General features: G+C 47.3%; 2 protein-coding genes and 1 long non-coding RNA gene across 13 annotated transcripts; 1 reads left to right on the top strand and 2 right to left on the bottom strand.

Moving 5' to 3' along the window:
• Window positions 1-56178: 56178 nt before the first annotated feature.
• LOC107509037 (protein transport protein Sec16B) lies at window positions 56179-105598 on the bottom strand. Of its 11 annotated transcripts, XM_036234580.1 has the most exons (27): window positions 97948-105598; window positions 92358-92456; window positions 84706-85056; window positions 84316-84428; window positions 83366-83486; window positions 82777-82885; window positions 81470-81614; window positions 80682-80833; window positions 80278-80339; window positions 78769-78904; window positions 78114-78344; window positions 75823-75920; window positions 73960-74041; window positions 72242-72359; window positions 70968-71079; window positions 69347-69452; window positions 67578-67718; window positions 66297-66419; window positions 65402-65474; window positions 63851-64150; window positions 62924-62991; window positions 60146-60271; window positions 59839-59937; window positions 59405-59447; window positions 59197-59276; window positions 58126-58224; window positions 56181-57497 (listed from the first exon to the last, which is right to left on the bottom strand). In XM_036234580.1, exons 3-27 carry the CDS (start codon window positions 84996-84998, stop codon window positions 57429-57431), a joined length of 3099 nt encoding a protein of 1032 aa, XP_036090473.1. In that variant the 5' UTR covers window positions 84999-85056; window positions 92358-92456; window positions 97948-105598; the 3' UTR covers window positions 56181-57428. The 11 variants fall into 11 exon arrangements, with proteins under 11 accessions (XP_015996723.2, XP_036090477.1, XP_036090478.1 ...); XM_036234582.1 differs by lacking the exon at window positions 92358-92456 and having other exon boundaries at window positions 59411-59447; XM_036234581.1 differs by lacking the exon at window positions 97948-105598 and having other exon boundaries at window positions 92358-93223.
• A 1025-nt stretch (window positions 105599-106623) lies between these two features.
• On the bottom strand, window positions 106624-126188 carry LOC107509038 (quinone oxidoreductase-like protein 2). Its single transcript, XM_016141239.2, has 10 exons — window positions 126077-126188; window positions 125885-125993; window positions 123813-123909; window positions 122444-122502; window positions 121871-121936; window positions 120976-121085; window positions 120029-120110; window positions 116240-116421; window positions 113607-113835; window positions 106624-108404 (listed from the first exon to the last, which is right to left on the bottom strand). The coding sequence occupies exons 1-10, from the start codon at window positions 126124-126126 to the stop codon at window positions 108336-108338; spliced, it is 1053 nt and encodes a 350-aa protein (XP_015996725.2). The 5' UTR covers window positions 126127-126188; the 3' UTR covers window positions 106624-108335.
• Window positions 126189-139157: 12969 nt separating this feature from the next.
• Window positions 139158-142088, top strand: LOC107509002. Its single transcript, XR_001596424.2, has 3 exons — window positions 139158-139455; window positions 139777-139867; window positions 141340-142088. It is a non-coding gene; the product is annotated as an uncharacterized LOC107509002 (long non-coding RNA).
• The last annotated feature ends 1743 nt before the right edge of the window (window positions 142089-143831 follow it).

Below are 143831 nucleotides of genomic sequence, written 5' to 3'. Positions count from 1 at the left end.
AGGTCCTCACTGCTATGCAGATCGATGCACATACTCGCATTCTGAAGTACACAAAGCATCTGCCTTGAGCTAGTGGCCCAAGTCAACGTCCCTTTTTGCAACCCATCCTATAAAACCTTACCCACGACAAAGACTAATTTCACATCAATGAAAGCCACGCAGTAAAGGCCAACTAAATGCTCTCCAGTCCCCTTTTCTCATCATGGGAATACAAGAAGCCTATCTTTCCTAGCTTCCCCTGCAGTTAGGTTGGGGCCAGGTGACCAGCTTTGGCCAGGTGGCCAAAAGAATATGGTAATAAATGATGACTGCCACTTCCAAAGTGAACATAAAACATCCCACGCAATCACTCTAATTCAATCACTCCTATTCTATATTTTTGCTCATCATCTGGGAAAAGCTGAAGACCCAATGGAGAATACCAAAAAGACTGTAGGAAACCAAGGAGCCACAGGATAAGATGGGTCTGGGTGCCCGTATCCACAGTGGAGGACAGCTCTTCCAGAGAGAAGCCCGATCTACAGCCAAGGCACGAGTGACAGGCAAACCTCTGTTAACATAACCCCGTGAGACTTGAGGTTGTTAGTTACAGCACACAGTTCTAACTGATACAGGTCACTTCTTCAAGACTAAAGAACTGAGTCTCTAATAGGCATATCTATAAACCAATGGAAAACAATATAATCAGAAGGTGGAACAACTTTTTTGAACTTTTTTTCTCTTTTGGAGAAAAAAAGACTTAGTAAACTAAATGCTAAAAAAAGGAACAAACTGAAAGTCACTCGCTTGATATAGAATTAAATGCTTTTGGGGGGGCATACTCTGGTCTCTTTTATATTTGATACCGAGTCCATTTATTTTTGCGACTACATGATCAGATCCAATCAACATAAAATCTGACCTACTCTCTTTCTGTTGATAGATTGGATCCACTGCTTTTGTCTTACGGCCTCTATGAAAAACGTTCATCTTAATATCAGACTCTTGGTGCTTTGCAGAGAAAAAAAAAAATCCAGATATAATAATAATATATTTATTAGCACGTACTATGTACCAAGGTTACTGCTAGCATTCTCACAACTACCCTAGGACATAAGCAGCAATTCACAGGTGAGAAAATGAAGGCGGAGAAAAGTTCTGCGCCTATCAGCTTACTTTCTTCATCAACGCAGTTTTGTGTGCTCATTGCCTCTGAGTTAGTTGTCTGTGGATATCTCATAGTAACGATTTTCCCAGAGACGTAATTCTAAATTGGCCATGAGATCACTTACTTCAATTATGCCCTCTCGGGTCACCTTCCTAAATGGACTTCCAAATTGGACCCTCATTGTATTACCCTAAGCTCTATACATATTTATGAATGTAACCCAGGTTCTTTTGAGTTATGAATTCTTCGAACTTCTCCAACTATTTCCAACTATTTTCCTAAGGCTTAGGAAAGGGATATTTTTTTTTTCCGTTATAAATTTCACGCCTGCTTACCTTTGAGATAGTCAGTTTTTAAGTATTATAAGAGCAATAAGATTATTTGGTGCCCTAATTACCTTGGGCGTGTGTGTGTGTGTGTGTGTGCGCGCACGTGTATGTATATGTGGGTTTATCTACATATCGCCGACTGGTTCTATTTCTCTAGAGAAACCTGATACAAAATGAAACGGTTCATACATTAACATCTGGGCACAGGTAACAAGCAGCGGAACCAGCTTGAGGAAACCAGGAAGTCAGAACTCAAGAGTCAGAGAAAGGAGGAAGGAGGGTGAGGAGAGGGGAGAGTCCGCAGACGCTCCCTTTGCCTGGCCAAAGACTCCTGCCTGGAAGAAGCCCGAACTGGGAGAAAGGGAACATTTTTTATTGTAAAACGAACTCAAAGTTTTAACTCTAACGTGGGACCAGGTGTATTAATTACCGGGCTAAAGTAACATCCCAGGACTTGAAGTGGTGGAAGACCTATTTGTGTTATTCTGGCCTGGACAGAAAAGTCATAGGGCGAGTCTGTATTTCGCGGAGGAAAACCTGGTCCCTCAGCGTGGACTCAGAAGGGCAGTGGGAGACGAGCAGGTGTGACTACCCGACCTCCCTCCATGGCTACCGTGTGTGTACCTCCTTTGCCTTGACCGGAGGCCTGTCTGAATTGCACCCAGCTACCCTGCAGCAGCACCTGGGGCAGTGCGTCTGCTCCTCCTACCGCAGCGGCAGCTCAGATGGGCTCTGTGAGCTGCGATGAGCTCGGTCACAGCTCAGCATTCCGGCACACTGCATTTCTCTCCACTTCTGCTCACATCTCTGATAACGCGACTAGCCCCCCGAAGCATGTATTAACTGTGAAAGCTGCGTAAACTTCCAGTAAATACTTCTCACATGCAGTACCTAGTTATTGAGCATCTACCCTGGGCCTAGTATTGTGGGATGGAAGTACAAGTATAGAGCCTCTGGCTTCAGGACGCTTACAGTCACATGTAAAATTTGGTATATGTGGTATATATACAGATATATAAATGTATATCTTCTTATATTCACTTTTAATCCTCTTGTGTATCTGTTCTTAGTCAATATATTTTAAATTCTGAGAGCTCTGAATTTGATCTACTTTCTTTTCTAAACTTATCCCTGTTCATTTTGGTAATGGCTTTAAAATTCAGAGCTAAGATGAGTTTTGTGGTTTGAATGAGAGGCTTGACATAATAGACCACAAACTTTAGATTGGGAAGAGTTTTCTTTTACTGGAGACTCAAAAATCCGTGTGCAAAACCCTTTTATTGTATATAGTCACACACACACACACACACACACACACACACACACACAAATGTTGTTTTTAGACTTTTCAGGTTCCATTTATGTGATCTACTATTTTTTAATTTTTCTAATGCTGAAAGAGAGCCTAAGAACTAAAATAAATTGCTCTTCCTAAGAAATGAGAGTAGCATTGAAATTATCCTTTTCAAAAGCAGAGGGCCAGATGTCCAATTTATACGATTCTTTGAAAACACCTAATTCCAAGGAGATAGCTCATTAAATGGTTTCAGATTTTCTTTCAGGAAGCAAGTAAGATGTAAGATGAAATTAAGCGGTTAACATTCTTAAGCACAAGGTCCACCTGCCACGGAGGAAAATGGAGCAGGAGCCACAGCTTCATTCTGAGGTATAAAGTTCAGATGCTGGTCAATAACCAAAGGACCAGACGCAGACAAGCAGGTCCCCAGGGATGGATAAAAGATCCGAATGAGACCCTGCGTGGCTCAGCTGGGCAGAAGGACCATTGTCACAAGGGCGGCAAAGGCTCTTAGCACTTATTGACTTATTTCATGAAACAATGAAGTAAGCTACCGATAACTCTCAGCTCCCATGTCACCTGCCCCTGGCCACTTTCATTAAGCTGCACTTCAGTTCTCATTTTGGCCAAAGCCAGCTTCATTGTCACCAAGCCTGACTCTGCACCAGAGAGCATCCAGAGAGACCTATTTCATAAAATAAATGTAAGTGGGAGTGCTATTGTTTTATCTAAAACCAAAGGCATTTCTTTGCTCCTGTCTGGCAGTAGGTTATTGTCTATAAGAACAAACAAATTTCCCTGAGCGAATCTTTGCTTGTCCCCTGAGAACGTCCACTACACCTGCCCCAAATAAACCAAATTACCGTTAACCAGCTCGATGCTGCTAGCGGCCTCCCTCCCTGCCTTGTCTCCTTCACCGTATCTCGTGAGAGTTCCCCAGCATTGTTAAGCCCACTTCCCTTGGAATTCAGTTAATTCACCTTTTCCCCTCAAGGATGCACATGGTTTCTGCTTCACAGAGTATATTTGGCTCATCACTGGCTCATGCCTGTTTTGCACCACCAGAATCTCCTGAACTTTATCAGAGATGATACAGATGTAATTAAACCTGAATTCTGGTCTCTCCTTGTGACAACTCAGCGGACAATTAATGATGATAAAAGAGCCTGCCAGCTGCTGCCTGACATACCAATGTGAGCTTCCAACTCCAATGAAGATGGAAGGTGAAGGGCAGGTCCCTCTGGCTCCATTTCAATCTGTCTTTTATCTCACTCTGGCTAAAAAGTAACACTCACTTTGGGGAAATTTAGATTCTTTCTTCTCCCTTCTTAAAAGCACCAAATAGACAATCGGGGGCAATGCAATGTCTATGAAATAAATAAAAACGCTTCCGGGAAGCATAATTTACTCTTTATCACCAACTACAGAAGATTTAAGCCTAAAGCCAGAGAAGCAGGCTGTGCCCTGAATCCCCGACCCTCCCGGAGAAGATATTCCCACTGCCTCTTCCTCATGGAACATATGAGTGAGTACAGAAGGACCTTCGTAACACTTAATGGATCTCTCTACAAATAATGCCGTTCCACTCAAAACCGACTTTGATCACGTTCATCCCTTTCTCTACACAATATCAGGTTCAGCCATGATTTCAGGCGGGTGCAGTAAAATGCCTAGGGGGAGACCAAAGCTCGAGGGAGACACGGATGTAGAGGGAGACGACTGGAGAGCACACAATCGAAACAAGGAAGATGAGAGGGAATAAGAGACACTCCGACTTCAAAAACCATGCTGAGGCTCTGTGGCGATGGAACCCCGCTGCTGGCTTCCTGTTTAACAGTTTGGTGTTTGGGAGGCTTCAGAAGCCATTCAGATGATTCCCAGAAGGAAAAAAAAAAATGCAAATGGTTCTTGCGAAATAAATGTTCTACATCACTTGTAATCAAAGGAACGCAAGTATAAAACAATAAGATAACATTTTCACCTATCAATTAGCAGATTAAAAAGAATTCTCATACTCGGCAGGGTTGGTGAGATGGCTCATCTCTCACACTGCTGGAGTGTTAATTGGTACAACCTTTCTCCTGGGCAATTTTGCAATATATTGCAAAAGTCTGAAAAATATGCATACTCATTGGTCCTGTAATTCCACCTCTAGGACCTACCTAGGGACATAGGTACAAATGTTTCACTAGGAGTTATTTACAATGAGACATAGTACAAAAATAAAGTATTGTTATAAACTATATAATGGAAATGGAAAACATATAAATATAAAAATAGATGACATTCCTTTACTAATATTATGTAGCAACTTTATATATTTTAAAGACTATAGATATACTATGAAGCAAAAGGAGCTATATATAATGTGATCCCTATTTTTAAAATTTAATATATGTGAGAGAAAGAAAGAAAATGCAGTTGATCCTTGAACAACATGGGGGTTTGAGGCACTGACCCGCCCCCCCCCCCCCACACACACACACGCACAGTTGAAAGTCTGCATATAACTTTTAACTTCCCCAAAACTGAAAGAATAATAATCTACTGTTGCTCGGAAGCCTTACCAATAACATAAACAGCTGGTTACACCTGTTTTTCATGTTTACGTATTATACACTATATTCTCACAACGAAGTAAAATAGAGAATAGAAAATGTTATTTAAAAAATCATAAGGAAGAGAACATACATTTATAGCATTTATCTGCTTATAAGTGGGCCCACACAGTTCAAACCCATGTTATTCAATGATTAACTGTGCATCAAAATATCAACAGAAATTATTTTTATGTAGGTGATTTCAACTGTTGTTTCTTTCTTTTTCATACTTTTCTGTATTTTCAAAATTCTCCACAATGAACATATGGTAATCAGAAAATATAAGCAGTATTTTATAATGTGTATATAAAGGATTAATAGTGTATTAGTCAGGATGGGCTTTATAACAAACAAACCCCAAATCTCAGTTGCTTAAAAATATTAAAGGTGGCCAGTCTGCTAGGGACTCATCCCCACGTTACCTCATCTGGAGCATGACTGGTCACCATGACCAAGAAAAGGCAATGTAGCAAATTATATACTGGCTCTTAGTGACTTTCTCTCAGAGATGATGCACATCGTTTCCACTTACGTTTTATTGGCCAAAGTCAACCATATGACCCATCTTTTCCGCCACAGATCAGGAAGTTTAATCCTACAATGTGCCTAGTGGGATGAAAACCAGACATATTGGTGAACAGGACCAGAAGTCACCACAAAAAAGAATATGTTCATTTTTTTCCTTAAGAATTCAATGTTGAACTGAAGGATTTTCCTCTGTGCTTGACGCGTCATTCACGCAACCCCAAAGTATTTGATTCTGTTTCTCCATTCAGTGTTTGGGACATAAGCTACTCGGGAGATGCCACTGTTGCAGACCAGAGACTATTTAAGCAACTAAAATGTTGCAAACATACCAGAGCTACACTACAGAAACCCTTTCCAGGCCAATGGAGTCTCAAGAGGAACACCAGCATCTTGAACATAGAAAAATTCAAAACAAGCAACATTGGCCATGAGTCCCACCTTTTCTCAGTGGTCAAAAACAGCACCCTAGCATATATCCAAGGTCCTGAACCCAATCACAGGGAACATTTTTCTAGTCACTGTAATCTGTCTTCTTGTAAAATCTGTATTCTGCATATAAAAGATTAAAACACACCAATGCCCAAATGTAACTATTAATATTAAAGAAAATACCATCAAAATCCCCTGCACATTCGAACAGTTCATCGCACTCTATTAAGTTCCATTTTTAATTGTTTTTGTGTTTAAAAAAAAAACTAATATGACTTTATGAATAACAAAAATGGAAGGTAACATTGCCTAGACATTAAATCAATTCATGTTTTTCTTTGTTAAAGTACAACTTGAACCATGTTAAAAATAAAAGTTAATTACATGGAATGTTGGTCTGTAGCCTGCATTGATAGACCTCTCTAAGGAATACAGGTAATTATAGAAAATCCTATCCAAGCCAGCACAGAATCTTTTTCTGTTGTCATAGAATCTTTTTCATCGCCCACTATACCTAATTGGTCATCCAAACTTCTTAAATCCCCTTTGTAACTGATTCTTTCTCTGCATTCCCAATTGCGACATTCAAGGCATCATCATCTTTCACCTGGGCGACTGCAGTCACCTACTTACCTATCTTCTTCCTTTGGTCTTCCGTCTCCAAACCACCTCCCGCACTGTCTGTGAGGATCATTCTAAGCAGAGGGAAAGGCAGTCAAAGGCATGGAGGTATGGAAGAAACTAACAGCAGCGTGGACCAGTCAGAGGAAGGTGGGGATTCCTGGAATCAGAGATAGAAATGGCAGCCCGTGCCCAGGTCAGGGAAGTCTCACAGGCCTTGCCACAGGGCTTGCCTCGACGCAGCTAAAACTCCTCTCTGTTCAGAGACTCCATGGAGGAGTGAATTTCTAGAGGGGTCACACTGAATCTAGAACTCTAGGATAGGCGAGGGAGTGAGGTGGCTGGTGCGGGTGGGTCCCTCGGCCCCTTACAGTCAGCAAGCTGGGCCACCACATACACATGTGTGGGAGGCACATCAGTCTGCCGTGTCTGTTAGTGGGCGAGATCTTGCTGCAATCCCTGCCAGTGTGTCGCTCTGACCATGCTGCCGCCCTACTGTGCTGCTGCCGAACTCGCCCACCGTGGTTCTGATACGGCTTAGGGTGTGAGCAGGACAACCGGATGCCGGTGAGGTTCCAGCTGCATCCCTTCCTGCGTAGCCCGTCCTGATGGCCATGTTCTAATTAAATCACCTGCCCAAAGTCAGGCCTATCACACATGAGAAAGGCCCACTCACCGTATGTCAGCCTCGAGTTGATGACTGCTCCAGTACAAAACCCTAAGCCTGCTTGGCCACCTCTGCCCACAGAGCACTTAAGTTCCTTAGAGCTGTAGAACTTTATGGAGTCAGCTTTTCATCCTCTTTATGTGTGTATGTCTCCTCTGCCAAGTCCTAAGCTTCTTAAAATCAAGGACCATGTCTTAGGCATCTGTGCGTCTATCAGGTCTGGCACACAGTGGGTATTTAAAAAATATTTAGTATAAATATTTGGTGTATTGAAAGTAATTATGCAAGGGAGGTCAGTCAGAGGTGGCCATTGAGGACTGGCTTTATTAAAACCACTCACTGGCCCATGAGCCTCACACAGGAGCTGGATTCTGATTCCAAAACACAGGGATGAATCCAAAAGGAATTAGGATTCCCAGACTTCCAATAGAGGGCAGCACATTTACAACCTCAAGACATAATCTGATGCCTAATCACCGAGCTGTGATGGTAAAAAAAATGTTCCCCAGCCCCATAGACAGAAGGAAAACTGCGAAGAAAGCACTTATGGCTATAAACAATTTTTCTTTATTCCTCATCTGGGTCCTGAGGCCTGTGATTTGGCTCCAATTTTTCATTTGCGGTTGCTTGTTTCAGATAATAAAACTGTTCCTTTAAAATAATGGAGACTATATTGAACCTAAGAATAAACATCAAAAGACCCAAGTCCCCGAGTGGGAGCAATTATTGCAAAAGGACTAGCCAAGTTCAAAACAGCTGTGATGAGATCTCAGGCAAGAGGAGCCAGCCTCCCGGCCGATCTGGAGTCAGTGTGGGCAGGTTGACAAACCAAATCAGACAAAATTTAAAAACACGAAAGAAAAACGCACCAATAGGAATGGTCATACACTATGAACACGGCTCTTATTTGATGATTATTGGCCAGTAATGATCAAATCTTTGCAATATCATTAGGACTCTTCACAGAAGGGATGGAAAATGAGCATTTGGCACGTGAGGAGGGTAAGGGGAAGCAGAAGGAAAGTCTCTTTGTGAATTTCCAAGAGAAATGACACTAAGGTCTAATTTTGCTCTGAGATATAATAAGTCCCAGTAAGTAAGTAAATGAGAAGGAAGCCAAGCTGATGTGGCTTTATTTCAGTATGGTGTGTGTTTGTTCCTTGATGCATTCAGAGGGAAAAGAGTGACAAAATCATTCAGTAAACCCCAAGTGCAATAGTTACCAGGAGTCCACAGCAATTCCGGAACTGCCTTCCTCCATGAGATTTGAGCCTAGACAGTTCTCAATCTATATTTATTTCTCAAGAACCTCCCTGTAAGGACAATTCTCTTAGAAAACACAGCATCCATGTGCATACATTTTGCCCTTCTCAAATGGATGTTTCAATAGTTATGTTGTTTAAGGGATGCATTCCAACCAGTAATTATTCGAGCAATTATTTTTAAGTGCGCAATAGATTTTCTCATCATTCGTTTATTCGATAAACATTTATTGAGCATCTATTATGTAGGAGACACTCTACTAAATGATACTAGAAAAAAACTATTAATGTCTGTCCTTAAAAAGCTCAGAGTCTGGTGGAAGGGATGTAAGGAGGGAGACGTGGATAATCGAACAAGGTAAGTACACCTCTGTTCAGTAATACAGAAGGTCAACATGAACCCAGCCTGGCGGGCAAGACCCGGGTCGGAAAGGCTCGCTGGTATTAAAGGAGGTGTTTTTCAGCCAGGTAGACTTGTGGATGTAACGAGAGACTTATTCTCTTCTGCTTATCAATACCCAAAATGGAAATCAATATTGGTTAAGAGCTAACTCAATGTCAGGCATTGAGCTAAGTACTTTGAATATTAGATCTTGTTAAAGAGGCATCGTTAATACATAGGATGTCAACAGAGGGCCGTGGTAGGAAGAAGTGCCCCCAAAGATGGCCACACTCACACTCCTGGAACTTCGGAGTGTGTTACATTGACCCAAAGTGGTTACGTAGCAAAAGGGGCCTGGCAGGTAAAATTAAGGTTCCTGTCCTTAAAACAGGGCTGTGGATGATCCTGGATTATCCAGGTAGGCCTGACATATAATTGCACAGGTCCTTGGAAGAGGAAGAGAGAGGCAGACAAGGTGTTCGGAGTGTAACGTGAGAAGGACTTCAGCGGCCGTGTGTGGCTTTGAAGATGGAGGGAGGGGGCCGCCAGGCAAAGGACCGTGCACGGCCTCCAGAAGCTGAGAACAACCCCAACCCCCCACCCCGTCCCCCAGCCAGCAAGGAAACGGGGACCTCAGTCCTACCACCCCACGCAGTTCAGTTCTGCCGACAACCTGACTGACGGAGAAGCAGCTTCCCCCTGCCCACGTGCCTTGATTTTAGCCTCGGGAAACAGGGAGAGAAACAGCCCAGCCCACTGGACTTCTGACCTGCGGATCTGCGAGACAACAAACCTGTCCTGTCTCAGCCACTACGTTTGTGGAATTTGTCATGACAGCAACAGAAAACAGATACGATGGCATATACGATGAAATGATAAAGTAAAATGAACAGAGAAAATATTCCTACTGCTCCTACTAGGCGCCAAGAGCTTCTCGGGTTACATTCCCTTTAACCCACATCAGCCTGCCGGGTTGATATTATTCTCCCCATTTCACCGATGACAAAATTGAAGCTCAGAGATTTTTAAATAACGAGTCTCAGGTAGTATGCTAGAGCTGGGGTCTGAGCCCAGGTCTGTCAGACACCCCTACTCCCGTGCTCCCCCCCCCCCGCCCACCACGCGGCGCCTGGGGGACTCTGCTCCCCATGGACGTACGCAGGGCTTGAAGCGTTTCTCTGTGCATCATCTTAATTGAACCCGGCAATGGCCTGTGACGCGGGCGGGCACGAATCATTTACCCCGTTCTCCAAATGAGGACATCCAATCTTGACACAAACTGTGAGTCGCCTGTGGCCCGGGGTAGGAACACAGGCCTTCCAACTGCCGGTCCCATTCTCTCTACTCTACCACATCAGGGGTGCAGAGAGCACCCGTAAATCACCCCCCTCCCCACACCCCACTTTCCCCCACCCCGCCCCGCACCTGCTCCATCCAGTAAAATTTGCCTCGAGTGCGCGGGCTGTTCTCACAAAGTGGTGGGAGCAGATGCTGTTAGGAGAGAAAATGTTGAGGGGCCCTGGGCAAGAAATCAATACTTGGGGTGAAACTGATCAAACCTGTGTCTACACAGCTGCAGCGACGCTTCGGACGCTAATTATCACTAACCGCCATAATGAGACTTTGGTGCAGACAGCCACGTCTTCAGGGTCCCCAGAGGCTTTGCTGGGGACCGGCAAAGACCTTCTAAACATTTCATTTTCCCTCAGTTATGTAATACAGGAGTTCCTAGAGACATTTTGTGTCCTGTGCTTTAAAAAATAATAATAATAATTTTTTTTAAAAATCTCATTTTGAGAAAGTCCCGAAGACCTATGCTTTATCTGTAGCAGACTCCATTTACCCAAAGGTCTTTCTGGAATGCCTCTGTGAGCCAGGTAGGGCATGAGACATTGGTGACACTGGTCCCCATTGGTGACAAGGAGCGAACGAGGGGTGCAAAGAGAATCTCAGTGTCAGGGAAGTTCTTCTAGAAGCCTAGCCCCAAATCTGAGAGGTCAAGGAGTGTGCGCCCCTACCTGGGAGACGACGTGAGGGTACAGGGGTCAGCCTGACCCACGGGGCGCTCCATTCTGAGCCCGCTCAGTTGGGGGAGGACGCATGGGAGGCCTCTAGACCAAGAGGGTCGGCGGCGAGGGCCAGCAGAGGAGCCAAGGTCATCTGGCAGAGAGGGCTCTGGCGTCAGCAGGGACGGGAGGACGAGTCGGGGCTGTGATACAGGGTGGATGGAGGAGCAAGAGTTAAGGTGATGATTTCATAGAGCAAAAGAAGAGAGGAGAAAAAAGGATTTTCGTAATTAAACTATTCTAATTGACTGCTGACTCTACACTGTTCGGATTCACCAGGTAATTGCTCAATTCTCCGTTTCATTTCATCTGTAGCTATAGCTATATAGTGAGTTGGAGGGGGGAGGGGGGCTTGAGAACTGATTAGGGAAAATCTCTCCTTACAGGCCTTAGGTTATTCTTGTTAAAAATGATGCCAGGAAAATCATAATTAAATTGGGGACATGGCGAATAACAAGCACCCCTTTCCTTGAATGTGAAATAAATTTTAACAGCTACCTTAGCTAAGGAGCCCAACACATTCGACCTTCCAATAAGGGTAAGCAGAGTTTTCTATCAGAGTGAAATAGAAACTATAAATCAAATGCTTCATATCTAAAGTCCAAGCCAGCTCCTGTGAGTAAAATTCCACTCTCCAACAGTCTTATGGTTCTTTTTTTTTTTTTTTTTTTTACTGGCTGGCTATCAGACTTTCTTGACTCTGCAACTCTATGGATACTGTTTCTTCATCTTAAATCTGTGAAACTCCTTCAAGAGCTATAGTCTTGACTACTTGTGACATACTATCCAAGATAAAAAAAAAAAAAAAAAATAGCTGGTCAGTAATAAATGTGCCTGTGTGTGAGATCCCATCAAGTGCACAGGCTGAGATGGAATCGTCGGCAGGGAAGCGAGAGAATGGGTGGGGCCGGTGACGTTGACAGAAAGATTCTGGAGAAGGAGGCGGAAAGCACAGTGTTCACTCGGACGTCTTTTATGCTGATAGCTAATTCTCCTGATTCGAGTACAATGAAACCGTTCCTTCCCTGAGCCTACATTTTCCCTGTTCTCCCCAGACTCAGCAACATCCTTGGCTGAGGGGGAGTTTAGGTCTCAAAGGACACGGGCTGCCTGTAGCAAATTCCAGTATCTTTTCTGGGATGCTGCTTACTGACCAGAACGGTGCTCAGAGCTATGTGGCTGACTGATACCCTCATCCTGCTGAAAATACAAATGAATCGTCCCTCAGCAGTTTGGTTCAGGGCAAGATGAAATAGGCTCCCGTGGTCACAGTCATACTCCGCAGACTCTCCAGAGACTCTCATGACTCTCCAGTGACTCTTTGATCATCTTAATGGGCTTACTGCAGAGTGACAGTGAGTCCCAGGGTGCCGCACAGCCAGTGCTGCTGGGGGAGCCAGCTCTCAGGGGACACCGAAGCCTTCACAACAGGCAATTGAGCCTTGTGCTAACCAGCTCCGCACCTACAATGAGACAAGGTCTGTGGTTCCAGGATTCCTCAGTGCCCTTCCCCCCATCCTGCCCCCTTCCCCTCCATACTTAATCTGAGGCTGTGAATAACCTCAAAATTATAACAATGAAGTAGTTGAAGGATCAGATGCCTCTTCCAGTTTCTAAAGTGTTCCTTCCTTCCCCTGAAGCCGTTCCTTCAGCACCCGCCCTGCCCCCCAGCGCTGGGATAGCTTCAGTCCAAGCTCAGAGAGGCCTCTTAGAAAATGGCCCTGGAAACCTGAAAGGTGGCTGATACACCGCCACACAGATTCGGGCCAGACCCGAGGCTCACCTCGAGCTAACTACACACCAAGGTTTCTGGCAGATGCCACCAGCCTTCCCATCTACAGATGCCTTAGTCCAAGGCTTCTCGTCCCAGATCCCATGAGCATCACCTGGTGAATATCTAAAAAGAAAAATGCCAACACCCAGACCCCCTCCCCAGGCAGTCTGATTTGATTGGTCTGTGGGGACGTCCATCCCAGCAGCTGAGAGTTTCGTGTTTCGTAAGCTCCCCGGGTGAGGCCGAGGTGCAGCCAGGGGGAGCTATCAGATCCTCCTCCAAGCCCTCCGGGCCATTCTTTGCAAGGACAGATGATTGTTCCATGGGACTCCCAGAGGAAGGAAGTCTCACTTATCATTCGTTTCCCTGAACAAATTCTCAGAGAGTAAACTTAAATCCAGAATCTGAAGGTTATAGAGGTTTGAAGTATGAATTAGAATATAAACCATCTGCTTATTCGGATTGAACGAATATTGGTTAAATGCCTACTATGCGCCAGATGAACGCACTGCCAGGAACTAAGACATGCGCTACATATTATCTGTCTCAACTTTTACACAGAACACGTATAAAAAGACGCAATCACTCATGTCATATGGTTCACACTCATCAGTAAATAGCTAATTTCCAACATATTCCTAAGGGCCAGCGCACTTGGAGGACGAGCAAACACCTTCATCAGACGTGAACACACCTCACGCACTGTCCTTTCGTGACTTTTCATCTCCTTATCAACTGCCTGTCGCATTAGCCTATGGATCTAATTAAGGTTAAATATTCAAGAAGCCCAAATAAAAGACCTTTGCTACTCTCTCTGCTCTGCCCTTTCAGGTGTCAAATTTCCACCAAGCTGTCCAGAAAAACACAATCATGCAACTTCCCGACCAGATTTCATAACCCTTGTGTGTGCTTGAAACCTCGAGGAAAGGGAAAGCAAATCCTGCCGCCGTAAACACTCTCGCACCAGAGCCTGAGAGACCAGAGCTCTAGGTCCACGGGAGCAAGTGTCCTCGTCCATTGCCGGTCACGCAGCCTCTGAGCTCCCGCTCGGCCTCCTGCCTGCTGTCGCCATTGTCCTCTATTCCGATTACGTCCACGTCTGCCGTCCCCCACCAGACAGAAGCTACGTCCGTGGCTTATCCATCCCTGCGCTCCCAGCCCCCAGCAGACGGTATGTGACAACGGTTTCCGTGCCTTGAGCATTTCCTATGTCCCCGGCACTGTCCTACATGCCTTTCGCACATTATCTTGCTTAATCTTCACGTCTATAAATTTAATACTTTTATTATCCCATCATACAGGTGAGAAGATCAGAGTGCAGAGTTTAAGCGACTTGTTCACTTTTACACAGGATCCAGGAGGCAGAATTCTGGTTCCAATTCAAGCCATCTAGCTGCAGAGTCTACTCTCTTAGCCAACAGTATACAATGCTGGGACTTAGAGAAATAAATATTTCCAGGGAAACAGCTGTAGTACTTACTACATACATGACCTTGAGAAAATTACGAAGCCTGTCCAAGCCTCGGTTTCCTCTTCTAAGATATTATGAGTAACACTGAGCTCACGGTGTGTTAATTTAATTAAACCATGTGAGTAAGGTGCTTAGCACAGTGCTAGGCATTTAGAAAGTATATTAAAAGCTAGATGCTGCTGCTGCTATATGGTCCCTTGTTTTCCCTCACGAGGAGCAGCTCAGGTCACTCCCCGACCTGAGCTGCACTGCCTCCCTGTACGAGAGCAGTGGACAGTAGCCACTCATTTTTTTTTTATAACTTTATTTAGATATAATTCACATACCGTACCATTTGCACATTTAAAGTGCACGATTCAATGGTTTTTAGTCTATTCATAAAGCTATACAACCATTATCACAGTCAATTTAAAAACCAATTAATTTTAAAACCAATTTAGAATCAAACATTATCAATTCTGGGGTATTTTTCATCACTCAACAATGATATTCTGTAACCATTAGCAGCCACTCTCCAGTCCCCCTGAGCTCTACACGCCGCCCCCCATCCCACCCCCTGTCAACCACAAATCTATTTTCTCTATACTCCGGACACTTCATGTAAGTGTGATCTTGCAGTATGTGGTCCTTGGTGGCTGACTGCTCTTACTTAGCACAGTGTTTTCAAGGTTCACCCAAGCTTTGCGTGCTTTCTTTCTCTTTACTGCAAATACTATTCTATTGTATGGAGAGGCCCGTTTTATTTGCCGATTCATTCATTGATGGGTATTTGGGTTATTCCTACTTTTTGGCTGTTATGACTAAATGCACTATGAACATCGGTGTACAGGTTTTTGTATGGACGTACGTTTTCCTTTCTCCTGTGTATATACCTAGGAGTCAGGTTGCTGAGTCATGTGGTAACTCTGTGATTCACCTTTTGAGGAACTGCCAGACTGTTTTCCAAAGTGAACAGTGCAACTAATCTTGAACTTGCTTCCTGATGACCTGGAACAAGTCACTTAACCTCACTAAGCCTCAATTTCATCATCTGCAAAAGGAGAATATTATCTACTGGAGGGCAAATTGTAAGCACAGTGCCATCCACTACCTGATGTCCAGCAAGTACTTAACACTGGGCAGGTACGGTCATCTCTGGAAAACAGTCCCCTGCCTCTTCCTCCCTCTCTAGTTCAGATGGAAAACGGAAGTCTGGTATCATGGAAGGCTTGCGTTCAGCCTAAAGAAGGTATTGGGTGGAGAAAATCGGAGTACAAAGTCACATTACCCTTCTGGACCACGTTAGCTGTCTCTAAAACAAAGAAAAATAAATAAGTGACTCTTAACTCAAGTGTATATATGTTCTCTTTGCTTCTATAAACTGGACTTTTGCCCAGAAACCACAAGTCAAGAAGAAATCAATAATTCAAGTTTTATATGCTAATGTAATTTGGTGAAAAATGTACGGTCCTGCATCACTTAACAACTGGTATACATTCTGAGAAATGCATTGTTAGGTGATTTTGTCCTTGTGCAAACATCACAGAGTACACTTGCCCGAACCTAGAAAGTACAGCCTGCTACAGACCGGGCTACACAGTGTAGCCTCGTGTTCCCCAGCTACAACCCGCACAGCATGTTACTGTACTGAATATTGTAAGGAACTGTAACACAATGGTAAGTATATCGGTAAAAATACAATATAAAACAGCAGTCCCCAATCTTTTCGGCACCAAAGACTCCTACGAGAATCTAATGCCTGACGACCTGAGGCGGAGCTGAGGCGGCGATGCTGGCGCTGGGGAGCGGCCGCAGATACGGAGGAAGCTTCGCTGGCCACTCGCCTCCTACCGTGCGGCCCGGTTCCTAACAGGCCATGGACTGGTACCAGTCTGCAGCCCCGGATTGGGGACCCCCGATATAAAAGATTTAAAAAAATAGCACACCTATATGGGGTACTCACCATGAATGGAGCTTACGGAGCTCACAGGACTGGAAGTTGCTCCGGGCGAGCCCGCGAGTGAGCGCTGAGCCGGCGTGAAGGCCGAGGACGCGCTCGTCCACCTCCGCGGACTCTGTCAATGCCGTACCCTTACCACGCTAAGTCCATAAAGACATTTTTTTCTTTAATAATAAATTAACCTTAGCTTACTGTAACTTTTTTACTTAGTAAACTTTACTTTTTAAAAAAAACTTTGGAACTCTTTTGTAATAACACTCAACTTAAAACATAAACATATCGCACAGCTACACGGAAATATTTCTTCCCGTCCGCCTTCTGCGGCGACAGCTGGGAGCAACGCGGCACGCCAGCACCTCGCGGCAGCTACGGCATTACGACGGCCGCAGCCCGACCATGGTTACGACGACGTGACCGCGGCTGTGATATCACCACAGCTACAACTCTACGATGGCGCCAACCTTACGGGTGGCCACGTGCTGACGGCTACGACGTCAGGACGTCATGACGGCTACCGCTTTACGACAGCCGTGACCTTAGGTTGGCTACGTCATTACGACAGCTACAATGTCACTAAGGGATCAGAGTCTCTTGGCTCTGTTATAATCATATGGGTCGACTGCGGACTATGGGGCCCGTCAGTGACCGAAACATCCATCTACGTCGCGTGACTGTACTGCAGTAAGCTCAGTTAGAACAACATTCTCTTGACTGCCAGTTTCTTAGCTCTAGAAAGACCTACGAAAACAAGATTAGCAAAACCCTTGTCTATGTGGGTTTAAGGAAAGTATAGCAATGGAGGCCCCTGTCCCATTATGATAAAAGCCCTCATGAAAATTTCTATTTCTGAAAGAAAAGACCAACTGTTCATCAGTCCCAAATAACTATACCATCTCCAGCAAAAAAGAAACTTTGGTTCTTAGAGGAGTTTTTGTTATTCAGGGTAAAAAACATCCCTTGGGCAGACTCCTTTCACTGGTGATTCCGGATTTACTGTGCAACACCGGGGAAAAGAAAAAAGAAAGAAAAAAATGGAAAAGATTGAGCATGCAATATTTCACATTGTGAGAAATAGTTTTGCTCCGGGGATAATAAGCAGGATGTTTGGAGAGGCCACTCATACATAGTATGTAGGACAAGAGCAGGAGTTCTGTCTTTAGCTGCCAGGTGGTAATAGGACAGTCGGGGACGCAACACAATGGAGACCATGCCACACAGGTGTGGGGGTCCCATGCCCGGCGAAGCTGTCGTCCCACGTTTCCTTCTGGGGCTCCAGCTTCTGCCTCCTGCAGAAATGCTAATTATGGGGTAAGAAAACTAATCTTTTTTTTTTTTTTTTAAGACATTAATCAAACCTATAAAAAAAAAAAGTACGAGAGAGAGAGGGAAAGAAACACTTTCAAATGGGATTTTAATGAGTTAAGAAAAAAAATAGATATTTGCTGACAAACAGCCATGGGTAGGTTAAGAGGAATCATGATAATTAAGTGCATAAAGGCCATTTGGGGTGTTCTCTGTGTGTTTTATACATGCACCAAAAAAAAAAAAAAAACCATGTAAACTGAGTTTCACAGCCTACTTCAAAGTACCCAGTTGCCACTGAGTAAAAATATACCAGATAAATGCGGATGTACTATTACTTGGTTCGAGGCTTATTGCTATATGAAGCAGGTGTGGCACTGACCCCTTCAGTTATTAAAAAGTATTGAAATGACCTCTTCATAGGCGTTGACGCCTACGAGGCCTGGACCCCAACAACCACCACCAAACAGAGCAAGTGAAGGAGATGAAGTGTCTGACTGCAGAGCCAGAGAACAAGTACCGTGGCCTCAGTGGATAAAAACAGGATGTGACCGTGGGAGATTTTTTTTTTTTTTTCCTGGAATATGGCAGCTCTAGAGCCAAAGAAAATGACGAAAATTCGGTCTGGAAACCTGAAACACTCTCTGTAGCTTCCAGTGCTGCATTTGGGCTGTTCTCTCTGCCCTACCCCAGGCTGACCTTCCCTCCTGTGGTATCACACAAAGGCCACTTCAGTAGCCTGCATTCTCCAGTTCCCGAGGCTATTGTGTGACCTCACGTGCTTACGCAGATATGGGACAACATGCAGGCCTTTCCAGTTGCTCACATTTTATGAGAAGAGGAAAGGGCATCTGTTTAGCTTCTGTACCCGCTCTCTGGGAGGTAAGTAAAAGGAAAAATACTACAGTCATCAGATGGTGTCTGAGTCTATCTGTGCTGCAATAACAAAACACCTTAGACTGAGTATCTTATAAACAACAGAAATTTCTTTCTCACAGTTCTAGAGGCTGAAAGTCTAAGATCCAGGCACCAGCAGATCCAGTGCCTAATGAAAGCTGACTCCCTGGTTCACAGATGGCCATCTTTTCCCTGCGTCCTCACATGACCAAAGGGATGAAGGATCTCTCTGGGGTCTCTTTAGAAAGGCACCAGCCTCGTTCACGACGACTCCACCTTCATGACCTAATCACCTCCCAAAGGCCCTGCCTCCTAACACCATCACCCAGGGGGTTAAGATTACAACATAGGATTATTGGGAGGACACAAATATTCAATCCACAGCAGATAGCTTCCTAGAAAGATGCATAGAAGGTTTTTTCTAAAAAGCAACAAATAAGTTCAAGACTCCCTTTTAACAGTGGTGCCTCATGGGTCACTCAGAGCAGAAAATCTGGACTGGTGAAGACCAAGGATCTGTTTTTCCACTTTTTGTCCCTATATCTCAATGACTACCCTTTTAAAACAACAACAACAACAACAACAACAACAACAACAACAACAACAAGCTGCTTGTTGCAAAAACTCTTCCACACTCAAACAGGAAAAAATTGTATGGAAAAAAAACCCAATCATTTATTAACACTCCACTTCCCACTTCAACCTGCCATCCACCCAAAAGACTAGATCCTAAAACCCAATAACCTCTGCCGAGTGGGTAGAATATGGGTTTGGGACAATAAATTACTCTGAATAAGAAAGGAAGAACTATAGAAAGCTGTGTTGAGGGCAATCTCCAGCCTAAAATCCTCTTAATAAATACTTATTGAGCATCTACTTTGTATAAGGCATTGACTGGATCCTTCACTATAGGTGACCATAAACTATACTTAACAAACTAGGCATCGCTGCTGTTTTTGTTTGTTTGTTTTTGGTTTTGGTTTTTGGTTTTTAATAAGGAAGAAGGCTTGGGAACTGAGATAATTTCTTGAAGGGGAAACTATCGCCTATGAAGGCAGTGGTGAAAATGAGTTTTCATGAAGTTTATGCTTTTCGGGGTGACAAAAGGCTGAGTACAGAGCTTCGCAGAAATGGGAAAGGAGACTGTGAAGATCTGATGAAGGATGGGGTGGGGGTGGGGGTGCGGCCTTGGAGGATTCCTGAGATGGCAGAGCTGTGAAGTGAGCAATGCAGGGCACCCAGGGGACTGTATGAGGCAGGGACACCGGTCAGAGAAGAGCCCAGCAGAAGAGCGGAGCCTTCCGGGAGCGGGGTAGCAGGGCAGGAGGGCAGTTGGGACCGCCATAAGAATGCCACCAAGGCCAGATGTGGGTGAGTCTGGCTGGCATCTGAGGACACATTCTCTCCTACTTCCTGGACCGTATACTCACTGTTTCACCTTAGTTGGACAAGTCGCCGGCTCTCCCTGAGTTTTATCATTTTCTCACCTGCAAAATGGGCCGTATTTGCTTCACGGCAGTGGTGAATTAATGTCATTGAAAGTGCCTTGAAAACTGCAGGAGGCCCCGGGAGCATGACCCCTCGGGAGGCTTCGCCATTGCTGCTCCCCGCCCTCCTTACGGGTGCGACTTGCACCTCGGGCGTTGTCTGCTCAGGGTCCAAGTCCTTCATCTCTGTATTTAGAATCCTTTCAGAATCATCTCTGACCACATTTACTTCCTTTCCTAGATAAGAGAGATGCTAGGGGGAGAGGGGACCTCACACTCACACAGCAGAACTAATTGTCAACTAACCTTGTTCCAGCCCTGGTGTGTGAAGTTGATGTCTCCTTTTGATTGAGTTTCCTTATCCTTAAATAGGAGGGTTGGAACTGATCATCTCTAAGGTCCCTTCAGGCTCCAAAGCTCTATGGTCCCTTGGAAGACCCCTCCTGAGGCTGTCCTGCCAGCCCAGTGTTCCAGAATTTTCTATTGCCCAATTAGCCTCACTTAGCCAACTTTTTTTTTTTTTTTTGTCAGGTATGTGCTTCTGTTCCAGGCATTCTGAGCCAATTCTGCAAATCAGACTTCTTGAAAGACTCAAATGTTTAACAATCTTCAAATATATGACATCAAAGGTTCCATTTTCCCTTTATCCACCAACTTTGTACTTTTATGAAAAAAAAAGAAAGAAAGAAAGAAAAAAGAGGTACTGAGTCCATCTGGCATGATTTTCTTTGAATAAAAGCCCATCTGCGATGATTTCTAACTTCATTGTCTTCTAGAATGTTTACAGAAGCTTGTTTCAATATTTATTGCACTGTGTTTCTAATTACTGCTCGGGACCATCCACGCAGACTTGGTGGGCTCCCGTGCTAGGATGTAGGTGTCTTTCTCTCTTTCATCTCCACAATCCTTTACTCTGGAGGCACGATGTGGCCCTCGGCCGTCATTACAGAGCCCTGGTATGGAGCGGCAGAGGCGGATTCTGACAATCGGCTCCTTTATCGCGAGTCTCCCTGGGGACTTGTGAAGCGGCCTCTGATGAATTTTTTCCTGCCTCAACACCATTATTATCATAGGAAGGATGGAGATAATTACCTGGTTTATCATCCTGATGCGGGCTTCATCTGGGGCCCGTGATCACTGGAAACAGAAGGCTCATCTCTGTCGTCAGGAGTCCTGGATAGATAGGTAAAAAGGCACATTTCCAAAATTATAGCATCTCTGAAAAGCAAAAGGAGGTGGCCTCTGCAATTGAAACATTTCCAACTGGATCCTTTTCAATATACCCCACAAAAATCCAAAATGGTAAAACCATGTAAAATTAAGCTCTTTTTCTCCCTAAATGAATTCAATTCCCGTTTCTGAATCCCCCCAGTTCTGGTAGGATGCTTTACTTTTCTCATCTCTGTCACTCCCCACAATCAAGCGAGTACTGTTACTCCTTCTTCCTGGCATCTCGATGCTCTTCCCATCTGTCCCTGGCTTCCCATCTGCGCTCCATTGCCTAATTCCAGCCTCGTGCCTCCATTCCCGCAGCACCTCCCATCTCTCAATGCCTCCCGCACCCTGCCCACCACGCACGTGCCGCCTCCAGAATAACCCACGCGGAAGACGCGTTGATTCCGTCACTCCCCGAGTCGACGGTGCTTTCCGAGTGCCCTTTGCTGTCAAGGTTAAGTCTTTGCACCCTCGCTGACTTGCAGGGTCAGCCCGCCAGGCAGCTGCGCGCATCCCTCTGCTGCCCCGTGAACCCTCCCTCCAGCCACACAGAGTCCTCCGGGCTCTGCTCCCCCAGCTTTAGCTCATATACTGACTTCCCGAGCATGCAAAAGAGTTTTAAAAAGGAAAAAGACCGGATTCCAGGTAAATTCTTACTGTAAACACCTAAGTGTTAAAATGTTAAGTTTACACTCTTTTTATTTTTATTTATTTTTATTTTTTTTTTAACTGAGAATGGCCGATACTCCCCCAGATCCTGGGGAAATTCTCCCACTGTGTAGTCTACTAGGCAAGCCACAGCTTTTCATCAATAATTGAGAATGAAGATCTATAATTTTTAAAAAGGTGAGTGGGGAAGAGAAACAGGCACTGCATAGGAAAAGCAGGGAGTATGGGTTAAAAAGATGAGCTTTCGAATCGAGTAGGACCAGATTCAAATCCCAGCTCAGAGACTTACTAATGTTGTAACTTAGGCATGGGACCTAACCTTCCTGAGACTGTTTCTTATGAGTAAACAGGGCCAATAGCCACCTTGCAGAGTTGGTGTGAGAATTAAAGTCAGCATATGCAGAGTCTCAGCGCACACCTTGGCACTTAGCCTCTCCATCACGGCTGTACTATTCCTCTACCACCTGCAGCCCCCGCAGCTTGTACTCCAAGGCTTCTCTACCAGCCTCCCGTGGTCCTGTCCAACTTCTAATCAGGACCAGAGGGTGCAGTGGGAGCCTACTGCCTTGCCAGCAATGCCAGCTCTTCCTCCACAGATAACAGCCTTGCATATGGTCTCACCGAGACCTCCCCTCTGGCTGCAGCTCAGCTGCCCTGGGAGCTGGAGGCCTACCAGGTGAGGGTTCCCACATCTCCTCAAACAGCAACACTCCTTTGTCATTCCTAGTGACCGGCTACAGACCTGGGCTCCCAGAGAGTGAGCAGCATGGACTCGGGACCATGACAGCTCGTGACAGGCGGGACAGAATGGTGATTGAGGCAGTTTAGCCTGAACCGAGGCTCCCAAATCAGACCGTCTGGGATTGACCTCACCTTTGATATTTATTAGATGGGTCATCTTTACCACGCTGCTTCCATTCTGTATGCCTTAGTTTCCTCATCTGTAAAAAGAAGACAAAAATAGTACCTGCACTGTGGGGTTGTTGCGAAGATTACATGAGTTAATGCACACAAAGCACTTAGAATATTGCCTGGCATATAGCAGGTGCTCAATAAAAGTTAGCTGACAGAATTAATGAATAAAGTCTTCTACTACGGAGGTCTCAGGCACCTGACAATCTGACTGATTGAGATGGCTTCCTGTTTGCCCAGGGGTGGCTTCTTCAAATCATCTGCTTGTCATAACCACCACATGTACGTGTGTGATACAGTCAGCCACACACACACACACACACACACACACACACAAATACACACACTGCTACTGCAACAGTCCCCCAAAACGAGAGAAGACTAAGTCCCTGGAACCTTCAATAATAAGCGCCACTTGCCACCCTCTCCTGAGGCAGCTGAGTCAGTCACCGGCAATGTCCTAGACCTGCTTCACTCAGGGGCCTGCCTTCCATTTTCCCAATTTAGCCGAGGTGAGATCAGACGTCAGATGAAAATTTCTGGTCTAAACCTTTGCTGAGAGACCATAAAAACTGCCTGGTATCTTTTGGCCTGAAATGTCCAAATCATCAGCATCACGTTAGATTACCAGATACATCTCCACTTCACACTTTTCTCTGGCCTCTCTCACCCATAAAGTCTATAAATTGGAATTCAGCCTTTTGGGAAACATTTATTGAGCATCAGCATTCCGCTAGGCACAGAGCTGGGGGCCGCAGATGTAAGGATGAATCGGAGACAGACGTGAGTTTCCAGGTTGCAAGCAGCTGGGAACATTCCTTCAGTTCAGTGTGGTTAGTGCCTAGTCAGAGAAACACATAGGGAGCTAGAGAACAGAGGAGAGTCACTCGACCCAGACAGGTGGACTGGGGAAGCCTGCCAGGAGGAGATGGGCCCAGGGATGGGTCCTGGAGGATGAGTAGTCATTGCTAATAGAAGAGCATTTTTAAAAAACATAATATGGCATAAAAAATATAATGCAGTCTTGTAAGTATGGTCATTTGGCATCTCTAGGGCACAGGACAGAAAGAAGGACAGGAAATGAGACCAGAAAGATGCGCAGGCGTCAGATCGTGAGAGGACTAACGTCTTTCAAGATCACCTTGGGGCAAACGAGGAAACAGCAAAGGGTCCTCACAGGGCAGTAACATGATAGAAATTGGATTTGAAGTGGGAGGATTTTCTGGAATGGCAGGACGTCTAGAATTAGAGACCGTTTTGTGGTTATTTGTAATAATCCAAGTAAGAAATGGTAAGAATCTGAACTAAGAACCCTGCAGTAAGACTCAAGGGGTGAAGACGTTTCAGAACTATTTCATGTAGGAGGTTAGATCACCAGGATGTGGTACCAGTTAGACAGAGAAGAGAGCAGAGTCAGAGATGAATGAGTCTCAGATGTCTGTCAGGAATGAAAAGCCACGCTCCTATTTATAAGTCAGAAGTCCTAAGAGTATTTGGATTCATGTGACACTTTTTTCTGGGCGACATTACAGATATTCTTAATTTTAAGACAATGTCAAAAAGAGGTTGAATCACACCAACTGGACAACCAAGAAAATGCTTCATTTTGAGACCCTGAGGCTTCAAATGACCAAGTTTTTCAGGTACAATAGGTCTCGTATTCGACTGAAGCATCTAGCGCTGAAGTTCAGTCCCCTGGAAGTGACAACCCATACAAAGAAGATCAGGTGGAAGGTGTGGGGGAAACATATGGAAACGAAGACGCTTAGATGCAGGACGAATGTCTGTGGTCCAGACGGGAGGCCTGTAACCAGAACAACACCGGGGAGGTGCTTTTAAATGAAGCAACTGCAAAGGAAAATAAACTACTGCAGTTTGGGGTCCCGCTGCTAACGAGTGCCAATAACGAAGCAACAAAGGACTCGCCTGGTGTTGACCCTGTGTGAAACTCTTCATTAAAATTTCAATCACAAAATAGTTCAGCATTAATTCATTCCTCACCTTGCTTCTTCTGGATCACTCAAGGTTCTTTTGAGAGGCTCTGTTAACTGGAACCAGAAAAGTCCACATAAGAAACTGGAAGGTGAGGGGTCGGAAATGAGTTTTGGAGGGAAGGCAAATGTCAGGCTTAAAAACGGGGTCCGTATTTGTAAGCCATGGGGAGTCACTGAAGGCCACACAGCAGAGCCATGCTGAGAGGAAAACAAATTTTTAAGAGTAGGCTGGCGTCCGTGCAAAAACAGATTAACTTGATACAAAATCCACTCAAATACTGAAGTATTGCTGTCATTCTAGACCTTTCACTTTTCCCAGTAATGGTGCTTTCAAACTCTGCTCCCTCTAAACCCCCTGGTAACATTGTTTTCCTCTCTGGGTCCCTGGTTTTCAACCAGAGGAAAGGCCCAGGATTTGAAACATAGTTGGCATTTCTTATTGAGGTTGTTGCTATGTTCGTTGACACGTTGGAGGAGAGGGTAGCTAAATGTATTTAGTTCCACAAGGGTCGATGATGCAAATTCTTCCGTACACTGGGAAGTCCTGTTCCATAAAGACTCATCCTGTCCCCAAAGCCTGTGGCACCCTGGTCGAGAAACAGGATATCTGACCTCTTTTGCTGCCCCTGTCTTAGTTTTCTATAAATTTTCTTCCACTGGTCGCCAGGCATCCAGCCAGCCACCTGATTAGTAGGTTAAATGGTCACTCGACTGTCATCAAACTCCTTCTCCTTTTCAGGAGCAACTGGAGGAAATCCAACGTCCATTATTGACCTAGTTCCACAGCACTTAAGATTTCCACAGTTTTTTGCAATGGTTTCTATTAGCTAATTCTCATGTCAACACATGCATTGAATTAGTCGTGCTATTAGTGGTTTGCAAACGGCGAGGGGTCTTGCAAATCTATTCACTCCGTAACTTCATAGTCAGATTATGTGGGAAGCTATTTTCAAAGTCACGGTAATTCTTTCAACCCTCTGAAAATTCACTGAGTAGGGTGCCATTTGTGACAAAATTTTAATAGGAACATCCTTTGCTTTTTGGAATTTAAATACTTTGGTGGCCTAGTTATGAAAAGTGAATCTGTGTCTTCGCTGGTTTTCATTATAGTACTGAAGATATATTCATGTTTTTTTTTAAATCTCTTTAAAGAGCTGAATGCTTTATTGCCATCTCTGTGGAACTCTCTTTTGATGCCTGTTCTTATTTGCCTTGTATTATTGTCCCTCTTTGGGGGACTGTTTTATCTTCCTAATGGAAGAAAAGTGTCTTGAAGACAAACTGTCTTATTCTTTGTATTCCTCCAGGCGCTATGACAGTGCTTGGCCTGTGGTATTGACTTACTAAATATTTGCTAATGGATTGGTGCTCAAGTTGATGATCAATTCCACAGTATACAAGGTTTTACTGACTGGGAATTTACTCTTTGTGAAAATATCTTCACAAAACATTACCATATTTTGCAGTATTCTGCCCCTATGATGTTCCCGTTGCAATGAGCTTCCTTTCATCAACACCCATCTCTAAGCCATGACATTTCTCTCATGACTAAGGAACCCCTGACTCCACATCTGCCAATCCCTTCATCTTGTTTTCCATCCAGAAAGTTACTACACCAAATACAGCTGGTAACTTACCCTGTGGAGGCGAGAAGGATGGTCACAGTCGTCACAATGAGCAAAACTGACCACACTATCCCACTTGTCAGTATGTCCTTGACCTTTGCCGTGTAGCTTTGCATCTACTCCTACCAAAATGTGGAGTCGATTTTTCCATCTCTTTCAATCAGGAACAAAAAGGAAATTCCTCAACTGGGTAAAGGAAAGAGGAGACCTGCCGAAAGACCCACAGGAAAACTCATACATCATCAGTGCATTTTAAATACATCCCCTTTAAGTCCAGAATAAGACAAAGATGCTCACTATTACTGCAACTGCCTTACACAGTTCTCAATGTTTTGGCCAATGCAATGAGACATGAAGATTGCAAGGAAAGAGAAAAACTGTCATTGTCTGCAAACAGCAAAGAATACACAAGGATTTTACAGAGAAAAAATTTTAAACCCCTTAAATCGTATGTTTTAATTAATAGAGAAAAACTCAATGCTCATGGATGAGATTATTTAACGCTGTGAAGATACAAATCCTTTCCCCAGATTAACTTACAAATTCAAAGGAATTACAAACAAAACTTCAGTAGAATTTTTTAGGCATCTCATCAAGCCAATTCTAAAATGAGTATAAAGGATAAATATCCATAAATAATAAAGACAACTGTGGAAAAACAAGGGTCAGAAGCAGTCGGTTATGTACAAGTTTCCTGGAGCTACTTGTAACAAATTACCATAAACTGGTAAAGCTTAAAACTACAGAAATGTATTCTCTCACAATTATGAAGGCTAGAAGCTCAAAATCGTGGTGTTGGCAGAGCCCCATTCCCCCTGGAAATTTTAGGGAAGAATCAATTCCTGGCTTCTTCCAACTTCTGCTAATGCTAGCAATTCCTTGGCTTTCCTTGGCTTGTGGCTATATCGCTCTAATCTCTGCCTCTGTCTTCACATCATCTTTTTATATGTCTACGTCTTCCCCTCTTCCATCTCTTATAAGGACACTTGTCATTAGATTTAGGATCCATCCCCATAATCCAGGCTGTTCTCATCTCAAGGTCCTTAATTTAATTATATCTGCAAAGACACTTTTTCCAAATAAAATAACATTCACAGGTCCTAGGGGTTTGGATCTGGACATCATTTAACCCACAACACTTAGCCTACTAGATATGAAGACTTTATATAAAGCCATAGTATAACTCTATTATATATTGATACAATAACAGACTAATAAACCAATTGAACAAAACAGAGCCCAGAATGTATTCCAAGTTGGAAACTGGATAAATGAAACAGGCGATATAATATATCAGCAAAAGAAGATCAGTTCACTAAAGGAGTTTTAAAAAACTATATGGAGATCATTTTAATTAAAATCTAGATGGATTACAAGCCTAAAGATTAAAAATAAATAGGGTGCTGGTGTGTGTGTGTGTGTGTGTGTGCACGCGCATGCATGCAAACACATCTGTGTGTGTAAAGAAAATATAAGAGACTATCTGTGACCTTTGGGATGGAAAAATGATTTTTTAAGTAAGACCTCAAAAGCACAAACCATATGATGAAAAACTGGCCATTTTGATTCCACTAAAATTAAGGCTTTCTTCTACCTTATAGAGTCCTAACGATGTGTATAGACACTGCGCTGTCCAGAAGATTAAGCAGCTTAATTCCCTTCCCTCGGTGTGAGCAGATCCTGGAGACTCACTTCCAAGAACCAAGGATGAGAGGAAAAAACGTTAACTTCACAGTGGAAAAAACCGGCAGCATCACCTCACCCCATGGCCCAGGTTAACGTCACCAATGATAAATCGTGTTGGTATGACATACCTCTTGCTGTGATGTGAATGGGGCACACTTTACTCTTGTGCTCTTCTTCTAAAACATCCATAAGCCTAGTCTAATCATAAGAAAACAGCAGTCAAACTGGGAGACAGTCTCCCAAACTGGGAGACAGTCTCCAAAATGCTTGCCCAATACTCTTTAAACCTGAGAAAGCCGTGGAAGACTGAGAAATTGTCACAGGTCAAAAGAGACTAAAGGGATATGGCAACTAAATGCAATATGGTATCCTGGATTAGATCCTAAAAAATAAAAGGACACCAATGGAAAAAAAAAAAGTGAAAAATGAATAAGTCTGTGGTTTAGTCGGATTATACCGATGCTAAATTCTTGGTTTTAACAAATGTACCGAGTTATGTAAGATGTCAATATTAGGGGAAGCTTGGTGAAGGTGATATGGGAACTCTCTGTAGTATCTTTACAGCTTTTCTGTAAATCTAAAATTATTCCAAAATAGAACATTTGCCATATTTAAAAGTAACTTCAATGGAAGATATTAGAAGGAACTTGCATCAACTAAAACTGACAAAAATGAGTGTCTAAAAGATACATGGAACCCCAACAAATGAATGAGAAAGAGAAGAACCTCATGGTCAAATGCACAGGGATATGGCTAGACAACTCCCAGAAGGGGAACACCAAACGACTAAAACACATGAAGAGATGCTCTACGCCACTAACAACCAGAAATGTGCTTATGATGATGGGAACACGGGGAGACAGGCCATCCGGCTTGCTCCTGGTAGAAGGGGAAAAGGGAACCGTCATTCTGGAGAGCTAGCTGGCAGGACTGTGTGACAGGAAGGATGCAGTTAGCCCTATAAGCTGGAGCCCCACTCTAGAGCTAGCACCCCGGAACACTCACCCAGGACCACTCACATGGGAGCGTAGGAAGGGATGGTCCTCGCAGCAAATCATGGAGCCAATGATAGTATCTATAACTGGGGTTGTAAACAAAACGCGGTGGACACACATCCTGGAAGATGAGGCAGCGAGAGAATTAACCAGATGCACATGCGCCAACATGGAAAAATCCTGAAAAATTATACTGAGTGGAACGAGCAAAAGCCAAAAAAAAAAAAAAAAGACATGTACTGAAATATCATTATAGAAGTCAATCTCATATGTTTCCATGACATGTTTTAAACATATTAGTATGCATGTTCACTATATATGAAGGGAGAAAATAGAAAATACTGAAATAAACTAAGCCATATGAGAGGCCATGAACAGGTAGATGCCATGGGCCCCTCAGGACAATGACATCAATGCTTTGCACCCAAGGTCCAATCCAAGAGCAAAGGGGGCTTTTCCGATGAGGAGCCGAGGAGGGGACCTCGGAGTGCAGAGTGTGAGCGTGAGTGTGGACAGATGTAGAAACACCTGCTGTCTGCTCATAGCCCTTTCTTTTATAAACTGATCACAAAATAAGTTATTTCTTAATGTCCAGATAAGTCATGTGCCCATAGCAAAAGCATTATTGTATTCGGCTTCATTACAGTAAGATAGAACTAAAATATAGCCTGACTCTCATGAGTAATTCTTTGAAACCTTTATGAATCTCCCTAATTCATAAAGGACCACTATATCACATAATTTCCCCTATAATATGCATATACAATGAGTGAAAAACTCCTTGTTTTGAGTGGCAGAGGGCAGGGTGTTAGACTCATTCATCAGCCGTGTAACCTACTGCTACACCCCAGCACCCCAGCCAGCAAATGCAATTCTAATTTGCTTCAACAGAAGTACAAATTATAATATACTTTGGACCTAGAGGGTGATTTTCAAATAATGAGAAATGCAAATTCTCAATCAATGGAGGTCCCAGGAGCACTATGCCATGATGACCACTCCGCTGCCCTGGAAGAGTTACTGCCGCCTTTTTAAAAAAGTGTTTAATGTCATCTCTGAAACAATGAAGGCCATGAGCAAATCTTGCTCATTTTGATTGACAATTTGGCCTGTGGCTCAGACCATTGAAGCACTCACTCTAAGCAAACCATAGAAGATTGAAATTCTAAAAGAAGCTGTTGATGATTCAAATTTTCAATCAGCCGGGTTTTTTTTCCAGTTCATTACCCACAGACTCCACGGATCAGCCAACGTGTGCAGCCCATCTCCTCCCTAATTCCTCTAATAATACGACCCTGTCCATCACTTTACCCAGCCCTGGAAGACAAAGCTAAAATACACGTGTGCATTTTACCTTCATTTACTTTGGCAGGATTCCAAAAGCACGAGCAAACAGCATAAAAAAAAAAAAAAATTCCGGCATCTCAGAAAGCTTCTAAAATGAAGCCGATCAAGCCAATAATTCCTTAACACAACTGAACTGACAGGAAATTGAACATGAGCTGGCAGCTCTGGCTGTGACAAATGAGAGATGCATGGGGAGAAAAGAGGGGCAAGTGGAAAGCGTCTCAGCCCCGAGTCCCGATCGTGTCCCTCTCACGGCGTCCTGCCACCTCGGGAGTCTGGAGACGAAAATGATTCAGCAGTAAAACACACGCGGGTTACTCCAGAAAGCAGCCGACAGTTGCAGGTACGAAGCAGGAGAGGGGAGTAGGCGCCCACCGCGGAAAATTGCACGTTATCGAATTGATTGAGTTGTCATTCGGAAAAGGGGATTTTGGAAATGAAGCCGGCAGAGAACTAAAGTAGAAATTCAGATAAAATTCATTCAAGTCTCGCCACCGGTATCTGTGAAACTAAAGGATCGCAGCTAGTGGAGGTAATATTATTAAACAATGATGCTCGAGGTCATTTTTTGTTATCCTTTTCTATCCCACTTTCTCGTTGGCTCATAGACAGTCACTCGGCAGAGCTAGTTGCTCACCGAAGCCTTGGAGCTAGGGCCGGCCAGGCCTCAGGAATGTTAAGAGGATAATCTCCGTGTTGTCTAAAGGTCTCCGAGGACACACTTCTCCTGTGCCGTCCCCAACCTTGACCCACCCTCACCTCCAGCCCCGACAGTGGCCCCGCTCAGCGGCCAGTTCCCATGGTTGGCCGTGGATGGGAGATGCAGAGAACAAAGGCCCAGATTTACAGGCATCTGGTGAGCTCCTGAAGGTAACACAAATACAGTCCCTACAGGCCTGGGGCAAACCCCTGCTTCCTTAGGGTTACCTTGAGGGGAGTGGACTCTGGATCGTGTCTAGTGCGCGCTCAAGAAAACTGCGGTCAGCGGATGGAGAAATGATCAGCAAGCGGCAGTTTCCGGCAATAGCAGGAGCCAGAGGGGAAAAACACAGCGTTCGATTCTGGCAGATCTGTCCAAAACATGGGTTCGGGGGGAGCCCCACCGAGCCTGGAAGCAAAAGGGACAGCGCTTCGCATCCTGCGGGAGAGGACTCGGAGGGAAGTGTCGGGTTTCCGGGACCCTGGCCAGGGAGACTGGGCGAAACAAGACCCTGGCGCCAGCAGGGAACGGACGTGCGGAACGAGACTGACCGAGCGAGCTCAGAGGAAGTGCCCGCACGCCACCGGGTTTGCCGCCACCAGGGGCGGGGTCGGCCCAGGAGCAGCGGGCAGGCGGCACTGCCCACGAGGGGACCTCGGGGCCTGCGGACCTGCTTCTTCCCTTCACGTCTCCCAGGCCTCTCTGAACCGGCTCCCAGGCTGGTGTAGATCTAAGCCATGGGCCTCCTCCTGCGAGGTGCTTACCGAGAGCACCTGCCCTCGTGCATAGAACATGCAGGAAGCATCCTCAGAAGTAGCAGGCGATGGTCCCAGCCCCCACCTGCCCGCATGCACCCTTGGACCAGCCGCCCACCTTCTCCAAGTCACAGGTCCCTCCTCATAATGGGGGTCGATGATCTAATTTATTGGAGTGTTTTGAGGATAAGGAAGACCCCACGTATGGAAGCACTCTGTAAAGAATGTAGCTAGCTGTTTGTGATACCTATTTGTGTATGTCCTATTGAATACAATGTTGAATTTGTCACATTGGGTTTTCTGTAATTACAGAAATAAAGCTTGGGTTTTAAGAAATTTTAAGCTCCACACAGGCAAAATGTGTTTTGGAGGAGGCCAGAGAGGCCTTCCCTGGACCCCCAGAAATCACACCGCGATTGGCAGCCACCTGACGCCACCCCACTGAACACAGGCTCTGCTCGAAGCCGAGTGTGAGGCACATTTACGTATCCGCTGGAGGGAAAGTAATAAAACCTCCACTGAGGTAAACAGCTGTTCAGAGTTACAGCCTAGTCCCACCTAACTTTTATGCTCCATTATGATATATGGCTTCTATGCGGTTGGAAGTCCTGGAACACCACTCCATTTGGTGTCCTCTAAGAGACTGGCTGATAAATGGTTATTTACTCACTAGTTTTCAAAGCCCATGAAATCCTCTAAACTGGAACGCCGTCCCTAACGACCCATTAGTGATGGTGGTAATTCTTCCTAATGGGACGCGGGCCAGTCACTCTGAGCCCCTCGATGGCACAGGGCGGAAGGTCGGGTGGGATGACGGAGCCTGTGCTCGACCCGGAGGGTTCCACCGCCTGTCTAAACCAAAGGCCGCGTCCCACTGTGTGTCACGTTGTGACAACACGTGGGATGCCGTATTGTGACAGAACGAGGCATGCGGGCACATGGCGCGTGTCACAGATAGGAAGCGGTTCCAGGAGAGAACGTGGGTGCCATAAACAGCACCTGTCACTGAATCAAGCGACTGAACTCTCGGCACTCACCTTCTGCCGGTTTCACACCGAAATGACTGTTCGGCTGCTTGACATGACCTTAAAGCACGAACAAGAGAGTCACGCATGTTTGCTCCATTTCCTGGAGACACCTGTGAGTGCTTCTGCGCTGTCAATCGAACCTCCATTCCGGGGGTGGAAAAAAAAAGGTCCATAGCTTGATAACAAAATGGATCCGAAATTTGCTTGCAAGATCGTTGGTCCGAATTTGCAAAATATTTTTAATTAAAATAACATTATAAATAAGCATCTGGAAATGTTACTGTGGTTATTATAATAACAGTAGTTACCAAGTATTGAGTATCTATTACTTGGGAGAAACTATGCTAAGCATTCTAGATGTAATACTCATTAGATACAGTACGTGTATGCGATAGGGTTCATCATTCCCATTTCACAGATGAGAATACTAAGGCTCAGGGAGGCTAAGTAACTCACTCAACATTGCAAAGCGGCACAGCCGAGGTGTGAACCCAATGCTCCTCACCACTCCTCCGTAGTCACTGGAGACCCTCGTGTTCTTCATTACTCCCCACATTTCCCAAATATCAAAAGGAATGATTTTAATTGCACAATCGGGAAGATATTTTGGCATGAGCTTTCTAGGCGAGTCCTCAAAAGTGGATGTCAGCTATGCACGGGAGATTTATGAGAGCGGGGGACCAAGTGAACGGTGAGAAAGAAGAATATGGGAAATGGGGAACAAGGGATAGAGGGAGAAGTCAGAGGCGGAGGAGGAAAAGCAAACGGAGTGGAAGAGAGTGTGGGCGCCCGAAGACAAAGGGCAAGGCGAGGCCGCGCAGAGGGGTTGGTCTGAGCAAAGGGGAAAACCCCAGGGGCAGAGAATGTGGAAAGGAAGGCAAAAGAAGGTGAGAGTTGGATGGGGAAAGGCTTTGGGTGTCGACTTAAGAACTTGGGACTCTACTCCGACTCCTTAGTCAGTGCCACCTTCTAACGCATATGGATTTCATCACGAAAATGTAACGAATGTGAAAACTGCTGTCTGTCAACTGGGAAAAGAAAGAAGCATTGTTGGCATCCACAAAGACCAAATTTTTTTTAAGGGTGAACTTACTTAAATGTCATCATTAGAATCATCTTTTCCTTTGAAGTAATAAAAAAAGATGACTTTCACGTTTTCAAAATACTCGTGGTAATCCAACGCATTAAATTGTTATGAGCACTCAGATGTGTGTGATCACGGGCCAGGTCTTCTGGTGCGTGTGTGTGTGCATGTGTGTGTGTGTTTTGTACTCTGTCTTCAACATCCTGACACTGTCTCTACACTCAGCAGCTACTCAGTAAACACTGGGGATTGGACTTTCTGGGGAAACCTTCCGCATCAGTAGGTAACTGAAATATTAATCAGAGAAACTGAGGCAGAAGCCCAAATATGAACCTACTTGGTGGCATTTAAAAAAAACCTGCTGCTTGGAGCCTTCTCCGGTACTGAGGGGTCAGCCGACCACCAGAAAGCATCCGCCGTCGGGCACCTCTCCTGGCACAGCGGGGGCGTTCTCATTGGACGCACGCTCGCCTGGCACTGGAGGACGTCACGGATTCTAGCAGCTCCTTCACGGTCAGAGTTAACCCAGGGGCCCGTGGAGCAGAGCTGGTAGGTGGTGGACGTCCACGGGTCCTGCACTACGAGGCTGGTGGGAAGGCAGCAGGTACAGGGACCAATGCTCCCCACTTTGGACCTGTACGTCCCCTTCCTACTGATGGGCACATTCTTCTCCCCTTGCTCCCCTCTCTGCCTTCAGTTCCGTACTTACCTGTCGGCTTACACCTCACTTCCCAAGGGCAGCCCTCTCTCCCAGACCTGGACGGACACCTCGCTGCATACTCTCACAGCACCTGTCACTCACTCCCTTGCTATCATTCTTACCATGCTTGTAACTGTCGTCTTCCGCCCTTCTAGACCATGAACTTTACAAAGCAGGCCTGCAACTGTCTCGTTTCCCACCATACCCTCAGCCTCGAGCCCAGGGCCAGGCATGGAATTAATGCTCAATAACTATCTGTTAAATGGGTGAGCAAGCGAGTCACCAAGTCACATATCTATGGAAGGCCAAGTTTCTGGAAATCTTCATCGGGCCGTTAGGAGTTTTTAGAGTCTGGGACCAACCAAGCCTGAATCGCCTTGCGGCTGTGGTGCGCTGCCCTGCATTTGAGTAGAGACTGAACTTTAAAAAGCGGGGACGGAGGAAGGCAGAGCATGAATATTCAACCCTGGAAAACGAACTTGAACTTCACCCGCTACAAGAAATCTTTCCTCCCCAGCCCCAGATCACTCTCCCCTTCTAACTCCCGCGGGCCTTAACGCGCTGCCGCGCACTCCGCGCTTGCCGCCCCTGACTATTTATGTCTCTCTCACGAGCTTTTTACAGCAGAAGCTGGATCTTCTCTTTCCTTCAGTCTCTCGGTTCCTAATTCCTTGCACGGTCGGTCAGCGCCCGATAGAAGTTCACCGGGAGCTGACGAGAAATTGAATTCGTTTCCCAAAAAATTTTTTAGGAACTCCTTCCCAGGACTTAGAGAGCTGGGGTCGATTTTAGGGTGCATGGGAAAGCTGAGCGACAGACAGATAGCCTTTCTGGAAAAAGAAAGGTGACATACGTGAGTCCCTCTCTAAGCCTTGGATTCTATGAAAATACGTTTCAGGTTGACACTGTAAAAATGAGAAAATGCGGTTTTCGTCTTCCTTCGTCTTAGAGAAAGCCTGGCTTTGTCAGATATGCTCAGGTGCCAGAGGGCCCCGGAGTAACGGGCGGCAATCCTTCCCTCCCCCCCCCCCCGACTTAAAGCAAACACACGGGCTCCTGTCCTGTGAGGACAGGATGTGCGGCCCTCTTGGGAAAGCCGAGGCTGGGTTCCCAGCATTAGCCAGGAGGGATCAGCAGCACCGGCGCCGTGGGGCCAGGCTTCCACAAGGGTCCCTCCATAAGGCGCTGTCCCCACCCTTCCTGGCACTGCTCCTGGCCCAACGAGCCTGCACAAAATCTTGCCTTGCCTGGCAGCAGCCTTGCCCCGTGCTGGAGCTCTCTGCTCAGCTTCTCCACGCCGTCCCTCCTGGGCAGAGACAGGAGAGGCCCCCTCGGAGAGACCTCTGGGTGTGTTGCTAATCTATTCTTCTGCTTCCGTGCCACATTTAATTACTCACTCAATACAGAATTATCTGCGCGGCAACTCCAGACTAATGAGATGCTGCGAAGCCTTCGAATCAGGGATTACTAAGTGCAGAGTCGCACCAAGGTCGGTTTGGGCTGTTTTGAGGCTCTGATTACTACGCGAGCCCCTTCTTTTTAAGCTGAAAAACTTTATTTCCCATTTTTCAAAAGGAAAAAAATTATAGAGTGTTTTAGAGGAGGCGAAAGGTGTTGCTTGGTTGTTTTAACTACATGAAAGCCTCTGTGATCGATAACTGAATCCTCAGAGCTGCATTTAAAGTTCGCTCGCTCTCTCTCGCTCTCTCTCTCTCTCTCTCTCCCCGCCTCTCATCTTCCCATGGGGCATGTTGACCTTTGCCTCAAGGGAATAAGAAACTACAACCTCTTGATGGCATTTTGCAGGAAAATAATACAAGAGGTTAGAAAGACGTTGTTTCAAATATATCTGCATTCGTACCAGGTGCAACAATCAGACAGATCCTGGGCGATCCTTTTATTCCATTTCCTTTTCATGTGGATCTCTCGAAGGCAGAAGGGCCTTGCATCTCAGCCCGAGGACTTTGCTTCTCATCACATTTGCTATGCCTGGGAGACAGGTCACAGAGAACTCCCTGGACTTGGACTACACACTCCCTGTGCCTGAGGAGTAGCTGATGGTCACACGTGGCCGTCAAGCAGCTGGAACACGGCCGGCCTGAGCTGAGATAGGTTACAAGTGTAAGATGCACACCAGATTTTAAAACTTACAATTTTTTAAAATGTAGAGGATTAGATTGATGATTTTTAAAATGTTTCGATTGCATATTGAAATGAAGTGTTTGGGGGTATACTGGGTTAGATCAGGGTTTCTCAGCCTCAGTACGACTGACGTTTCGGGCCTTGCTCTAGGGCCTTGCTCTAATCCTTCCTTGTGGGATCCTGCCCCCTGTGGATTGTAGGGCGTTTAGCTGCAGCCCTCCCTGCTTTCAACCACAAAATGCCACTAGCACCCTCCCAGTCGTGACAACCAAAAATTCACGAGTGACATTCCCACATCGGGGAGTGGGGTGGGGCAAAGTCTCTCGATCGAGAACCACTGAGATAAAGGAAATATATTGCTAAAGTTAATATCACTGCTTTCGTTTTACTTTTTAACGAAAAAAAAATTGGTAGAAAACGTCAAAGTAGACTCGTGGCTGGTATTGCGTTTCTAGCAGACAACACTGCCCTAGGCTGAGCATCTTGACAAGGCCTCCTCCTTTTCATGGCTGCACTGCGGACGCTGAGAAAAGAGGCCCTGAGGGCCTGGCACTGGGCGGAAGGGCAGGCACAGAGCCGCAATAGGTAATGTTCACAGGGACATCGAAGAGACTCAGCCAAGTAAGAGGAAAGAAATGGGCCAAGCACCAGAGAGTCACGGATCACGCCCACGGGCAACGGAACAACACACTAGAAACAAGTCCTGGAACTTGAGGCAAAGAGAAGGCTTAGTAATTATTGTGGAATCACTGGTTGCCCCTGGCAGCGTACATACCCCTGGTAAAGACCTCTCATAACCCCGAAAAAGCTTTCCTGGCGTCAAACCAATAAAAGAGAATGTATCGTTTGGGGGCATAACACCTCGGTCGGCTCATGAGCTCCCGAGTCCCCCTGCCTGATTGTAAACGTCTCCTTTCCAGTTCTGATCCCGTTAGCCTGCCTTTCCTCAGCTGTTCTTTTCGGTGCTGGGTCCCCCTTCCCACCCAGGACAGCAAAACCCGCAGACGTCTGCTGTCCTTGAGGACCGAGCCCACGTCCTCTCCGCCCACACGTGTGCTCCCCATCCGTTCTAACGTGGCCGCATCTCCCAGGCTGGGCACCTTTAAGTCACACCCTGACTTGCTCCCCACCGCCAGCCCGTCCTAAAATTGGTCACGTGCTGATTCCGCTCCTAATGGCTAGACCCCGACATAGGTGTGTGGTTCATGGCTGAATGTGATCTCTAGTACCGAGCAACGCCCATCGCCTCCAGTAAGGCTCAGGGCTCCTGCCCCGTAATCTACCCCCACGCAGGAAAAGAAATGTCTTTATCCATTAACTGTCCTTTAACCGAAAGTAAGAGAAAACTCCAGCTAAAAAGGGCTCAACCATAAGAGGAGGGCAAGTCTGCCGTTAACTCGATAACCCAATAACATGGTTAAAGACCTAGACGCTGTTCATCATTTTGACCTGGTCCTTCTCCGAGTGTCCGCTTTTTCCGTAGGGTTGCTCCCTTCAGAGTCCTTTCAGCGGTTTCAGGTACTCCATCCAGCGACGATGTCCAGAGAGGGGAAGGGAGCCTCCACTTCCCTGTGTCTCTTTTAAAGAATGAGAAAACCTTTCCCATAAGCCCCTAGGAGATGTGTCATAGCTCATTGGCCACAACTGCATCATGTCAACAACTAACCAATAACTGGCAAGGAGCATAGGACCACCCGCCATGATTGGCTGACAGTGGCTCTCAAATTGGGTCTTCGGACCAGGGGTATCAGCATCTCCTGATGCAAATTCTCTGACAACATCCAGACCTACTAAATCAGAAACCCATGGTGGTATTTTAACAAGCCAGTCAGGTGATTCTGATACACATTAAAGTTTAGGAACCACTGGCTTAGCCCAATCCAGACGTGCTTCTCGGTTAAAGCCTACCTCCCTTGAAATGTGACGGAGGGTGGGTGTGCAGACGAAATCAGGGTTCTTTTACAAAAGAGAAAGGAGTGATGGAATAATATATGTCAAATAGATAGCCAACATCATCTGCTATAATCACCATTACAAGTGTTTTCCTTTTCGATTGGAAAAGTAGCTTCTTGTATTATAATAAGCTTTTATTTCACATACCCAGTAACCAAGCTATGGAGACGTCAGAGAATGTTTTTGGAGATCCTCAGAAAAAGTTTGACTAACTCTATTTCTATACAACATCCAACAGCAAGCCTTTGGCCATGTGAAGTTTTCATATTATCCTCAGGAGCATTCGATAAGGTCGAAAGAGCAGTTGACATTTTTATTTTCATTTTACATATGCGAAACCTGAAGCTCAGCAGGGGCAGAATGGGACCGCTAGCAAATTTCAGAGCCAGGACTCACTTTGTAGGTTTTCTGGCTTCAACTCTTTCATTCCTTCGTGATGATACCAAGTAAACATTGCTAGGCAGAGGCCACCGTGACCCAAAGCATCCTAAGTCACAACTCTGTGGGGAAGTGACTGCCTGCAGTAATAATCTTTTAGGGAGAAAGCCGCGACTGTTTTTATAACTTCCATCCGCATGGTCTGTTCTGATGCAAGACATTATAAGTCCAACTACAAGAAAATTTGACAGCCAGAAGAAATGTCAGAGATGTCCCCATCGCTGTTAATTGTATACTGTTGCCCAAGAAAATGAGCATTTTCATTAACATTAGAGATTTAATGAGCGGCCTAAAGTTCAGCAAAAGAGATGTTACCTTGATTACATTAGAATGACCTAAAAAGATGTTTTTTCTCTAGGAAAGATTTTTAATTCTATTTTTAAGAGCTTGAGATATGGATGATTTTTAAATCCTGAATAAGAAAATGAAAGCACACGCAATACACATTAAAATAAATTTCAACTGTGGCTTTTTGGCTAGGGATCCGGACCGTAGTGTTCTTGAACAGCCATCAAACCAGGAACTCGACACCCAAAGCTGAGCCCCATATGGGGTTCTGGGGGCAACAAAACCCAAGAAACAGGGCTGTCATGTTTCTCAGCCCCAAGGGGTCCAGTTTCCTAGTGTTCTCTCCATCCCACAGCCCTGCCAGGAATTCCCTTCTGATCCTGGGGGCACTTTTTACTAACCGGACTGCCTACCACGGGAATCCCATGAGCTCTACCACAGCCTGGGTTGACCCTTTGAGATCCCCAGCACATACGCAGAGACCTGCAGAACAGAAAACGGCATATGCTTTGAAATTTCCAGGAGAAAAGGACTTTCACTGAGAAGAATGTCAGCAGATTTCCATGGAAATCGTAAGTAAAGGACAAAAGCGCCACTGTCCCTGGCCCTAGAATTGTCCAAGGGAAATGGCCATCTCCAGATGCTCTACTCCTGGCCCTGCCGCTCATTTTCCTTCTTCCTTATGTAGCCTGTTTCCTTAAAATGATGATCTCTGAGCTCTGGAGTCCCGCAGATCTGTGCTGGACCTGCTCTCCGGCTCCCGGTCCCAGCATCCCTCCAATCTGACTTGTCTCAGATCTAACGCACCTGCTCGCCAGGATGCTGTCACCAAGAACTTTCTTTTTGATAAAGAGAAATCCCAGCTCCAGCTCCACTGGGTCTTGGTGCATCTGCCAAGTCCCGTCCCTGACGGAAGTCAGACCCCTTCCTGCTGGAACCCAGGTGGAGGAGAGCATGTTCGCACCTCAGCCCTGCAGGAGCTCTTGAGTTCAAAGCCCCAGGAAGCGGGGTTCATGAAAGCTTTATTATTGTTCTGCTGAGCAGTTACCCCCATGCCAAGCAAGTCAGAACAAGCCTTCTAAGTCGTGGTGATGGATGTTTGCAGGAAACCCATGGGAGTTATTAATATTCATGTTCCCGTCACACTTTCCTAAGTAACGGAAGCTTGTTTTCTGTAACGGATCATTAGGTGAGGAAGACAAGTGACCTCCTAGACTTCTGAAGCACAAAGGGTGGCCACCCCAAGACTCAGGAGGGACTGAGGGGAGAGCAGACAGGGGCACAGGCTTGAAGGTGCGACACTCCCTCCTCCCGGAGTCTCCCAAAAGACCCTCTCGGGGAGCGCAGACCTGCGTGGGCCACAGCAGAATGAGCGGTTGTGGAATCTGGTGCTGTTCGCGGTCCCCCCAACCCCTCCGCAGAGGACAGCAGGACTCAAAGCGGGTGTCTGAGGTCGCAGCTTTGAGAGCCCAGAGTGGGGAGTCGGGATATCTGAGCTGAGCCATCTGGCTGCTTTAGAGCACCAGAGGGGCCTGCAGACTCAGGGCGAAATCGCAGGCGGTCGTGAGGGTTGGAACGAAAGCACTGGCTGAGCTCGGGGAGAGAAGGTTCCAGCAGCAGGAAGTGGTGTGAGGGAGGGCAGAAGTGTCCGGCAACTAAAAGAGCCGCTCAACGGTCAACCGGGACAGGAGCAGGAGGGCGGTGGTGACAAGCAGGCCTCTCGAAGCTGCCGCTGCCCCTCCCACTCCGAGGGCGCCCCCTTAAAACGCAAGCAGCTTCACACACCCCCGTTTCACGGGCACCTCATAAGTAGACGTGCGGCTCCTGTGCCTTGGTTTCCTCATCTGCAAAATGAGCGGAAGAGTAATACCTACCTCATTTTGCCGGAGGAATTAGAATAGTGAAAATACATAAACATTCTCAGAATAGCACCCGGCACATAGTACGCTCCACTCAATATGGGCAATCGTCGTCATCACTGTTAGTATTACTTACGAGTCCACTTCCCTCAGGAGACCGAGTTTTCTGGAAGCGGCAAAAATGTCTCATTACATCTGTTACCCCAAAGCCCAGCACGGTGCCAGGCACGATTTAATTGTACAATAAATACCTAGCAAGCGAATAAATCAGGGAATGAATGGCCCCTTCCCTAATCTGGCCATAGTAGGAAAAGCTTCACTCTGTCCTCAGCTTACAACAGAATCACGTTCTTCCTAACAGCATCAGGTCGTTAATCCACTCAACAAACAGTTATTGATCACCTGCTCTGATCCAGCGCTGCTCTGGGTGCTGACCACATAGCAGGGGAGCAGAAAGGACGAGACCCCCAGGCCTCGTGGCGCTTACCTTTCACGGGGCCGGTAAACGAAAGAACCACATAAACAAGTGACCTATGTTGTGTCAGAGGAGGGTCTGTGCCGGGGAGGACATCCGTGTCGGGGAGCAGGGCTGCAGAGGGCGGACCTGAGAAGGGGCTCCTTGCAGCGACGTGAGGAGTCTTCCAAGTAAAGAAAATACCATTTACCTCTCCTCCTCCCGGACGTACCAGTTAAGTGAGATACATATAAAATGTCTAGCACTAGCTGGCACACAGCAACTGCTTTAAATTGTCATTCCCGTGATTCCCATCTTATTCCCTTACCCTCCCAACTCCTGCCCTTCCAAAATGCTGCAAAGGGAAAAAACTCTTGGAGGAGGTCGTTGCTCTGTTGCTACTTGGGTGGGGAGAAGGAGGAAAGGGATGATTGACGTTAATGTATGTTTTCTTCACCGGCCTGTGAGCAGCTTGCAAGTAGCGATCTCCAGCTCTGTAACTATGCTAGGCAGAGGACTTGCCACATAGTAGGTATTCAACAAATGCCTGATGAAAGAATAAATGGGAAAGACAGTGCAGTAACAGACAGTGGGGTATGGGGCTCTAACGTGCTTGCTTTGATGAACGCTGCCAGACTTCTCAGCCAGCACGAGCTGGCGATGCCCACGGAGTGAGGCTTGATGGAGCCCTAATACCTCAGGAGCCTGACTCTCCTGCCGTCTCACGTGTACACTCCCTCAAATGCCACCTGGCGTTATGGGTAGGGAGAGAGTGGCAGACCACAGAAGGAGTTTGGGTGATTTACTGCCGCTTAGCTTTGATGGCATTTGAATTATGCCTTCCCATAATTTTAAACTTTAGCGCAGTGTTCTCAGAGAGGATATAAATTATTAAACAAAGGAAAGCCACTCTGACTTCAGATCGGATGGCAATTAGCATCGCCTAGCACCGAGAACAGCCCCTTCCTGCGGTCCAAGTGTCAGCAGAAGGAGCTTACGAGTTGGCGACGGCGCTCAAGTTCTGGCTGACGTTAATCTCGGGTGTGCCTGGAACTCAGGGGACTAATTTAAATGATTCAGACGTTCGCCTCCCCGCCCCCCCTCACTACGAGAGAAAAGAAAAGGAAATGTGAAAGAGGAGAGAAAAGAAAAAGGAAATCTTGGTGTAAGAACAGAGGGAATTCACATTAACTGATCATTGTGTACGGACCGCACGTGGTACATCTATGTCTCGTCTCGATTTCTACGTCATGAGGCAGGTGCTACTGTCCGTCTTACAGATGATGAAGCGAAAGCTGACAGAAGTTACGTGACTCGCACAGCAGGTGGAGGAGCCAGGAGCGGAAGCTGCATCTGAGGATGGCATGGGACCCCGTGGGCAGCCACAAAGTGCACCCCGAAGGGCTCGTGGGCGGCGAGCAACAAGGCCCTGGGAAGAGCTTAGATGGGGGCCACCCCCTTCGAATGAATGCACTAACACGGGGGGTGGGGGGGACGAGTCTTCCACATTCCAGCGACATCAGAATTCTTTCCTCCCTGTGAGAAGAAAAGGCCGTTTCTTTATAACAGACTGAGCAAAAGACACGAGGTCCTAGGGCGCTGTTTCTCACCTTCTTCTTCTTCACTCTAGTCTCCCACTTTTCCATGTGTCTCCCCCCTTTGATTACAATATGTATTGAATGTGTAGACATGGAGCTAAAGATGTATATTTACAGTCCCTTCAATGTTAGAAACAGGCCTTAGTAAATATTTGTTAAATTCCTATGTGATATCTATCATGGAAAAGAAGAGATTGTAACTGACCCAACTAAGGAGGCTTCAAAAAAGAGAAGCCTGTATGCACTGTTTTTTCTGATTCTAAAAGTAAATTCCCACCCCCTTGGAATTCATAAAGTGGCAGGAGTTATCAATGCTGGAATATAGGGAGAGGAGAAGCTGAATTAGGAACCCAAACAGAAACCTTTATTTACCTCAGTCCCTCAGCCCTTGCCAGGTGCCTCTTACGATAAAGTTTTTCTCTGCCGGATTTCTAACTGTTGAGACAGATATTAATGGGGGATGGGGCGGGGGGAAGCCGAAGCTGAATTGCAAAAGACCCTCGACCCGCCAAGACAAGAAGGAAATGCTAAACAGCAGAAGCCAGGGAAGCTGGGAAGAAAATACTGTGTCCAAGATTCCTGGTAAGACCTTTATACTCCTCTCTAGACACCACACACACACGCGCGCGTGCGCGCGCCCCTAAGGGGAATACTCCCAAGCCTTAGTAACTTTCCAACAACCGTTGCTGCCAACTGCTGTGCCCTTTGTCCCCAACCACCTGCTTGGTGTGACACAAGCCAGAGATTCCAGCTGAGCACCCCGGGGCCACCGAAGTTCACATTAGCCAAGCGATTCCTGAGCCTGAGGAAAGAGCCAGTTCAAACGTGTCACTTGGGACCACGCCGAAGAGCAGCTGCCTAAATACCAGCCCCGTAACCAGCTCCAGTAAGCTTTCCCCGTTGGATGAGAAGGGTCATTTCTGCTGCCAGAATCTGGCCTGCGAGGCAGAGAGAAATGACCAGGTGAAAGAGACTGACAATATGATAAAGTCTGTATCTTTCTTCCCTGGAAATTTCCAACCTTTGTAGAACAAAGACCTAGAGATGTCCTCTGGCATAGCTAGCCTGTGCCATTCTATAGCTAACCCACTTTTATGAAATAGCTAGAAAATATCTAACATTCTCTATACGTCCAGCACTATTGTAAGTACTTACAAGAATTAACTCATTTAATCAATGAGAAAAAATTCTACGATGTGAGGAATATTATAACCCCCAATTATAGATGAGGAAACTGAGGTCCCAGGATCACACGGCTCCAGAGCTCTCACTGTGACCACTACATTGGACTGTGTCTGCTACTAGGACCCTGGGGACACCCCTTAGATTTTTATCTCACTTGCTGTCATCGACACAGAATGACCTCTCTGTCTTTCCACTGGGAATATGTGTGTGTTCCTGAGGATTTATTCAATTCAGCAAATTCGATGAAGCCTTATTCAGTGCCTGCCAGGTGGAAATCAGGGCGAGATGCAGGGGGATACGGGGGGGCGCAGGGGGGCAGAATCCATCAGTGTGGGTGTCGGGGTTCTCCTCACTGCAGCTCACTTCCGAGGTGCATTGATGTGGAAGCACGACCTAGAACATGACTGGACAGCGACCGCTCTTCCCACGGTCTTCTGCCATTCTCCTGCCGCTGGAGCTGAACCTCTAGGCTTCACTCCTTTTTTTCTCTCATACCCCACAGCCAATCCATCAGCAAATTCCAATAGCTCAACCCTGAAGATATATCTAGAATTCCACCACTTCCCATCACCATCTCCATGGCTACCACCTTGGTCCAACCACTATGATTTGTTGCCCGGATTATTGCAAGAGCTTCCTGTCTCCCACCTGGAATCCAATCTTCACCCAGCCCCCACAGCGGATCCCTGGATACAGTAAGTCAGATCATGTCCGTCACTCCTCTGCTCAAAACCCATCAAGAGCTTCCCTCTCACTCAGAGTCAAGGCCAAAGTCCCCACCTTGGCCTCACAGTCTAACGGCCCGCCCCTGCCCCCTTCTCTCCACTGTTCCCCTACTAACCCCCGTCCCCCGCATCTCCCCCAGCATGCTGGGCTCTTGGCTGGCATTCACGCACCAGGCATGCTCCGCCTCAAGACCTTTACGTTTGCTGTTCCCTTGGGCTAGATCTTAAGATGGGGAGATTATCCTGGATTATTCAGGGGGCTGCGGGAGTCTAGTGTAATCAAAAAGCTGCTTACGAGAGGGAAATTTGACAGAGAAGAGGAGAAGGCACTGTGATGATGGAAGCAGAGATTGGAGCGATGGGGCCATGAGCTGAGGGATGTGGGCGGCCACCGGAAGCTGGGAGATGCGAAGCACAGAGCCCCCTGTGGACCCTCCGGCAGGAACCAGCCCTGCTGACACCTTGATTTTAGCCCCCTGAGACTCATTGTAGACTTCCAGGTTCCAGAACTGCGAGATGATAAATTCGCGTTGTTTTAAGCCACTAAGATTGTGATAAGTTGTTACAGCATCAACAGGAAACTAATACGGTTGGGGAATCACCAATGTCTGTGACCAGTACGAAGCCTCTGCTGCGTCTGGAGCCTTCCATAGCAGGACGTCAGAGGCCGAGGCTAGCTCTGTGCCAGTTCCTACGCAGCTGGAGCTTTAGGAAACACTAGTCCCAGCCCTGACATATCAAAATCACCTTATTTTTTAAAGAGCATTAACTTTGCTGGTTTTTTCTTTCTTCTCTTATGGGAGGAGGAGAAGAAAGCGAAGACTTCATGCCTAGTAGGAGAAATAATTACCTTCAGGACTTCAAGACTGCCTTACCGCTGCTTATGCCGTTCTGATCCAAGTCAGTCATGAATTAAGAACGAGCTGTAGCCTTCGAGTCACTGTTTCTTTAAATAACCTTTCTGCCTCTCCTTTTCGAGAAAAAGATAATTTTAAAACCGAAGACTGGTATTAACCATGAGGACAACGTTCCACGTTGGTATTCTCAAAGAACATTAGCGTCACTAGTCAGGTAACGCATATGAATCTTCTTCTTGCGAGGCAGGTCAGTCCCGTTATTCCCTCTCAGAGGCAGGGATCTGGGTGCCGTGAGATTCGGCACTCACTCACGCACTTGTCATCCATCAGTCACAGAGCCAGGGCTGGAAAACAGGTCGGCGGAACCTCAGATCCTTCCAGCACAGGTAGGACCAGCAGCGGCCGACAGCCTCCAGAAAAGGCTGTGTTTACAACAACGAAATACACTTATCTGTTAATAACAAGATTCAGATAGAGCGGTCCCATTCTTTAGGGGAGGTAAGACTTGTGAATAATCAGAAGACAATGTAAGAAGCCCAGGGTGATGCTATTTGACACAGGCAGTAAGAGCTGCAGAGTTCAGGGAAAAAAGACGTGACAGTGGAGACATGTCTAGGCAGCCTTTGTTCCCCACATCGTACCCCAACTAGCTCAGAGGGTGCTCGGTATTCACACAGGCTTTACGTTACACATGCAGGTTCCACCCAAAGACAAAAAGCAACAGCATCTGCAGCAGAAGAGAATGCATTAGACGTTAGCGAATCAGGTCCTGCGTGCCTCTGTTTTAGTGACTGACCTGGATTTAAGAAATCCCTACAGCTTAGTGATGGCATTACTACAAGACTTCCGTGACCCAGCCTGGATCCCTGCTCCGAAGAGACAAGACAGAGAGGCACTCGTTGGGCTTGAAACATCTTATCATTAGCTGAAATGAGCTAATTCTTTTCAGCAGCTCGGTGTCTCAATTAAGGCCAACAGGTGATTTCAGTGAATTGTTTTTTCAAAAAGAAAGAGATGAGTTAAAGCAATGGTTTCAGACTTTGGGATTTCATAGGACAATTAAACTTCCCCTCCCCACCAAAAAAAAAAAAAAAGTGAGAGACTCAGGAACATTTTGTTTTGCCAAGTAAAGGCACTTTTAAAAATGCTATCATCTACTGTTACCATCATTTTATGAAAGAAAGGTCTCTTTATTATGGAATAAAGTAGAAGGACCTAACTAATCTCAGGATTCTAACAGAGAATTCATGTAGCTCCATGAATACTCATTGCATTGTTCTTATTTTTCTCATCTCATTGCAGACCGGTGAAAATTTTCCAGCGTTCAGGCCGCGGCTGCAAACCTGTGCTTACAGATCACTGGGTTAAACGCTCAGAAAGTTGCTGGCTGCTCTTAGTTTAGAGATCTCACTTGCTATTTTACCATTTGTATGCAAATTCAAGGAGAGCCAGGCATACCCAGTCTGCTCCTTGAAGCTACAGTGGCAGGTAGACTGTGCCTGCAGAGGGTAGTCTCTGAGAGAATGCACACCTTCAACCATCTACCATTCATTCATTCATTCATTCAACATTTCCGGAGAACCTGCTGAACACCAGGGACTATTACAGGAAATGAAGCAAAGGAGAATCTTCTAGCCCTACTGATTCACAAATCAGTAGGACACTAAGTCACGAAATGCAACTAGACCTGTAACTGGCAGCGTCAGGGCCCATGCAGGTATGGGCGGAGATGGGGGGGTGGGTGGAGGGGTTGGGGGTGCAGGGATGGAGAGATTGTGTGCATGTGTTACACACACCAGCATTTCCATCTTCCATTGTACACACCCTGTTAATGAGGCTGACAGCAGGCGTATCTTTAGATAAGGCAGACAATGATACATCCCACTGTTCTAATTCTAGAACTGCTATGCCATCTCATTAATACGTGAAAATGTGTTAAAAAGCTGCTGATATACAGCTGCACAGAGGCAGAAATACTGGCTCCCCTCACATTTGCAAGCTTTGTTGGCTCTCAAACATAGCAAGGGAAACGAAGCTTTGCCTGCATGTATAAACTGGGTAATTTGCTGTAATACTCCACTTTACTGGTAGACACTGTGCCATATCATGTCTCCCGAACCATAGTTTAAGGACACTTTGATTCGCACAGCTCCGCAAACTGCCTCTCACTTAGAAAGAACTGTCACGTCGATTGGCGTAGCCGTTTTAACATTCCAATTTGTCAATAAAACGGAAGACTGACTGGCTTCCATGCATCGCAGTTTCTAATAACTGAATTTCTATTCACTGAGAGAGCATATGATTAAGGAATTAAATACATGTTACATATAAATCAGGGCAAGCTCTGAGTCCACTGAGGCCACAGCAAGTGCATTTCTCAGGGGAGGGGAGAAATGTTTTATCCCAATACAGGACCAGATCCAGAGCTACAAAAGAGCCCTGTGTGAAATGTTACAGCCAGAGCAGATTTTCATTGCTCCCGGACACGGCTCCCCGAGGCCAAGGTCCCTTACCTGGGGATGGCTCTCTTCCACGTTTCTCTAGCTATACTTCCAGCAGGGGACAAGTCCCCAGTGACACACAATTCCAATTACTTCCTTTCTCCACTCTCCCCTCCTCCCCTTTCTGGTGACAGATCGATGCCCTCCTCAGGTGCCTCTTTAATGCACCCTGTGACACGGGACAGCAACGCTGAGCTCACTGAATTGATTTCCACTGTGTCCCTATTTAGTCCAGGTCTGTGCAGGTGATTTCCATCACCGACCTCCCCTCAGCCTCCTCCTCCCCACAGAGGAGGTACAGCCTGTTGGGGGACCTGCTCTTCCCGATAGATATTAAACTCTTTTCTGTTTGGTACGAGGGGTAAGCTCCTCCTTTCCTTCTGGGTTGGGGATCATGTATTTGTGTAGTTTTTATGTTGTGTTTTTCTGGGCAGATGGCTTGTTTCTCATTATCGGGGCGGCATGGAGGGAAGAGGAAGGGTGTAACCCTCAGGGTGTGTCCTGTTTGATAAAAGGCGGATAATTAAAAGGTGGCTTTAAAAAAAAAACGCGGAGAGAAAAACTATATAATTTTCACTAAACATGAACAGTCTTCGACCCTGCAATTATCTAAGCAATATCCAAGTGGTGCTTGGAGCGCGGTAACTTGGAGACCGGATTCTCTTTCCAGGGACATTGAGATGATTCTCCTGGCACACACACCTTTTGTCTCTCTCCCCGGGACTCCCTCCCACGAACGGGCGCTGGGTCAGGGTGCCCCCGCATCTAGAAAATGTGAATGTTTCCAGGCACTGGCAAGAGCAGGAGTCTTGGAATTGCAAATGCAGCATTAAGTTAAAGCCCTTGGTATAAAATTTGACCTAATTAAGACGCTACCAGGGCAAAGCATTCCAATAGCAATTACACAGGTTGTAAAGGGGTGAAGTACCTTTTAAAACCAAGAAATGCTTCTGCCAGAAATAAGCGACCGTGAGGGTCAGATGAGGAGCTGTCAGTGCAGGACACCCCTGGCCTTGACCTCAAGCAAGGCGCCTCCCCCTTCCATCAGCTGCCACAAAGCCTGCCTGCTCAGGGGTCTCTGCAAGGAGCCCTGGGCTCCCTCTTCAGAAAATCTCCAGCATCATTCCCGTGGACAGTTTTCCCAAAGCTGCGACGATCCTCATTTGCGTCCCTTGCCTCTCTTACTGAGCCATTCATTCATTCACAGATTTTTTTTTAAAGTATTTACTATATACCAAGACCTGTTGAGCTTCTAAAGATGCAGGCATGGGTCAGATTCTAACACTAGGATGGCCCCACCTGGCAACCTCTAGGCCAGAAACAATTCATGGCCATTTTCTAAAAGTTTTGAGATCCTCATGATGGGAAATTATTCATTCAGGTCTATTTTGAATATTGAGCCCTTATTAGGTATAGGCACCATGCAAGATGCTGGAAATATAAAGATGATTGAATTATATCGCCCTGGTCCCTGAGAAGTCACAGGCCTAATAGCAAAAACAGACATATGCACAAACTCATAAGGTAATGAGTAATCTCCTTCAGTGGGAGAGGAGAAATAGAGAAACAGAGACTCACTGTGGCTGAGGCAGTGGTACAGACTGGGAAAAGCTTCGATGGGTCTGCTTGGTTTGCGGGACGGGTACAACTGCTTTAAACTAAGTTGACAAGAGGTAAAGGTCTGGATTCCGGGGCCAGACAGCACAGGTTCAAACCCCAGCTCCTCTACTCTCTACTTCCTGTGTGATCTCGGGCAAGCCATTTTCTCATCTGCAAAGTGAGGTTAACAAGCCACCTCTTCTGAGTTGTTTTAAGGATCAGAGAAGACAACACGTGTTAAGCACCTCTCGTGAGGCTTTCCTAGCTCCATCATTAGCTGTAAAATGTTGGTCAAGTTATTTGAACTCTCCTTCTTCAAAATACCCCCTTCACTATACGTTAAGAGAATTGAATGAATAACCACATGCAAGCTCCTGTAACAATACCTAGCACAAAATCTTAGTTATTATTGACGGTTTTCCTGCTACAAGCACACCCTCAATGGAACAACAAAAAAGCTTTACACTTTACAGTATGTTCTCACATTAGAAGGAAAAGACCATCAGCCTGGAAAGCAGAACTTTAATTATGGAGATTTAGGAACATTGATTAACCGCTCCGTGCCATGGTCTTTTTCATTAATAAAGTTGCCTCCCACAGAACCTCCCTAGTCAGCTCCTGCCCTGGGAGGTAGAATCGGGGGCCTTAGCAGCACGTCACGGGCACGTGGAGCCACAGCCACCTGGGACACACACGTCGCTTAATCTCCCGACTGATCGATGAGCTCCGGGAGAGCCAGTACTTTGCTCTCGCCCATCTATCCCACAGGAAGTCCCAAATATATTTTGTTGAATGAGCGAATCCAAGTTTTTATCTGAGCAGTTTGGGGATGCTGAGAAATTTAATTAAAGTCACCAGTTGAGCTAGTGGCGGAGGTGAGCCCAGAACTGAAAAGCCTTCTCTTACTTCTGTGCCTTCCCTGAGACTACAAAGTTGGCTTCTACAAAGTGATCAATGGGAGTGGCTGCCTTTCTTGCAAAGTGTTCTGTATTTTAGGGGCTTCACATCGAGTACCTTTCAACTGCAAGCTACTGCAGTGCTTTTACAAACTAATTCGATTTAGCAAATGTCCACGTATCTACAACTTGTTGGTAATATACCTGTTCACAAAGCAAGTGCGACTAGATCCTGACTCAGGATGAACTGATGTGCGTTATCAGGTTTGTGGTCCTTGTCTGCACAGAGAAGAAGCTGAAAAATCACGTAAAAAACTCATGACCGTAAGGCCCTGGTTTGTTCCAACCTTATGGGCATCTATCTAAATACATAAAGTGGAAATGAAATATTGAAATTCAAAAGTCAAATTATTTCTACTCCAGGTCAACGAGGTCTCCTCCTGACCCCAAACCATGATTGCAGAACATGAGAACAGAGAAAAAGAAGAAATGATGCCCTTTTACCTTCCAAAACGGGCTCTTAGAATTCAGAGGCAAGTTTTAAAAGTCAAGGCCTTTGATTTCCAAGCACTCCGTTTGAGGGGACATAAAAATTTTCTAGCCAAAATATGGGATTTATTGACATAGGATCTGTGACCGCATATTCCAGTGAATGGTCTCCACAGATACCCACAGAGCATCAGCCACTTGGAAGACACTTAAAGAAGAGGCCGTCTTCTGGATACTCCTCCCTTGGGAGTCAACATCACTTGTGACAAAGAGGAAATAAAAGGCTTGGGGTGGAGCTTCGGTGGAAAGAGAGACTTTGGTAAAGTGTCGTCATGGGGTGGCGCCCACACCCACGCACACACAGGAAGTCACATGTACGCCCCGCCTGGACCCTGTCCTTTCGGGAGTTCCGCTGCAATGTTCAGTCTTTCCCGCCTCAGCATCCTGCAAAGGGCAGCAAGAAGAAAGAAGAGATTCTAGTACAGCGGTCGGGCAAGTTTAAATCAGATGACCTCCCTGTCTGATGCCAGTGTCTACGGCACTTGTGATCCAAGTGCACTGTCACCCCTGTTCCTTCAGACTTCACGCATACCCACCCACACAACCTAATGCTACTTTAAACTACGGCCAATAGATTGGCTATTCCACACACTGGCAATGAACTTAACTTTGATCTTGACCGACAAGAGGTGATACCATTTGACCATATTACATATCAGTCCCAAAATTATATGAATAGATGAAACCCCTACATTATTAAGGGACAGCAAGGTACTAATTTCTTTGAATACAGCCTAACAGTTATTACATTATTCAGTAATTTCTATGTTACGATGTCTCTCTCCGTCGCTAGACTCTGAGTGTTTTAAGTGTCACGATTATCTTGTTGTAAAACCAGGGCAATGTCTGACACATTACTCAGTATTTAATGAATAAGTGAACAGATAAATGTGCACATGTCCAGGGACAAAGTGGCTAAAAGCCCAGATTCGAAGGTCAGACTTTCTGGATTCCAACCTTAGTTCCATTCTTATTAGCTGTGTGACCTTGGACAAATTGCTTAATCTCTCTCTTGCATTTTCAGAGTCCTCATCTATAATATGTTGTAATAATCATATACACATCACAGAATGCATCCCAGAGCGCCTGACACGAAGTAAATAACCCAAATTCTTATTGCATCTCAGAATGTGCAGCCACTCTACCAAAAGACACCAAGCATTTAGCTGGCTTGATCCCTGATTCTGGTCGAGAAAAACCCACTCTGTCAGCCTTCATTTCATAAGCTGAGACATGATTTAATGGCCTTCCAGAATGTGACAGAGTCCCAGGCCCAGGTGGTAGTGAGCAGCTGTTTTCCACCACCGCCGAGAACCAGCTGAGAGTCTTAAAGAGCCACACGAGTGATTTGGGTATTAAGTATTAGGAATAGCTTCCTAATGTTCGAGGGTGTGAAACTCCAGGCTGAAGCTCAAGGAAAGCCACGGAATCCCCTCTCTTGAGATGCTTCAAAAATTGGATACTTAATCGGCTCTCTCTAAGATGGATAAAGACTAGGAAAGCACCTCACACGAAAATAACAAGCAGCTTGCACAGGTCAGTCAAGTCTGAGTTACGCTGCTGTTGACCTAGTTACAGCAAAGCACAATTATTACCTGGAGATCCAGACAAAGAGTAGGAAAGTGTGGAAAGCATATTCCTCTACTTAGTGCAATTGTAACGAAACATTTAATGTGCTGTTAGTCTCCATTAGAAATAACTTTAAATATTAAGAAACAATTTCCGAAGGGCTTGAGTGAATGGTGCCTAGTTTACTTCGTGGGAGGTGGCAGCCTTTGGGGGCCAGGTGTAGAAGCCACCTCAGGTACGTACCTAACATCATATCGTGTGTAAATCATGATATATGCAATTTCCAGCTTCAGATGGCAAACAGGAGAGAGGAAAAGACACTTCCGCTCCACCCTCTGTGGAGGGAAAGTGTCCCAGAAACTCCTAGGCGTGGAGAGACCCAAATCACACACCCGTTATTCCTTTTGAGCAGAAGAGTCTTTTGCATATTTCCTCTTGGGAAGAAAATATTCTGATTCTAGTGAAGAGGGGAATGCAGTCTCTTGCGCTTCTTCTTGGTTGCTCAGAGGAAAAGACCAAAAAGAAAGAAGATTTCTAGAAGAGAAAAAAGCTAGCAGAGGCTTTGATCCTGAGCAACCTGAGGCTTGAGTGCACACGGACAGGGTGAGGAGGCACAGCACAGGTGGCTGAGGAGCCGAGGCTCGTTTGCAGCTTTATACTCACGTAAGGGGATGAGACGGAGGGCTGGAATGGTTGTATGTGATAAAGACACTTCGCTGGACTTTAATGGTTTGTTCTCTTCCAAATTACTGAACATTAAGTTTAAACGTTTTCATATAAATATCAAATTATATGTATATAGCAGGATCACAAATTCACAAGTTCCTACTCAGTCTTTCAAAGAAAATGGAGCTTCTTTATTTCCTAAAGCAATTCTTCCTCCAAGATCACACCCCATGGAGGAGTAGGGGAGAAAACAAACTTGCTGATTAATGACATCTCGGTCTCTTCCTTTTTAACGTGTCTTTCGGTCATTCCTTTTTTTAAAAAAAGAGAGAGAGAATTCTGTTTATTCTCTCTCCCCGGAATGGCTCATGGTGATGGGGAAGAGGACTATGGCCAATACGGTGGGCCTGATCCTTTGTGGGTGACCGGTCTGGCTCAGGCCCGACCTGGTGTCTGCTGGGGCGCAACCGATGGCCTCGGCGAGCACTGTGTAGTCCTCCCCTATGGGAGTCCACGCACACCAGGCTGCAGGGCGCTGAGGCCCCCTGCCTGCCTCAGACCATGGTCATCCCCAAGCTACTCCATTACGGCTCCCAAGCCGCACCGGACAAATTGCCAAGCCGAAGCCATGTTCTCCCCAAGTCTTGCCACCTCCTGTCACAAGCCGCGATGCTTTCGGGGTCACCGTTCCCAGCAGCATATTTCTATCACGACCTGCTCTATTCCCCATGCTTCCCCCTTTGCAAAGGGCAAAAAATATATATTTTTCTCTTACAGCTTCAGTTGCTTCGTTTCAGCACAACTGGTTTCAACCAGCTGAAGCTGCGAAGCAATCGCGACCTTTAGCGACCTCACCACCCTTGCCAGTGCTAAGGAAAGCTGATGAACCGAGAACGCTGAGTGACCCTGGGCCGTGGGACCCTCGCTGGACCCAGCTGGGGGCTCTTTCCTAACCACGAACAACAGGACTTCTTTCTGCCCATCGGGCGGGTTAACCGATGCAGTCGGACTGCCACGCGCCGGCTGTCGACCGTGGGCTCGCAGAGATACCCTGACCCCCTCCCTCTCTGATCCATAAAACCCTGACATCCCTCCGCAAGTCCGCTCCCCACCGCGCATCCCTTTGCCTGCGAAGTAACTGAGTTCGGTGCTGGCTTCGTTGGCGCCGCAGCCGCCGGGTTTCCGTGTATAATCTCGACGGGAGGAGGAAGTGAGGACGCAGGCAGGCGTCCGACGTCTTTGCCTTCCTCTCTGGTCCTCACTCTCCTCCTCTCAAGTGCTGCTTCTTAGCACGTTGTCCCCACGGGCACTGAGCCGCGTGACCTAGCCTTGGCGGCAGATGGGACTGCAGGAGGAGGAACCGGCTCAGTAATAAGGACACACATACTGAGAAGCCGTTTTAAGCTATCATTCCCATTATATCCCTGTATCGAGAACAAAAACTCCACAGTTTAATCTGTGGCCACAGGACTGTCAAGATTTTACTCATTAGGTCACATATTAATAATTAAAAAAAAAAAAAAAAAAAACACTTACATGGTGCTCGGCATGGACCAGGTACTTTCCTAAGAGCTTGACTCATCTCGTTCTTGCAATGTCCCTATGCAGTAGGTACCATTGTCATTATCACCCTCATTTTATAGATGAGGGAACTGAAGCACAGGACAGTTAGGGGACCTTGCCCACGGGGACAAGGCGAGCAGTTGAGGAGCCAGGATTCAAGTCCGAGGAGTCCGGCCCCTGTGGAACTCGCCCACTGCTTTCACACTACGCCACCGGGTGTCCGCACACCGGCCGGAGCGGCCGCAGCCGTGAGGTAGAAAGGGAAAAGCCGAGGGCCGTCTGGATGCAAGACACGCATTTCCCAATTTAACCTGAGAAATGAATAGACTCTTTTGGAAAACAGAATACGCGACGTTGAGTTAATGAAGTGACTCTGCATCAGAGGGGCTTTTGTGTATATTTTCCTAATTAAAAAGAAAAATTTTTTAAAAACCTTAGAATAGGCTCGAAAGTTAAGACGACCTGTCCTTAGCTTCTTCATTATCACAGGGCTCTTTGCAGCTCTTCGCACCTTTTCACACAATGAAACCATTATTAGACAGACTTCAGGGAAGAGACCACTCCGTGTGCTGGAGACAAGCACATTTGCTATAAAATTATCTGGTTTAATCACTACCAATGTTAAAACTGTACATTGGAGTATAAAACCTGTAGGTACAATTACATTCACCAAAATAATAATAATAATAATAATAATAATAATAATAATAATGTTCTTTGTGAGGAGCAATTTTCAGCAAACCTGACAAACGGTAAGAGTAATTCCTATTTGGGGTTTGAAAGAAAAACATGGAAATTTCCAAGATGTCCCCCTCCTCCCTCTGGTTCCGGTGACCCTTCGAACATCAATTTGCAAAGGCCTGAAGCAGGAAGGGAGGTAGTAACAATACCAACCGCTCATTCCTCCTCTCTTATGGAAGGGGCGAATTTTTAGAAAATGTTCTCCATCATTTATTATACTGATGTTCCATCCATCTGCATCATTAGGTTCGCTAGTTACCATGACAATACGATGCCTACAGCAATCTAACTTGATCGCCAGATGCCAGAATGTGGAAAAAATAGGACCGGCTAAGAAAGTGAGAGAAATGTAATTAATCTGAACCGCATAAAAATGTGCACAAAGCGACGACCGAGAGGGAAGCCGCTGCCATGTTACTGAAGAGGGGATGGCGACAAGTCGCCGTAATCAGGTTTCAGGGTTAAAACTTTCGCTGACTAGAGCCATGAGGCGGTCTGGAGCTAGGACTGAGGAAGGAGGCCGGCGAGTCCGGGATGGTGCTCTGAGCGCCACCCCCACGCCCACCCCTGAGTCGCGTCCTGTGGCAGAGCCCGCTGACGTCATTCATTGCGGATTCCAGCAGTAACGGGCTTGTGCCCTGACTTCTGGGAGCATCTGAAGCCAGCGGCCTAAGTGCTGCTGCCGCGGCATTCTGCTCACATCCGGCCTGCTGTGATACCCAGCTTCTCCGTCTGATGCAGGGGATTTCCATCACGTGAAGCTGATCTCAAGAGACTGGGCCGAGCTGTGTCCTGGGAGACCTCGTGCCCGCGCCTTCTCCGTGCCCGGTGGAGGTGGCAGGCCAGCACAGCCCTGTCGGATGGCCCGCCGGGGTGGAGGGGCTGGGAGACTGAGAAAGGAGAGCGACTTAAACTTCGGGGTGGGTGGTCGTCGTCTTCACGGCTGGGTGGGATAGCGGCGCTGAGCCAGGCGATTCGGCCGGTGCAAGCCAGTGGCCACGGGGACCTGGAAAAGGACAGACGCCATGCCGGGTGAGAGCCCCAAGCGCGGCTCCTTCCGGGGCCGACGGGCTGCACTGAGCCAGGGCATCCTGGGAGTCGGGAACGCTTCCACCGTATGTGGTCTCCCAGGCGGAGTTGTTCTCAGGGTCCACTTCCGCCCAGTACCTTCACCTCTTACACACAGCAAAAGAAATTCGGTTTTAGAATGAGGGGAGGCCAAACGATGCAGCATCAGAGCCATCGGTCCCCCCCAGGTCGCCAAGGAACTGGGAGTTTCATGTCTCTCAGCGTTTGCAGTGACCCCCGTGACTCCAGGACGGAGCGATGGTGCGACCAATCGCGTCCCTTGAGAGTTTTGAGACTTCGGAAAGGTCAAGGGCAATATTAACAGCAGAGACACTGACTGGACCTCTTCAGCCTGCCAGGCCCGAAACGTACACGTGCCCATTCAATCCTCACAGCTGCTTGGTGAGGCGGCTACCACTCAGCCCACTTTAAATAGTCCGGATCTGAGTCCTAGGGTGAGCCATTGCTCAAGAGCTCATGCACAGTGAGTGGGAAACCAGGCTTGCAAAGCCGGGTCTACTTAATCCGAAGCCTGTGCTCTCCCCCGTCTCTCGGGGCTTCCTTACCTGGGGGACCTGAGCTGGGTTGTAGAGAGGAACAGCCCCTTTCATGGGGGGCGGAGGAGGCAGAACGCCAGGGCTGAGATAGAGCTCAGAGGAGACACCCTGTAATCAAGATAACAGAAAATCCCATCAGTCACCACTTCTGGGATTCCAGGACGCCCAGGGCTCCGCTGAGCGTCAGCTTTGGCCAAGAGATGCAGATGGGAAGCGTTTCTTACAGAACTCAGGAAATCTCAAGCGAACGAACATGGTTCAGGTAGGCACGGCCAACCCCTGGGGCTGGGGTGGCAATGCAGAGGCTCAGGTGTGGCCGTACCTGGAGCACGTGAGAAGAAAAAGCCACCATAAGGTATACCGCTAGCATCATAGAAAGTAATGTCTTCTTCGGAATATACTAATATACCAACACAACTGCGAGAGCACCCCAATCAGGCCACCACGGGACAGGAAAACGTTTCCCTAGCAATCGGCATGTGATCCACACCAGTGCGGACAATTTATCGAGAGTTATTACAGCCCTTGCCAAGGACACTGGTGCACTCTGGCTCCCACTGGAGCGTAGAGGTGGCTCCGTAGATGTCACCTAAGGTGGCGATTATGGGCTCAATACACGGCTTCATAGGTTGCAATCCTAACCCCAGTACGTCAGAACGTGTTAGGAGGGGGGGTCTTTAAAGAGGTGATTAAGGCACAATGAAGTCATTAAGGTGAGCCCTGACACACCACGACTGGTATCCTGGGAAGAGCAGGAAATTAGGACAGAGACTCACGCACACAGGGAAGCCCACGTGAAGACTCAGGGAGGAGACGGCCGTCTGCAAGCCAAGGACAGACGCCTCAAGAGAAACCAACCCTGCCGAACCCTCGCTCTCAGACTCCCAGCCTTTAGAAACGCGGCAACATAAAATTTCTGTTGTGTGAGCCACGCGGCCTGGGACGCCTTGTTATGGCAGCAAACGGACAGAGAAGCTTTTCCCACGTTCCCCACGAGCCGGGCCCACCCGGGGTGGCTCCTGCAGTCCCCCACACGCGGGCACCAGGCGGGGCGCGAGGCTCGGCCCGTGGGCTGCTCACCTCAGGCCCAGATAAGCCCCCACTCCCAGCGGCCTCGGCTGTTCCCCAACTGGACGTGGGTCCTTGGACGTCACCCCCACCTAGAAAGCAATGAGTCAGAGCTACTCCTGCTGCTCAGGACTGGGGAGTCCCCACTCCCAGAAGGTCCCCCAACCCCTGGGGAGCACGGAGAAGGCCACTGGTGGCCCAGAGGACATGCCAGCAGTACCTGTACCTGTGGAGAAGGTGCCGGCCGCCGGCAGAGCCTGGGGCTGTGGGAGAGGGGTCGGTGAGAGGCCTGGGCTAGGCCGGCGGGGTGCGGACCCTCCGCGGGTCTCAGCACCGGGGGTTAACAAATCTGTGCCGCCCCGCCGTGTCCCTGCAGAACCCCCGGCGGTGGCCCCCGCCCGCAACCCGCTGAGGCTGCCCCCCGGAACTCCTTCGTGCCGCTCCTCTGTCCACAAACCCAGTGGCCGCTGGCTCTCTAAAGTTACGATTCTTCATTCTGACTTCTCAGGCCTCTCATCATCTCTCTTTCCCCTCACAGGACGGACTGACCCCCCGCAACCTCCCATCACGGGGCCTGTCTCATCTGGACTGGGGTAGAGTACAATGCCAGGGCCCGCAGGACGGGGAGCTTCCTCGCCCTCCCAGCTAGGCTACCTCAGAGTCGGGGCTGTCGGGGGAGTCCTCGTCTCCGGAGGGGGCTGCCTTGTTGGGGGGCTTCGAGCGAAACCAGCTGAACCAGCCAAACCCTGACTTCTGAAGGAGAAAGGGAACAGCGATGGCCCGCAGGGTCCCCTCTCCCGCTGAGTGTGCGACGCGCCCCCCGCCCCCAGCACGGGGGTCGAGAGGTGGGGAGGGGACCCAACCGAAACCCAGATTCCCAAGTCTGCCCCCCACGTGGGACGGGGACAGCGGGAAGGAAAGACCCCGACCCTCCACCTCTGCACCCTTCCGCGTCTCCCACCTTTTCTCCCTGTGTAGTGTTTGGGGAAGACTTTTCCTCGGCCTCATCGGAGGACTCCCCCTCGTCCTCCTTGACCGAAGCAGTGGAACCCTCGGAAGCACTGTGTGCCCGGGGAATCGGTGGCACCTGGAATTAAAAAAAGAAAAAAAGAACTACTGTAAATAATGCTACCGCCCTATTTATAACAGCCGAGATATGGAGGCAACCTGGGTACCCATCAATGAACGAATGGATAAAGAAGAGGTGGTACGTCTATACAATGGAATATTACTCAGCCATAAAAAAGCATGAAATCCTGCCATCTGCAATGCCATGAGTGGACCTAGAGCATGTTGTGCTGAGTGGAGTAAGTCAGACGGAGAACTACAAATGCCATAGGATTTCACTTACATGTGGAATCTACTAGAGAACTGGATAAACAAACAAAACAGAAACAAGTTCATGGATACGGAGAGCATTTTGATAGTTGCTGGATTAGGGGGTAGAAGGAGGGGTGAAGGTGGAGGGGATTCAGAAGTACAAATCGGTGGTCACAAAATAATTATGAGTATAGAGCATAGCATGGGGAACATAATCGGTAGCATTGTGATAACCACGTGTGGTGTCAGATGGGTACTGGATTTATTGAGGTGACTACTTCAAAAGTTATATAAATATTTGATCCCTATTTACCAGCTTAACCATTTTAAAGGGCACAATTCAGCGGCATTAGCGTATTCACAACGTCGTACAACCATCACCGCTACGTAGTTTGAAAGATTTTCATCTTCCCCAACAGACACTCTGTGCCTGTTAAACCCCAAGTGCCCATTTCCCTTCCCCAGCCCTGGTGACCTCTCCCTTACTTCCAGTCTCACATAAATAGAATCATACAATATTTTATTATCCTGACGAGTATAGTATCTACCATGCGCGAGACACTGCTCTAAGTGCTATGTATAAGGATTCACTTAATCTTTTCATTAAGGTTTAATTGACACACAGCATCATATTAGTTTTGGGCGTGCAACACAATGATTCGATATTTGTATGCGTTGCGAGAATATTTCATCTTTACAACGGTCCCATGAAGAAGGTACTATTATCGTCTCATCTCACATATGAGTAAACTAAGGCACGGAAAGGTTAAGTAACCGTCTGAAGGTCTCCCGGCTCATAAACGGCAGAGTGAAGATCCTGGCTCTCTCTCTCCAGGGATTTCTCCTAATTGGATAGTTCAAGAAATAGATACGGGCTTTCATATTAGGGTGCCATCACTGTGTTTCGTATATAGAAGGAAGGAAGGAAGGAAGGAAGGAAGGAAGGAAGGAAGGAAGGAAGGAAGGAAGGAAGGAAGGAAGGAAGGGGAAGCGGAAGGGAGGGAAGGAGGGATAGAAAGAGTAGGAACGAAAAAAAAAGGAAAAGGAAAGCAACGTGCTCAAAATGATAAGTGACAAACTAAAATCCGACCCCTACCAGGCCGCCATGGCCTCGGCCCCTCTGCCTCTCTGGCTTCACGTGTCAGCATCCCCGCTGTGCCCCGCTGCTCCCCGCTGCTCCCCACTTCCTGGAGACAGTGATGCCCTTGCTCCTCCTTGATGAACCAAGTCAGTGCCACCCCGGGGCCTTTGCCCTCACTATTCCCTCTGCCTCGAACACCTGTTCCCGAGGTATTTACCCGGCTCGTGGCTATGCTCCATTCTGACCTCGCTCATGGCCTCGGGGACCCCTTCCCCGCCACCCCATCTAAGGTAAGACCCCCCTGGTGCATGGGGGTTTCCATGCAGTCACCCCACGCTTGGGGCAGACTCGGTCTGGCTCCCTGTGTGTCCCCAGCCCCTGCAACGCCGTACGTTGTAGGAGGTCAGCATCTGTGAGTGAATGAATGAATGAACGAATGAATGAATGATGGCACTTCTTTCACACAGTGGGTTTGATCATTCTGATATTAAAAATCGTATTTATGAATGATGTGGAACATCTCGTTTTACAGTGTTAACTAACAAATAGGAAAGAAAGCTACATATACGCATGTTCTTAACCATTTAAAAACACATACATGTATATGTATAGGCACATATACACGTGTCTATATGTACACATATGTACATACAAAAAATATGGGCAGGAAATAACCAAAATATTTGACTGTGGGATTATGAGTGATATTTGATTGAGTCTTTATTTTTCAAGTTTTCTTTAACAATAATGTACTACTTTTTCAGTCAGAAAATAAAAGGTAAAGCATAAAGGTTTTTTAAGGCCTGTAGGCCAGTTAGATGATGTAAATCTCCAACCACGCAAAGTCTAAAAACATCTTAAACTTGGGGCTAGTGACGCCCACTGTGGGGGAAGGGAGCTCTCATTCAACAGGTGGACAGGATGACTAATCTGACCTGTGACCTTACAGCCCGAGAAAAGACACAGCTGCTGTAGACCTTCTTGGAAATAAAGCAAGGTAAAAATTAAAATAAAGAAATAAATATTATCAATGATGGGGCAGGGCACGGCGAGCGTTTGGTGGGTCGGGAAGTGAGCATCAGAGGGAACAGACCCAGGAGGCCAAACCTGCGCCTGCCCGCTGCCCCGACCCCCAGGGCCGCGGGCCGTCGGGGTGCGGCGTAAACTGGACGCAGCGTCCCCCAGCCTCTCGGTGTTTGGTGTAGGAGGAAGCAAGGAGAAACCAGGGGCCCTGAGGAAGGGACAGCTGGAGCCAGGCCTGGGACGGGGTCTGCACGCGGCTAAGAAACCAGGCGGCTGCAGAAAACCCGACGCTGGGAGCAGGCTTCACCCTCTCACCTGCGGTGTGGAAGCGGCCGTTTGACCATCGGGACGCTGGACGGTTTCTGGAGACACTGTGTCTTCACCTGTGGCACGAAAACAACCCAAACCTGTGATGTGTGGGGGTGGGTTTCCCCTCCGCCCTGCAGAAGGGGCACGGGACAGTTGGCGGTCCTAACTGCACAGCAGCTCGAGCTCCGAGCCCATCATCCCAAGCGGGTCACAGGACACTGAGTCCACTTGCACGGCCCTCTCAAGTCCCGCTGCCTAGGACTCCCTGGACGCGCCCTCTCCACCCTGAACCCCAAGGGCGTTCCTTAGGAGTCCTGGAAATCAGGGTCACATGGAGCTCCATCTCAGGACTCCTCCCAGCCTGGTCCTCATCTGAGTCTCCTGTCTTGGCCAGGCCCTAATCTGAGAAGGTCTGAGGGCGAATCCTCCTGTCTGGTCTCCGGCACTTCCCTGCTCACCCTCAACACTGCCCACCCACCCTCAGGTCCTGTCGTACCAGGCCCGCTGGGCCTGAGATCCTTGAGGGCAGGACGGAAGCCTGGGCCTCTGCTGGAGTGAGCTCTCGGATGCAGGCTTCAGGAGGAGAGCCGGCCAAAGCTGCGGCCTGAGGTGCAGGGGGCACTTCCCTTTCTCTGCATGACAGCTGCCCTCCTAGAAACTGGATCCAGGCGGAGGGCAGGAGGGGCTGCCGCCAGCCTTGCCAAGCTTGTCCCAGCAAAGAGGCTGGCCAGAATGGAGAGAGCCAATTCCCCGGATATATGAGGAGTGCCAGCACCAGGCCGGCACACAGTAGGTCCTCTACCATGCACACCCTGCCTACTCAGCTCTTTCCCGGCTCAGACCCCATCTCCTCCCATTGGTCCCTGCGCCTCCCTCATCTGTCCCCCCATCAAAGGCACACAGACCGGGCCTCCAGCCTGGTGCAGCTCTTACCAGGGGGCGGGTGTGTCCGCTGGGTTCCCTCCCCAGCCACTCCTCCAGGGGCCTCTGTCACGGCGGTGCCTCCACCTGTCCCAGGCAGACGGGTCTCGGGAACCGAGTAAAGAGGCACCGGGACCGCCATCGGCCCCAAACCTCCTCCCTCTGGGTAGGAGCCTGGCTGGACATGAAAAGGCTGCTGGGGGCTGGGTCCGGCAGGCCCCATCTGCTCTGCTGCTGGCCACGCGGCTGAGCAGTCCCCACGGGTTTCTGAGTCACCTTGATGTCTCGCAAGATCCTGACAGGAAGTGTTTTCTAAAACACAGGGCAGAGAGAGAGAGAGAGAGAGAGAGAGAGAGAAAATGAGACCTAAAACGTGGTATCTGCACAGATGAATCACACCGGGAACATTCCTGCCCGTGTGTTTGGAAACAGTGCCGAGCGCCTGTCCCTGTGTGACGCCGAGGACGACGCAGCGGCCACTGCGACACCCCCGCTCACCGCTCGTGACAGGGAGTTTACAGCGGCGTGTCCCGCACGCCCGTGTGCGAGCCCCGAGCCGCGGACCAGAGGCTGGGGCGGGCGGGGAAGGAACTGCCGTGGCACCTGACGCCGCCCTCCGTGCTCAGACCAGCTTTCTCCCTCGGGGACTTCCCATTGAGCCGGGATAAGGGAAACTCAGAAAGTTTCCAGTTAAAACGCCAGTCAGAGCACAGAAACCATGGCTTCGCTTTCCAGGAACCGGAGCGGGCGCCGTGGCAGGGCCCCGGCAGAGACGGGCCAAGGGGCGCACGTTGACAGCGACGGGCCCAAGGTCACAGCGCTGCTGTGGGCGGCCGACCCGCCTGCTCCGTGGGGTGACAGGAGACACGCCGGCTTCCCGGCAGAAGCGGCGTTTCAGAGACACCCAGCCTGGCTGCCCCCCCGCCCCCGCCCTCCACCTTCACCGATCCTGCGACGCAGCAGCAGAGCCGAGAAGCAGAAGCCGGGCCCGTCCTGCCTGCCCCTCGCCCCTCCCTGAAGGAAGGGCCGAAGCCTGGGATGCGGCCGGACGTGGAGACGTGAGGCCCTGTGCTGACTCCACAAGGGGGTGTAATTTGGGGAACAGCCACAGAATTTGGGGCAATGACGTCTGTGGACCCAACACTCAGAGGCATCCTGAGGGGAGCAAGGGACATGCTGAAATGCTTTGAACCATTCTTCACGCGTGTGCGCGGCAATCGAGAGCCCAAAACTCTAAAGAGCTCCCTGTGTGCCCCCAGCACTAATGTATTCAGCTGGGGAGCGGTCGTGATGCAGGTGAAACAATCAGGTAACAATACCTGCAACAGGTGTTACACCTCGAATGGGAAGCAGACACTCTGCCAACGAGGGAATTCAGGACGGCCAGGAGCTGTGGCTGCAGGGGCCACACGGAGAAGGTGCCTGGACCTGCGGCCAGGCTGACGCAGGCAAGGACGCCACCCCGGGAAGGGAGGGGAAGATACATTTTAAGTTGCGTTATCTGGTTTGACCAGCTTCCGGGAGTCAGCTTCTTACACGCGCGCGGCTCATCAGTTTGGGTACCTGTAGTTCCTCTGGCTCCCGAAACCTCTGAGTGAGCAGACCAGGGGTCCCCAGCATTTCCTGCGACCTTTTGCTATTTAAAATAAAGCAGAACCCTTTAAGCATCACAAAGGAAAACAAGAACGGAGAACAATGGTTTAAAACTTAAGTAAAAAGGAAACTTTCCGAGGGAGTGACAAGGTTAGGGAACCTCAGCCAAATGCTGGGGGCCAGCGAGGAGGGTCCGCTGGGTGGGGGGCAGCCTCGGCCCTTCCCACCCCACCTCCCAATTCTGCTCAGCACAGGAAGGGGCCAGGAGGCCAGGGCCATCCCCAAGGACGGGGCAAGCGCAAGGAACCCGGCCCCAGAGCGAGCAGCACACGGAGGGAGGAAAGGCCACACGTGCCTGAAAAAGCCCACCTTGCCCTCTCTCAGAGAGAATGAAAGAAAAGGGAGGAAGCCCCGCTCCGATTACTGTCATTTTACTACCAGCAGCTTTTGCAATTGTCAGAACAAAAAGGGAAAGGCCCGGACGTCTTTAAGCGATTGGCCTACATTACATGAAAGGGACATGGGTCCACTGTGACCCGCTGTTCCTAACAGACAGGTGGACGCTTTGATGGTCACAAAACGTGCTTTCTGGGCCTGCAGAGAAGGGCGGCGAGGCTGGTTTTGAAAAGGGCCCCACTGTCTCAAAAGCGGACCCAGAAAAATGTCTCCGCCGAGGAGAGGGGCAGCGGCCAGGAGGCCGAGTGCCCCCCCTTCCCCGTCCGACTGGGTCTTGTGAGCAGTGGGGTCGGGGACCTGCCCGGATCAGTGCCTGCCTCCTCTGTGTCTAGGGGAACGGAGAGGGGCGCGAAGGGCCCGGCCACCGACCCGGCTGCACCCCACTCGCCTCTGGCTGCACCCCACTCGCCTCCAGCTCCTGGTGCAGCCCCCGGAGGCGCAGCAGCCAGGCTGGCTCCTGATCCACGTCTCCACGGCGTCCACGGTGTCTCTCCAGCAATAGAGGGTCAGACAGCTTCAGCCTCTCTGCCAGCTGCACCAGGTGTCCGGATGGGCCAGCCGGCGGCAGGGAGTAAGAGAGGGCAAAGGAGGGAGAGGAGGGGCATGGGAAGGAAACGGGGGAAGAGGCAGTAAAGGAAAAGAAGAAAGAGAGCCTCAATGCACTTGAAAAACAGGATAGAAAGAATAATTCATTGAGAGCGAGCGAATTCTGCAGACATCTTCCCAAAACTGCAACACGAATAAGCAATTAGCCCATCTTGGTGTTAGATAAAGAAATAAAACCCGTGGAGAAGAAGCTCCTCGGCTTGAGGTCCCTGCAAAGTTGTCCGCCACTCTGTGGCAGTGCTGCTCAAACTTCAGGGCGCAGAGGACCCCCTGGGGCCTTGTTAGAAAGCAAATGCTGATGGCAGAAGGCTGGGTGGGGCCCAAGGTTCTGCATTCCTCAGCAGCCCCCCGGGGACGCCCATGCTGCTGGTAGGGGGGACTACTTCGTATTGCAAGACTCTGTTCCATCCCTAAGTTCCAAAACCTTCCTACTGCCCCATTCTGGGTTCCTGGGCTCACTACCCACCACCGTCCTGTTGGCAGAAACCCCAGGGTAAGGGGACTGATTTTACTGCTTATGGAACCCAGCGCTTGAGCCTCACCTGAAGCAGAGCCAGCACGGGTGGTCGGCTGCCTGTGACTCTCATACATGTTTTTTAATTAATTGAAACAACTGTTTCCCTGATTGTTTTCTTCCCCAGGAATGAAAAGCTGATTTTTGAAAAAACGTACCCCGCATGTGATAAAGTATTCCGCACCTTTGAAAGCATTTTAATGCGGAGCACTTCCTGTTTTAATCACCAAAATACATGTTCGAAGCGTAGCTTTCGCAGCTGGAGCGGTTTACGCTCCACATGCAGGGTCCCTGCACCAGCAGCAGAGGCACAGGCAGTGTGAACGGCCCGCACGGCTCACACCCAGTCCCCCCGAGCTCCCTGTGGCCCCCACCAACACCCGTCTCTGTGCAGCGTCAGGCCTCAGCTTATCACATCTGGGCACACGGACGTGGTCAAAGCCGGCCACGGGCGCTCGTTTTGCAGCGTGTTCAAAGGAGATGAAATGCGGAGTCTAAGCGGCTTTGCGACGCCTCTCTCTGAACGCGGAGGATAAAGCGGCTGCAGAGGAAACCCTTTGAGAAGCTCACCTTGATGAGCTCCCCCAGCAGCACGGGGTGACCGCTCTCTCCCTGGCTGCGCAGGGCCGAGCAGACGGCTTCGCAGTAATGCAGGGCCTGGGACGCGAGGCCGTAATCCGCCAGCCGGGCAGCGTAAAGGAGCTTATACACCTGTGAGGAGGCACGGGGCCAGTGACCAGTCCACCCAGGCAGGGACAGAGAGAGAGAGAGAGAGAGAGAGAGAGAGAGAGAGAGAGAGAGAGAGAGAGAGAGGAGTGTAGATAAGACTTCTTGGGAGTCAGCTGACTGCCAGCTTCCTCCAACTCTGGCATCCGGACATCAGGGAGGGCCCGGTGCCATTTGGGGCGTTCTATCCGTGTGCGGTCACAGTTCCAAACCCAGCCTGCACGTCCTGCGCCAGGAAGGGATGGGAGTCACAGCCACTCAATCCCCCGAGGCCCACGACTCTGGAAAGCCTGGCGGACGCGGGGCACAGGACCCGGCGCCAAGGGAGCATGTAAAAGGAAGAAGAAATTACTCTGGTGCCAGGGCTTACACCCAAGGCAGAGAGGACGCGAATACGGCCTCGCAGCCACAGGAGCACGCGCGGGGGCCTGGGAGGCGGACGGACCCCAAGGTCGAATCCCAGCGGCACGCTGGGCGTGGAGCCCCGGCTAGTCACCCCACCTCTCCGCGTGCTCACTCCCCTCTCCCCAATGTGGGAACAAGAACACTGTCTACGCCCGGGTCATCCTAGCGGCGAAACGAGATAATCCGCGTGCCCGGAACAAATGGCAGGCAAGAGTCGTGAGCCGGAAGCACCGAACCTCGAGTTCCTCGATTTTGTGAAAGGGGGTCAGCGCGCCTGCCCCTCAGGATCAGGAACGGCCCGCTGGAAGCATGACCGCCCAGGGCAGCGCACGCGGAACAGGCGGGCAGACCCACGGAAACGAGCTGCTCTCGCGCCGCCCGCCCAGGGTCCGCGGAGAGGCCGGTGCCCGAGGAAGGAAGGGTCTGAAGGCTCTGCTGGGGGAGGCGAGTCTTTGGTAAAACGCTTAAAGAAGATACCAACGGGGTCGTTTTCCTGTATCCAGTGATTCATTCACCGTCAAGGTTCTGTTTGTTTTGTGTTGTTTTGTTTTTTGGTTTTGGGGGTTTTTTTTGGGGGGGGTGTGTTGCTGCCACTGCGTCACTCTCGGTCCAGGCACGAAAGGAGTCTTTAGGCGTTGAAGGGGACAACAGGGCATCGAGCGAAGAAGTGGCGAAGAGAAGTTAGAACGTTGGATGCTGACACCCGGGGGGGTCAGGGAGAGAGGAGGAGGCGGCCGCGGTCGGCGCGGGGACCGACCTCCGGTGAGAAGACAGAGGCATCCGAGAGAGGTCAGAGCAGCAGGTCAGCGGGAGAGCAAGCAGGGCGGGCCGCCCGCCAGGCAGCGCCTTCCTGCCCCCTCGCTGCAGGCGGCCTGGGGGCCGGGGAGACGGGACAGCCGTGCAGGGCGGGAGCAGCTGCACGGCAGGTGAGGGCCCGGCCCCAGGGCCACGCGTGGGATCGTCGTCCGTCAGGAGCGAGGCCGGAGCCTCCGGCAGAGAGGCCGCTGCAGTTTTGCCTTCATATCTTAAAATGCGGACCTTTAGGGGACCGGGAAAGAAATCCTCATCCTCCCCGCGCTTGAGCTAATGAGGGGAAGCTGGTAGACGACTGAGCCTCGCTACCACGTGCCAAATTGCAGAGCCGAAAATCCAGCTGCCCGGAGGCAGCTGACACAGCTCGGGCGCTGGCCTCGGGCGGGTCCCATTACCTGGAAAGAAGGGATGAAGGACTGGGGGCGGCCCAGCATCCGACAGTACTCGAAGATCTCCGTCCTCTGGATAGCCTCAGTCGTTGCGAATTTCAAAAACGCTTGACTAAAACCAGGGAATAACAACAAAAGAGGGTGAGATCTGGGGGCAGGGAGAGGAGCTTAAATCCTAGCAGACGGCCCAACACCGGCTCCCCCACTCAGGGCAGAGATTCTCTCCCGGGCTGACCCCTGGAGCAGCTCCAAGAGAAGAAGGAGACTCGGGGCCTCCAGAGTGAATGCTTTGCCTCCTCGTGCCCCGTTTTCCTGAGGCCGGGGAAGGAAGAGAACAGAGCCCTGCACCAGAGGCCCAGGGGATGGGGCCAGACTGCAGGGGGCGGAGGGCGGGCCGGAAGGTCCTCTGCCTCCTTCGCTGGCAAGCTGCCCTCCGTCCTAGCTCAGTGGGGCACTGGTCCTCCTGAAATTTGCCAGGAGCTAACCCGAGGGCCTGGAACGAAGGGGGCACGGCAGAAGATAGGAAGGACTGCTGGGCCACACGCCAAATGACGGCCCCACTGCTGGATGCTCCTTCGGCCAGCAAGGAAGCAGGCTGGGTGAACCCGATCTCATCTGAGGGGCCACCAGAGTCCCCGTGCCCCAAATCTCTCCCTCGGCAGCTCGCCGCAGCCAGCAGGGCTGGTTATGACTGCGTCTCCAGAGGTTTCCTTGTGCCTTACAAACAGAGCAGGGAGATAATGTGAACCCACACACTCTTCCTGTCACATTCGGCACGGATGGGCCTCTCTGACAAGCTAACCGTGCGCTGCGGTCAGGGCCTGGGGCCTCAGCAAACAGGCGACAAGATGGTGTGTCTCTACGGCGGTGTCTGCAGCGGTTAGAGGTAAGGGCTTTACAGCGGGCAGTCTGGGCTCCAAGTCTGACTGGACGCCACAGGTCACCTCACCTCTCTGAGCTTCGGCTTCCCTCCTCTATAAAGTGAAGGTTAGAAATACGCTTTCTTCCCAGGGTAAATTTGTATCGACGAAAGGAGATACATCAGATGACTGGCAGGCCCTAAGAGCTTAGGAAATCGTAACTGTTACGGGGTAAGGGGAAGAGAGGTCCAGAGCGTGGACAGCCGCCAGGAAGCCGTCGGCCTTTATGTCCATCTAGTCATCGTCTAGGGGCTCCTTACGGTCCTCCCGCGTGGAAAGCCTTAAGTGACAGCTGATAGAGAATAAGTGACACGTGGGGCTTTGAGTAGCTCGTGCACCAAGTCGGGATAGGGGTGCAGAAGCTGAACACACTTCCTCCACGGTCCACTTTTACCCTGGGCTGCCTAACGCCAAGCCGTAAGCCAAGGGCCCTCATGCCAACATGTCTAAGAGACAGTCCCTGGTCGTGGAGCCAGGGCGCCACCCAGTGGCCAGAAGCACACAATACACTCACAGGCTGCTGCTTACCCCAAAGCCCTGGCCAGTGAGATGAGGAGCCCACCGGGCGGCTCCTTGCCCAGACCTCTGCGTTAAACCGCAGAGGAGGGGACAGGCGGTAGCTCAGATTCACACAAGAAAATGAGAAAAAGAGCCAGGACTAAAACAATCCCCTGGAAAATGTCCCTTCCCCCCAGAAGGTCGCATACCTGTGGCTACTGCCCAACAGGACCAGGTGGTCCGTCTTCACCGTGTAGTGGCCGAAGGGCACGTGAGCCATGAGGTAGCAGAAGTGAGCTGCCTCCACCAGCCCCTTCCCCGCTGCAGGGGGAAGACAACCCCGTCAGGGGACCCGCCACGTGGGGCCCCATCCTCTGGGCGGGATGGGGAGCGGGGAGAGTGGGTGCTGAGGTCACCGGGGAGGGGGCCTCATGGGAACAAAGGAAGGGCCTTCTCAGGACCAGGGCACGGACCCCAGGCCCCGCTCGCTCCCTCTCCCACCCACGTTTTTTGGCCTCGTACATTACATTTCAATCCTTTTCAGCCAGAATAAGGCACTATTTCACGTTCCCCCCAATGGATTTTTGATTAGGAATTTTCTAAGCCTTTTAGCGCTTCCCGAGGGTGAGACGCCAATAGAGATGCCTACACCTGAGCAAGGAGGTGGGCCGCTGAGACCAGAGGTTTTTAAACCAGGCTTCTTGGGGCACTAACGCCACCCCTGGTGAAATCAAACAATAGAAGGCTTTTACCGATGCTCATAAGAATTGCATTAATTACCAAATTGTCCCCAGCTTTAAAATGTTCTCCCATACGTTTTCTTCAAAACTGAGTTAATTCAAGAAGGTAAAGTGCCTATCACAATGCCTGGCACCCAACAGGGGCTCAACGAATGTTAGTGCCCTTCGCACCTGGGTGCTGAGCAACTCGGCACAATCTCACAAAATTCCACGAAGAGCATCGTGATTTCCGGATGCTCTGCCCCTTGACCAAATCTGAGAATCACGGATCTAGAACACTGCATAGCCCCTACGTGTTTCTAAGGCCACGGTCACAGAGAGTTGATAGAAATAAAGACTACACGATTATCCAGGGTAGTTCAGGCAAAAATAGAATTTCCTGCCTGGTTGAGCTGGGTCACTGTGAGACTGACAGCAGGCATCGGGAGGCAAGACGCCCCGTGTCTTAACTCATCTTCGGTGGAATCTGAGCAGAGGCAGAAGACCCGCTCCTGAAAGGAGCCTCCTCCAGCAGCAGGACCGGGAGCCGCAGGGACCTGGCCTGCCCCAGCTTGCCAGAGAAATGCCAGGAAACAGAGGCAGGGCGCTCCTTGCCCTGGAGTCCCTACCCCCTGGGTCAAGGGCAAGCCGGAGGTATAGACTTGGGCCCTACACAGACCCTGGGAGCCTCAGCGCAGGATGTTGAAAGCCGGCTTGTGGATAGCTTAGAGGAGAGGAGGAGGACGATGCCGGCTTCTGCTTACCCAGGGTGTCCCCCATGGTGACAATGGTGCGCTGATGCAGCTCCGGGTCCCCACCCTGGTTTGACAGAATCACTGCCAGGTGAGGCCTCCAGTCTCCCCACTGCTTGTCCCCACAACACTGAAAAGCAGCAGAGAAAACGATATTGAAGATTCACTCAATAACGTAGTGCTGGCCAGAATGGAAGGTGAAGAAGGTTGCTGAGTATTTCCTGGTTTGGAAGAGTTCAGGGAAATACCCATTATACTGCCCACAGTGCTGCCATTCATTAGATTCAAGTTCTCTTTTTAAAAGAGCAAAACTCCTAGAAGGATGGATAGGCAGACAGGTACATACACATACATACATACATACATACATACATACATACATACATACATATATACATACATACTATATACAAAACGATAGGGTCCCACAGCCATCTCCACTGGCCAAAGAGAAGCAAAGGCTGTGTGCTTACAGAAAATGCCTGGAATACGGGCCTGGTCCCTCCTAGCACAAACCTCCCGTAAATAACTGGTCCACGGAAGCCCAGACTACTACAAAGGAACGTGCACAGCATCTGTACACACACACTACAAAGACAAAAGTAGGGACACAAATCGAAGGTAGAAAGAACATTCACCAGAAAAAATGTTACCATGAAACCAAGAATCGTCACCAAACATGTCATCATGAATTCAAGTCAAGTAAAGGAATGGAACGACTTCTTCTACGAAGCAGGGGCCTAAAACGAAGTTGCACACGCTCGGGAAAGATGTTGGACAACAGGGGCAGGTAAACGCGGCCTGCAGAGCTCGGGAAGGAAGCGGGAGAAAAATCGAAGAAATAAGGACAAAAACGGAAAGAGCAAAAGCAAAGAGACACTGACGAAAATGCAAGAAGGAAATTAGAAAAGCGAGCGAGAAAGAGATGAAATAAAGAAAAGTTTTTTAATTAAAGAGGAAATTGTGTGCACAGAATTCACGTTCATGTATATGTGAGAGGCATATGCTGGAGTTCCTGAAAAGAAAACCGGAACAATGGAACAGAACAAATATGAAAGGGTAGGATTCAAGAAAACGGTCCTGAACTGTGCGCTAGGAATACACGTATTAAAGAGCACACTGTGTCCTAAGAAAAAACTGACCCCGAAGGTCAGCGCCAAGATGTATCCTACGAAAGTTGCCAGACTTCAAAGATCGGGAAGGAAGACTTTGGGGCAGAAGGATCCCATCTCTTTACAACGGGAAAACTATCCTGCTGGTCTCAGACACTCGAGCCACATCCAACTCCAGACGACATGTCAAATCTAACACGCCCGGCTCTGAAGGTCAAGGTGCAGAGGCGGTGAAGAAGGGAGGCCCTGCTACAGGACCTGGACAACAGTGTCCCGTTATTCACGACAAAGCGGGCAGGTGTGCTGGTGTGGGAAGGGCAAGGTCCCCGGAACCAGACAGACCTGGGCCGACCCCGACGCCACTACTCACTACCTCTGCGGTCGTGGGTCATTTTACACCTCTGCATCTCAGTGTCCACGTCTGCAAAACGGGGACAATAATTCCTACCTACGTGTGTGAAATGAAATGAAGCACAGGGCCAGGCACGGGCCAAATGACTGACAAACGACTGGCATTGATGTTTCCTCTTTAAAGCCATCGCCACGGCCCCGAGCAGTCCCCACCCCCTAAACCCTTAGGCCTCCGGGGTGTCGCAGGAGTCCCATCACACAGGGTACCGTGGCTGCTTGCGGGATCCTCCCCGACATGAGCTGGAAGAGGGTCTGCAGTGGGTCGTTGAGCGCCAGCGTGCTGGTGAAGCTGTGGAGAGAGGCGGCCGTGAGTGCGGGCCGAGCCCGACGAGCCCTTCACCCACCACCAGCGAGGCGCGAGGCCTCGTACATTTGCACTTGATTTTAGCAGCTGCTTTTGGAACGTGGCTTTCTCTTTGCTTTCAATCATGCCTTCGTCACATCCACTTTCGGGGGGATGGAGGTGGCGGTGGCAGGATCTTCACCACACGTACGGGGTAGATCTCGCCATTGGCAGAAACTTTCTGCCTTTTCTCACTGACGCCCTGTGTCTTGAGGGACCATTTCTGTGGGCCTTCTTCCATCACGGAGATGGGCCACCAACCTTTCAAAGACCCCGGCAGTAACCTCTCCTCTGCGGGCCCCTGCTTCCCAGCCCCCTGCAACTCCCTGCCGTAGCCCTCCTCCGGGCGGGTTTTCTGGCTCATCGCTAGCCCAGCTCTGTAACGCTTTCACTCACAAGCACTAAATAGCCATTTTCAGTAAGCAAAGAGGCGTAGACCAGGGACCAGCAATGAGCCGGCTGATGACGAACCATGGGATGTGCTTAACAAGGATGTAATAAGCTCTATAGCTGATTTGAGATTTAAGCACACTCAGAAAGAGTTATTTTTCACAATTCACTGGGCACCATCGAAAACCAACGGCCCAAGGCCAAAACCTGCAGCGGAGATGTACATGGATGTAGGATACTCCTTTCTAAAACCGCCCAAAAAATGGTCCCTCAGAACACCGTCTTGTTCCTCCTCCGCTGAGAACCAGGTGTCCAGGGAGTGTGACAGCCGTTAGCCGCACAGACTCGACGTAGAGTGGAGTGTCCCTCTTCTTAGCCAGCTCTCTGCTCAGCGGGACGTGTGGCCAATTCGGATGTAGGTGAGGCTGAGAGGGCAGTTTCGCTCGAAGCTGAACGTGGTGAGGTAACGTCCTCTCACTACCTGACCCAAGCCTTATGGGAGGGGCCCCCACCCCCACCCCAGCCCTGCCACACACTCGTGGATGGCCGCCAACCCGGGGATGCCAGCTGGAGCCCGAGGGACTCAACTCCGAACCCTTCTCCAGCCGCCCTGATCCCCACTGGCTCCACTGGATCCCGATTCTCTTCTGCTGTTTCGTCCCCCTTACGCCAGACTCCTGACCACATCCCCACACTTCCATTCCTCTCCGCTTTCGGTTTGGGCATTCGTCCTGGTCCACCCCGGCCCCCAGAGCGTGGTGTGCCAGCGTGATTTCCGACTCCGCGGCCCCCTTCAGCCCGCGGCCCTCGATGACGACTTCTGAACTCCGTTTCTAATCCCGTGAACCCCTTTCCCTACCACAGCTCATGGTCCTGCTACCCCAGGCCCCCATCTTCTTCTTAGCACCCATAACCCCACTGCAAGACTAAGCGGAGACATGTGCTGCCCGTCAGTCCTAAGGCTCTGTCAGTTGAGCGTAACGATTGCTCCTATTCCCTCACTGATGGAACATTCTAGAGCAGCCCCTCCCAAAGAGAGAAGGCTACCACGACATAGAAACTTACTTACTTTTTGGAAACGCCGCCCCCAGGAAATGGTACTAAAATGTTTGGTTTGGTTTAGCGGATAGAAAGAATGTGTCTGTGCCCAGGTTATAAGACTCAGGAGGAGAGAGAAGTGACATTCGGTTCAGCTAAGGGGGAACCGGAAAGATGTTTCGAGCATCTAAGGAGCTTCTCAGCGCACCCCGCATGTCTCCCCGCTGTCACCCTGCCCCCCGCCCTCGGTGGGGAGGCCTCTCCGCTCCGTGGGTCTCCACCGCCAGCCCCCGACTCACCCACTCATAACCCAGCTGTAGGTCCGCGGGTCCATCTTGCTGGACAGGAACAAAGCATGGCCCCACAGGTGGTTCTTCATGGCCCACGCCAAGGCTTCCTGAAAACAAAGGCCTCACGTTCAGTGCTGTGCCCTCGCCCTTCTCTGACGACAACGAATGCCGCGCTCAGGTACTGCTGTCCCTCGAGCGGTAGAGGCCGGGCTCCCGCGAAGACTCTCGGAGCCTCACGCGCGAACGTGAGAAAGAAGTCGTGGGGAAACGGGCTTCCGCTGGCAAGGCGTTCCTTTTTTCTTCACTTTACGAAGACGCATAATGCTATCGCATTAGCTCCCCCTCAGACACCGGTCCCAGCTAGCCTGATCTCTTCGGCAAAAGTCACACAATACTTTTATGAACCTAAGTACCAGAATCGAGAGAAGTACTCCACCCCAAGGGCTGAGTCTCAGAATACAAATAGCAAGATGGCACAGTCGGCTCTCCACATCCATGGGTTCAGCACCCCCAGATTCGACCAACCTCATATCCTGCTGGTGGAGTCCATTGATACGCCCTCTAACAAGGCAAATTTTCAACATCTACCAAAATTAAAAACCATCTACCCAACATTTTCTAGAAAGTTATCACATATATGCTATCCCACACAGGAAAAAAATAACAATAGTTGTTTCTTGCAGCACTGTTTGTAATAGCAAAAGACTGGAAATAATCTAAATGCCAATCTATAGAAGTTTAGTTAAATTCATTATAACTGATCTATGGAGACCTAAGCAGCCGTAAGGTAAAATGAGAAAGATGTTTCTATGTAATAAGGAGGAGGAATCAGCAGAATGCGGCCTGAAGGCCAAAGTCGGCCCACGAGCAAAGAATACTTTCTACATTTTTAAATGATTGGACGGAGGGGGGGCATCTAAAGTAGAATACTATTTCATTACACATGAAAATTATAAATAATCCAAATTTCTGTGTCCATAAAAATGAAGTTTCACGGGAACACAGCCGCGTTTACTCATTTACATGTTGGCCGTGGCTGCTTTTCACACGAGAGCAGCAGAGCCGAGCTGTACTGTAATTACAGCAGAGACACTAGGGCCTGTGAAGCCTAAAATATTTACCATGTGTCCTTTTACCGAAAAAAATTTGTCAACCCCAATGTAGCGTGTTTTCTAAGATATTTTGTTCGATGAAAAACAGAAGGCGGAAAAAAAAATGTTAAATAGTATTCTGTAAGAAAAAAAGGAGAAAATAATCATATATGTATAAAGTATCTCTGGATATTTCAGAGAGAAATTACGTGGCTGGTATAGGGGCACCATTTCCCCTTTTATCTTTTCATTTTTTTTAATCAAATTTATTCGAATTGATTTTAATCATCTATTCAAATGTTTCAGTTAATGTAAAGCATGAGTTCAACTTCGAGATGAAACGAGGCATGAAAAACAGGTAAATGTGTGAGGTGATAGGTGTGTTAATGAACTCTGCAGAAAACCCTTTCGCAATGTACGTGTATACCACGTCATCACGTCGTATGCTTTCAATGTCTTACCGTGCTATTTGTCTAATTTACCTCAATAAACATTTGAAATAAATAAATATAAAAATTAAAATAGCCTAGCTCACGTATCAGATAATTAAACAAGGCGCCGTTGCAACTGTTGAATTAGAGTATTCAATATTGGTAGGTAAACTTTAGGTATAGGGGGCTGGGGTATCGCCTGTTAACATGCTTTCTGGAAACTAAGTGTATCTGCGAAGAACTTTTTAGAAGTGTTTGCCCTTCAACCCAGTAATTTCACGTCTAGAAATCTCTCCTAAAAAATAATAAGAGATCTGCTGAAGGCTTACATAACAAGACATTCAAGCTGTCTAATTCATCACGGATGACAAAACCGTAGACCACCCACACAGTAAACAACAGCGGATTGGTCAAATAAAATATGATGCCCTCATCTGAGGGAATTTGGCCCAATACCCTTTTAAAGGGTGCATTTTAATGCCATGGGACTATTTCACAGTATAATCTTAAGGAAAAATAGAGGAATAACTGTATGTGGAATTTAATTTGATTTTTAATATATATGCCTACAAAAATGATGGAAGTAATTATATCGAAATGTTAACAGGTGTTGCCTTTTAATGGCAGGACTATGGGTGATTTAAATTTTATGCTTTGTACCTTTCTGAGCTTCTGAAGTGCAATAACACGAGAACACACTGCCGACATAACTGGGGGAGGGCGGAGTGGGGGGGGTGCCAGTCGCTTTTTTAATACAAGCCTGAGGGGGTGCGCTTGCCTTCTTCCTTCCATAGTAGAGCAGCTTGGTGAATTTCTCCATGATCTGCGCCGGCGTCTCCATGCTGGGGGGACTCTCCCCGGTGAGCAGGTTGGGGGACCCCGAGCTGAGCACTGGCCGGTCGTCATCGGTGAGGGTGATGAGGTCGGCCACGGGCGGCTGCCTCTTGTACTTCTGCAGCTTCCCGCAGTCTTGCATCAGCAGCTCCGCAACGTCTGAGCCCACCATGGACTGCAAGGCAAAGAGGGTCCTCATGCTGGTGGCCCAGGCTGAAGAAGGAAGGCACCAAACGCCTGCCTGCCTTCCCCGAGAGGGGGCCTGCACTGTAGTGCTGGGTCTCAAACCTCGCCTTCGCTCTCCTCGTGATTGTCTCTGCCTGTCGAGAGCCACGAAGGGTGCCAGGAACAGGCACATTCTCACAGCCGTATTATCGGGCTGGTGCACAATAACCCAGGCCAGTGGAGAGTGGCGGCAGAAAGGTCAGTGTCAGCAAACGGGCATTGACATCTGAGCGATCTCTTCCTTCCAGACCGTTTGCTGCTTCTTTGATGTCACCTCTTACAATCATGCCGTGAGCCGAATCTTATTTGTCCCAGGAAGGCTTAAATTTCAGTCCAGCCTGCTCCCGCCCGCCCATCAGAGACGCGACGCTCACCCCGTTCTGCCGACACAGGAGAACCAACAGCCGCCACAGCAGCGCTGAGTCTCTGCCCCCTGGCGTCCCAGATCTGCAGCTCTGAGTGGCTTTCTGCTGGCAGAACGTCATGATGTCCACCTTGTGTATGTCCTCCCTATGGAGAGATTTCACGGAGCGAGGCGTGAGCGGCAGGCGGGCTCTGGCCCCCACAGGCCCCCAGGCTCCTCCCGCAGGGCAGGGCACTGGCTGGCAGGGCCGACGTGAAGCCAGACCACCCAGGACGGGGCCAGTAAGTCTGCAGGTCGCGGACGGTTGTTTCCTTGTGGAGCAGTCTCGCTCTCACACACCCTGTCCACTCTACAGATGAGGAAACTGAGGCCCAGACGCCCGACCGCTTAGGGTGGCAGGTGAGAACACAGACTTTGGCGCCAGACAACCCGGGGTCTCCATCCGCCTTGACGCACCTCGCTCACACAACTTTCTCATCTCCTCTGAGCCTCAGCTTTTCCCCCTAAGATAGGGATAATTTAAAAGTCTACCTCCATACAAAAAGGGAGCTAGCACGTCGTACAGCATATGCCAAGTGCTTGGTAAGTGGGAAGTATTAATTGCTTGAGACCATTTAACAGAAGCAACACCCAGCTGGGACCAGCACCCTAACTCCCAAATCCCCAGTGCACCGCTGTACCCACATCTGTACGCCTGAGTGTAAGAACTACAGATGCACTCCTTTTAATTGAAGGAGCTGTCAAAATACGAGATGGGGATTCCTTTGAAAGGAGAAACGAAGGATAGGAATACCTTTATACAGGGGTGTTGATATTTAAAGGGCTTCCACGTGCATATCCCACTTGATTCTCTCACTCGCTGCCTGGAGTAGGCACGGCCGGCGTTACAGCGTTTCTTAAAGGGTACACTAAGGCTAGAGAGGGCTAACTGACCTGCTCGCCATGGTATCTCTAGTTAGTAGGGTGCCCAGGACCCAGGCCCTCTGCTGCCACCAGCCGGGGCTCTCCACTACAAGAGATACCCTGAATGTTTACCAGAAGTGACTAGGCATTTAAAAGCAGTTTTCAGTCAGCCCTGCAGAGGGCAGACTTGCACGCTGTCCGGGAACTCAGATGGGACCGTGCAGTTTCTCCAGAAAAAGGAAAGCCTTTCTTCCCACTGTGATGCACTTGTCTGTGATTTCCCAGTCTGTGCCTCACTTCTCCGCTATTGCCTACAGTGCACGGTACGCTAAAACCTCCCCTCATGCGGCCTCTGCAAAATGAAACCAATTTCAGATTTTTAAACCTTCACATTAATTTTTCTTTCTGCCCTTCAGCTATTGAAGTGCTTGTCAAAATGACTCAGGTCACGTGTGGCTCTGTATGGCAATGCCGAGAATTCTACTCCAAAGGGGATAGATATTTTCTTTCAAAGAAGCCAAGAACAAATCTCCCAAAGTCCTGTTCTGGGCAGGAAGACTTTGTAGGTTTCAAAAAAAAAAAAACCCTTACTCGGCAGCTCATATGGTAATTTTACCTGATCAGGGGTCCTGAGAAAGCTCTCATCTCTTCTTGTTCCTCAGAATCATTAAGAATAACCTGGAACAAAGATCAGATTTACTCTTCAAGACGATGGCCACCCAATGCCCTTTCAGTCAGATCCAGTAACAGAGCCTGAGGCTGTGGCCCCAAGGAGTGTCTCGGTGCCTTACGGAGAAAGCAGAAGGATTGATGTGAGTTCTCCGGTTACGGAAATCGAGCTAAGAGCATCCTAGGAAAACAGAAGTCTAGCACTCCTGCACACATGCACACCCCAAACAATGGGGTGCATGGCCTAGCGCCCCTCAAGAACACCCCCCCACATACACATTCCTAGAAATGCTCGGGCAGAGAGCAGCAGGGACAGCGTGCGGGCATTCTGGGGACACAGATCACGTTTACCTCCATGCTGTGCAGTGCAACAAGGGCTGTTTGCCCATCACCGAGAGAGCCGGGACCCACACACACCAGCTGGCCTCCTGGCCCGAAACTCACAGGCACGTGAGGGACGTAGAACTTCATGGGCGCCTTGGGACCAGCCGCCGAGACGGCCGCTAACGAAGAGACACAGGTGGAGACTGTCAGCATGACTGCCGCCGTTCTTCTTGGAAACAAACCACAGACACGTTTCTGTACAAATTGCACCCGGGATCAAGGTATGATTCTGAGTGGTTAGAAGGAGCCCATGCTCCTAGTCAGAGTTAGGCCCCTGAGAATGTCAGAATATAATGCAAGGATTTGATACTTAGTCCAAATGGCAAGGCACCAGGCCCAGGCTCTCGGTGATGGTGAGCAGCCAGGACTCTTGACAAGTCTCCTACCTCCAGACAAAGCAGTTTATACTTCATGGCCTGCCCCCTGCTTTAGCAAACGGACGCTAGTCCTCACTTCCTTTGCTTGTTACCTAAAAGCACCTCGGAATGCCTCCCCTCCCAGCCAGCTGACGGCTAGGGACAGGGTTCCCCTCCAAGAATCAACTATACTGCATTCTCCAGTACGAGAGAAGGTAGGGGATGGAGCCCACACTGGCCTCTCTGTCCGGGAGACCTACAGAAGCAAATGGGGTGGAGGATGATCCGCCTTCGGAAACCCAGGGTAAGATGACTTCCTAAGAGAACTGCCACCCAGACGTCTTCCCATCAGACTCAATTGAGCCCTTTGACCAGCTCAGTGACCAGCTCAGCACCCACCAGGCTGCACGGGACTCCAAGCTGCTGCGGCTGTGCGGTGGTACGGCTCAGAGGCGTCCGCCATGTACTGACTGAGCTCGCAGTTGCTGGAGCTGAGACCGGACTCGTGCTGCTGGAGAAGGTTGGACGCATCGGTCGGTGCCGGCTGGAAGTCAAAAGTAATGGAAACACACAGAAGAATCAGAGGCAGCTTCAGAGCAATGTCCTCCCAATTGCTCCCGCAGAGATACAAAATTCGAACTTTCAAATAAATACAGTGACTGTGGAAAGGAAAAGAAAGGATGATTCAACCAATGGGTGTTTGCTGAAGGATGCATGTGGCCCAGTGGACAGCACAGGCCCTGGGGCCAAGAGGCCTGGGTTCAAGTCCCAGCTTTGTCAATGCCGAGTCACTATAACCTTGGACAAGTGACTTGGGTTCTCTAAGCTCTGTACCCTCATAGATGATCCTATCTGCCCTGTGTAGTTCAAATATCCACGCATTCATTCACCAACGATTTAATGAGCACTTGCTAGGCTCCAGATGCTGTGCTTTCCCTGGGGATACAAGTGTACAAGGAGTTCATGGAACTTACATTCTTGGAGAATGCAAATAAATAATGAATGCAAAAGTTCTTTGCACACTGTAAAGTGCCGAATCCTGTGGGTGGCTGCTGTTATAGTAATGCTGTCAGTACTATTAGTCAAAATAATATTCGCCCTGCTCTGTTAAGCATTAATTATGTAGAAGGAACTTTTCTTAAAAATCATACAAATCCAATCAGGAAAAGAAAATGTATACAAGCCGTTGAAAAATGAAAGGCTTGTCTCTAAAGCATCTCTGCAACTTTTCTGTAAATCTAAAATTCTTCTAACGTAAAAAGTTCACTTAGGAAAATGTAAGAGCTCCAGTTTCTGTGGCCCAGCTGGAGTACGCAGTAAGATTTTGAAAGACAGAGGGGAAAGTCAAGAAAGGTTTCGGGCTCTGCTTTTCAGTTTTGAGTTTAAAAGATTCTGGCGGCTTCCCACTTCCTGGGTAAACCAAATGGCTAGTCCACTGGGGGCCTGGTGGCAGCCTCTTCTCTTTCCTAGAAACTCAGAGTGACCTAGGTGACATTTCCTGATCCATAGCACAGTCCCGAACCATAAAATTGAAACAGAAAGGCAGGGAGAGGAGGAGGTGTGAGTGCCCAGCGGGGAAGAACTGGTCGCCTCAGACTGCTGGCCACTGGAGGCCCGTACCCCCAGGGCCCTGCCCTGCCACTGCTGACAATGTCGGTTGCGAGGTGCTGTCGCAGGCCACCAGCCCCCCTGTCACTTCAGGTTACCTTAGTCCTCTGGGCCCCAGTTAGCAGACTCTCTGGGAGCAGGTCCCCAGGCCTCGCCTGTCCGGAGTTAGAAGCGGGACTGTCTTTATAAGGGTTCCCACTCTGCGATCTGCAGCAAAATGACAGGCACAGGTAGGTAAGAGGTGGTCCCGGGCAAGCCCGCAGAGCTAAGCTGCTCTCTGCTGGAGGCTGTTTTGTTGCAAAGTGTAGACAGGTGTCAGGTTGGCCTGTGTGCCGCCAGGAGAAGCACTGTCCTTCCATCAGCCACCTCCTTCTACTAATGCCAGAAAAACAGGAGCTCCCGGGTCCCCCAAACCCCGCACGTCAGTCTCTCCGCAGCTCAGACTGGCCGGGCTTGGGAAACCGTATCTCAGAGGAGAGGCTCTCTCTTCGCAGGGTCCCTGTCGATAGCCGGCCCGGGCGATCCTGGGCTGCTCCCACATCCTTGGGAACAAGACTCCCACATCCCCAGAACGGAAGCAGACGGACTTCCGGAGACGGGGGTCCAGCACGAGATGTCCTCAGAGTTTCCTAACACAGCCCGAGTTTGACCGAATCGTGTTGACCCGGCCTCCCCTGTCACACGTACCGGAACTGGGTCTCATGATTCGTTCCAAAAGGACTGCGCTGGTTTTCACGGTGATGGTCACGGACGTACGTTTGATCTCGGTAATCTTCATTCCAGACAGAAGGACTCGCTCGCCTTGGCACTGCACCCTCAGAGGAAACAAAATAACGCAGGTCACTGCTCCCGAAAGCTCAGAAAGACACTAGCAAGTCGTGACGTGGAGTTGCTGGAGCCCAGCGGGTACGAAAACATTTGCCAAATCGAATAAGATGGATAAGTGAGAGCCAACAATCAAAGTCCCTAAGACGCCTCTCAGTCCTCCCTGAACCAACTAGCATGGCTCTGCACAACTGAGCAGTGGCGTGTGTGCGCGTGCGTGCATGCGTGTGTGTGCGTGCATGCATGTGTGTGTGCGTGTGCATGTGTGCGTGTGTGTGTGTGTTCAATGCTGAAACGAATTTCTCTCTGCCGTCAGATCAGAAGCGGCCATTAGCATACACCTAAAGCTTTACTGGTGTATAGGATGTGAATTCCTATTGGTGCATACCCTCAGGGTAAATGACGGTCAAACTCATTACAGCCCAGTCACTCACTCAGTGTTAAGAAATGACCTCACTGTTCTGTGGTCAGAAACTATCGTCTTGCCCATAATGAGAAGCAGAAGAAAAAAATGTGGATGAAGTGCAAACCATCCATAATATTAGCAACATAATAATAGTTTCATTACTGTCACCTACATGAACAAAGAAGAATGACTCCTTTCTATCTCAACTTCTCGAGACATTGCACATAGTGTCTTTGCGGTGACCTCATCTGGTCTGGCCAAGAAAGAATTGGTGGAGCAGGGTCTCTACCTTGGCTGGGCAAGGTGCCCGAGGCATCTGAGGATCTGAGCACGGCTCTGTTGACCTCTGCCCCGTCTATCAGACCAGCCACATCATCCCAAAGGCTTCTGGGAGACCACGCCATACCTCTTTCTTCTGGTAGCTGCTGCGGATGTCCATGGTAGTAATAGCTGCCATAAGCATATTCTTCCCTGAGAGCTGACGCATGATAGCTCTGATGGGGGTCCTCGATGCCCGGCCTAAAATATTGCAAAGCGGGCCAGTCATTCAAGGATGGATGACTGTGGTAAAGAGAGAAACCAGTGGAAGGCTGGACAAACTAAACGACTTCAGAAGATATTTTTCATCACCAAGATCCAATTTGGGAGAGGAAAGGGTTTAGCTAAGTCAACGTAACAAGGTGAAGAAGGAAAAAGGAAAAAAGACGAGGAATAAAAAGAAAAGGAAGAAGGAAAGGAACAATCTGTTCATAGGCACTTAGCAGAGTTGGGTCCAGTCTGAGGACTAAAACCATACCTTGAATATAATTGGCTGGGATAACCACCTTGGTAATAGTCAACGCTGGACGCAGGCGGACGCCGGTCCCCAGGCCTGGACACATAAGGTTGCTGGTGGTCTGCCCTGGGGTCCTGCTGTGGCTGGGGGCTCCCACGGATGTCTTGCCGTTGACGGAACCTCTCTCCATTATGCCATGGGTGAGGAACAGGCCGACGATACCCCTCTCTCCAAAGGTCTCGGTTGGGGTCCAGTGACAGTGCTGTGGGCCTTCCCCATGGCCGTGGTGGCCTCTGGGGAGCCCAAGGTTCCATCCCTGACCCTCTGAATTTCTCTCTTGCTTTGAGTCAGTTGTGTAGTTATTTTATTCTCCTGCAGAAAAAAAAAGAGCCCCCCAAATTATTATTATTTTAGGCCTATATCCAGACATGATGGTTGATTAGGTTTTGTGGAAAAAAAAAAAAACAAAAACCAAATAAAAACCACTTAGAGTTCTCAAAACTCCTACCTAAAACAAACCACAGAGGCACTGATATAAAGATATGTGGGGAAAATCTCAAGCAGATACATGAAATACATAGCAGTCTAGACAACTCTATTGATGTTGCTTTAGAAATCAAAAAGTATATTTAGAGCAATAATAGATGTGGGCAGCGAGGGAGACAGACAGCGGTAATAGGCGAATCTTCAAAACACGACCGAAGCATTCCAGTTAAATAAATGTTCATTTATTCCACCGGGAAATATCTACGGAGGCCCTACGCTATCACAGAAATAGAGCAGACCTTAGACAGAGCTAGACCAGAGTTCAAATCCTAACTCTGCCAGTTTTCAGCTAGTTAATGATTTCAAGCCTCAATTCCCTTATCCATAAAACGGGGTGCATAGCGACTAGCTTGCAGGGTTACTGTCAGAGTCAGAGATGACCTTGGAAGTACTCGCTGCCTGGCTCATGGTTAATTGTTCAATGAGCAAGTAGTTGGTATCATCAGAGAGAAAGATCAGGATAGTGTGAGTAGCCGATGTCACTTCCTAAACAAAACGAAACTTAAATTGACCTCAAGAGACATCGTCTCTGAATCCTCCACTTCACCTCTTAGAAGAATTTGGCCCTACGATGTGGCGGCGCCTCTTCCAGGGTAGCCAACGAGACGAAAGTTCGGAATTGCTTCCACGACCGACTGCAGAGCCACGTCTCAGTGGTCCTCCCGGCTGGAGATTGGAAAACCTAGACGTCTCCCTGGCCTCAAAGTCATTTTCTTCAAAATGGGAAAGCACTCCAGAGGCAGACCACCTTCCGAGCTCCTCTGCCTGTTTCGCAGAGGCGCACTGGCACCCAGCCACCTCCAAAGGGAGGGCACGCGCCACACCTCGCTCCCCGCTCACGGGTCCCCTTGTTAGCTCAGTCGGACCTTATGTTTTTTTCTCCCTTAGGAACTGTTTTAAGATGAAAGATTCTGGTGGAATCGCGTTAGCCGGCTCCCACTCCCGAAACTCCCAGCCTAATATAAAAATTCACAACAGAACAAAAGGTCAGAGGGTACATGCTGAAATCACGATGTCGCTCGGCTCAGATGCCATGGAGCCAGGGTCCACAACCACGAGCTGATAGCTGTGAGCCAAGAGCTGTGAGCAGAATCTTTCTCAAGCCCTGTCACAGCTCAGGAAAACGTGCACCTTCCTGACTGAGTCAACTCACCTCCCTGAACAAGCCAGGTGCACCAAAAGCGTTTTCCAGCAAACACCCCCGAAGGCCGAACACCCCGGATGCAGAGACAGGGTGTGTGGGTCCCTCGGGAGGCCATGGAATGCGATACCATATGGACACAAGTAAGCCCAACAAGAAGAAAGCCTTTCTCCTGGTCCCCACATACTTCCACTCAGACAGCCTTCTCTGACTGCAAAAGAGCAATACCCAACCTCTTCCCCAAGATCACATCATTTTGTCGCCGAAAAGACATCGACTCCAGTAAACCAGACCCCTGCTGACAATTCAGGGCACCAAACAAAAAGCTCCTGAGAGCCCCAAAAGGAAGGCATTACATCTACAGCGACAAGTCTCACTTGCACATTCACGTCAATGACCTCCTCTGGCCCCAGTTAGGGCAATATTGCCTTTCTCAGCCTGACAGCATAGCAAGCACAAGTAAGAGAGAGGAAGCCAGGGCGCCAGCGTTCCCACACACCTGCTCTGACGCCTTCCCTTCAGTGCGGCTCCGGGAACCTGGCCCCGGAGTGTCCCCTCTCTCGGTGGAGACTGTCAAAGTCCAGGTGCCACATCTACCAAGACTTACCTGGCCCTCGAATCTACAGCCAGTCGGTTACCTTTGTAACTGCCCAGTCTCCATGGAGCTGATTCACTGGGGCAAAGTACGGCCCAGCCACCTCCTGTGGGACAGAACTGACCTGGCGTATTTGCTCAGAAGCCTGTCAGAGGCTGGTGCTTCTGTTTGCCTGGTCGTGGGCAGAGCCAGGTTCGCTCGCAGGAGAAAGCATCCAACCCCCCACGGCAAACAAGGAACAGAGAGGCCAGGAGAGGAAATGCAGAAAGCCCCGAGGCGGCCTGGCCTGGTGACTCAGGGCCCCTGCCACTGGCTGGATCTATCGCTTAACCTCTCTGAGTCTCAGGTTCTTCTCTAAAAGAGGAATAACAATACTTAGCTTATGGGTATTACTGTGAGGATGGAATATAAACAAGTATACTCTATAAATACATGTCTTCTTTTCCTTTCAAAAGAGATGAGCTGTTTCTCCTGGTTGAGGCTGGGGTACTCACTCGCTGGTGGGCTGTGAATACCTGGTCTGTCTGGTTTGGGTTTTTCTCATTCGAGTTTCTCTCCATTGGGTTCTGGTTGTATGTCAAATGTGTTATCTAAAGGGAAGGCAAATTCAAATGCCCAATATTGAAGTGGAAGCACCGAAAAGATTCTATTAGAATAAGAAAATAATTTCTTGCATTTAAAAAATATATTCGTTCATCACTATTAAGGTAAACACAGAGGAGCTCATGTCCCCTTTTGAATTAATACTTTAAAATCCAGCATAGTATCATGTTCTACACCTTAAACTTACACGATGTTACATGTCGATTCTATCTCAATATAGCTGGGGAAAAAAATAAAGTTCAAGTTCTAAAACGGCTCACATAGTTTATTCTTTCAGCAAACACTTAGTCTCAGCTATGCGCCAGAATTCGACACATAGAAACGTGAAGGGCAGAGTCCTCGCCTTCCAAAAGCCTGGGGAATGTCGTTTCCTCTCACGTTGTCATTGGCCCAGGAGAGACCACAGTGGGTGTGTCATTACTAGCCCAGGGGAGACCACGGTGGGTGGGCGTCGTGGTCAGAGAAGGTAAGGTGCCTAGACCATGGGGTTTTGTCTCAGCCTCCGATGGCTCCTAGGCCCTGGCAACCGACTATAGCATTCTGGAAATGGTTTCTCACCCAGCTGGCGGGCCACGATGTTTGGCTGGCTAACAGCTACCCTGCCGTTTTCAATCCTCCTGGGGACAGGTACTGGCGAAGGACACACCCATCGGCAGCAGGGTCAGAACGTGGTTGATTATGACACTGACTCAGATATCGAATTGCGTGTCCCGATGTATCACAGTTACACTCGTGGAAGCTGGATGTCACTCTTGTAGCTTAGGGCGTGACGTTAGTCCTGCCCTGTAACACCTACCACGTGACTGGCACGTTAAGTTTGGAAGGGACCTCAGAGAATCTCGTAGCAACTTCACTTGACTGATGATAAAACAAAGATCCGGAGAAGTGATTTACCCGAGATCGCAAGGCTAACCAGAGGCTCAGTCAGGATTATATTGGTGTCTTGCACTGGGCTGAAAAGAGCTATCAAATATTCAGGAATTTTGTGAGCCAGTAGTAAAAGCACTCGTAATTTGAAATCTAACACAGTAGGAACATTTACATACAAACTGGCAAATCCGCAAAGCAAGGTGTTTGCTGTTGTTTTTAGAAAGCCAGCTTACCAGCCGATTACAGCCCCAGGCTCACGGTCCGTAATCGTGTTCTCTCAACTACAGAATCGTCATTCTGTTAGCAGCCTTCATTGCACATCTCTGGTTCAAACGTCTAGCTCAGTTATTCCAAATGCTTCTTTTGTGACATCCCAAAGCATCTCTAATTATCTCCAGAGTTATTATAAAACTCCTCAAACACTCACCAACCAAAATTAATTGTAATTAGCTTTAATTATGATATCTAGGCATACAGCACAGGCCAGTTACATGGGTCATGGAATGAAATGGATCGTGGAGGGATCTCATCACTCCAAAAGGTTTGGGATTTATCAGTCCCCGCCTCCCCCAGCCCCCACACAGCTACAGCTACTGAGTCTTTCAACCTGGCAGCTCAATTCCTCCTGCTTTCTAACCAAATTTAGCTAGCTTGACAATATATTATCAGCTCATCCCTCCCATGAGGTGATCTAAGATTAGTCTTGCCACCCATGTTCTGGTTTCAGCGTCCCCATAGGATCCCTCATGCTGGAACAGCGACGGTCCTCGCATTCACTCCCCCAGGTACCCTGTCCTCAGGCCTGATGCCTGCTCCGCATTTCAACCATCCGCCAGACTCGGAGGCCTGGCCGCCTGCTAATTTCTGTGCCTTTCCTTCCCCAGTCCCTGTCTTCCTTTCCAGATGCCAGGCCACTGATGAGGATCGTACTCCACACAGGAGTGACGACGCTGGCTTGACATTTGTCCACGCAACTATCTTGACCGCTCGTACTGCTGCTAATCTCTACCCGCCAGATTAATGCTGATGAATGTGAACACCCACCTGGATCCACATCAGATGGATCCCTGAGCCCTGTGACTTGCCAGGGACAGACAGCTCAGCAGCTGAGGCGTGACCCCATTCCTTTACCGAAAGTGAAAAATTTAGAAAACAAACTGAGAAGCCCTGTGTCAATAGGTTAACAGTATTTATTTGTCTGGGTAAAAGAACCACGGATGATTTTTTTTTCTTTTCTTGCTTGTCCACATTTTCTAACTTTTCTACAATAAACATATGTTATTGTAAAAGACAAAAATCAACGAACATGATTTTCAATCGATACTGTATCCAAATGCGTCCCTGTCATATCCATAAATAATTATGCACCCAAGTTGCAAAAATGGGGCAGTGACTCCCCGAAGCATCCAAGATTGGTTAACCATGCCTTCTGGAGAGATGATCCGGGAAATCACTCATTCAGTAGGCAAGTGTTTACTCAACATGCACTATACGTAAATAGGGGATACAAAGATAAATAACATATAATCCCTGCCCTAAAGAAGCTTTCGGTCTAGTGGAGCAGTAGACATTCCACTATGCGATCAAAATGCGAGGCTGTCATTATTCTAACGGATCCACCACTGATTTTTCTAATGCAAGGAAGTACGAGGGAAGGCGGAAAATTAGAAGTGAGGAGATGTTCTGTTCGAGGTTATTTCATAAAGCAAGAGGGACAGATGAACGCCCCAAACTAGAGCAGCTGCAGAGAGGTCGGAAGGGAGAAGAGAGATAAAATACATATTATATAAATATACACATATAAAATATGCGCACACATGTAATATGTGTGTGTGTTTATAAAATAGGATCGATGTAAAGTGATACCCTGTTGAACATAGAAAATGATGGAGGAGGAGAAGTGAAGGACAATTCAAAGCTTTTAGGCTGTAGAGAAGGGACTGCGCTGACCTCGTTGGATAATGTTCTTAGAAGAGGAGCCAGGTTGGCGGCGGGGCGGGGGGGGGGGGACGATGCCTTCAGTGTGGGACATGCTAATTGCGAGTGGCCTGTGGGCAGACATAAGCGTGTGTAACGAGCAGTGGGCTGTAAGAGTCTAGAGCTCAAGAGAGAAGTCTGAGGAGAGAGAGGCGGTGAGTGAAGCCACGTTGCCTGAGAAAAGCTTAGGATTCGAACACAAGTCCTGGGAAGGAGCTCCGAGGAACGCCAGCACTGAGGAGCTGGGTACAGAGAGGGGGACCTGTGACGATGACAGGAGGGGCCAGAGAGCAGGCAGAGAGCCGAGAGACGGTGGCGCCCCAGCACCCAGGGGAGGGGGGCGGCTCCCAAAACCGGGAGTGACCAACACTGCCAAGCTTGGGAGAAAGACTGAGAAAGGCAACAAGTAAAAGTGCTTTCCACATCACTGGGTGTCACTGCCAGGAGGTCTGATGGTCACGACGTGGGCAATTTCAGCGGAACCATTGTCAAGGGGGTAAGAAAGGAGACACGGAAATCACTCAGAGAATTTAAGATGAGGAGAGTGAAAGTGAAATTAATCTTTCTAGAAGCTTGAATGCGAAGAAAAGGGGGCAAGAGCTGGGCTATTGGGAGGCACTCAGGTTTGAAGAACTGGTTTAGATGGATCGAGACGAAGAAGAGCCATATGCTAACTACACGGACATACAGAAAACAAACGCAATGACCGAAGGAACCAATCTCCAAGGAGGCTGGTCACATGGGATCCAGATTCAGCCCTTAAATATTACGGCATAAAATCCACATTTGTATCAACTTTGCAATGAAGCACGAGATGTCAAAGAAATTTCATACTTGCAATGGGACAGATAGGCGCACAGACACACACACACACACACACACACACACACACACACACACACACCCTGCGCCTCCAGGAGGCACTCCCTGCTACTGGTGGGACTGTGTGACAGACACATTCTGAACAGGAGCAGACATTCACGCATATAAACTGGTGAGCTGGAAAGAGTCCGTCCCATCCCTGCAGGTGACATGGTGCCTAAGTCAGGAAGACAGGACAAGCCTCCCTCCACCACCGCACACACACACACACACACACACCCCTCCCCGCGTTCTCTACTGCTAGGTAAAAATTCTTCATTGCATAAGACTCTCAGGGTGCCCAGGAGTCCAGAGACTCTCTGGGTTTACCTGGCACAGGACTCGTTCCTTCTCTGGTGAAGGTAGGTCCTCATGCTCCTTTTAGAAATGTACCCCAATATTTTAAAGTCAGGACACTCTTCTTGGTGTATAACACACGTGCAACTCAACCTCTCATCTGAACGCAGAGCTCAGGTTTTATGGTCAGAATTGGGTTGGAGTCTTAGTGCCTCCACTGACCAGCTGTGAAACCTCAAGCAAGTCACTGAGCCTCTCAGGCTAAGTGTCCTCATTTGTCTAAATGATTGTATAATAATAGTTATCTTCACAAGGTTGTTGTAGGATAAATGAGATCATGTACTGTTCGTGGCATATAGTACATGCTCAACTAATATTTGATGAATGGATGTACACATTATGTAGGAAGAGCACTTAGCACAGTTCCCGCACGTAGTACGTGTTCAACAAATGATTGTCGCCTGCATCGTTGTTTAAAAGAACATAGCAGAAGAGCTGTTTTCTAGGCTGTTTAAGGTGTGTGTTCTTATTTAGCTTTTTAATGTTCATCTTAGCTATGCTTTGTTATGGCCTTAGAATCGAACCTGAGGTTATTGTTTTTAATTTCTTTTCTGGCCTCCCTCTCATCATCATAATAATCCATTGCATTCATAACCTGTCTTCCCCAGAGATGCCCATCCTTGGCTCATTGGTTTCATTACCCAGTGGCATCAGCAGAGAGTTTGTCCATCTGGGGGCAGTAAAAGTGAGACCAGAAAGGGTAAGAGATTTCACCAAACTCACAGTGTCAGTATCAGTCCTCGAGTGGGGGAAAATCAGTCGTGGGACTTCTATCCAAAGCTTTGTTCAGAAAAACATACTGGTTTGTAAACGCCATGTGATCTGTCCAATGCAAAAATGCAATTATTGAAAAATCCATTCCATGCGACTACAATGGTTACAATCTTCAAAACTCAGCGTGAAGAGGTTCGTTTGACCTGACATATATATGGCATAAGAATACGAAGAATTGCTATATTTTCCTCATTTGTTAGCCAATGAAGGTGTGCACCACTTTGCTGTCCTACTGCTCAGCCCGCTTGTCCCACGTGCAGAAGCAGCCGGTGCGTGTGCATACAAGGACCGTGGTGGTGCTCACGCCCCCGTTCTCCCCATCGGGAAGAAGCGACCGCAGAAACAGTTCCCGTGCCCGGGAGTGCCGTTCTGATGCTGCACGCAGCAGCACGTCAGGGCAATTTCCACAGGAGCCCCTTAAGATGCCAAAACAACAACGTTCAAACTGCAGTTCCCGGAGGACACCGAAGAGCTTGACGAGATGATAAAGAATCCTCTTTTCTAAGCATAAATGTCTGCAGTCATCACAAGGGACATGGCCAAAGTTCATTATCTTTTGAAAGCATTCCATAAACGAATGTTACAGATTCTCTGCAGGCTGAGTAAACACTTACTGCCTTTCCCGACATTGCTCCTCTGATGTAATTTCCACGCAAGCTTCCTAAGACTATTTCCTTGTTCACTAATACTTTCCATGCTTTGTGACATTAACACTAGGACCCTACAGCCCAGTGTTGATCCAAATGTCATTCGCTGAATGGATGATACCACTAAATGAATCTGACGGGGAACTACTTCTGTAGTTAAAAAAAATTTTTTATTTATTTTATTCAACACATATTCTAGACAAATATTAAGTCAGTATTCATTGTAATAAAAATATTTTCTCCTGTATGAGCTGACTCTGCGTCGTTTCTCTAAGAAAGCTGCTAAGCCCCAGGGGTGAGAAACTCAAAACAATCCCTTCTCTTATTTAATCACCAAGAAATGATGGCAAACTGAGTAATTCGTGGATTTACCAAGTGCACACGAGGTGCCAAGCATCCTTTAAATGCCACCCGCAGGCCACTCTGAGGGACCGAGGTGCCCGCTTGTTCCTCCTCCTCCTGGCGTTTACAGCCTCACGGAGACACAGAGGAGAGAACGGGTGGTGGACCCCAAGGATCAGTGCTCGCAGAGGGGGCAGAAACGGAGGAGACACATGGCGAAGGCCCAAAACCGAGGGAGAGCGGGTGTCCTGGAGAAAGGCGTCCCACCTGAGGCCTGGAAGGAGCGGGAGCAAGAGAGCGAGAGAGAGCGAGAGAGAGAGAGAGAGCGAGAGCGAGAGAGAGAGAGAGAGAGAGAGAGAGAGCAAGAGAGAGAGAGAGAGAGAGAGAGAGAGAGAGAGAGAGAGAGAGAGAGAGAGAGAGAGAGAGTTCCCGGCAGGAGGCCGGACAGCACTGGGGCTCAGTGGTAACTGCAGCTTCTGCACTCAGCGCATCTTCGGGCGGGGTTTACGTTCAGTGGAGCCAAGAAGGAAATGAACGAACTCATAGGCTGACACCTAACTCCCAGTGTGACAGAGACAGGAGGCGGAGCCTTTGGGAGGTGCTTAGGGCCTGAGGGCAGAGTCCTCCGTGAATGGGAATAGTGCCCTTATAAAAGAGGCCTCAAAGAGCCCCTTCCTTCCTTCTGCCATGCAAGGAGACGGCTGTCCATAAAACCCATAAGTGGACCCTCACCAGACACCTTGATCTTAAGACTTCCCAGTCTCCAAAACTGTGAGAAGTAAGCGTCTATTGTTTTTAAGCCAGCCAGTCTACGGTGTTACGTCATCACAGCTCAAACGGACGAAGGCAGAGGTGCTGGGGGCGGCCCCCGGAGAGGCCGCCCTCACTGCCTCAGCCAGCCAAGCCCAGCGGCGTAGCCCAGGTCTCGCCTACACCCAGATCCCTGGCGTACAGTGTGGCAAATGTGCGCTGTTTTTACCTGCCTAGCAGCCCATCCTCTGGCTTCCAGCCATAAATCATCAGGTTTCCTATGAGGAATCTCCCTGTCCTCTCGCCTGACCCCATCCCTCACCTCAATAATGGACACAGAAGTCATACCTGGACTGTGATTAATCTGGCAGTTGGCACATGATTAGGGGCATGTCCAAGAGGGAGGCTTCCAGAACTTATGCTTGGACTGCTGGGAAAGAAGTGTGCTTCCCATTGGGTTGACTGAGAGCTACGGGGAGCCATTAGTCATTCAACAATAGTTTCTTGAATAACTATTATGTGCTCATGCTGTTGTAGGCATTAGGGGTACGGAAATACATAATTCTATTTCTTGGGCTTTCGCCATCAACTCGAAAGGTAAACAAACTTGCCACTTTAATAAAATACGATAATTGTTACATAGATTATTAGGTGATCAGGGAAGGGCAGCTGACTCGGGCAAGGCTTCCCAGGAAAGAAAACAGCCACTGACCTTTGTTGGATGATCACAACTTAACTGGGTGAATTGGGGCGTGGGGGTAGTTTCAGAAGAGGAAGCAGGAAGTGCAAAAGCATGGAGGAGACGTTCAGCTGGGCGGGCTCCAAGACCCACGTATTCAATCAGACTGGAGAGGAATGCCCACCCAGGCAGGGGAGTGGGAGAAAGGAAGCCAGATGGCCAAACTTTTAGAGTTCTGCTGAAGACTACGAGATGTTTCTAAAAGATTCGAAGCAGGTAAGACACCATCGAGTCGGCACTTTAGAAAAGCGCGCGAGTCACGATGTTCAGTATGGCCTGAGGAGTGCTAGGCTGTGAGCGGGTGAGCCTTAAGAAGCAGTTGCTACCTACCGTCTGCCTTGCAAAAGTCAATGCGAGCCAAACGAAAGCTCTGGAGGAGGTGGGAAGGTGAGCAGGCGGTGGGTGTCGGATCCAAGAGCAAACACGGAAGCAGAGTAAGGGGCGCGGAGGTTAACGGGATTGACACAGCTCTAGCCCGGTGACGGCAGACGGTGATGTCCCTGACCAAGACTGAAATGCATTCTCCTGGAAGAAGCAGGTTTTGTGAAGAGATGTAAATTCAGGTCAGGCCACAAGGATCTGAGTTGCCTGCAGGACAAAGTAAGGGAGGCGTCTCTGACAGTGAACGTAAATGCCTCAGAAAAGTCTGCCAGGACTTACATTTGTGGTGGTGGTGTTCCTTTGTTTATACATTGCCTCTTTCCTGAAGATTGATATGCATTTCGATTTAGGTACTAAATCAGCACATGAGTCATCATTAAAATGATAGACGTGGATGAGATTGTCAAGTAAGAATGCAGGCTTAAACATAAGAAAACAATCGCTCACGGTAAAAGGCAGAGAAAGAGAAGTTCATGGAGAATGAGAGGCCAGTCGGAACAGCATCAAGGAAGCCAAGGAAGGAGAGAGTGTCAGGAAAGAGGAAGAGGTAAAGAGAAGCGATACGGCAAGAGACTGAGTTATATAAGAACCTGAGAGCGTCCCCTGGATTCCACGGGGCTGGTGGAAGGGTCAGAAAGGAATAGGACGGTAAGGAGGAATCACGAATGGCTGTTCCTTGGCTAGTTGGTCAGTTGGTTGGTTGATTGACTGGTATAAAATGGGAGACACTCGAACATGCCTACCTATGGTCGAAAGGTGGAAAGCCAGTTAGAGAGACCAGAGACAGGAGAATAAAGGAAATGGGTGACGGATATGGTCCCTCAGGAGGCCAAGGGGAAGGGAGTTCATAGCCCAAGGGAAGAGAATACTAAGGGTCAGGAAGGACACTCCCCCCACTGAGAAGGGAGGGAGACAGGGAGGGATGTATGAATGCCCATGTGGGTAATTCTGGACAATTTAGACTGGGCCAGAATGATGGGGTGGCGGCGGGGGGAGGATGCATACTAATTATATTACAGAAATTGATTTTATCCATCATTCTATTAAAACATGTTCATGAGACTCCCACAATATGCAAAGCCAAAAATGGCTGAGCTGAGGGAGTCGAGTTTTAGAAACTGAAGGATGCACAATGCTGTCACCAGCAGTGGGTATTTTTTTTTTTCTTTTCTTTTCTTTTTTCTTTTTCCTACTCTATTTGAAACCACAGCCTGGTTTATTTTTGATTGTTTAATTTCTTTCAAGCTGTAGCCTGTAGCCATACCTCTTTCAAGCAATTTCATTTTCCTTAGTGTCAGGCTTTTGTGTCTCGTAGCCCCTCAAAAACCGGCAGCTGTAGGAAAGGCACTTGTTCTAATCAAAAACCGTCTGAAAATAGAAACTCGGGTATGTACGATGAGCCTATGTGGAATTGCTGCCTCTAAGACATCTCTCCTGACAGCAGCCTTTGCTCCTAGCAGCATCATATTGTTAAGTGGGCCCATCCAGGAGGATGCTTCAAGTTTCCATTACAGAAAATCGCAATTTGGTAAAGTCTGGTTGGTGACACGTGAGGTCCATTTCATAAGGAAAGCCCCCGTTTGCAAACCGGATGTGGAGCAAACTCAATTCTGTGTGAAGAGTGGTTCATCGAGGGCAAAGCTCACACCAGGCGAGGAATCGTTTACTGAAGAGGTTGGCCTTTCCAACCCACTCGCTATACAGGACAAAAGCTGAAGCCAGAGTGTCATATGGTTCATCGGGATCAAGGCCAGGACCCAAATCCAGGTCTCCCGACTCTCCACCCACTATTCATCCCTCCTCTCCTAACGTCTGTTTTCCCTGCTGGGCAGCAAACCCCACTGGGACAGGGACCTCTTCTTCGGTATCTCCAGCACAGAGGTGACCATTACCAAGATCTGTTAGTAGGTTATCCACACTTGGGTGGATCGCTGCAAGGTTTCATGCAGAGCCGAACATCAGAGTAAAAGGTCTCAACAGAAAGAAAAAAATTGCCAACCCACAAACACATGGTTTGTGAACTCTGAAAATCCCAGAACTCCTGACATGACTTCCAAGGTGAAGACCTTGGGAACAGCAGCTGTAGGGACCACCTCTCGCTAAAGAGTTCTGTGCCGGGCTTCATTACTCCTCGGGTTGGCAGGCACGCCCCTAGTCATCCACACAGCCTGAGAACAGAAGTTTCCACATTGCTTCTAAATTAGCTTTAACCTACTTGAATCCTCCTTAAAATATTTAACAGGCTCTTTCCTCTCCCCCAAACATCGTAACTGCAAAGCCTCCTTTCATCCTCCCATAAGCAAACCTACCTAAAAGTTTTATGTAAATTGGATTCCCGTGTCCTTTTACACATTGGCAATGCATTCCGCCCCACAGGGGACAGACAGCCCCTGCTGGAATATGCAGGCACTTCAAGGAGTTAGGGCTTAAAAGTGGCATCAGCCACATTTGAAGTGTTTCTTGTTAGTTTGTTTGCTTTTTTTCCAAACAAAACCCTGTGAGGCTCTTCAGTTTGCTGAAAACCATGTGCCAGTTTGATCCTTTCTACTCTGGTTGAGACCAAAAGCTCCTCATATGAATCTGCTCAAAGGGTTTCTAAAGGGAATTGTATTCCCTCTTAGCATTCTTCAATTTGGGTTTGGTTTGGGTGAATTGGTTAATGGCAAAAATAAGTACTTACATCGTTTGCCCCTAAATCAGGAGTTGCTGCTGCTGCTTCTGTTCTGTCCCATCATGACAGCCTGCTGTTACTCACAGCTGGCAGACACTGTAAACTTGATGCCACGTCAGCCTCCCAGAACCTTTCCACTTCAGTCATAGTTTCCCAACGGAATGAGTTTGTGTGTAGGTCCTGGGGCTGGAAACATGATCTGGCGGCCATATTGAGAAGGTCTGAGTCAAAGAGGCCACTACCTGAGATTACAGAAAGAAACCACACAGAACCCCTCCTGTGACTAAATACGAATTCCAGGGAAAACTTAAATAGTATATTGACTTTCTAAATAATCATGACAGGAAGTTAGTAACTGATCTGAAAAATCAGGATTAGAAATTGAAAATGTAAAATTTAGAAACTTAATCAGCATTATGCATATTAGTTCATGAAAAAAAATATGAGCTTGGGATGGCAAAACTGAAAAAGTGAACGTTCATTAATAGGAAAATGGTTGAAAAGATTATGAGACACTTATGTCATGAAATGTTAGGATATCTAATAACAAATAATAAATTACAGCTCTATCAGTTGACCTAGAGGGGTTCCTGTGGCACATTATTAAGCAAAAAAAAAATTTTTTTAAGTATATTATCCTATTTTGGGTTGCTATGACATATTGTCGAGTGAAAAAGCATAATATTGTCCCATATGCTATTACATATGCATATCAAATAATATCTGACTATATACAAGCATTTATGCATCTGTATACATAAAAATATAAAAGACATATACCTGGTAGCTAATACTTCCTTTATTTGAGGGAGAAACTATGCAAGGACAGTGGGTGAGGGCTACACAATAAAAGGCTATACAATAAAACAGCATTTATTATATTCCATCCCAGAAAAAAATTATCTGTATGCGAACAGTGTATGTGCTTAAATAGAGAGACATATGTCTAAGTGTACCAAAGTGTTAATTAGATATCTTAAGGGTGTGGAATTCCACATGACCTCTATTTTATTCTCTATAATTTTATGTATATTTCAATATTTTTTCAAGGAAAAAAATGTATGTAAATAGAAGAAACAATAAGCCTGTTTGCATTATGTAAAAATTGTTGACAAGTGGTAACTTGCCTGAACTCTTACACGTCTGAGTTCCTCTGCCGAATCCTAAATAGATTTGGGTTGTTTTCTGTATGTTCAAATACATTCAAGAATTCTAAAGACGTTCTTGTGCTTATCTGAAATGAACAAGCCATGCCAAAGAGAAATGTAGAACACTCTCCCAGCCCGGACTTCACACAGCCCTCCTCGCCTTGGAGACTGATGTCACAGGTGGTGGGTCATACCTTCACCAGCTTCTGTGATGTGCGGTGCAGAGGGAGGGCCCAGAGCACGTGCACACACAGGGATGCTGCTGACAGTGCTGTCTCAGATAATGCCTCTAGAGGTGACTCAGAAATCATTTGGGAAAATGCCAACCAAGGAAAAGAAGAAGGGAGTTGAAATTGACTGACCCATCCATGCATTTCAGCGACAGAGCCAGAAACTGAGAATGAGCTCTTACTGATCAATAACCAGATAACTGACAGAAAAAAAAAGAAAAGAAAAACATTTTACATAATCAGAAATGGGAAAGGCACTGTGTAGTCGCTGGCTACATTTTCTGAATTAAAACAAAGCGAGATGTATAAATGTACTTGGACATTCAATTACTTTAATTATAATGACAGCACAGAGGGACAAATCATAGAAAATTCAATTTGTCCTGTCACCAACAGGGCTATGTATCAAGCAGATATATGTATGAATCAGAAGGCTTACGGTGTTTATATTTATTCGTTTACCCTGGAATGGGAAAGCTCTCAATTTTAAACTTCAATAGAGAGAACATCTGATTTAGGTAAAAGTTTTCAATTAAAGAACTGTTCTAAAAATAGCTGTTAAAAAATAAATGTTGTTGTTTTACTTTCAACTACAAAAATAATCCAAAGTAGAGTTCAAAATTTTTTTATCCTAAAAGGATCTTTAATTCAACCCATCATTTTAGATAGATATAATTAGAGATTCAGAGAGGTTAAATAACTTGCCCAAGGTCACGCAGTAGAACTTAGGACTCTGGCTCTCAGAGGTCACCCCATGACAACATGCTATAAATATTAAAAATAGATCCTGGCTAACCTTAGCTGTCATAACTAAAGAAGATACTCACGATTACCATATTCTTGCTTTGCATGCCAAGAGCACATTCTTAGATTTATGCAAAGAATAGTTAAATATGACCTGCATTTGCCATCTTATCTTATGATTAGTTTACTCTCCTTTATCTTATTAATAATCACTCAACTTGATGAAGTGAAGGATACAAATGGACATCCATAAAAAGCAGAATGTAAATAAATGCCAAACATGTGTTGTCAGCAGTAAACGCTACGACAGCTCAGGAGAGGAAAATAAACTTAAGGTAATTTTGAGAAGGGCGAAAAAAGAAATCGACACACACACACAAAAAAAGAGATGGGAAAGAATATTCAAAATATTCAGTTTCTTACCCAAGAACGCTTCTACTGTTCAGGCCATTATTGACGATATTGGGCCTTAGTTGACCTGGGACTTGTGACCTCAGTGCAAAGACAACCTAGCAGTCTCATTTTCCACACACTTTCCTTACTTAAAAAGACACACGTGTGGAATACGTGTGAAAAGCATACATCCATATATTCAAAAGCTTGCATTTTCCTTGGCTTAGACATCTCGGGTAAATTGAGGGAGTTACTCAACTTGTCTGCATCTAACTAAACAACGGAATAAAAAAGCAGAAAATACATTAACCGCTACGCTCCCAAATGTGTACCTTTTGGGTCTCGGAGACAGGTACTTCCCAATACCATCCGGAGGTTGAAGATATTAGTTCAGACTTCACTGAACCAAAACCCACAGCAAAAAAGCAAGGACAAACATTTCTCGAAAGAGTTTTAAGCTCCGTCTCTTAAACTAAATTACGTACATACGACAGACCAAAAATCCCACATTTACCCACAAGACAAAAGAGTCGGTGATGGGAAAGTAGCTTGAATTCCCCAGGAGAGATTACACGAGAGGTGGAAAGCCCGTCTGTGAGCACAGGTGGCCCATTGCAAGCTACGCGCGTGGGTGCTGAAGCCACGTCGCCCAGCTGGGTCCTGGCTCTGCCGCTCTCCTGCTCCACTGAGCCTAACAGTAACTGTCTCAGGGGCTGTTGTGAAGAATAATTGAATTGTTACAGGTAAGCATTTAGCAAAGGGCTTTAGTAACGATTATCTTTTTATTATGAAATATATTGGGGGTGACACTATAATTATTAAATATTTGTTGATTGCTTACAATGTGCCAGGCTTCGGGCTAAGTGTTTTTCACATATAATTTTATGTAATCCACACAGCAGCCCTATAGAGTAGCTCTTGTTATACTTTTTTTTTTTTTTTTTTTTTACAAATGAGAGACCTGATGCCCAGAAATCCAAAAAGAGGAGAGACTGATGAGTCCAGGATTACTCAATTTAGGCTTTCCGAGTTTCCTAAGTATTTCTTTGGATCCTGTTCTACGTCCTCCAGTCCTTGTGTTGAACCCTAAACTCTCCACTCTCTCTCCATGAGATTACAGATGAAGAAACCGAGATTCACACACAGGAAGTGACTCGTCCAAGGTCAGGTAGCTTATGTTTCCAAGTCAGAAGTTGAAGCCAGGTCTTTTTCTGCAAGTCCATGACTTCTTCTGTCATACACTGAAGGGCGAGTTGGGTTTGGATGGGTAAGTGAAAACAAGGAGAGTGTTCTATGTGTGGGAAATAGGATTAATATTTTATTATTACATTTAGCTAATCGGCTCTTGAGAGCCGGCCTATATCCCCGGATGAGAAGCTGCTGTCAATCCTCTAGCTCTTTAAATATCTGGGTCAGTGAGAAGAGGATCACAAGGTCTCCTCGTGGTTATTTTTAACATAAAAAAAAAAAAACTTTAGAGGAGAGGACAAAAATGAAAACTATATATGTATATATATACCAGGAATTTTACAAGCTGAAGTCAAAAGGGAATCGTTGGAGAGGAACAGCTGGGTTGCTGACCTTGACTTGCAACCTGCAGGGAGGGGTTCCTGGTGGGTCGCAGTGGGTCCCGGCTCCATCTGAACTGAGAAGGGAGGCCTGGAATCTCCCAGAAAGCGGACCTGACACACAGCAGAACCCGGAGAGAGGAGGCACTAAGGCGTTGGTGCTGCTTCCTCTGTGCCTGCCTTTAAAATGACATTGCCCTTGATCCTCTCTTCAGAGAACAAAGGCAGAAAGGAACTCAGGGAACCTGTGCCAGCTTCTCCCACTGGCTCCTGCAATTTCAGAACAAAAAGAAAGTCAGGGGAATCTTTTAAGCACTCGTCCTGCGGTACCTAAAAGCGGTACCCACTGACATGCGAATGCTGTTTTTATGAGTAAGATATTCTGAGTGCTACTTTATGCTTTTCTGAGACAAGTCAGCAATAACACAAACCCCCTGCGAAGCTTTCCCATCGATTCAAAGATACCAGGAATGAGGAAGCTGTAAGTGCCAGAAAATACGTCTCCCAGGACCTGGGAGAGAGGTTTCTGCCAAGCATCCCACTGTGTCGAAGCAAGACGGGCACTTTCCTTCACGGGTCCCCTGCAGGGGAATAAGTGTCAGAAACGGGCCCTGAGCCTAAGGAATTCACTCCCTGGTCGTCTCTAACTGGGGGCCCTGGCCATGGCTGATGCCCACTAAATGGTGCACATCACTGAAAAGATCACCATGTGATGCCCCAGGACAACCATGCAAATCTACGGCTGCTTCAGGGCTGAAGTGTGTGCTCAGGAGCTCCTAGGAGAGCAAGACCAGTCCGGGCTGGTTCCACTGAGGAAACGAGGTTTCGGCAGGGCCCTACGTGGATACGACTGGCACCAGAAGGAGCTGACAGGATCTTGGCGCAGAGAGATTTGCTTCTTCAGGTGTTATGTGTGCACCACAGCCACAGGTGAGCAAAGCACGCCCCAGCCCCTCCTTTCACGGAGCTTGCAGTCAGCTGTTTCCGAGGGCCCTGGCCCTGGCCCTAGCCAACGTCCACTAAATGCTGAACATCACAAAGGGCAGAATTAACATAAGCTTGACATTTTGGTCATGACAGAAGCTGACATTTATGGGGGGGCCGATGGTGTGCCAGGCATGATGCTAAGTGCTTTATACATATGATCTCACTTGATCCTCACTGCTACTGAAGGATGGGAGGTGGGGTACCATTATCACCATTTCATGGGGTGGAAACTGAGCCCACACAGCTAACTAGTGGTGCACCCAGGGCTCCCTGGCCGCTGGGCCATGCTCCCTCCTCTACCCCATGAGAAATGACGCCAGGTGAGGCCATTCACATTCACTATGGAGGAAATAAGAAATGACTCTGCTACCAGTTCTCTCTTCCTGCAGTTGCCACACCCCCTCTGCCTAATTTAGATTCCCAAGCGATATACACAGAATTCAGAGGACCTTCCAGGCAAGACAAACTCTCTCCAAATCTCCATCCGCTTTCCCGCCATTGTGAACTGCAATGGCCACCTTGAAAGGAAATTTCACCGTCAGATTTTTCTCTCTCCCACAGATCTAAAACCCATGAGAAGCCATAAGAAACCGATCCCCGTGGTTTTTCTCATCCACCCCCTGTACTGGCCTTCTTCAGTTTTCCAAAGTTCCACAAGAACACTTGAGGTCGCCCGGAGACCAGAATGCCCAGTCTTTTAGGTGGCATCTCATCACCAAAACATCCAAAAGAGAAGAGGTACATCCACTGCTCTCCTTACCTTCGGTTCTCTGCCAGATCTTCACAGGGAGGAAGACGGGATGCGGCAAGAGGTGTCTGCACTTTCTTCACCTCCCAAGAAGACGAGAGGTTATCCTTTGACCTCTATCCACTTCATTTCTGAGGTGACAAATATTGCTCCCTAACGAGGCCCGGATCAGGAAGGACAAGGCGAAGGTCAACCCACCTGGAGAGCATAGAACTGGAAATGCTACAATAAAAGTGAAAAATCTTTATGCTCATAATGATAATATCTGTTCATCGACTAAAAAGCATTTCTGGAAATGTCACTTTATTTGAATCTCGCACAGTAGCTAGGCAGGTATTAAAGTTGATATTACTTTTTTTCTTTTCTTTTCTTTTCTTTTCTTTTTTTAACAAGTGAGGAGACTAAGATACATAAAAAAGAAGCCACTCTCTAAGGTCAGAGAGGCCAAACTTGCAGCCTAGCCCTCAGCTCAAATTCTGTGCTGTGTCCTGCCCGGCACATCCACTCAGGAATTCTGCTGTGGACAGGGATGCCATATAGCAGATGGGGACAGGAAACTTGCTTAATGGTCACTCCCTATGGTGTCAGCCTCCAAAATTAGGCAAGTTTACTCACTTTGTCTTAATTTCGCTTTATAACAGCCTATGAATCTAGCCTCCGACAATAGAAATTTCTCTCTTAGAATATTTGGTCTTGGTCCTTGCAAACTTTGAGAGTAGTAAGTTCCATATGCTTACTATTTCTGTGTGAAGAAGTGCTATTTTTACTTTGCCCTAAAACTATTTTTTTTAGAATGATAAAATTGTCTCTCAGTTTTGTGAGCTGGGATTTAATAAGTTCATATTTTTTATCCTATGATTTTCATTATTTTATAAATTTCAATCGCACTCCCTTCTCAGCCCGTGTCTCTCCAGAATGAAAAGCCTTAATTCTTTTATCGTCCCTCACAAAGAGTTCTCTCTACCCTCAGCATCAATTTAGATGTCCTTCGCCAGACCTTCCTCGCTCTGTTATGTCTTTGAGGTACATCAGCTCATCGGACCCCCATAACTTTTTCCATTATTCTGCATAAACGAGCACGAGGACTTCGGCTAAAATAAAATGTAGAAATATTAGAGATGCTTTTAAAAATCAAACAATTATTTTGTTCCATGCCGGTCCAGCATATGCTGAAAAAAATACACATTTTTGCTTTAATTCTGAAATGAATCTGAGCACACTGGGACTAAGCAACCTTGTAGGCTATTGTGAAAATGAGAATTTGCAAAGCACATTCACATACTTTATCTCATTTGACCCTCGTGTGAAATATGAAAGGTAGAAAAAAAAAAACATATTATCATCCGCATTTTTCATATGAGAAAAGTAAAAAGATGAATCTAGCCCAAGGTCAAACGGATGGAATTAGAGCCCCAGTCACTGGCCCTCCATTAAAAAAAAAAACGGTGCTTTCTCTACCATACAATACAACTTCCCTTATAAACACTTGTGATGTATTTTAAATCACCAAACACCTCTCGGTCTCTATCGGTGACCCACAGCGCAGTCACTGAAGAGTCTAGGTTCCATTGATAAAAAAGATGGTTAAAGTTAGTCTAGATCCTCTTCCCTGCCCTCTCTACAGGCTCTCCAGGGACAGTCTCAGCCACATCACAGGCACCAATATCACCTCCATGCAAATGACCCCCAAATTGGTGTCTCTAGGCCACACCTCTCTTCAGAGCACCGGATGGGGATATAGAACTGCATACCTGGTATCTCATGGTTGTCTCAAGATGCGCGAAGCTTCGTCTTCTGCTCCCATCATATCCCCCTCCACTGCCCAAACCCAGTTCTTTTGATGCTCCTTTTCTCAAATACCTAGGGGCCGTCTGACATTGCCCTCCCCGTCCCCTAACCCGGACTCACATCCAAACCAACACCTCAGTCCAGGAAACCATCATCTGTGATTTGCCACAGGATCCTAGAATATTATTTCCTATTTAAATTCTCAGAATTAAATTCCTAGAAGCCTCCACCTTCCAATAGAGGTCCAAGGGTCTTTCCCCAGGGAAACCTTTCTTGACTTCCCCAAGTCAAATTTCTCCATTATTGTTACCTAGCACTGGTGTGGCGTGGTTTTATGAATTTAATTAATATCTGTCTCCCCCACTAGATTCGTAAACTTTTGCTCATCATTGTTATTTCTTATACTGTGCTCAGCCCAGCACATAGAGACACATCAATAAATGTTTGTCGTTAAATAAATGAATAAACCTACTAATAAGGAAATGGTTGTATATTATATAAATCCTCATTATGGGATACTAAGCAGCTATTAAAAAGGAGATAAATCTACATTTACTAATATGGAATGATGTCCATGACATATTATTGATTAAAAACAGTATATTACAGAACACTATGCATACTCTGATTCAGTTATTTTTAAAACCTAGGTAGCCTTTATTTAAAGAAGAATAACCTCTCTATGTATGCATATGTGCGTGTATGTGTTTTAAAAGGTCTACAATACCAACACAAAACCACTTACAGTGATTTCCCTGGAGAATGGGAATGAAACCAGATAGAGAAAAATAGGATAATAATTTCTACTGAGAAGCTTCTTGCTGGTTTGACCTTTCTCAGTGACCGCATGATATTGTTGTAATTATTTTAACAATGCCCGTTTTAAAGTAATGAGGCAATTCACTAAAGTTCAGGAAACTAACCATTTCTAAATATAGCAAATAAAAAAAAAAGAAAATTGTAACTATTTGGTATATAATTTCTCAACAATGATAAAGTTCCAAAAACCAGCATATTTCCAGCTCAAGTCTTCGATCTAACAATATGCAGTGATGAAGAAGCAAAATGGAAGAGAACAATTAGACAGGTCGGCATTCGTTCATTTAATTGGGTCTTCCCCTCACGTGAACTCTTACAAATGACAAAATAAAAAAATGAAAAATCACTGCTCTTGGGTTCACTTATACAATTTTAGAAGGAAAAGTAACAGAAAGAAATAATGGCGTAAACTTTTCTTCATTTACCTAGATATTTTTGTTGTTAAATAAAAGTGATTATGCAAAGACCTTCATGTTCCTTCACTTGCCAGATACATAACAAACCTTTTGTTGTCAAATAAGAGAAGACAGCGTCCTACAACCATGCACGTGGCAGAGGCAGGAGCGGGGATAAATGTCCTGGTGATGTGTAGCCAGGATTATTCCACAGCTATAGCACAAAAATCTCACTTTGGTGGCTGGGACAGGGGTGTACAGGTGGACAGGCCCACTGGCTCTGGGAGAGGAGAGGCAGGCGTGTGGGCGTGATTTCAGCAGCGCCGGCCTCCAGGGCGAGCTGGGCAGTCTGTGAATACAGAGTCAACGCTGTCATTTGGAGCTGCGAGGATTCTTTTTTTCAGACTCACTAATGGCTCAGATGGTGGGGCAACCAAACGATGACTAAAATATGAGTCAAACGCTTTCAGATCAAATTATTCCAGCGAAGCAGGAACAGAGGCAAGCAGAGAGCAGGTCATTAGGGGTTCTAACTAATGCTTGTTAAACCTGAAGAAACTCACTCTCCTTAATGGCTGCCTCTTTCAATCTATGTCATTTGGACATTAGTGAGCTGGGGACAGTCGGTCTTGATTACCAGTGACACCTACTGATCAGCTCAGCAGTGGGAAAGGGGGCTCCCAGCTGGGCTTGTGTACTTTCCCAATCCTGATTTGTCTTCCTTCTCTCTCGGGGTCTGTCCACCTCATTTTCAATTATCCCAAAGTGTGTCAGGAAATTCTAAAATTACCTTCAAAGTTGGTGTCTTGGTATTTTTGAAAGCCAGTTTTCATTGAAATACAAAAATAGTTCACATTAAGGAGAAAAGAAGTAAGGTTAGGGGAAGGTGGGTGAGGAGAGGCATGTTATTAACAGAAACCACAGGACATGCAGCCCCTGAAGGCAAAAATGTGGCAACTGGCCTTGAAAAAGGCAGCGGCAGGGGCTCTGGCCCTCAACAGACACATGGGTGGGTGGTTTCCCTGAAAGCCCCCTCCCCCTTTCTTCCACTAATTTCTTGGTTTCCCATTCTTTCCCCAAATGTTTACTCCCTATTTTACAATTCGGCTCCTCCAGAAGCATTATAGTGAGGAGACTTGAAATGATAGGTGTTTGCAAATGGCTTAGAATGCTAATCAGAAAACAAAGCCTGTACCACAGGTACTGGAACAGAAGCTCATCAAGAATAACGGGAAGCAACCCCATTCCCACCCCACATTCCTCCTTTTGAGGAACTATCTACCAGTCATACGGTAGAAGGAGCAGAGAACGATGTTCATCATCTAGCAAAGGTACGAGACCTCTCCCTGTTTTCCTGGCGTCCTTACTAACAGTCTCCTTTCACTCTCACAGGTCCAAGTTTGAACAACAGAACGGATGATCACACTTATTATAAGGAGCAAGAAAAAAAGATTCAAAGGCGACCGCAAGACTTTGAGCCTGAAGTAAGAAGGAAGGTGATAACACTGTCCGCGACACAGGTGAGAAATCGGGTTTGGGGAGAGACGCTGAGCTTGCTGTTGCTGTGCGGTGAGGATTCACTTGAGGGAGATGAGAACCTTGCCCATGGATCTGCGCTGGGTCACATGAAGGAAGGCATCGTTGACCTAAACGAACAAACAAAAGAACCCAAATGTGATTGGACTTGCACACATGCATATTTCAACGAACATTTGTCGCTGGTTCAATTCTTAAAGTAGCTAAAGTTTTAAGATGTGTCTTTAAGGAACCACATATAGGTAACTAAGTGATACTGACTATTACCACAAACGCAAAGGAAAATAATATTTAAGAGTAACCCAACCTCAGAATTTCTCTGTATAAACTATAATCTTCAATGTTGTCCAATAAATGACAGCAAGTAAAAAGTCCTCAGGCTTGTCCATACTCTACTGTGATACCTCTGTGTGGTATCACACAGAGCCACTGGCAGAAGAATCGATCATGTAATTTTTTATAATTTTTATAGTTTTTATTAAAATTGTCCTGTTTACAGTGTAACTGAAATTGCAATCTATCTCAAATCTTTTTCTAAAGGTTCAAGTGATCAAAGAGAAATTAAAAAGCAGCCGCAGTAATCAAGAACAGTGTGATATTGGTGAAAGAACAGACAAAAAGATTAACGGAGCAGTAGAGGGCCCCAAAACAGACCCGCACCAATGCAGTCAACTGATCTTTGAACAAGGAGCAAAGGTAATTCAATGAAGAAAGAATAGTCTTTTCGGAAAACAGTGCTGAACAACCAGACATCCACATGCAAAAAAAAAAAAAAAAAAAAAAAAAATGACATAAGTCACCTTCCTTACATCCTTCACAAAAATTACCTCAAAATGGGTCTTACATCTAATTGTAAAAGGCAAAACTGATTATGGTGGCAGGGAATCAAGTCAACCCTGAAGTTCATGCCAAGGAACTCCGGGTCTGTAAATTAGGGCGGGTGCACACCATGCAGCAGAGGGAAGCCATGGACTGGATCCAAGATCAGCAACACAGGTGGATCTTTAGAAGACAGCGCCACATACAAAATTCAGAAACAGGGTAAGGTTTACAGCACAACCCTACGTTGTTATTTGTTTACACAACGTGAGACTGACCTGGAGGAGGGAAAGGGATGGAGAGGTGTAAGGAATGGCAGTGGAAATGAGGATAAAGGGAATCAGGAAATACAGATGTCCATAAACATGCAAACAGAAAAGCAAAAGACGGGCCTTGTGTGAAAAGGTGGAAGATGTGCTTTGAAATGAGGATGGTGATTAAATAACCCTTTCTGCTTGAAATCTTCCTCAAGAAGCGTAAGAAAAATAAATAAATAAAAGTAAGCGGGGAAACAAATCGATCGTAGCATTCTCTCTGCAGCATGAAATTGCTGGTGTCAAAAACATCTGTCTTTCGGGGATTCGTGCCATCCCAATCTAGACGAATTTAGATGCATTCAGAGGAGATGGAAGAGAGATAAGACAGATGTTTGAAACATTCATCCCTGCCCTGTCAATCACTCAAAGGTACACCCTCCAGGTGACTCACAGCTGCGTCATGCTCCCCGTCAGTTAGAAGTCACATGTTCCCAGAGATCTGTCACAGCCCAACAACAAAAGTACTTGGGAACACAAGCATTAATTTGAGAGACTTTTTTCACCTGGCCTCCTAAAGAAATGAGGGGTCTCCTGCGAATAAAGGTTAACATAAAAAAGAAAGTTGCCACTTTCAATGCTAACCCTTACTTTTAATCATGTTGCATATCAATCTTTATAAAGATGTAGCACATATCGACAGACTTCTCTAAACAACAGTGACCCTAGGGGGAAAGCATAACCTTCTTGTTCCATGACTTGAACACAATTTTGAACATCTGTTTTTTTACTTCCTATTTTTCAGATCCTCTGCTGCTTCTCTCTCTGTCCTGCCGCCACTGCGGTTGTAATTGCAGCCGCTTTTGAAAATAACCCAGCTCTGTCTCTTTCTACCCGGTGTTTCTTTCTGGGCTGGGAAAACAGACAAGCAGTAGTGTTAAGGACTGGATGCTTCGTAAGAGTGCTAAGGGTCTGAGTGAGAGACACTAAGAATTGCATGGATTTAGACCAGAGTCTTTTGATGGCTAATTCAGAGAGATGCCTGGGGATATTCTTCTCCTTCTGTATTGTACAGGCTGCCTCTCAGTGAGAGAGGACCTCCATACTGATGCCTGAGAAATACAAAGGCTGTTCCCAGAACCTGATTCTCTGCCTTGCAGCGAATGAAGCCAAACTGAATTTGTCTCTGAAGATTTGCAACCTGAAATTTGGGGGCAGAATGAGGATATTGCTTTTGCTTTATATTCGGCTGTTAGAATTCTTAATTAGCTCATCAAGCAGGAATGATCAGAATAACCTACAGTTCCCCAAATATATTATGCCGATTCATGCTTCCTATTAAAACCAGCTCTCCCTCCCATCATAGCACTGTCCTGAGATCTTCCCAACTAAAAAATTAATTCTTTAAAGTCTTACTTTTTACTGATTGGCATACAGAATGCACCCCGTAACTATTTGGTGACTAAAGCAAACTCGTGAATGACTGAACATATCTGGGACTGAGTGAGATTGTTTTTACAAGGTAAACACAGTTACTGATACACTGTCATAGTTGAATTATAGTCTTCATATTATTGTTCTGATACAAGTTCATCTGAATCTTCTTTTAAAAGTCAGTCAATGCATTTCACCAAAAAAGATACAGATGGCAAACACGCATATGAAAAGATACTCAAGATCATTATTCATTAGAGAAATGCAAATTAAACCCACAATCAGATACCACTCCACACCTAGTAGAATGGCTACAATTAAAGAAAGCAACTGACAATACTAAATTCTGGCAGATGCAAAGTAATGGAAACTCTACATTGGTGGGAGTGAAAAATAATACAACCCTTTTTGATGAACTGTTTAGTGGTTATTAAAAGCTCAACATGGAGCAGCAAATCAGTACAAAATCCTGAAATGTTCAGACAGACAATGATGCTGGAGCACGTTTCCAGTTTAGAATACACACACGCGCATGCACACGCATGCACACACGTGCATGTGCACACACGTGCATGCACGCGCATACACAGTCGTTTTCTAAGCTTTAGCAGGTTCTGATTAATTTTTTCCAACATGTTAACTGATTTACATGAAAAATATTACTCAGGCTTTAAATTAAGTGAAATTAATTATATACGGATTTAATCATCTTCAGTTTAAAAGAACAAAATATATAAATTCTGGTACAACTCAGGAAAATTCGAGATTCCTGATCATTTTAACTATAAGATAGCTCCTTCACATAAATAATTCTCTGATAGACAGATAAACTCCAGACTTTAAATACTGGCTTGTTTGCAGAGAGTTTGACATGGCCATAAGGATCCTACATTCTGGCCTCAGACCAACCTGGACTGTCACTTACTACATATTATTGGGCAGGTGTCTCAGCCTCTACAAGTCATGATTTCTTCATCTATAAAATGTGATAAAAATGGCTCATACCTCAAAGGGTTGTTACGAAGATTAAATGAGAAAATGCATGCAAAGTACTTAGCACAGTTCTTGATCCGTAGTAATCACCTAATGTATAGGAGCTACCATTGGTACTATTATTCCTCTACACAGTTTGTATATTGAAAAGAATAGAAAGAGACAAAACAGTAAATGGGTAGTGTGAGAAGGAGATTCTGGAGACTGCCAGGGAGCCAGGCCTCGGAGAGCCAGTTGGTGACAGGAAGTTCAGTAGAGTGAGAAGAACTAGAAAAAAACCTCACACGCAGAGCCCGTGTTGGAAAGGAGAAAGGCAAGTGGAAGTGTTGAGAGAGGTTGGTAATTAGGCAGCTACTTCGCATCGAAGAGGAGAGAGACCCTCACTGTGGGTGGCTACGCCAATAACCTGCTTCTGGCTTTTTCCCATGCCCAAGCAGCACCCAGGGCATGCAAAGAGAAAAGACAGTTCAAACCAGCTCACATTTCCACTCCTGTGCTCCTCAAGCGTTCTTATGCTCTAGTGACGGGTGCATGGGAGCCTTGGGCAAAGCAAACCTCAGTTTACAGATCCCATGATAAAAGCCACAGGATGGAAGCAGACCCAGAAATTCTCCAAACTGGTAGTTTTCAAGTTTTTAAGCCATGAAACTGTTTCTTAAAAGAATGAACAACAACAACAAAAAACCCTAAAAAACACACAGCAACTCAGACCCCAGCAGAGATGGGGTCCCAGAGCCTGAGCAGCTCAGCTCTACCCCTGCCACCTCCACACCCCGACTGTGCCGCTGATATTGTCCTGTTAACTGAAGGTGAGAAAGAAAGGTGAGGTGACTTCCACGAAGATGCACACAGGGAAGCAAAGCTGGAAACAGAATCCGAACAGTTTTCCGACTGTCAGTCGGGTTCTCTTTCTACCACTGAACCTTCTCTTCTTGACAAACACACCGAAAAAGATGAGGAAGAAAGTAAACCATGCTGGAATGTGCCTCATCATAGGGGGAAAAAAAAAAAAAATGGAGGGCTGGTGAGCAAGGAAGTCTGGCAGTGACAGCTTGGGCTCTGCTAATCTGCATATGAACAAAACATCGCCTCCGCGGATGGCTGACTGGAGTCACCAAAACAGGTTTATGAACATTAAAACAAATTAAACCAAAAAAAAAAAAAAAAACCTTCACAGTGAATGCCTAAGAGTCACATTTACAACTATATTGCATATGCATGCACGCAGTTACACTCTGGAGGAAGTTTAAGCCACACTCGTGGGACTGTAGGGGAACGAGAAAAAGAGAGCGCACGGCCAACAAGATGAAGCACAGTGAGTGCCGGAGGAATCACAGTCGTGCGACGCCAGGCGCGCTTTGGCGTTTTGTTCACAGAACTCCAGCCTTGGATGATCTGGTTGCACTTTAAAGTGTTTGTATTCTAAAATCAAAGGTCAGAGCCCGTGCTTCCTTCTTAGACTTCTGTGCTGTGGAGTTCAGAGTTCTTATCGACGTGGGTAAATCATTTCCCAAGTCCCTTCGCTCCCCTCCAGAGACGCAGAGAGCCGTCAACGCCCAGCTCCTGCGTTGCCTTCGCGGGGTCTGCTTCCCAGGCGGCTGTCTGGGCCTGAGTCTGCAGCCATCCGACCCAGAAGACGAGGAGAAATCCTGTGCCCCTGTGGCCTGCGAGACCCCATCACTCGGGGTCGCATTTTTAACTTTTCATTCCATCAAAGGAGGATTTACAGTATCCAGATAGAAACCATTTGGTAGCTCAATACACATTATTTCCTGGCTGTATCCACAAACACATTCTTTAAGGGCATCTCACCTCCTCCAGCTTAAAAACTGCTCCGATGTACGGCTGAATGCGTCCTTGCTGGCAGTACTGAAGGGCAGAGGACATGCTCTTGGAGAAGACGGGAAAGTTCTGGTTTTTGTATTGGCCGTAGTACAGCCCCATGGCAGAGATATTCTTCAGGAGCAGGAGATTGGCCGGCACAGAAGCAATGGTTCCTCCAGCAAAACCCACCACCACAATCCTGCCCTCCCACGCCAGGCTGAGGGGGAAAAGGAGAAATGTTAAAAGGGATGCACATTCACACCCATTAGGATGGCAACTATTGAAAAAGAAGGAAGAAAAGAAGTGTTGGCAAGGATGTAGAGAAATGGGAACCCTCGAGCATCATTGCTGGAATCGTAAAATGGTACAACCGTTATGGACAACGGTACGGAGGTGCCTCCAAAAACTGAAAATAGAGCTACCATGTGATCGAGCGATCCCTTCTGGGGCTATATCCAAAGGGACTGAAAGCAGTCTTGACGAGATATTTACACACCCATGTGTATACAGCAGCACTAACTACAACCACCAAGATAGGAAAGCGACCCTCATGTCCATCAGCTAATGAATGGATAAACAAAATGTGGTCTACACAAAACAATGGAATGTTATTTCGCCCTAAAAGGGAAGGAAATTCTGTCATGTGCTACAACATGGATGAGCCTTAAGGACATTATGTCGAGTGAAATAAGCCAGACAAGAAAAGACAAATACTATAATGATTCATATGAGGTATCTAATGTAGTCAAATTCATAGAAACAGACAGAATGGTGGCTACCAGGGGCTGGGAAGAGGGGGGAATGGAGAGTTGTTATTTAATGGGTAAAAAATTTAAAATTTGCAAGACGGAAAAGTTATGGAGATCTGTTTTATGACAATGTGAATATGTCTAATGCTACTCAACTATACACTTAAAAATGGTCAATTGAGTAAATTTCATGTTATGTGATTTTTTCTTACCACAGTAAAAAATGTGGAATGGGAAAAAAAAAAAAAAAGCAATGTACATTAGTTCCTTGAGACAAAAAGAATAGAGGTTACCAGGGAGTTGGGGGAGAGGGGAGGGCAGTTATTATTTAATGGTTACAGAAATATTATTGGGGAAGGTTTCACACATTGTGGGCACATTTAATGCCACTGAACTGCACACTTATAAATGGTTAAAATGATAACTATTAGGTCATGTATATATGCCTTTTAAAGGAACACTGAACCTCTCTAGCTGGGACCTCCTGTTGACCTTACGAACTAGCAGGAATGAACCATCCTGTATCACTCTGGGTTCCTCAAGAGGAAAACATACAGCTAATTCATGAACAAGACAGCAGGGGGCCAGACGAAGTAGCCGGTTTCCTAAGCGGACCCGCTTTAGAATTAAGACTGTTCTAACTATTCTACTACTTTGTGCAAGAAAACCAGGAGTCGGCAAATGTCATTCCACATGCTGAACTCAGAGACAAAATCAGTCTGAAGCTTCTGAACTCAGGAAACAGGAGTAAGAGAGACACAGCAATGGAGCATCATTTGCTGGACACAGAGATTTACTTCAGGACTGCTTTAAGTTGTACGTTTCTCTAGAGAATCTTGAATCATCAATAAAAACTCAAGTTTTCTGCAGCCCATAATGAGAAGCACTATACAGCGCACAGGAAGCAGCGAGTTATAAAAATACGCTTTGTAAACATCTTTGATATAAAATATGGGTATGCTTGCTTGGTTTTTGCTTTTTGCTTTTCTTCTTTAGAAGGGAAATGGGCTGCTGTTGTCAAAACACTACTATCCAGAAGGCAGGAGCGGGGTGAGTGCCAACAGCTCCCGTCCCGGCTCACCATCTAGGCAAACGCTCCTTCCTCTCCCCTAAGCCCAGGGCCGGGCGCACTGGTGCCCGGGGGCACAGCACCGACTGGGTCCGTCCTGTGGGCAAGCTGCCTCCCTCTGCTGCTGCTCCTTCTACTTTAAACGGAGATAAACCCCAAAATTGTACTTGCCAGGATGACAGGAGAGGTGAAAGCCATAGTACAGAGCCGTCCAGAGGCCTTGGTTGAAAACAATGAGAATTGGTATACAGATAAAAATCCCACTAAATCTCCCGTGTTTTTCTTTCTTTCTTTCTTTCTTTCCTTCTTTCCTTCCTTCCTTCCTTCCTTCCTTCCTTCCTTCCTTCCTTCCTTCCTTTCTTTAAATAAAAGAAGTCAGGGAGACACCTACCCTGCTGGCTGCTTCAGAACCTAGCAGGATCAAAAGAATGTGTATATCTAACATCAGAACAGTGATCTCGTCAAGAATTACCCACACCGTGTATATAAAGCAATTAGTGGGGGCCAGCACAGCCGAATTTAACCCGTGTATAATTTTTAAAGTATTTGATATCGCCAGCTAGAGAGCCTTCCGTCATTTCTTGGGTATTTTCCAGTTGGATGTTTTGTTTTTTGCTATATTTAAGCATTTCCTGCTTCTAGTTCTTTCCACCCACCCGCTCAGCTATTCTCGCTGATGCCAGTGCCTGCAGGAAAAGTGAGCAGCGAAGAGGAAAGAGAAGCCGGGCCAGAAGGCAGATGGGGCTGGAGAGGCTTCCGCAGGGCCCCGGGCCCAGCCCGCTCTGGACAGAGCACGCGAGCACCTGTGGAGGGCCTCCAGGAAGATGTCCCCTCCCACGGTGTCCACGACCACGTTCACGCCGCCGCTGCCCGCCAGCCCCCTCACGGCCTCCTTCAGGCTGCCCCGGCTGTAGTTCACGCTGGCCTGTGCGCCCCTCCGCACGGCCAGCTCGCACTTCTCGTCGCTTCCAGCTGCAGCTATCACCTGCGTAAAGAACACAGCACTGCTGAGGCTCCGGGATGTGTGCTAAGAGGCGCTCGCACCACCGGCCCGACCTGTGACGAAAGGCGACCTCGCTGCCCTGCCCTCACGTCAGGCCCCAGGTACGCGCAGAACCGTCACACTGGCCCCTGCGTGTTCTATGTTTCCAGGAATCCTGGGACCCCAACAGGTCTAGGTAAAAGATGGTTCAGGAGACACTCAGAAAGTCCTCCGAATACGAACTATAAACCACCATCTCCTGAGTACCTACTATGGGTCAAATAGTAATGATATAAGCTAAATACCGAGTTTACAGTCAAGAAAGCAAGATACAGCAGTGTGATGGGGGGGGAGGGGAGTTCAGAGGTTTCTAGGACTGCAAATGGGAGGTATCCAACCTACACCTGGAAGATCAGGAAAGACTTCTGGGAAAGTAAAACATGATGCGATGGAAAGATCTTTAAGTCGGACAGACCTGAGTCCAAATGCTGACGCTGCTACTAACCAACTGTCACCTGAGACCAGTTACTTGGTGAGAGCTAACACTCACATAGTTTGTACTCCGTGTCAGGCACGATTCTAAAAACTTTATGTATATTAATAACTCATGCCATCTTAAGAGCCCCATATTACACGCTATTATTATTCCCATTTCAGAGATGAAGAAACTGAAGCAAAAGGAGTAACTTGCCCAAAGTCGCACAGCTGATGGGAGGCAGATCTGGAATCCAAAGCCCGGTTAATCCAACTCCAGCATTCACGCCCTTAACCTCTCCGCGCTCTTGCCAATCCCTAGGTGTCAGTTACCTCGTCCACAAAGTAAGATTTAAGAATTCCATGGAATGCTGTATGTGAAGCTCTTAGAAAATGAAGTGTTAGGTAAACTGAATCTATTGTTACATATATGTGTGTGTGTGTGTGTGTGTGTGTGTGTGTGTGTGTGTGTATATAACCACTTATTCCATTTAAACCTCATAAGAACATTAGGAGGCTGTATAATTACATCCACTCTATAGCTGGAGACATAGACCCAGAGAGGTTAAGTAAGCAATACACGATCACGTGATAGAACAACTTTTCAAACCCAATGCTGCCTGACTCCAAAGTCCATGCTTTTCCGCTCCACCGCCCTGGGAGAAAACCATGCCAAAGGCCTGGCAATGATGGTGTTGATGGCTAGGGGCCACACTGTGAGGAGCTCTGGGGTTTGGAAGTCTCCAGAAAAAATTTCAAACACTCAAGCACTGCCTAGGAGTGCCTCATCACTGGGCGCACCCACTTTGGCCCCAAGATGACATTCGGAACGTGCATGCAGACACTCAAGAACACCAGTGCCCTAGGGTTCCAAACTCAGCCACGACCGTTTGAAACTGGAAGGTGCCTCCACACACTCCCCAGTGGAGCCCTGAAACAGTTGCAGGGCACGGAAGGCTCCCAGCATGCAGCACCAGGGTGTGCGACACCTGCCTGGAGTCAGGCAGCCGACCCCAACCCCGGCATTCTCAGTGGATCCCCCAGGCCTGCCGTGAATCATTTCCTCTCGCGGCGCCTCACTTTCTTCATCTGCGAAATAGGGACAATAAACACTTAAACCACCCATCTCCAAGGGGTTTTGAGGAGCAAGGGTCGGGTAATTGCTGGGGAGGCTCTTTGAAAGCCATACGAAATGTCGTGAATGGCGGCCATTATCAAAATGACCTGTTCCAAGTAGGTGTATAATGACATTATTTTTTTTTTGTCTGCTTTTGTGTAAAACCATTATTGCTGACGAAAACCATAAAGCTTAATTTCAATATCTGAATTGAAGTGAACTTTTCTTTCTACTTAACCTCCTGTAACCATTGAGAACAAATGATACAATTTTCTCTTCTCAGAAACGTTAAACACTCAGTGGCTCTAGACAATGAAACTAATTCTGATGCCTCCAAGAGAGATGCTAAACGCCCTTGCTTCTGACATCAAATGTGTTAACAGTCCATGAGGAGGCTCCTGGCAGCTAGGGTTGCTTTCGAAACTCACACGTCCTTCCCAAAGGAACGGAACGTGAGAAGGAGAGATGACGCCTGAAGAAACTCCAGACCAATCCAATTATCTCCCAGCCTGAGTATCCCGATACCTTCTGGACACCCCAACGCCCCACAGGAACCTGACGCTCAACAGCATCCAAAACTGAACTCGCCACTTCCTCCCGAGTTCTCCACCTCAATAGATGGTAAACCCACAAGTTAACCTAGTTTGCTCCTTCCCACTCAACGTCTAATAATAACCGGATCCCATTTTGAGAGATTCTTACCGACATGCCATGCCTCCCAACGGGTGCACTGCACTTGGAATTCCAATATTCCCACAACCACCCTATAAGGAGAACATCATTTTGCCCATGAGGAAACTGAAGGGACTAAGCTAAAGGCAGAGCTGGAATGTGAACCCAGGTGAGGCGAATGTCCAAGTCTGTGGTCCTTCAACTGTATTAGGATGCTCTCCCGTCAGCAAATTCTCTATTTTCTTCCACTTTAGCATCCCTCGATTCATCACCTCCACTGCCTTGGTTCAAGTATCATCACCTCCAGCTCAGATTCTCCAAGAGTCTTCCCTACCACCCTCAGACCGCCCCGACCTTACCTGTATCCCTCATCCCTGCTACTAGAGTGAACTTTGCAAAGATGATCATGCCACTTCCCTACTCAGAACCCTTTATAGCTTCCGGTAAGTGTTCACATTCTTCAGCACCTTCTGACCTTATCTCTGTCCACCTCTCGAGTCACCTTCCACCATTCCCCACACAGAGTCTCTGCTCCACGGGTGCTAGTCCCTGAATGCATCATGTTAGTTCCTATTTCTCTGTCTTCTAATAGGTCCTCCCACCACCAGGATGGCCTTCGCATCCCTTCTCCCACTATTCGAATGCTACCAAGCCTTCAAAAATTCCGCTTCAATGTCCACGTTCTCCATCATCAATGTCCCTCCTTCTCTGAAACCCGCAGCCTCAGCGAGACACCCCTGTAGAGACTTCAGTCTTTCACTTATTCGTTCGTTATTTCGGAAATAGTTATTGGTGCCCACTGCGGTCTAGGCACCATGCCGGGCACTGGGACTGCCACGACGAACCGGACAGACACTGCCCCTGCCGTCATGGGGACTCCAGGCCAGCGGGTGAAGGACGTTATTCCAACAGTGACACAAGTAAATGACTCAGCATGCACTGAGGTGTGCACTATGGAAGAGAAGCATAGGATGCTACGGGACTATATACGAATAGTGGGAGGAGGGGATTGACATCTCCTAAGGGACAGAGAACACATCCCTAAAAAGTAGCATCTGCGTTTAAATCTGAAGAGTGGGAGTAGAGGGCAGTTCAGAGCCTGACAGATAGAAGGGAGAGCGTCTGCGGAGGCTGCAAAGCCGGGCGCCAGTACCTAGAAGGACGAATGATCTACTCCTAGGTCCCCTTGCTAGTCTAATAGCAAACAGTTGGCAAGACCCGACTCTAGGAGACTCTGTAGCCCCAGGACCGTGCACATGGCTTTTAATAAATGAATGGATTCAGTCCATGTTTGAAAACCATATTTGGAGGTGTAATTTTTTTAAGTGGAGACTCCGACATACAGACCCTGGCCTGAAGAACCTTCGTTGCCACGTCTGTCACTGCAAGGCCTGTGGCTCCGGCTGCTGCCGTCACCAAAACGGTTTCTCTGTGCCAAAGAGAGAAGAATGTTACTTCAGAAACTAAAAACCATCCGGCAGTTTGATTCCATGAACATTTTGAAACCAGGACGTTTTAAAGTGAGAACTTGGAGATCCTTTCATTCAACCCTTTATGTACCTCTGTTCCCCAGCCTTTAGAGCTGGGCGATGGCTAGATTGGTGCTAATTAGGTCCAGTTCTGAAGATTCCCCAGGAAAAAAAAATCCCTTAATCTCTCTAGGGAGCCTCTTCCTCATGCCAGTGGCAGCTCCTCCTTTGAGCTACCCCTCCAGTTTCTGCTTCAGAAATTCTGTCCTAAAATCATTCTCATACTAAGCACTGCTGACTTGAGAAGGTGGTGGCCACAGAATGACCACTGCTCGAGTAAACCCATCTCTCTGGGGCCAGGCTGAGGATCTCTGAAAAGATCAAAAGGCAGTGAGTATACTCTGGGCACAGCAGGAAACATCAGTGCCCCTGAGTTTAAAACACCCCAGTTAGGTCCACCCAAGCAAGCCTCACGGAAACAAATGCCACAAGCCTCCATTAAACCCGAAGGAAAGGAGTTTAAACAAACCAACTCTAAACTTCAAGGCTCTCTAGGAGGTGATATCCAGGGTGGTCAAGCTTGACAGAGATATTCCCCCAAATTCACAATGGCCAAGTTCAGAGTCTATCACTTCCTCCCAGACTAAAGGATCTCCCCACCATCACCAGACCCCAGCCTCGGGTCACTACTTTCCTTCGGCTTTTCCTTACACCGACTGAACACGCGCTAAAGGTCAGGCAAGGGAAGGGAAGAGGCAAGGCCTCGGGCACTTGCGGTAGCAGAGAGGGTCCTATCTAGCCCTCTGTTGTCTATACAGTCCTCACCCAGGTCGGGTGCATGCCCGATGCTCCAGGGCCATAATAGCAGTGCCATAAGACACAGGCAGGGCAGCAGCTTCTCGGAAGGAGACCCTTTCCGGAATCTGCCACAGTGCCTATAAAACAGATAACAGCGCCTTAGGAATTGAGTACGTGTAGCTGTTCAGAAAGGCTGCCCAGTAAATACTATGATTTGATTGAGAGACTGATCTGCAAAGAGAAACACATGTTAGGTACCAAGCTCAGTGGAAGTCAAGGTCACAAGCACACAGTGGCCAAGCTCAAGGCTTGGGTGCATTGGTCTTCAAAATTCCTAAGGTTGCATCTGCTCAGGAAGGAACCGACTTATGGAGAATGGAACACAGACCATTGTATTATAACGGCCAAATTGGATGTTATGTGAATTTTACTGCAATGAAACTGTGGAAAAAACCATGCCGTTCTCTGCTAGGGGGCTTTATTCACATCCTGCACGACCTGATCTGGCTACCCATTCCCAGGGCTGGCTCCGTTCCCAGGGATATCTCTTTCACGAGCTTCCTGTGGGAGCCCATTACATCAGCTCAATGCACCAAATCAGTTTTTCTACCAAAACTACCTGTGGTCCAATTAGCCAGCCAGCCAGCCAGCCAGCCCAGTTGCTCCACGACTCAGAAAGCAAAATGCTTCCTCATTAAACCACTCCCCACAAAGTTCTGTGCAAGGGTTGTCACACCCATTGAAAAAAGGGGGTTAGCATTTGAAATAAAGACGAGCTTGGCTAAGAAACAAGATCCGACCAAATGAATTCAGAGAAAAAAGGAGGGAGGTGGGGAAGGTGAATGAAGAATGAGAGACATGTAGAAATTAAAGGAAAAAGAGGGAAAAATCCCCAAGCATTAATACTGAGAGGCAGGGATACCTTCTGGTCAACAATTTGTTCTTCGGCCATACAATTAAATTTATTCACACCAATAACTCGATCTCCCTGAAGGAAAAATAGCGGTGAGGTCAGGTTCAAATGCATGGCCCTGCCATTTCCCTCTTCCTGAATTAATCCCAAAAAAAGAAAATCTTTGTTTCTGACCCCGCAAATCACAGGTTTGCCTTAATTATCCACTCGTAGTTAATGTTTAGTTAATAGTTTAGTCATTTTCTCCAACCTGAGACAATGATATGGACCTCAATTAGAATATGAATTTGGATATCAATTAGAATCCCAGTGTTAATTTCTTTTTAAAATTTGAGAATTTTCTATCCTCCCGCTAACTAAAGACTGAAGTGCTGTCTTTTATTAGCAATAAAGTGTTTAACAAAGCCAGGAACTTGTCCTGGGTCCCTTCTCCCAATTCAGAACTTGTTTCTTTCCCTTCCATCTTCATTCCCCTCTGCCTTCCGCTGGCAAAGGCCAGGAGAAGCAAGACCCTTTGGCTACAAATAACAGCACATGTCTCGTAGCCACACACATCGATTCCCTAGATGTCAACTAATGTACCTTTTTCACGGTGCTGACTTCTGTGCCTGTCTCCAACACGGTCCCAGAAAACTCCATTCCTAAAACAAATTGTTTAAAGATTAGGTTATCTGTAAAGCCCAGCACCATGGAGGTGGAAAATTCCCGATCCATGGACCATCCTACCAGCTTTCTGGAGCTGAGAGGGTTTCAGCGTTCCCCCTCCCAGGAAAGAGGGTAACCGTTGTACCCAAAGCACAGGAAAGTGAATTTAAGATTGCGTGAAGGCAACTTGAAAAGCTATAGCAGTCCCATTCTTACCAGGACACAAAGGAGAATTTCAAGAATGGGCAAAAGCACAGAGAATCACAGATATACAAGTACATACCTGGACCCTGATCACTGAGGCCTTGGGCACCCACAGTGCCCAAATTACAATGTTCATCATCTTATGTCTATCTGTTGCCATATCTTCTCTTCTGGATTACGAGGCTTTCAAGCACATGAATTATTCATACAGTGCTTGGCCCAAATGGATGAACTGGTGTTGTCTGCCCTTTCCTCTTCCACCTCTGAAATTTCTGAATTTAATGACCATGCATCTCCCACTCGAGCTACCACAGGGATAACTGAATTGAATATGACATCTTCCCCTCAATCCAGCATTTCGACCAATACAAACAGAAGGAAGTGGTTCCAACCGTTGAGACACAGCCAAACACCCTAAGGCCAAAACACAGTGACTATTTTGCAATCACCATCACCGTGTCCTTAATAGCACATATCTACAAAGATAGAACATGTATATAATATGTACATGCTGAGCTATAGCAACATCTCTTTAAATAAATTTCAACCACAAAAGTCAGTCATTAGTCCGCACATTTAGTATCTAAATGTAATTCGATTGGTATAATGAAAATCAAACAGTGGGCTGCTAGAAATGCCTAAACTCCTTTTCCTTCTTTCTGATCCCTTTATGTTAGATTCATTTGGAAATGTGTTTGTGAGGACCGAGAGTTTCAACGGCAAACAGACAGTTATGATCCTTAAGTGAAAAACACAATTTAGGCAATACTGAAGAATAAAAAGGAATAACTAGGACCAGTGATGATCCAGAATAGAATTCTGGTGAACATAATGACCTGTGAACAGTCGTTGGGTCATTTATTTATTTTTAAAGTATGTATTGAGCATCTACTCTAAGACAATCACAATACAATGATGGGAGGTATAAGGAGGGTAAGACAGTCCTAGAAATTTCCCTCCAGGGGTTCACAATCTCGTGCTTCTAATGAGTGGTGAGGCTAAGATAGCCGAGTTAACATCGACAGGGTCGCACCTGAGATGAAGCGCCTGGTTCTGAAATTGTCTCTTCTTTTCCTGCAGCACGTGGCCCCTTCATACTCACCAGGTGTGAAAGGAAGGTGTTGCTTTTCCTGATACTGACCACGGCAGACCAAAATATCAGCAAAGTTAACTCCACAGAAATGGACATCAACTCTGACCTGCAAAAGGAACGGAGTGCAACATATCCATGCAAAATCCATTCGGTTATACCAAAATAGTAACTGAGTATCTCCTGTATGCCAGGGAGAGGGGGGAGGGAACAAGGAGAGGGTACTGAACTCAGTGTATAATCACGAAGCAAAATGTGCAAGGCTCCTACCTTCGTGAAGCTAAGAGTATGGCAGAGAAGACAATAACCAAATAATTATGAGGATTTATATGTTAAATTACACTCCTACACAACATGCTAAAGATAGAACTATGTAGTACTATGAAAGCACATAATGGGGTGAGTTGACCATTTGGGGGTGGTCAGGAAAAATCCCTGAGAAAGTCACACCTTAACTAAGCACAGCTAACAGTTAACTATTCAAAATGGGGAGGCGGGAGCCTGGCACAGACCAAAACAATGGCGTGTGCAAAGGCCCTGTGGGCAGGACAGAAGGAAAACCAGCGAGCCTGGAGCACAACGAGGAAAAAGAGAAGGGGTCAGAGAGCAGGTCTCACACCCTCCGAGGGTTTGCAGGCGTTAGTGAGGCTCTTAGCCTTCGGAGTAGGAACAACGGTAAGACATCGAAAGAGTTTAGCAGAAGGGTAACAAGATCGTTTGTTTTGAGAACCAGGACTCTTCCCGGAGGCGAGTTCTGTGTTTTGTGTTTGGTGACAGTGCTCACGCTGAGGCAGGCAGGTCTGCATCAGGGTAACCGGCAACGTCTCTCGACCTTGTGGGCCAGTGGTTCTCCAAGTGTGGTCCCCAGACCGTGAGCATCAGTGTCACCTGGGAATTTCAAATTCTCAGGCCCCACCCCGAGCTACTAAATCAGAAACTCTGGGGACGTAGCCCAGCGAACTGTTTTAACAAGCCCCGGGTGATCATGATGCGGGCTGACGTAAGAGCACTACTGTCTCAACGGGGCTGGGCATTAGAGGAAATAAAGGCTGAGAAACAGAGTCGCTGACACTTATTTGTTTTGTTTAAATTTCCATCTTAGTACAGAGGTTAACTGTGTTGGTGAGAAGACATTTTTATCACACACACACACAAAAAGGCACAGTAAAGCACGTCCCAGCTCTCAGGAGCTAATTCCTTACACGTCAGTGTCTGGACAAACAACAGAACAAAGGAGCCCCGCCTTCAGCCTGTGCACATTGTGCGCATGACACGTTAGCTGTTGACATGTGCAGCACACGTATGACCTCAAGCCACTCCACCTTGATTCGAGGATGATGTAGGATGAGTCCAGCACATGTGTCCCAGGAAGCAGACTGGCTGCCATCATGTGCTCGAATAATCCTTTTGGCCACAGAGTTCGTGTTAGTGACACTTTGGGGCTACCGCCCCATTTCTCCCTCTGGCCAGTGGTCCCTGACACTGAGGCTCACTGCCTGCTGCACCTCGTCAGAGGGTCTCATTCTCCAGGTCACCAGAGTGGTTCAACCCACAAGACCGAAGGGACTCCCACATTTCACTGGAAATGCCCACGACCCTGAACTAACTCCACCCCAAATCACCGCCGCACACCAGAGGAGAGCACGTGGCACATATTCTGATGGAAATGCAGGACATTGCCAGGCTGGTTTTAGGAAGGCCGGTGGGCGGATAATTAGATGCCCACACCGATGAGGAAAAGGACAGGGTCCATTTATCTGTGTTCAATCAATAACTTGCCGGTGGCTATGCAAAATCGTGTGAAAAATCAGACTCCTGTTTCTAAGGCAACAGCTCTGGGGCCTTCAGAAAGAGGGCTCCGTTTGTGTTTGGGGAACAATCTTTCTTTAGCCCTTTTGGCCTTTTTGTGAGCCCCGAAGGGGGCCTTCTAGCCAGGACGAAGTTGCGCTCCGGTGTCCCGGCCGCCCCCTAGCTGACCTCTTGGGAACTCAATCCAAGATGGAAGCTGCGGAGTGTGCGTGGTGGTGGCCTCGGAGAAAGTGAAAGGGTGTCAAGAGGTCGGGAGGGTAAACCAGGCCCCCTACCTCGTGAGGCCGGACAGGGCGGGGGGCGACCTCCTCGATGGCCAGAGGCTGCTTCAGTTCGGTGCACAGCGCGGCGCGGTAGTGGCGGATGCTGCCCAGCAGGGCCCTCCTACGACAAGGGACGAGACCTGGGTTACTCAGGGGGACGCCCCGCAGCTGCCTTAAGGGCTCAAAGTCGAGTCGGAGTCGCACCTGCAGAGTCGCACCCAAGGGAAGCACCGCCTCCAAACGACCACCGCCATGGTCCCTCGGGGGTATGCGCGAGCAGGTGGGTAGTACCAGCCGAAGAAAAAGAGCGGACGCCCCCCCCCCCCCCCCCCCCCCGCCCCCGCCCCCCCGCCCCCCCCCCCCCCCCCCGCCCCCGCCCCCGCCCCCGCCCCCGCCCCCGCCCCCGCCCCCGCCGCGCCCCGCCCCGGCGTGCGACCGCGAGCGCGGAAGAGCGGCAGCCGCGCGTCCCAAGAGAAGCCCAGACCCAGGCTGCGCGCAGCCGCGCCCTTGGCCAGCCCACCCGCGTGGCTCGCTGCAGCGACCCGGGCGCCCGAGTTCCTTCGTCCCGCGGGCTTCCTGGAGGGGGGAGCCTGGTGGAGAGGAAAGAAAACGAGTAAAAGGAAATCGATTATCCGAGATTTACCCTTTGTTGCAATTTTTGGAGCAAATTTAGGAGATTTTTTAAATCACACTTGGCGACATTTAAATAGCGGTTCTTGGGTCCTCTGCGTGCAAAATCCTAAATGCATAGGTAAAAGTTTTAATGTCTGCGTTCAACACCTTACTAGAGCAAAATTCTTATCACCTATTTTCTCATCCCTACAGGACCATTTACACTTAAACTATATGGATATTATTAATCCAATGTGGAATGATCCTGAACAAATGCAAAGAATATGTCCAATTAAAGTCGAGCCAAAAGCTTGTCATTTTCATCGTTTTTGGTGCCTAGCACATAGTGGATGTTCAGTAATTGATCCAATGACCACATAATTTCTAGGTGAAAAGGTACACTCGAAAAACTGAAAACATAGCAATCGGAAATATTATAAAACTGGGTAGGCCTCTGTTGCAACCATAATCAAATATTTATATACTGGCAAAATAAGAGAAGCACATGTTATCCTGGGAAGTATGTTTCATTTGACAGGGAGCTTTAAAGACAGCATGATGTCTTTAAAACACGTCTGGTCAGAACATAGCCTCTGAGGCTCAAGCCCAGCTCTACCACCTATCCGTGTGGCTTTGTCATCGATATCTGATGACAGTGGACCTTTTCCTCCTCCATAACGTGAAAGCGTTGGGCAGGATAATCCTCAAGATGCTATATTTGGTTTCCAGTTTGGGATGGAAACAACAGTCCAAGACAGCAAGTCACCTGGAAGGAATGATCAGAAATTGAATAAAGGAAAACCAGAGAGCAAAGAGGAAGGAGGAATGACCTTGAGAGTATGGCCTAAAGGCTCTGGGGGAAAGGAACCCCAGAACCAGGTCCCCACCATAGGTATGTAGTAAAGGCCACTGTTACCTTAAGAGCACTCACAGGAAATTTGACAAGTCGTTTTAGCCCTGACCCCTCGAGAGGAAACTCCTGCCTATGAGGAACAAGGTCTAGAATGTGAGAAAATGAAAACAAACAAAACAAGTATTTCCAATGAGACACTTTGTAAACTCTTAGTCATTAAGCACATAAAATCAAGCCAGGAATAATGGAGAAATACTAACATCATTATCATCAAAGTGAACATTCTGGTTGCCAAATAACAGTGAGCAATGAGAAATCTCAAGTTTATGAAGTGTGAAACCAGGATTGATTGTTCCGAGGATGAAATGAGTTGTTGCATGTGGAAAATGCTTTGTAAAATATTAGGTATTTGTTCAAGATGTAAAGCAAGCAATTTTTAATTGAGCTGCTTAAAAGCAGCAACCATTCCTTAATATCTTTTATGTTTGTGGTACTTTGCAAAACGCAACACTTACAGGCATTTAATACATGCTTCTATAATGAATTGTTGAATGAGCCCTCCATTATCTGGTATCATTATTCCAGACAATTGGAAGGATCTTTAAGCATCAAGTCTTTTATTTTTGATTAAGTATTTCCAGGGAATTTTTTTCTATTGTGGTTTTCATAATATCCTCGTCATTGTTGGAGAATCAGTACGTTGATCAAATCCATCAATACTGTATTCTACATTTATAACAATATCTGAAGAAGATAGTAAAAGTCACTTTAAGAAGAATCTTGGAGGGAGATGAAAGTATCTTAGGTAATTGAGGTGATTTTAAGCACTTACATGTAAAATAACTTTCACATTGCCAAAGAGCTTCGAAGGTAAGTGATAAGGCGATTAGCAGTGGTTGCTATAGTAGCAAAAGAACTATTCAGCCCCTGCTTCAAACTGCTGCCACCACACTATACTGTCTGGTTTTCATTATCATTTCTGGTTATTTCATTTGATTGGGGGATAAGGTGGGTAAGTGAACAGGAAGAATACACTTTGAGTCCTGGGGAAGAATAAGACCAGGCCCCTAAATCTGAATTGATCAATCCTCTGGGAAGAAAGAGGAAGAATCAATTACTGCCCTGCAAAAACTTTTACTCTCTAATGAGGACTCATTAGAGAGTAAAAGAGTAACAGATGACTCTTCCTTCTGGTACATCTCACAGGAAGAGATAATATTTAACATCAAGAAGCTGTTGGAGGGCTGAGGGTGGAGAAGCAAGCCAGAGCTGAATACACAAACAGCTATGTTTTCACAGAGTAATAGACAAACAATATATAAACAATATAAGCACCATACAGGACTATGTAAGAAATATAAAAGAATCTCCACAGTTAAAATGCTTTGTCCAATGGTTTGTCAGCAATTTGAGAATCGACTGAATCTCAATGGCCCGGAGTTTATCACTATACCTAGCACATAGCAGGGACTCGGTATGTCAGGGAGGTAGGAAGCTGGGAGCCCGCAAGCTATGTGGGAGAGCTACCAGCATGTTACTATCCAAAGCTGCATCCGAAAATATTTAAGGGTCTTGCACCTGTTTCCCCAACTAAGCATGCAGCTGCTGGGCATAATCTGATCTCTTTTTTTGTTGTTGTTTAATTAATTAACTTATTTTAATTAGTTTCAAGTTACAGTACATTGGTTAGACATCTATATATTTCATAAAATGATTCCCCCAATTGCTCCCTCCCTCCCCTGACCCTCCACCTAGCCAACATATTAATGCCAACTGCATTCTCTATGCCATGCTCCCCATCCCCATGACCAACTATTACCTACTAATTTGTACTTGTTTAACCTTTCACCCTATTCTCTTAGCCCTCTAACCTCTCTCCCCTCTGTTCTTTACCAAATTGTCCACTATATTTGTGAGTCTGTGTTTGATTAGTTTGTTTTTTGCTCCTTATATTCCACATATAAGTGAAACCATATGGTATTTATCTTTCTCTGTCTGATTTATTTCACTCAGCGTAAGAACCTTTAGGTCCGTCCATGTCATTGCAAATAGTAGGATTTCACTTTTTTTTTAATGGCTGAGTAATATTCCACTGTATATATGGACCATAATTTCTTTATCTAATCGTCTGCAGGTGGGCATTTAAGTTGCTTCCCTATCTTGGCTATTGTAAATTGTGCTGTTCTGAATACTGGGGTGCGTAGATCTTTACAAATTATTGTTTTGATTTTCTTTGGATAAATACCCAGAAGTGCAATTGCTGGGTGAAAAGGCATATCCGTTTTTAATTTTTTGGGAAACCTCCATACTGTTTTCCATAGTGGCTGTACCAATTCGCAATCCCACCAACAATGTATGAGGGTTCCCTTTCCTCTGCATCCTCATCAACACTTGTTTTTTTAATCTGATCCTTTTTTCTGACTAGTTTAGTACAATAGCCCCTTTTTATTTGCGAGGAATACAGTCTAAGACTCCCAGTGGATGCCTGAAGCCATAGGTAGTACTGAACTCTACGCTTCCCATGTTTTTTCCCCATACATACATACCTTTTCATTTAAGAAACCACTCTACAGTTTCTCTTTGGGTTATCTGAATAGCCAGCATCACTACTCGTGTGCTTTGGGGACGTCATGAAGTAAAATAAAGGTGACTCAGTACCACACAGCAGATCTGATCACTGAGACTGCTACACGATTAACGGGGTGGGAAGCGTCTGCAGCGTGGTTACCTGGGTAACAGGATAACTCGTGTGAGGGCGAGATGGAGCAAGACAACGCGAGATTTCATCCTGCTACTCAGAAAGGTCCACAATTTAAAACTTGGGAATTGTGTATTTCCAAAATTCTTTATTTAATATTTCCGAACTGCAGTTGACCACGGGTAGTGAACACCACCGAAAGCAAAACCACAAGTAAGCGGGCTGTGGGGAGGAGGGAGATTGGGGGACCATCATATGCCATCATAAATATGTTATTATCCTCTTGCCAATATAGCATCTTCCAAGAATCCTGAGGTGTATGGGAGTAGTTTGCTTTTTCAGTGAATTCTCCCAGATTGCTCTTTCTGATTGTTGCAATTGGGGTTAACTTTAGCCATTGATATATGTAGTAGATATTGACCTTCTACTCTATTCTAAGAACCGTGTAAGATTTGCTTCGAAACTTATTTGCTCCAACATTCAAGAAATCATAGAATTTCAGAGCTGGGCTGGAGCTTCAAGATAAGCTAATCAAATTGCTTCGTTTACAAGCGAGAAAGTAAGGGCTCAGAGAGAGCCAGGCTCAAGGTCACACCGAAAGTTAAGATCTGACTTGCCTGATTGCTTGTTCGCTTTTTGTTCCACCAAGCTCTTTGGATTTTACTCAACAGTATGCACAATAATAACAATATTTCACATTTTCAAAGGTTTCTAATCACTGTCACCCAAAATGCTTCATCCCGCCAAAGATGAGAGTAATAGTAATTATCATTACAGCTAGCACTTACTGGTAACTTACACCAAACCAGTCACCAAATACTTTTGCATTATTTCCTTAGTCTTCACAATAATCCTATGATTAAGAATACTGTTATTCTCACTCTTTTACAGATCAGGAATGTAGGCTGAAGGAGGTTAAATAATGTGCCCAAGGCCACGCAGCCAGGAAATGGAGCAGTTCAGAAGTTTCCTCGTTGCCTGATGCCAGCGCCCCAAGCCCCAACAGAATCCACCGCCCACTGTGCCTGCCTCACAGACACCCTCTGGAGCAGACAAAGAAGGTATTGTACCTTGCATTTCAAAGCCATGTTTCACTTGTGGGTTGAAGATTAATTTTATAGAAATTTTACAGTAGTTCAAGCCTAGAAAATAGGTAAATTCCCTGAAGGAGAAAATATAGAGAAAGTGGCCTCGGGGGACCCCAGAAGTTAAGGGACAAATAGAGGAAAAGAAAGTAACGCATCATTAGGAGTTACTATTCTAGTCCATGTAGCTGTGAGCTTGAAGCTGTACTGATTTCATGTAGTGTGTAAGATTAAAACTGTGATTATGGAGTGTAGTTTACACACACAGGCACGTGCACGTGTGTGTGCACGTACACACACACACACACACACACGATTTTAATGACATAGTGGCTGGCTGGGTTGCCTGGTTACTAGTCATGACTTAAGCAGGTACAAGCAAAGCATTTGAGCTAAATTCCTGGCACTCGGATGGGCCAATTTGGAAACCGTGGTGACCTCAGCAATGGCTGCTGTGACCCCCAAAACTAACCATAAGTATCTGATGCAAGGATCTTTTTCTACCTTAAACCATCAGTATGGAACCAGTTTACAAGGTCCCAAGCATTCTGGTAACTTTATGAAGCCTTTCCAACCCCACCTGTCCCAAAAAGAACAAATTCTTCCCTTCCACATGTCCCCGCAAAGAACTTTGTGTGAGCCCGCAGTTAGCTCGCCAATCTCACTGTGTAGGTGGCATTTATCAGTTTATCTATCCCAGCCTCGAAGCTGTGAACATTGTGGATGTTCTGACGGCAACAGTGCAGTGGGCCTTGGAATCAGATGTTCCTATGTTCAATGCTTGGTTTAATCACTTAACTCATTGTGACCTTGGGAGAGTTGTTCAACTGCTCCAAACTTCCATTTTTCCATCTGTAAAACAAGCATCATCATGCCCACCTTAGGTGGTGGCCGTGAAAATTAAACGAGGTCAGTGGGTACCTGGCAGCACTCAGTAAAAGACTCTTATGAAGGCAGTCCTTGCCCTCGAACCTCTCACCGTCTGGTGGAGAGCGGACACACAAACAGGCATCTGAAATGCCCGTGATATGTGCGGTGGCCGAGGGCTGCAGAGGGGGCTGTGAGGGCACAGAGAAGGTCAACCCACTTCATTTGGAGAACATCCTTTCGACAAAGCCTCTTAGAGGGAGGATGAGGAAGAATTAGCCAGAGGGCACAGCTAAGTGTGTCCCAGGCAAAGGAGCGCATGAAAAAGAACTGGGCATGTTCAAGGAATTATAAATGGTCAGTTAAAACTGAAATTATGGTTTGAGCTGGAAAGTGGTGAGGGGCGAGGCTGGAGCAGCAGGTGGCGATGTAGGAAGAACCTAAGTTTTGGAATCAGGCAGTGAGAAATTCCAGTTCCACCGCTTTGCAGACATAGACAGATCCTCGACCAAGTGAATTCTGCCTGAGCCTCCGTTTCTCATTTGTAAAATGATTGTGATTACACAAACCAATGTACGTAAAGTGCCTAGCACAGAATACACATTTTTAAAGTGATAACAAGTATTATCTACCTCTGTTTATCTAGGATGAGCTTAGTGGTTGGCCCATAGTATATATTCATTCTGACTGAGTCAATGGAAGGATGAATGAATGGGTGACTTCATTCACTTAACACATATTAGACGCCATTCATGAGCTGAACACTGTGCCAAGTCACTGGGGATACAGCAGCGAACAAGACAGACAAAAATCTCTGCCCTGGGGGGACGTGCAGTTCACGAATTGAGATAGAAAAGGGCTCCCTGGTATCTGTGAGGGAACGGTCTACCTCAGCCCTTGCAACTCCAGGCTTATCTGATGAAAAACTCATAAACTGACAGCAGTTCCAAGAGGTCTGCCTGTGAGTCCCACCTCCTAACAAGGAGGAGGTGCTTGTCCCCACCCTTAATCGCTTTTCATTTATCAACCCCAGCTTCCTGTTGTGATCCAGTTGTGTTGTTTGGCAGGAAGAAATGTCAAGGAGGGCTCAATTCATTCTTGGGCTCTAAGTCTAAAGTGGTGGCAAGAGGAAATAGGAAAGCAGCATACACAAAAAAGCTATGGAGAAGGAGATTTGCCTATCTCAGCAGCCAAGTGATAAGGGAGCTCAAATGCCTAAGATGCATGCAGGTTTTATTTCAATAACAGGATAATCATATTCTCATGTGTATATCTCTTTATAAAAAGAGTTTGCCCAGGAGCTCTCATTTAATCCCCTGAAGGACTCTACCAGGTAGGACTTAACCCCATTTAATCCCATCTCCTTTAAATTAACTCCTCCCTCTCCACTGCCTCCTTCCTTGTGGCATAAAACTATGCCCAACTTTTAATCAAAAACAAAACAACACAAATCTTCCTTCAGTTCTTCGTCCCTCTCTAGCCAACACCACATCATCCCCCCACAGCCAAGTCTGCCGAATGTTAAGAATACGCTCTTTTCCTCGCATTCACTCTCCACACTGATGTTCCCCTAAATGCCACTGAAATTGCTCGTGCTAAAGTCGCCACTGATCTCCCATATGCCCAGTCCAGGGGATGCTTGTCAGTCCCCATTATTGTTGGCCTCTCTAGCATTTGAAGTCAGCCTCTGCCGGTTCTCCTCCTTTCCAGCCCACTCCTTCTCAGTCTTGTCCAGAGATTCTTTATCCTCTGAAACCCCTTTGATGTTGTCAGCCAGTGTTCTGTGAACCCAGAGAAGAACGATTCATTTGATTTGAACCCTGAGAAGGAATATATCGGCTGAGGTGAACGCCCCATGGTCAACTAAGGCCCAACCTTTATAATTAGAGTCATTTCCTGACAGGTGCTTTTCATATACTCTGTATACTGGGAGGAACCTCGGACCTAACTCTTGGCTTCCCGCACTGTGCCCTGTTTGTTTATATGGGTCTGAGTCAACCACTGCAGGGAAGCCCTGGGTTTGTCTTTTGGCAAAGTGGACTGAGACCTGCACAACTATATCATCATTTGCATCCATATTGACCAATCATAACTGCTCTACAATGACCAATTCAGAACACATGATACCAACCAATCAGAACTGCATGATTCAGACCAATCGGAACGGTGTGAATTTGGAAACCTCATTTGCATAAAATTGGGCCAGTTGGGAACCTGGGAGAAAAACTCTCTGTAAAGACAGCCTCCTCTTTGTCTTGACGTAATGTACTTTTATTTCCATCAGAGGTTGTGTCTCCCTGTTTTGCGAATTGTTCGAAGTCTCCATTTCCTAATATCGTGTCTAAGAATTTTTGTTGACAGCTCTATCACCTTACTTTCTCTCTTTCCGAGTGAACTCTTTTTTTCTTCACATTCCTGCTCAAGCTTCTGATTCGCGAGGCCCTTCCCAACCATTGTCTCACCACTTCCCATCTTCTCACTCTTGTCTTCACCCCCAAAACACACACAATACCCACTTTTACCTCCCTGGCAACTAACTCTCCTGTGGCTTTAGTAAAGCACCGATCACATTATGCCGTGACTATGTATGCCTCTGTCTCCCCAGGAGATTATGAAAAACTTCAGGGTGAAGCCAGTGACCTCTCTGTTTTTTTTTCATTCTCAGTGCCTGGCAAGGTCTGGCTCATGACAGTCACTGTGATTTAGAGGTGTTTTGAAAATTCTCAAGCGTCAAGCAGCTAGCAAATTATAAAGGCAGGGCTTAACCCCAAGTCTTACAATTTTACACGATGTAGTATCTCTATCTCAGCACAGTAAAGCGATATTGTAAGTTTTTAACTGTAAGTGTCTCAACCCCAACGAATTATAGAAGTCAGGGAATAAGGTGATGGGAAGGATTTTCTTTTCCCTACAAGTATTGCCCTCGCTACCAGGTGTGGAAGGATTGTTTGGTATTTGTAACCTTCCTTTTGCAAACTCTGGGGATAAGAGAAGGAAGGGAGGAAAAATAAAACGCCTCCCAACTCTTCCTCCCGGTGGACAATCACCAACATCACTTCCTTTTAATCCAGGAGGCAGGAAGCCTATCCTTGCTCATGAAATTCCTCACTTGAGAGGGTAGAGAGTGAGTTAAGACACTTTGTAGCAGGGCCAGCCTGGTCTATGATCACTACCATCTCGAAGTAATATTCCTGAGGAAACTCCTAAAGTGGCCACGGATACACCTGGAAGGAAAGAAAGTTCCCCATTCTCTAGGAATAAACAAGCTTTCTAGGGAGAGGCTCTGAAATCAGACAGTGTGTGCTTTCACCAATTACAAGTTCAAGTTCCACCCAAATACACACAATCAAAGTCTTTACTAAGGCCATCATTACATGCACAGGGCCCTCCTGCTGTTTAGGCAACATTTTAGTGCTGCAGTGAAGCAAGATAAATGTCCATCAAAGTGACAAGGTAAAGATAGACCCATTCGGCAGTGACTTTTTTCAACCTGATGACTCACTTTGCCTTGTCATTTGTAATGCTGCAGTCTGGGCTGGGGAGAAGGAAACGAAGAGGAGAAAAGTGGGCTGTGTTGTCCATGTAATTTGTTTCCCCGTTTCAGACAACATTTTAACAAGCTTCCTCATTAAAGGCTCTGTGAGCCTACGTTAAAGTTTTCTGGACAAGCAAATGAGCAGGACTGAAATCAAATGGCATCGGGTCAACACCTCACGTTTTGTTTTAAAGATATGGTAATGGGGAGAGGGGAGGTATGGAAGAAAACATTGTTATATGTGAGAAGAGAGATTCGATCGCCCTTGTCTATGATAATTTGAAAATGAATGAGGTGTTTTTACCCAATGCCTATGAAAATACTAATGTCCATCAATTGCTAGACTATTGGAGTGTATCTGTAATGGCATTTCTCTATTCACCAGTTCCCATGGAGAGAAGTAATTATCCTGCACTATCCTAGCCCTGGGTTCATGTGTCTGGTAGAGCACCCATCACATTGCACCCGAGGTGATGCCCCCTCTCGAGTCTGACCCCCACGTGGGAGGCACTCGGCCTGACCTAGCCTCTTTTATATTTCCACAGCCCAGTGCACTGTCCAGATACAGCAGACAATCAGTGTAATTTTACCGTTTAACTGAATTCATTAGGTGCTATGAGCACAGGAAAAAGAAAAAGAAAATAATTAAACCTGAGTACTAGACTGCGAATCAGAGTAATTTATCACCTTATAAGGTTCGACAAACATTAAAGAGCCCCTAATTAAAGCAGCAGCCTTCAGCTGAAATGATCAAGAGCAAAGAAGAAAAGTACAGTGAGGATTCAGAGATGTATTTTTTTTTTTTATCATTGATGGACATTGTCTTGGATTTCTGAACAGGAATTAGCTCTTCTTGCAATAGTGAAAAGGATGTGCATTCATCTTCCCAGTGAGCCTGCTTAAGAGAACGTAAGTACAGAAAGTATGAAAGCAGATTCCAGCTAACGCCTGTGCTCACACCAGTTGTCCGGCAATCCTTGCCTCTGCACGTGTAGCTAAGGAATGCCTCCCTTCCAATGGTTCCAGGGATTTCCAGGGGTGACATACGTGAACAATCTGCCACACCGTTGGCCCTGGAGTATGTGCTCAATAGCAACAAGGTGCCTATTGTCAGCAGAGACACAAAAAGAGGAGTAGGGCTGCCCACCCCACCCTCCTCCCCTGGAAAATGGCCTTCAAAAGAAGGTGACACAGTTCTCCCTAAAACGCGCATCCGGTGGCCCGGCATTCTTATGCTTCCACCGTACTTCATAACAGAGGGCTGGGCCATCTGCGTCTTTCTCTCTCACGCGCACTTGAGCAGTCGCCAAGGAGTCCGTGGTCCCTTCCTACGAGCACAAGAATGAGCCCGGGCTTTCTCAAACTATGTGTCAGGAATGTTATTTTGTTCGTTTGCTTGATGAGCATCACTATTTCACAAAGCGTGGTCTGAGGCCCATGCATCAGATCCCCGGGGATGCCGGTAAAGGATCGGTCTCCCAGCTGGCTTGGCATCCTGGCATCTTTAGCTTCATCGGGCTCCGCCAGTGATCCTGCTTTCCCGGCTGAAAAGTTCGAGAACCTCTGTGGCCCTGGCTTCTGACCTAGTGGCGCCTTGGAGCACTAGGGGGCAGCCTGGAACAACATTGTTTCGCAGGCTGCTCGCTCGCTTCCTGCTCCTGCCAACCGACCGCGGCGCCCACATAGTTCTGGCTGCAGTGTCCGAGCCCATCCTGGAACCGCAGTTTCCTTTAAGAAACTTAGTCCAATTGCCACATCACCAACTGAATCTAGCAGCATGCATGTCCACAAGGACGCAGCAATAAATTCAATTTCTAAAGACAAATTAGACTTTAAGGCATCCCGTGATTATTCATGAAACACGCACACATTGTACACGCAACAACTGTAGGTGTTAAAGGGATGGATTAAAGAAGACATTCTTTCTAGTTCTAGAAAAATATGGGAAAGATAAGGCGTACATATGGAATCGCTTGAAAATAATTATAATTAATAGTAGATCTACTTTCAAATCAATAAAAATAAATAAATTACTAAAGCTGACATGGTCAGATGCCAGTATATGCACGGACAAGGCGCTCCGCCAGTGGCCCTGAGCCGGCTGGGGTAACTGCGCACTGTGATCCCCGAGAAGGCCCGGCGGACGAGGTGGGGTGGGCGAAGGTAGGTGGTGGGGGTGGGGAGCCCAACTGCAAGTCATCCCAACTCAGGGCTCCTCCTCGTGTCTCGGCAGGCACTTCGTGAAAATAAACGTGTCAGGTGCAAATCTGGGAAGAACCAGTGGATTTGTCGTCGTATTGGGCCAGTGCCTATTTATTCAACAAATACTCGTGAGGCGCTACCAGGTGCTGGCCAGGCCCTGGCAAGACAGATGCCTTAGTGCTCCCCCGGGGTGTTTACTATCCAGCAGGAGGGATAGACCGGCAAACAGAGAATTACCAAGGAGTATGTAAGTGATAGGTTAAGTAGGAGGTTTGTGGGAGCTCATAAGAGAGAACCCTAACCCAGAGTCAGGGGGTGATGGCAGCCCTCCCTGGGGTGGAGATATTCAATGGGAGATGAGTTAGGAGCAGCAAGGAAAGAAGTGTTCGAAAGTGGGGAAGAGAGGACGCTGATACAGGAGGAACTGAAAGGAATTCAGCGGAGCTGGTGCAGCGGTGGCGGGGGCTGGGGGAAGGGCGGGAAGCCGGTGGCGGAGGGGGCAGCGGGGATTAGGGGGCAGTGCCTGCAGCGGCCGGCTCAGGAGGAGCCTTGTGAATCCTAGCGGGGGCATCTGGACATCATCCCCAGGGCTCTGGGGAGCCTCTGAGGGGGTCTGAGCAGGGGCGGTACCATGATCCCGTCTGCATTTCAGGAGGGTCTGCCTCGGCCAGGGTCAGGGCTATCTCGGTGTGTTAACAAACTGGCAAAGGCAAAGGAAATCAGCCTTTCCCTGTCATCGAACCCCTCTAGTTTCCTTCCTCCAACCCCGATCCCCAGCTTCTCAGGAAACCCTTTAAAAACGGAGGTCTCTCGTTAAGGTCTACTTCTAATGCCAGATACAGAGGAGGCAAGAATATCCTAAAAGCTGTGACTGTCATAAGCTGGATTGCCCTTCTCGGGGTACCCTGTGGGCCTCACAAAAGGCCATCTCTGGCAAAGTGGAGAGGGAGGCAGGGCCACAATGGATTGAGAGGAAGAGTGGACCAAACCCCGGTTTCCTAGATCAGATGCCCTAAGCACCTCCATTGAACTGGTGAAAGGTCATACAGAGGGAAAACAACAAACTTGTTAATCAGGGCACAAAATTTATGCAAAATATACAAAGAGAGATCTTATCTACCTAGGTAACTGCTGTTTTATTGCTCTTATTACTGATTTATGATTCTCGCTTGGCTCATGCAACAAAACATAAAACCCTTAATCAGGCCTCCCATCCTTATCTGTGTGGTGACAGTAAACCCTAGTGACCAGAAGAAGCATAATAGCAATACAGCTGACTGAACTTTCCAATTAAAGTCTAGTTCCACAATTGTTTGCCTAGGTAATAATCAGAGAAGCACTCTTTTTTTTTTTTTTTTTTTTAACCAGCTCCACCCTCAGGCCAGTCCCACAGGACCCTGCACTAGACCCTTATTTCCTAAAATGAAGGCTGTATGGGGAACGGACCTTGGGGGAACACGGGGTCCTCGCTTCCGGCCTCACACCCAGTTCCCTTTCCTTCAGAGTGAGGAACAGTCTGTGTGCAGGGCCAGGAGCCTCTGGGCACAAAAATAGAATACATGAGCGTTTGGATTTTCCTTTCCTGCCAGTGGACTTACTCAGGAAGAGGCACTTAAACAAGGTTTTCTTCCTCTCTGTGTTTTTCAAAAAACACGTTGAATGGGGGGAGCAAAACGGCTGAGGAGAGAAGACTTTCCGACCCCATGTTCTTTGCTCCCCAAACAGGCTCAGGTGAGTCGTGCTTTCCCCCTTAAGCCTGGTTCTGCTCGCACGCCCCACCACCCTCCCACCCCAGCACGCGGCCACCCTCCTTCACCCACCCCCCACCGAACCCTAAGCACCACCCTGTCTCCCATTGTTGGGCTTATAACTGAGACTTCCCACACAGTGATATGAAGAGACATATGATTCAAGCATCCCCATTCCAGAGATATTATTATAGTCTCAGGAAAAAAAAAAAAATTGGAGCCTGCTCTATGTCTGTCACCTGAAATAAACTCCCAGTTCTTTCCCTACTGCTCCCCAGATGCTCAATTCTGAACATTCTTCCAGCTTATTTGGCCACCCCCGAGGTTCCTGACCCCAGCCGGTGACTGAGGCAGAGGGAGGAGCAAAGGGGCCCTCTGAAGTTGGCCACCTCAGGGTATGCGAAGCACATGCTTGTCACGTGGGGGGAAAATGTGCCGGCTAACCTCTGCGACTCCCTAGAGAATCCAGAGTTTGCATCTCTGTGCAGAGCTTGGAACAGCCTGTCTGTTCTCCTCTCCCTGTTGTGTGCCTGGCGCTTCCCCAGTGAGATATCTCCTGGAAAAGCTTTTCCTGTGAGGGGTGGGAAGCTTTTGTTCTCTGGGAAATATGGCGCAGCTAATTAAGAGCATTGTCTTTTGAGGGGGGAACGTGTCACAGACTGTTTGCACCAGGGGTGAGCGTAGCCGCCTCTGATCATTGTGATGTCGTTGATCTCTCTGCCCTGCTGGGCTAACCATTCTGGGGGAGATGATAAAATGGAAATAGAGATGCGAAGTGAAATCTCCCCTTTTTTTTTTTTTTTTTTTTTAACATTTTCTCTGCAACGAGTTGAGTTTCTATTACTAATTCATTTCAGAGAAGGACCATCCAACAGTTTTTTGACCCTTACCCACTTGGGAGAAGCTGGAGCTCACCGGACTCAAGTCATATTCTGTTTGACCCCATTTCTTACGTATTACACAGGCATGCAGCTAATGTGAAATTTCTAGCAACTATTTTGGTATAGACCTTGATTATCAGCATGTAAGTAGTTCAACAGCCCTTGGTTCTTGATCCGAAAACCAGGAGTAGCGTATTTTATGGCATTTGTAGGATCCAGTACTGCCAAATTCTTGAACTATCATGTGAGCTGCGATTGGCCCCATAGTGGCAAATGCAGTTAGGAGTGAACTTTGTTGAGGCAGCATTTTGCAAGGTGTCTCACTTGCCTGGTTTGCTCTCTCTGGGTTCAAGAATCTTCCTTCATTAAATGCTGCAAATATTTATTGAGCGTTTACTATATGCTAGATGGTGTTCTGTGTGCTTGGAACACATTAGGAAACAAAGCAAAACACAGACTCCTGCCCTCATGGGGCTTATAGTCTAGCTGGGGAAGGTAAACAATAAACAAAACACAATAAACAGATTATGTATTAAAGGTGACATGTGTTTTGGGGGGAAATGAAAACGCAGATCAGAAGAACAATTGGGAGAGGTTGGGTGAAGGATGGGGACCAACTGGAATAGGGCGGTCAGGGTAGGCATGACGTGGTCATTGAGAAGGCGACAGATGGACGATGGCTTGGCGGAGACGGTAGTTAGCCGCGTAGATGTCTGTGTCGCAGGAGAAGGCAGACGGGCGGCAGGTTCTAGGTCAGCAGTGCCCCTGAAGGCCATGGTAAGGACTTTGCCTTTTACTCTGAGTAAAAGAGGGAGCAACTGGGGATTTTTGAGCAAAAGAATGAAACGATTCGGCAAATTTTAACAGAATCACTGTGGCTGCTATGTAGGAAAAAAAAAAAAAGCGTATTAGGGTATCAACCAAAGTGATGAATCCTAGGTAGAGAAACATATTTACATTTTTTTTTCCTGGTTGTATTTCGAAAGCAGACAAAGCCGACAAGATTTGCTGACAGATCAGATATGGGGTGTGAGAATAAGAGTGAAGGCAAGGATGATGCTAAAGCTTTTGGTCTGGGCAACTGGAAGGAAGAAATAAGCGTTGCCTGAGAAGGGAAGGCTGCGCCCGGGCCGGCCACACCGAGGCGGCTCCATCTGAGAAGCTCCTCAGAACTACATGGCGGCAGCTCTGCCGGTCACACAGACACTGCTTCAGTGGGTCTGGAGCGGGGCCCACAAACACATTGATGTTCACTGTACGTCGAGAACCTCAGAATTGTAAAATAATGTTTGCTGGGGTTTTGTGTTTAAAATTCTGGACTCGATAGTGAAACAAGTGAAAGGACTTATATGCAATTCCTCCCACTTTCTGAGATGTACTTACATACCGCAGGTCTTCCCTTCAGAATAAATTCCAAATGAAATGCGTACAGCTTACGAAACAGTTAAAGCTTAAGCACATGGAAATGATAAATGATGCAGAATGAAGCTGTGAGGTTAAACTCCAACCTCTCTCACTAGAAAATTGGTTGTGGGACAATTGTATCCTGAGTATATTTAGGTTCCTTTGATGCTCACCTAGCGTGGGCTCTATAAACATCAAGCTACTCACCACCCTTTTAGCAGTGACCAGAAGAGAAGAAATGGAAAAGCAAACAAACGAGAAGGCAAGAAGGATTATCTCCAGTGGGGGTCGGGAGGTGGTTAACAAGAGGCACTATACAGACACCCCTCGTTTTGTTTGTTTTGTTTGTTGAGCTTCGCTTCACTGTGCTTCGCAGATAATTGTGTTTTTCGCATTTGAATGTAAGACCTTACACTGGCAAAAAGATTACAACTCACTGTAGACTCAGACGATGGTTCACATTTTTTAGCAATAAAGTATTTTTAAATTAAAGTATGTATATTTATTTTTTTTTCTTTTTAGACATAACAGTATTGCACAATTAATAGTCTACAGTATAGGGTAAACATAATTTTTATATGCACTAGGAAACCAAAACATTTATGTGACTTGCCTAATTGCAATATTTGCTTTATTGCACTGTTTGGAACTGAACCCACAATATCCCCGAGGTGAGCCTGTATGTGAATATTAATCCAGTGGTAAAGGTTACGGATCCTGGTTTCCAGAAGAAAAAACTGAGACTCGAGGCGGCCAAGTTCACTTGCTTACACGCAACTAAGAATTTAGTGATAGGACTGGGCTTCAAAGCCTCGAATCAAAGGCCAGCTTTGCAGGTTCCCAGGGCTGTCAGTACTTCCTCGTCAAGATTGGTTCCACTGAGAGCTGGAATCCCTCCCTGAAAGGAGAACTTGCATAATGAAGCAGCATTCAGTGGGAACCTTCTATTCAGTCTGACTCCAGCCGGAGAGTTCTTTTATCCTGGATCATTTTCTCAAACTATTTATTTCGATGCGGCGGTGGTGGGAACATTGACGGCAAAATGGCACCTTCTTACTCAATTTTGCTGTTCCCTGTGTGTCTGACTCACACCTGCTGACAGGAAGAGCCTCAGCTTCTTCCTTCCCTGCGGAGCTGGGGGCGGATTTTAACTTGCCCTTGCCCTCCCTGTCATCATGGGGACTGTCAGCTTAGTTCTGATTTAAAAACAAAAAAAAAGAAAGAAACAAAGCAACTCCACAGACCTTTACCACTCAGCAGGTCGCTAGAGGCAGAGAGAGGCTCAATTCTCCACCCTCACGTGGAGAGAACAGGCCTGGAAGTTGAAAGGCCACCTTTTGACTTGTAAAACAGCAACTAAGTTGGCCACAGAGGTTCTTACGCAAGCAGGAGCGACAGGCTCGCCTTTCTGTGTTCAATCTTCCGACCGAAGATTTTCTTGTCCCTGGGTGGACTGCCCATGTGATGACATTTATTTGGGGGATGTTTACAGTACTGGTCTTGTCACCGCTTGCAGCAAGGCTAGCCCAGGAGTAAAGGTTGTGCTGGTCACTCACTCTTGCAGAAAGCAAAGTTGACTAGTGACATGTGGATTAAACCCCTCGCCTTGTTTCCCTTCGTACCTTGCTCTATGACAGAAGAGAGAGACTGTCTGGGGCACCGCCTGTGGGCTCTGTTCAGATGTGTCCGATGGGGAAGTAACTCTCTCCAGGGGCAGGGCTCGGGTTACTAGCTTCCCACCATGTTGTAATGTACGACCTTTACCTGCACACTCATTAAGTGGCTAGCAATCGTGCTTTTGCGCCTCTCTCCTGGAGTTGCTTTGGGATATTGGGAAAGGGAGCACAATTCAAGAGCAAATTGCTCTGATTAATATTGTATTTATAGTTCCGTCTATCAAGGTCATTTCCCTAGATACCAGCCTATCTTTATGAAGACAGAAATACTGTGTCAGAGTCTGTCTACCCCTACAAGAGGCAGAAGGCCAGCCTATGAGGAAGGCAAGTAGGAATAAAAGTAGGATGCACATTTATATATATATATATGGTTCTTGGTGCCATATATATATATATAT

This window comes from Rousettus aegyptiacus, unplaced genomic scaffold (genome assembly GCF_014176215.1).
Source record: "Rousettus aegyptiacus isolate mRouAeg1 unplaced genomic scaffold, mRouAeg1.p scaffold_m13_p_17, whole genome shotgun sequence".
Taxonomy (NCBI): Eukaryota; Metazoa; Chordata; class Mammalia; order Chiroptera; family Pteropodidae; genus Rousettus; species Rousettus aegyptiacus.
Note: the sequence above shows the minus strand (reverse complement) of the source record. Positions and strands in the feature narration are given on the sequence as shown.

Bases quoted from the DNA above. Each gene is read 5' to 3' on its own strand.
- LOC107509038 (XM_016141239.2), bottom strand. From the start codon at position 126,126: ATGGCGGTGGTCGTTTGGAGGCGGTGCTTCCCTTGGGTGCGACTCTGC. The intron at 122,503-123,812 runs GTGAGTATGAAG...AATTTGTTTTAG, and splicing joins ACACCTTCCTTTCACACCTG to GAATGGAGTTTTCTGGGACC. The intron at 120,111-120,975 runs GTGAGGACTGTA...TCTTTGGCACAG, and splicing joins CGGGCATGCACCCGACCTGG to AGAAACCGTTTTGGTGACGG.
- LOC107509037 (XM_036234580.1), bottom strand. From the start codon at position 84,998: ATGGAACCTTGGGCTCCCCAGAGGCCACCACGGCCATGGGGAAGGCCC. The intron at 84,429-84,705 runs GTATGGTTTTAG...GCAATATTTTAG, and splicing joins CCCAGCCAATTATATTCAAG to GCCGGGCATCGAGGACCCCC. The intron at 82,886-83,365 runs GTACGTGTGACA...ATTTTGCTGCAG, and splicing joins AATCATGAGACCCAGTTCCG to ATCGCAGAGTGGGAACCCTT.